Source organism: Eptatretus burgeri, chromosome 17 (assembly GCF_056783735.1).
Source record: "Eptatretus burgeri isolate ZD-2024b chromosome 17, Ebu_testis_v1, whole genome shotgun sequence".
Lineage (NCBI taxonomy): Eukaryota > Metazoa > Chordata > Myxini > Myxiniformes > Myxinidae > Eptatretus > Eptatretus burgeri.
In genome coordinates this window covers 52949270-53082135 of record NC_140977.1, presented here as the reverse complement: position 1 = coordinate 53082135, position 132866 = coordinate 52949270, and the positions used below count along the sequence as shown (strand labels likewise).

Sequence of the window (132866 nt, the reverse complement as noted above, 5' to 3'; positions counted from 1 at the left end):
AGAGAGAGAGAGAGAGAGAGAGAGAGAGAGAGAGAGAGAGAGAGAGAGAGAGAGAGAGAGAGAGAGAGAGAGAGAGAGAGAGAGAGAGAGAGAGAGAGAGAGAGAGAGAGAGAGAGAGAGAGAGAGAGAGAGAGAGAGAGAGAGAGAGAGAGAGAGAGAGAGAGAGAGAGAGAGAGAGAGAGGTGTGGGAGGAGGGTGCTGCATTGCACTGTACTGGGAGTGGGTATAGCAAGGTTGGGGCAAAAAGAGAGGGGTGGTGGGAGGGGAGTTAGCAGTGATAATATGTTATGCTTTATGAACAACACACACACACATACACACACACACACACACACACACACACACACACACACACACGTGCTTGGCTGATATCAGCAATTTTTCGAGAGTCGGCAGGTTGAAGTCAGTGTGATTACCGACTACAGTACGTACTGTAGATTGGGCATCACTACCGGAAGGGGTGAAACCAGACCTCATCCAGAAGGATGGGCTCTCTATTGATGCAGGCTGCCTGCTTTGGGGTAGCCGAGTGATAATTCTGCCGAAACTCCGCGGGAAAATTATTATCAGTGAACTCCACAATGCTCATCCAGACATAGTCACCATGTAGGCTGTTGCCCGACCCCATGTTTGGTAGCCTGGTTTGTCCAGTGACATGGAGTCCAGTGTATGCCATTGTTACACTTGTCAAGCTCATGTCAAGACACCGCCACAGTCTCCATTGGCCATGTGGTCGTGGCCATCAAAACCATGGTCCAGACTACACATCGACCATGCTGGTCCATTTCAAGGGAAGTTTTTCCTTCTCCTAGTTCATGCCCACTCCAAATGGATTGAAGTTCTCGCGGTGCCATCCTCATCCTCTGCTGTAACAATTGAAACTCTACGTACCATGTTTACACAACATGGTACTCCAAACTCCATTGTATGAGATAATGGATCGTCATTTATGAGGTCAGAGTTTCAGAACTTGTGTAAAATGAATGTCATTGAGCACTACGTGCTGTTCGTGCTGTTCAGATCATCAAGAATGGTCGAAGCCACGTCAAGGAAGGCTCCATTCAATCTCGTCTACAATCAAGCTCATGTGTTGCTCAACTATCGCACCAGACCACGTCAAACCACCAGTCACTCACCTGCAAAGCTTCTGATGGGTCGTGAATTAACAAGGTTATCATTAGTGCACCCGGACGTAACAGTTGAGGTCGAGAATAACAAGTATCAGCAGAAACGTAATCACGACCAACCGTCTGTATACCGCAACTTCCAGATCAATGATCCTGTGTGGGTGTTGAACTCCGGATGTGGAACCAAGTGGTTATCTGGCATCATTATCGACAATATTGGTGAAGTGATGTTTCTTGTGAAGTTGTGTGATGGTAGATCCATACGTAAACATGGTGACCCACTCAGGTTACATCATGAGGAGCCAAACATTGAACCGGCTCAAGTGCCTTTGTCACCCACTCCTGTATCAACACCACCTGCGTTTAAACCTGAGGTGTTTCCTCATGAAAGCTTTTCACCCCATCAATGTACCTGAACTCCTTCATGACCCTGTACCCCATATTGAGAATCTCACAGCAGTTGCAAGCAAGGACAGCCCTCCACTAGCCTGTAGAAGATCAGCTCGAGTCTGTAAGCCTCCTGAGCATCTTGATTTGTTTTTTTTTAAAAGGGGGGGTGGGGGGAGGGAGATGAGATGTATCATTAGTTTATGATAATGCATGAATACATGGGTGCACCGGGGCGTGCTTAAGCAGAGTCATGTGACCCGCCCATGTTCCGATGCTGTGTTGTGCCCGTGTCCGAATTAAACCTGTTGTTACCACTTCAGAGCCTTCGTCCCTGTCCATTGAGTACATTCCAGGAGGGATGGGGGAAATGAGATAGTGGTGCACCACGGCGCTTGTCTAAAGCCCTGACGGGGAGAGTGTGATTCAACTGCTAATGAAGGTCGTTCCAGAAAAGGGAAAGGAGTTGAGGTGTTCAGTCAGCCTAGATTTGGGGAGTTCAAACAGAAGGGGATTTTTGGAAGAACAGATGCATCCTGGAGGAGCTGAGGATGGTCATATGGCTCAGGGAGTAGAGAGAGCTGAACTTGAGCGGCGGTAAAAAAAAATAGAGGCCACAAACCTCTTGACAACTTTAGAGCAACAGGCCATGAGGATACAGGACAAGAACAACACCCATAGTCATTCGGGATGATTTGTAACAAAGGAACTGAAGGAAAAGGAAGAAGAAATTTGGGACTTCTGGTTCCAGGTTTTGATGGACGGCTGCTTCTCTCAGGGGTCTCCACTGACTTTCTCAAAGCTAAGTTTCCGGTCTTTACATGTCACGTTTTAACAGTTTATTTTCTAACCTACATGTTTACTGTGTGGTCCGAGTTTGGTTTTGTTTCAAAATGCATGCTATTTTGTGAGTTTTCGTCGACCTTGTCTTATCGGCTTTCTTTGACGCCGACCCGTCCTTCCCGTCTCGGTGTACGATCCTTTATATTTGTATTCTCTCCCAATTGCCATCAATTCCTATTTTCCCCACTTTTCCCACCACCCCCATCTATCCCTCCCAAATACACACTCTGTTTCTTGTCTTAAGTTAAAAATATATATAACAAAAAAAAACAACAACCCTTTCTCCCACCATACCCATGAGTAATGATCCTCCTCCTCCTTCTCCTCCTTCTCCTCCTCCTCCTTCTCCTCCTCCTCCTTCTTCTCCTTCTTCTTCTTCTTCTTCTTCTTCTTCTCCTTTTTTCCTCCTCCTGCCGACACATCATCTTCCTTCTATTTGAGCTGACCCACTCTCACCATGACCTTCACGATTTCTTACTACAACCTCCCATCCCCTAATCTTACCTAATCTTCAAAAATCCATCAAAAGAAGAATTATAATTTTCCTTGTGGCCTTTCTAACTTTCTAACACACCTCCCGAAACCACATGTCTCTCTCCACCCTGTTCCTGGTACTTTTCATCGATCCATCAGCTTCACTCTGTGTTTACCGATCCAAATTCAACATATACCTCCACGATTTTTTCTTTAACCTCTCCTTTCCCTAAGCTGATGCAATCTTTATCAAATAATAAAAACAACAACAAAAACGATCTCTTATAATGCTTCATCTTCCTCTTTCACACGTGTGGTTCTCATTACTGTACCGTAATGCATTACTCTTTTTCTATTTCAACAGGCTGCTCTCAATTCGACCTTTCCTTCAAACCTTGTCTCAAAAGTCCAACTGTGACAACGTTTCTTCTCTCCATTCTCTTAATTCACCTTTATTGCATCCCTCAAGAAATGTCTTCAGTCGCATTTCTGAATCAACAAAAATTAAAAACACCAGTTTGTAATGCATATTCACTTTTCTTCAATCATCCTTTTTTCCCAACTTCATTGCCAATTCACCTCTTGCACCCCTCCCTCTCAAAGCAACTATCACACTCTTCTCCCTCCAAACTTCCCCTCACCTTTCTCCCTCAACTCTCCCCACTCACCCTTCTCGTTCCATTCACCCCCCCTCTCACCTTTCAGAAAGTTGCCGCCCCCCCAATCACACTCAGAAAGCTGGCTCCTCCCCCTGCCCTCTCTCTTCGATCTCATCACTCCACCTCTTCCAATGTTCAACTGCCCTCTGCCCCCATCTCTTATTAATCCCCACTGTACCTCAACCCATCACCACAGAGCCTTTTCTCCTCCTCATCCATCCCTCTACCCTAGCTCTTCTGCAATCCCCCATACTCTTTCAACAACTCTCCTTACCTCCCCTCCCCTGCATCCAAAGCCTCCTCCCCTCCCTCTTCATTAACAGTCCTTTCCTTTCATTTCCTGGAAGTAGTCCTTTCATTCAAGCTTCTGGGTCTCACTATCTGCCATGATCTTTCCTGGGAAAGCCACATCTCCAACCTGGCCTCCAAAGCCAGTCGCCGACTGGGAATCCTCCATCGTGCAAAGTCCTTCCTCGGCCAACCTGAGCTCCTGACCACTTACAAAGCCTTCGTCCGCAGCCTGATGGAGTACTGCTCTCCCCTCTGGGCTGGTGCTCCTGCCTTTCACCTTTCTCGGCTTCACGCTGTAGAAACCAAGGCATTTGGATTTATTATTGGTATCTCCTGTGGTGAGGCTGAGTCTTTGGGCCTCTCACTCTCTCACTGCAGGCAGGTCAGTGGTCTTTCTGTCTTCTACCATCTCCTCTCTGGTCTCACCCCCCCCCCTGCTCTGTCTGCGATATGTCCCCCCATATTTACACAGGGCGCTCAAGGTCTGCCATCAATCACCTTCTGGTAAAACTACCAAAATCACAAATCACTGCTCATCTTCACTCTTTCATTCCTCTTTTTTCACACCTTTGGAATAAACTCCCACATTCTCTTCAATCCCATTCGTCCCTCCAGGCCTTCAAAACAGCTGTTCCCCACCACCTCTTATCTTCCCCCATCCAAAACCTCGATCTTTTATACCCCCGATAATCCACCCCAACCCCACCTCCCTCAATTTCCCTGATTTCCTTCCTGAAAGTCGCTGTAGTGTCCATCTTGTATTCCCCATGTTCCCCACCCCATCCCTCTCCCTTCCACCGATCTCCTAATGTCTCTGTTCCCCACTGTTTTGTCTTTCCCTCTCCCGCCCCTATTGTCTCCTGCCACCCGAGTTGTACATTGTGTGTTAGGTCTCATACGAGCCTCAACAATGTGTACAAAAAAAAAGGTTGGATCAAGGAGAGCTTATTTATCCGGGCCTTGAACTGCTGATAGTGGTGGATAGTTGGGAAAACCGAAAGGGCCAGATGATTCCAAAGTTTTGTGGTGTTAAGAAAGAAAGAGGATGCAGGTTTGTGGTTCTGCATGTATGCTGAATTGAATAGTGAGGATTTCGAGCTGAAATCAGGTGAGTGCAACAACCACACAAGGAAGTATAATGGGTTGAGGAACTGAAGCTGATAATTCTACACATATAATGAAACAAATGTGGGGTTGAATGTTTAATCGTGATATTTTAGCGATAAAGGTGCAGCCATCGTGAAGTGCCACACTGCCTCCAAGCCCCGACCCAGCCAGCCATGCCTCTCCTCCCCACTCACATAGGGCTGTGCATGGGGACCCGCAGACCTGTAGCAAAGACACGACTGGCTCTGCATCGGACACAGCCGGAGTTTTCTGTCTTGTCTGCCTCTTATCCATTGTCTGTCTCCTGTGGTGTGATTGCCTTGGCTCTGTCTGAGGGAGAGGGGTATAATTGAATTTCTAATTTATGTAAGATGAACAAGTACAACCTGTCGCTTTGCTGACAGTGAAATCAAGAATGGGGGAGCAAGAAGGAGGGGAGGGAGAGGAAGGATAGAGGCAGGAGGAGGGATAGAGAAGGGTAGGTAGAGAGGACGGAGGGGAGGAAAAGACAGAGAGGAAGGAGAGGGGAGGGGGATGAGAGGGGAAGGAGAGGAGGGGAGGGAGGAGGGAGAGATGATATGGAGGGGGAGCAAGGAGGGAGAAGGGGTGGAGGGGCTAGAGGTGAGGAAGGTGGGAGCTAAGAAGGGGGGAAGAGCGAGGAAAGGGGTGTGGGGGGAGCGATGCCTCACCAAACGTTGCAATACACTCAGAGAGGGGGCTGGGAGTGAGGAGGAGAGGGGAAGTGGGGAAGAGGGGGGGAGGTGAGGGGAAGTGAGGAGGAGAGGGGAAAGTGAGGATGGGGTTTTGGAGGAGGGAAGTGTGAGGGGAGGGGTTCTCGACTTGCATTTGGTAGTGGGACTTGTAAAGAACAGGGGGGATAGTACAGGATTGAATGAAATGGGGTACGTCAAAACAGCATGTTAACACAGCATGCAGAAACAGTTGGGCAATGTCCATGGGGTGGAGAGGTGAGGGGGTTTGGGAGGAGGTAAGCATAAAGAGAGATGGAGTTAAGGCGAGCGTGAGGCTTAAGGAAGGTAAGGCAGCATGAGGGAAAGATAATGCAGTGTGAGGGGAAGTGAAGGGAAGGCAACGCAAGGCAAGGGGAAGGCAGCGTCAGGGGAGGGGAAGGGAAGGACGATAAAATGTGCCCAAACAGCAACATTTTCTTTTTAACCACCGGATTCTATGTTAAACGGGGCAGGAGCATGTAAAGGCCACATTATCTACCTGGCAAAAGCTTGCATGTATGCATGCATGCATGCTCGTGCATGCAGTGACCTTTGCACCCCCCTGGTCAGCTTACTCCAAATCTGATTCGTACATGCTACATTACCCTCAACAGAGGGGTGGGGTGGCGGAGCAGGGGGAGTGGGAGGGGTGGGAGAGAGAAGGAGAGAGCAAAGGGGAGGGTTTGGAGAGAGGTCGAGGGGTGGGACAGGGGTGAGAGAGGCAGAGGGGTGATAGAAGGAGAGGGGTGGGAGAAAGGGATAGGGGTGAGCGAAGGAAAGGGGAAAGAGGGGAGTGGAGAGTGTGGAAGGGGTTAGGGGGAGAGGAGAGGAGAAGGAGGAGGGATTCTGGCAGATGTAACAGCCAGTTTAACATCCTTCCAAGAGATGGCACACACATTGATGAATCACCCTAACAAGAAAACACCAGGTTGACAGTTTATAGCTGGGTCTGGATTCGAATCTAGGCTAGATAGCTAAGAGCGAGCGTGCGTACCTCTCAGCTATCCTGCCATGATGTGATTCATTGATTTGGAACTGAAAACATTTTTCAACCTCTGCCATCGAAGATGGATGGAGGTTAGTTTTCACCCCTGTCTGTTTGTTTGTTTGTTTGTGAACAGTATTACGGAAAAACTCCTGGACGGATTTCGACGAAACTTGGTGGGGGATTAGGTATGGTCCAAGGATCATGCCATTAGATTTTGGACTTGGTCCAAAGTTCAATATGGCCGCTATGGCGGCCATTTTGAAAAAAAATTTGAATTTTGTTTTTGCATTTCTACATGTTTTAAGAGATTTCCAACCAAAAAAAAAATCTGTTAGAAAAAAAAAAAACTATTTTGCAACTCTTTTTCAAAAAAAATTCGATTTTATTTGAAAAATATTTGAAATTTTTTTTTGCATTCTACATGTTTTAAGTGATTTCCAACCCCTCCCCCCCAAAATTTGTTAGAGAAAAAAAAAACAAATTTTGCAACTTTTTTTTTCAAAAAAATTTCGATTTTATTTTTTGGGCATATCTACATGCGTGTCGATCTAGTTTAGTTTATTCAATCGTGGTTCAGTAGAGTCTGATCCGTTTTGACCTACAATGAATAGGATATCAGGTTCACTTTAGTGACCCAGCAGTATTGGCGGCGGAGGTTTTGCACTCTACCGAGTGTTCCCCCTCTATTTACTCATTGTAATCATCTCATTTATTTTGCTTTCTTAACACCAAAAATGTCCACACAGACAACCACGCCATGGTATCGCCATGGAAGCTTGTTGAGATCGAAGCTTTAGAGCGCTCCAAGAAACTTTTTAAAACAAAATGTTTAATTTTCCATTTGTATTTATCTATGCCATTGCCTGGTGCTGGCTTTGTGGTTAAGGTGCCTGGCTTGGGACCTTAGAGTCCTGAGTTCAAGCCCCTGTTGACTTGAATTAACACCAGGTGGAATTGACTCAGCCTGTCATCCTTCTGAGGTTGGCAAAATGAGTTCCAGTGCATTGGGGTAATAACCATTTGGGGTAACATGCATTGGAGTAGTGACCATCCAGGACTGTACTCCTTGCCAATTAAACATTATTTATCAATGCTGAAGTGACAGGTCATTTAATGAAAGGTCGTATAATAAGGGGAAATGTGGTGTAAAATATAACCACATTTTCAGCGATCCAGCCACCATCTGACACACCGCAGAACAATGCGGGGCTAATGCAGGCGAGTGGCCCCTGAACTTTGTTCAAGTCGATTGATGTACAGTATTCCGTTACAGTGTGAATATTGTTGAGTGCTCGCCAAGTAGCTTAAGCACTCAAGGAAGCACTCCAATAATAAGGAACGGCTTGGCTTGGCAAGTGATTAGCGATCGCCAATCTGTCATATGAAGCACCTCCTGGAGTTGCCCGAAATGTGAAACTATATCTGAATTGGCCAAATGAACACTTTTTTTTTAGTAGTCGGAACTACTGCTAAGTTCAATTCTGGAGTTTAAAATTTGAAATTCCGCTTAGTTTAAGACATTCTAGAGCTGATGCCATGTGCTGAAATTAAATAAAGCCACAAACTCTGGCATCTCTGGGCATTTATAAGCATTACAATGTATCCAGCGATTTATAGGTACTAGTGCGTGCCCATACGTACTGTACGTTCGTGGCCATACGTGCAAGAAAAAAAATTATCGTTAAGAAATCGTTGTGGCTTGTTGCAAGCCAAGGCATTCTTGAATAGGCCAAAATATGGTGGCTTAAGACTCTTGTGAGCTGAGAGAAGGTTGGCCAAGATGGCGTGACGCAATCTTGGTCAGGTATATTTTGGTTTTTCATGATGAGCACCGCCTAAATGATCTTCAAAAGGGGTGTTTTAATGAAGGCAAACACCCAATTGTCATTCGTACACCACCTTGGAGTTCCTTTCGTATGCATGCAAAGTTTCAGGCTGATAGGTGTCATGGTTTTGGAGTTATGGAGGGACAGACGGACAGATGGACACACACTGACATTTATTATCGATACTTAAAAGTAACTTTGATATTAAATTGACTTTCACTGAAATTGAATCGGTTTCTCCCAATATCGCACACTTCGAAGTACCCGCAATTGTTTAATGGGGAATAGCAAGACAAAAGTAAAAATAACCCAAACTTTTGCAGTGTGTGTGTGTGTGTGTGTGTGTGTGTGTGTGTGTGTGTGTGTGTGTGTGTGTGTGTGTGTGTGTGTGTGTGTGTGTGTGTGTGTGTGTGTGTGTGTGTGCGTGCGCGTGTACACATGATCGGTGTAATTGAGCAAATGCCAAGTTTGAGCAAAATGCCTTCATCTTTCATCACCATTTCCAACGATTTTACTCATCGCTGGGGATACAGAATTTGTGTGCGTGTGTCTGTCTGTCTGTCTGTGTCTGTCTGTCTGTCTGTCTATGTCTGTCTCTCTGTCTCTCTCTCTCTCTCTCTCTCTCTCTCTCTCTCTCTCTCTCTCTCTCTCTCTCTCTCTCTCTCTCTCTCTCTGTCTGTCTGTCTCTCTGTCTCTCTGTCTCTCTGTCTCTCTGTCTCTCTCTCTCTGTCTCTCTGTCTCTCTGTCTCTCTGTCTCTCTGCCTCTCTCTCTCTCTCTCACACACACACCCTGCCGGCTGTTGGTACATTGTGTGTACTGTCATGGCTGCTCCTTGTTTCGTTTCGTGAGTACCCCTCCTCTGCTGTGCTGAGAGAGAAAGAGAGAAAGAGAGAAAGAGAGAAAGAGAGAAAGAGAGAAAGAGAGAAAGAGAGAAAGAGAGAAAGAGAGAAAGAGAGAAAGAGAGAAAGAGAGCCCACGGTCTCGTGTCGAGAAAATCGTAGGCCGAAGGCCTGTCATGGCCGCCAGGGGAGGTTTTTCTCGTTCACCGCGACCGTGTTCTTTGTTAATTCTCAACTTTAATCGTTGATTTCTTGGTGTTTGTGAAAACGCCTTATTTCTCTCGATAACGTTTACTAACTTGTTTTCTTGAGTTAGAATGGCGGGTGAACGTTTCCGTGTCGAGTTGTTCGAGTCACTAACTCGTAAACACGCTGTTTTTTGCTTCCCTCCCAGTGAGGTGGAACTTAACGATGTGTTTTCCGCCATTGGTAACATCTTTGGTTTACATAATATTTGTGCTGCTTCTCGCATGAATAAGAAGTTTGTCGTGTTTGTGTCAGAGGAACACATGGTCGCCATGGTGGTTGAGCATGGCCTGTTCATCGAACCGAACACTTCCCTCTCTGTGTTCGCTTTTCAGGCCCCAACAGTTAAAGTTAATATTAATGATATTCCACCATTTATAAGGAACCAGGACTTGTGTAACCAGTTAAACAAGTTCGGTTAGGTTGTGTCAAGGATCTCAATGGTGCCGATGCGTCATGTTAGCGATAAATTTAACCACGTCATGTCCGTTAAAAGAGTGGTTTATATGATACTACCTGAAAATGGAAAAACACTGAATGTTGTACTCGGTGTAAAAATCGACGGGTTTGAATATAAAATGTTTTCCTCCTCAGAGGTTGTGACGTGTTTTGGGTGTGCGGCTTACGGGCACGTGGAGAGTGTTTGTCCCAATGTGGTAACACCACAACAAAGTGAAGGTGCGGTGAGGAACGATTCTTTCTCATCACCACAAACTTATGGGGAGAAGGTGAATCGGGAACTGCCCCCCCCCCACCCGCTGAGGTGTTCAACGAATTGGACTCGTCCACCCCGACCGGCGTTGGAGAGAGGGTGTGTAATCATGACGTAATTAATCCCCCCCACCAAACGAGGAAGTGAAAGTGGTTGCTTCCTCTCCTTTCCCATCCACTGTACAGGACAGTGTGGACGATATGGCGTATCTATTACGGATACAAGGAAAAAAGGCCAAAAACGGTCAAATGTTGATGCCTTTGATGCTAAGGAGCAGAATAAGGTCCAGATCGTGTCAGGCTCGGTGGAGCCCCAAGGGACGTCTCACATTGGAAACGCCTTGGTGGTACCGGAGTCGTGTGCGGATGTGGAGACTTCGCTTGCTCCACTGGCCGACTCTGAGTGGGACACAGAGAACGGTGAGGTACCTCAGGATGTTTTAAGTGTTTGTCCTGTTGACCAAACTTGTTCAGACGAGTTAACAGCCATGTCTGTCTGACAGTGATGGAGAAATAGATAAAGGGGAAAATCCCTGTGAGTAAAATGTCAACCCCCTCCCTCACAGATGATGATGTAAGGGTTGTAGAGGGGAAGGACATGGACGAGGCAAATTCGGAGGGGTCCGTAAACGGAGCAGAACTTTCTGTTGAGCCAAAAGTAAATGTTCCACAAGTGATAGGAGAGGCCATAGATGAAGCACTTGATTCAGATGAAACCTCTTCTACCCCACATTTTAGTGCTTTAAGCTCTCAAGAGGATGAAGGGGGAAACGACACAACCTTAGTGTCTCAAGAAAATATGATTAAATTCCTGGATGATACATTCAGGAAAAGAAACGTAAAAGTCAAAGATTATTTCCCGAATTTACATGATTTCATTAAAACTGCAAGGAGTATGATTCGTGAACCTTATCAGGTTAACATGTCAGATCCTCAGTTACAAAGGTTAAGGAAATGTTTTACTCGGGCTGGTAAAGAGCTTCAAGAATAACTAACAGAATGGAGATAAAAGTAGCATCCCTGAACATCAATGGGGGCCGCAGTTGTGTGCGTCGCCTCCGGTATTTCAGCTCTTCAAAAATGAAAAAAAAATTGATGTGCTATTGCTACAGGAGACACATGCAAATCAGTCTACTGAGGATGAGTGGTGTAAAATCTTTAAAGGTTGTCTTTTGTTTCTCGAGTGCGCTTGTTGAGGCCAAGGTTGATGTGGCAATAGTGTTGCATCCTCGACTCCAGCCTTCGGAGATAACTTGTAAGGAAATTTGCAAAGGTTACTTACTGTCTGTGCAATTTGTCAGTAGTAACCTAAAGATTTGCATGACAAATGTTTACTGTCCTAGTGCTAACTCTGAAAGAGGTGCCTTTCTGTACAAGTTGGCAGAGTTTGTAAGCACCATTGACTTAACCATGTTGTTGTGTCTGGGGGGTAACTACAACTGCACCCTCGACCCACAACTTGATCGGAACACTTGTGAGCCTCATCCACCCAGTTCAAGGCTTTTGGCACAGCTCGTTAAAAAGTTTAAACTGCTGGATGTGTGGCGGGTACAAAACCGTAATATCCGTCGGTATACATGGGTTTGTGCATCAAGAAATGTTTTGACGATGGCTCGCCTCGACAGATTTTATGTTAATCATGAAATGGTAAACATTGTTAAGAACTCTTATATAAGGCCGTCTGGTTTTTCCGATCATCACATGATTGTTATGGTGTCTGGCTTTCCTCATCATGTCTGTGGAAGTGCATATTGGACTTTTAATTTGAAACTTCTACAAAGTGCACATTTTATAGAAGCTTTTAAAATGGTTTGGGAAAAATGCGAGTCACAAAAGGGTTCATATTTGAACTTAAGACAATGGTGGGACTGCACAAAGTCCCAATTCAAATGTTTTTGCCAACAATACTGATCTTACAGCACATACAACGCTTTTGGTGTGACATCTGCTTTAAAAAACGATATACTTATCTGTGAGCAGAAAGCTGGATTGTCTAGCGTGAATTTCCAGCAGTTGGCGGAGAAAAGGACCCTTCTGGCTGAAATGGTGAAAGAGCGGGCGGCCGGTGCTTTCGTCCGACTGCGGAACAAAAAAATCCAACTTGTCACACCAAACAAAGGGTTCTTCAATTTGGAAAAAACGGTCAAGACCTCTCAACAAATCCATGCTTTGTGCTCTTCTGGTGGTGATTTGTTGACCTCCCAGAGTGATATCAAGCATGAACTACAAGACTATTTTTCTAAACTCTTCGCAAAAAGAGCTGTGAATGAGGAGAACAGGAATGCGATGCTTGAACAGCTCCCTTCTCTGTCTGAAGACCAACAACAATTGCTTGAGCCTGACATTTCTCTTGGAGAACTTACTGCTGCGCTCAAGGATAGCAAGGATGGGAAAGCCCCTGGACTAGACGGCCTTCCGTCTGAATTTTATAAGGCTTTCTGGGACATTCTCGGCCCTACTCTTCTTGAGGTCTTTCAGGAGAGTGTTGAACAAGGTGAATTGCCATTGAGCTGCCGAAGGGCAGTTTTGTGTCTCCTTCCGAAGAAAGGAAACCTGCATGAGACCGCAAATTGGCGGACTGTGTCACTCCTCAACACGGACTATAAAATATTGTCAAAAGCACTTGCAACCCGTCGAAAGGAAGTCATCTCTTTCTTGATTGGCACTGATCAATCACACTGTGTTCCAGAACGTTCCATATACGATAATATTTTTTGGGTGAGAGACTTGATCAGTCTCAATCGAACTACATCTCCTGGTTTTGGTTTATTACTTTTAGATCTAGAAAAAGCTTTTGACAGTGTTAACCATTCTTTTTTGTTTGATGTATTAAGGAGAACAGGGTTTGGGGAAAAATTTATTGCTTATGTTAAGTTATTGTACAAAAATGCATCTTGTCTGCTGAAGGTTAATAATAGTCTTTGTTACCCTTTCCCCTTTCAGCGAGGCATCCGTCAGGGCTGTGCGCTATCAGGCATGCTCTACAATCTATCCGTTGAACCTTTATTAGTTTTATTTCGGAACTCAGTGTTAGGAGTCTCTCTTTCACAAAACTCCAAAGTCGTTGTTTCAGCTTATGCTGATGATATTTGTGTTGCTATTGCAAATCAAAAGGATGTTTCTGAGGTCTCTCGTTGCCTTACCCAGTTTGAGCTTGCTTCTACTGCAAGGGTAAATTGGAAAAAAGTGTAGCTTTCTGGGTGGGCCCCAGATCGCCTTCCTCGTCCCTGCCTGTTTTACCAGGAGGAATACAGTGGAGTAGTGAGGGGTTTAAATATTTAAGCTTATTTCTAGGAAATGAAGCGTATCAACAAAAAATTGGGAGAACTTCCTGGAAAAAATTAAATTGAAACTGACAAGGTGGAGAAGATTGTACCAACTTCTCTCGCTTTAGACACGGGTGTCAATCATAAACAACCTGGTGGTTCCATTTATTTGGCAGAAAGTTATCCCACTTGAACCTCTGAGATACTTGGTCACAGGCATTCAGAGGGTTCTGACTGATTTTTTTCTGGGGTGGCCACCATTGGCTGGGCCCAGACGTGGTCTGCAGACCCCGAAATGCGGGTGGTCAAATTCTGATGCATATCCCAAGTCGGATAATGGCATTCCGAATTTTCACGATTAAGCACCTACTGTACAGTGAGTGTGTTCCTTGGCGACCTCTCACAAACGCCTGTTTGCAGAAAGTGGAAGGTCTGAAATATGACCGTGAACTTTTCCTTATCGACCTGCAACACGTTGACTTGTCTCAGCTCCCCAGTTTTCATCAGAGCCTTTTGAATGCTTGGCAAGTCCATGGAGTGCAACGTTTAGAGGTATCATACAATGCCCAAAAGTTTGTACATGAGCCATTAGTTCGGAATCCTTTATTCTCTAGAATTTCAACCTCCAGGAAGTTTATGCATTGTTTCACCAGTGTTGGAATAAACAGTGCGAGACCTGTTGCAGCCATCCTTGAATGCCTGGCTACCAGTAAGCTCACTTTCATTAAAAACTGGTGTTCGTTCTGCTCGTATTGTGGAAAATGTCTTGAAAGCAGTAATTCAAACCTTTCATCGACTAAACATCGGGTGGACTGGGGTGGATGAAGTGGTAGACTCACGTCTCTATTTCCCTGAACTTCAAATTGCCTCAAAAAAACAAGAGGGTGTGTTCTCCTCAAACTTAGAGGAAATTGGTGTGTTTCACATCATGGGGAAAACGGCATCTAAAACATATGTCTGGAAGCATGTATACCTGGTTTTACAAAACTGTTGAAAAATCGGTGGAATGAGACCTTACCTGCTGGAGCTTTTTTAACTCCAGTGTGGAACAAAATGTATAGTTCTCCAACTCTTGGGCGAACTGGAAACCTGAATTGGAGACGAGCACATCAAGCCCTGGTCACACAGACCTTACTCCATAAGTTTAATTCTTCTGTTCCAATTTCTTGTCCTTTTTGTGATTTGATTGAAAATGTTGCCCACGTTTTCATTGAATGTAAGAGATTGGTACCCCTCTTTCTCTTCTTTCAACAGCTTTTCTATAAATTTAATTTTTGTTTTTCCTTTCCAGTCTTTTATTATGGAATTGGGGGGATTATAAAAGTAAACCAGTCCTCTCGTTTTTGTCTTTTCTTTTGGGCATTGCTAAACTGGCAATTTATAAAACCAGGAAAGCAAAATTGAAGGGGAAAAATGCAAATGTGCTTTTGTGCTTTAAAGGTATGGTTTCGGCTCGAGTAAAAATGGAGCAGGCTTATCTTTTGAGCCTGGACATTGTGGGTGATCAGTGGTACACTGATGAGGTTTTGAGTTTCTTTTCCTGATGGAATCTGTTTGTAAAAGTGTAAAATATTTACACTTACTTTTTGCATAAATGTATTTATTGTATTATTCTGTAGTGGTTTTGACATGAACAGACACCCTTGTTTGTATTGCTTTTGTTGAATTTATCTTTGCTGTAAAATCCTTTGGATTTGTTTTTATGGAGTGTGCTTTTTCTGGTGTGTTTTGAAACTTTTATAATAAAAGCATATAAAAGTGTCTCTCTCTCTCTCTCTCTCTCTCTCTCTCTCTCTCTCTCTCTCTCTCTCTCTCTCTCTCTCTCTCTCCCTCTTTCTCTGCCTCTCCCTCTGCCTCTCCCTCTGCCTCTCTCTCTCTCTCTCCCTCTCCCTCTCCCTCTCTCTCTCTCTCTTTCTCTCTCCTCTCCCTCTCCCTCTCCCTCTCCCTCTCCCTCTCCCTCTCCCTCTCCCTCTCCCTCTCCCTCTCCCCTCCCCTCCCCTCCCCCTCCCCCTCCCCTCCCCTCCCCTCCCCTCCCCTCTCCCTCCCCCTCTCCCTCTCCCCTCTCCCTCTCCCTCTCCCTCTCCCTCTCCCTCTCCCTCTCCCTCTCCCTCTCCCTCCCCCTCCCCCTCTCCCTCTCCCTCTCCCTCTCCCTCTCCCTCTCTCTCTACCTCTCTCCCCGCATTGCTTATACCCCTCCATCCTGGTTGTCATGGCCACTGTGCAGGTATCCATGGCGACGCACGGCCGCGGGATAAGCAGCACCGTGAAAGCTGTGTCACATGGGGTCACGGGGGGCGTGGCGACCACCGGACTGGGAAAATGGCCGTCATGACAGCTGGTCGACGTCATAACTCTAATGTAGATTCACGTAATTATTATTAGAGGAAAACGTTTCTCTTGTGATCACTTTTTGAAAGCGAAGCTGCACAATGGTGGCGGTTTAAAGATATTTCATTTGATAAAATACTCGCGATATGTGTCCACACGGTCTCTGTTCCCCTTGTTTAATTGAGGTTGATGACGCCATTATGTATGTGGTTTCTGAAGTGAAGAATATTACGTCATCAGACAGTAATAATATTTATTCCAAGGATTCCACCCTCACTCTTTGCAATCTGTTTTTGGCTGAATAACAAATACAAATCGGCGCGACAAACGTCTCGGGGGGGGGGGGGGGGAGGACTTTAAGCCGTCTGTCCTGACTGCAATTATTTGTGAACATTAATTGTTTTAATAATTTCATTTCATTTTTAAATTCCAACACAAGAGGAAGCATTTTGAAGTTTGTCAACTGAATCGTTTGGTGGCTTAAATTGTGCTGACCCACACCTTCCCTTCGGTTTGGCTTAAATGGTGCTGACCCAAACCTTCCCTTCGGTTTGAGAAGGGAGCACACCTTTCTGAAAGGTGTCCTGCTTCCTGTAAACACCTTGGACTGTTGGCTCATCTGAACCTTCTGCCTGTTCGGTTCGTGCACTCTGCACAGAGGCTCCAACAATAAATAAATTCGGACCTTATGTGAACCTAAATCACAAGTTCTTAGCTGGGAAATAAATAATATAAAGGTGGACACTTCTGTTGAGGTGTGTGTGGCCATGTGGTGAGGATTTACCACCTCGAAATGTGGTGACGCCAATATTTTCGGATGGAGTTGCGAGGCCCCCTGGTGGACCTTTTGCTGTGGCATGATGGACAGAAATAAAAGGAGACTCGAGGGACTGACATGCAACCTGACCATAGCATCATCTCCATCATCATCATCATCATCATCAATAATCCTGTAGCTGTGCATGTATCCGTGAGGGTTCAGGGTAGTTTGAAAATCTCCCCCACCAATGCTTGTCAAGGCTGGTTTTGAAAATCTGGAGAGAGGATGCTTCTGCAGTACTTTGCAGAAGATTCTTACAACCATTCATTATCCAATGTCCAATGTCCGATCCACTATAATATTGTCGATTCAGGTCAGGTCAGGTATGGGAACATGCGCCCAGGAGCAGCGCGTCGCTGCGTCCACTTTCCGCTGGTACTCCAAGGGCCTGCGTCTGGCCATCCACCAGGCAGATGCCTGGCCCATCCCCATCTCATTGAGATGCTGATCAACCTGCTGCAACCACGAGGCACGTGGTCGGCCCATTGGCCTCCTCCACTCACGAGACTCCCTCACTGAGAGAATCTGATGAGCAGGATCAGCATCAGGAAAACGAGCCACATGTCCATACATCCACAGCTGACGCTCACGGACTATGCAGGTCTCTCTCATTTGAGTCTCATTTCTCTCTCATTCAACAAATCTCATTTGAGTCTCTCTCAGAAACCGCTCGTTGGACACAAAGTCCGACCAGCGATAGCCAAGGATTCTCCGAAGAGACCTGGTACCGAAGGAATTAAGTCTCCATCTCAGATCCTTGGTCAGAGTCCAAGTCTCACATGTGTAAAGCAAAAATGGAGGCACCAAGGACCTGAAGACTCGGACTTTCATCCTCCTCACAGGTACCGGCAGCGTCACATCCCATGATCCAGTGAATCCATGACTCCCCAGGCTCGACCGAGACGTCTCTTGACATCTGGCTCACAGCCAGCAGAGACATGAATATCACTGCTAAGGTAAGTGAATCTCTCCGTGACCTCAACATCCTCACCACAAACAGATACAGGCAGGATAGCAGCATCCAAGATGTCATTGAAAGCCTGGGTCTTAGTTTTCACCCAGGAAACCCGTAATCCCAGCGGCTCAGACTCCTCATTCAGCACCTTGAGGGCCCCCAAAAGGATATCTAGAGTCTCCGTAAAGATGACTGCATCATCTCTCAAATCTAGGTCAGAGATCTTGATGTTCCCAAACAATGCATCGCAGCTTGATCTCTCTGACATCCTCCCAGAATCCAGTCCATACAAGTGCTGAAAAGTATGGGGGTGGTAACAAACTCCAGCAACAACTGGAAATAAGTCAGAGATGGTATTTCCACATCTCACAGCACTCTCAGTACCAGAATATAATTCAGACATCAGATTGATCAGTTTTGGTGGCACCCCACGAAGACCAAGAATCCTTCAGAGGGCATCCCATTGGTCAATTGTCTGGTAGAAAATCATTGGTAGCAAACAAAGAACGAATGCCCTGTGAAATGGATTTGGAGCAATCGTTGAGGCTTTTGTGCATACCAGTAGGTGAGTCATGGCGTCGATGGGTGAGCGACTGGGTGGATTGGGGTGGGGGGTGACTGGGTGGATGCGTTGCTCTGTGCAAGCCACACAGGTCCGGTGGCCGGATGTTCCCCAAATGTATCAACTAATTAATTATGTAGAAAGAAATATAACTTTCCCCAAATAAGTTATCTCTGTAATCAATCTGCCCTCGTGTGCAGTATTTCATAACAGAGACCGGAATGGGCTTGTTCACAGGTGAGATTTCATGAGTGGGATGAAGCACGTGATGCATTGTGCGCATGTGCAGAAACTGTTTTTTATTTATTTTGTTTTTTGAAACAACTCTCAATATTCATTCTAATTCTTGCTTTTTCTTCTCTTTCATCTCCATATTCCTCTCTTTCGTTATCTATCTCCCAGGAGAAGTGAATTTTTGCAGAAATTTTTTTCTGTCAGGCTTACTTGGCTGTGCCTGGATGGGATTGAGGATTGTGGAGTCGCGGCTGAAACCTGAATCCTATCCAGGTTCCTCCTGATGACTCCATCTTTGCTCTTTACTTCGTGGGGTTCCTTCCTGCTCTTCCGTTTCATTGTTACACAAGGGTACACAAGAGGACCATTTGGCCCATCATGCCTGTGCCACATCAACACCACACCAATTTATCAACACGAGATGAAAACAAGAAAAATGCATTTTTTTTTTGTTTGTTTTATTTTTGTCATGTTTTTTTTTCTGTAGTATTTTTTGTGGTTTATCTGTAGTTTTTTGGTCGTTTTTTCTGTTTTTGTAGTTTTTTCTGTCATGATTTTGTCGTTTTTTCTGTAGTTTTTGTTGTTTTTCTGTACATTTTTCTGTAGTTTTTTGTCGGGTTTTTTTCCCCTGTAGTGTTTCTGTAGTGTTTTTTTTCTCTGGTATTTTCCATGGTTTTTCTGTTTTTCTTTCTAGTTTTTGCATTTTTCCCATAATTTTTCTGTATTATTTTTGTAATTTTTCTTTATTTATTTTTGAACTTTTCCTGTCGTGTTTTGAAGTTGTTTTTTTTTGTAGTTTTTGTTGTTTTGTTTTTCTATGTTTTTTTGTAGTTTTTTTTTATAGTCCATGTCATTTTTTGTAGTTTTTGCTATGGTTTAAAAAAAATTCCTTTAGCTTTTTTGTCATTTTTTCTGTAGTTTTTTGTTGTAGTTTTTTGTAGTTTTTGTAGTTTTTTGTTTTGTTTTTTTTCTGTATTTTTAAAAGTTTTTTTATTTAGTTTTTCTGTAGCTTTTTGTCATGTTTTGCAATTTTTGTGTAGTTTTTTTCTGTCATTCTTTTGTAGTTTTACTGTAGTTTTCTGTCTTTTTTGTAGTTTTTTTGTTTTTGGAATTTTATTTTTTTTGTAGTTTTTTTTTGTAGTTTTTTCTGTATTTTTTCTGTAGTTTCTTTAAAACAGTTTTTTCTTTAGTTTTTGTAGCTTTTTGTAGTGTTTTGCAATTTTTGTGTTTTTTTTTGTAGTTTTTTTCTGTCATTCTTTTGTAGTTTTACTGTAGTTTTGCTGTCTTTTTGTAGTTTTTTTAAAAGTTTTCTTGGAATTCATTTTTATTCCTTGTAGTTTTTTTCATAGTTTTTTGTAAAGATTTTTCTGTAGTTTTTTTCTGCCGTTTTTTGTAGTTTTTTTTTCTAGTTTTTTTTCCTGGAGTTTTTTTTCTTTCCAGTGGAGGGGGCATGGGCAAAGATGGTTCTTGGGTAAAAAAAAAATGCAACATAAACCACACATCACCCCTTGACGAGACCCCCATCAACAGCACTCCTACACATACATACAATCACCCATCCATGCTCAGGCTACCTACACGTCCTGCCAACAACCTCCCCATACCCCTCTATCTCCAATACTTCCAGGTACCTATCTAATTCCAATTGAACCTTATCTATTGTTTCTGCTGCCACTGCCTTTTCAGGGAGACCATTCCATGCATTAATTACTCTCTGAGTAAAAGAACCCTGCCTTACAACCATATTAACTCTCCTCTTCTTTACTTAAACATTATGGCCCCTGGTCATACTCTGATTGGAAATATTGGAGTGCTGGAAAGCATAGTACTTATCTGGGGTGAGGAATTCGGTAAACTGTAATTTGGAAGGGAGGACCCCGCTTAAATTAATCATTAATTATCGTGCCATTGTTACCTTCGCAAACTTTGTTGCGAAGGTAATGTTTTGATCGCTGTGTATTTATTTATTTATTTGTGAATATGTGTGTTTGTTTGTTTGTTTGTTTGTTTGTTATTCGCATAACTCCAAAAGTATTGAACTGAATTGCAGCAAATTTGGTGGGATGATTGGTTATTATCCGAGGACCATTTGATTAGATTTTGGGAGCGATCGGGTCAAAGGTCAAGGTCAAGGTCATGAAAAGGTCAAAATCGTCTTTTTACCATAGCGCGGTCAATTTGTATCCAATTTGCATGCAACTAATGCCAAAATGTTCAGAATTCAATGCCCCATCTTGTGATATGTGACATGACACAATGACGTAATAACCCTTATTAGCGGTTGGGAGTCAAAGGTCAGGGGGGGTCACGACATTGCAAAATGTGCGGTTTTAGTCATAACACTGTCAATTCTTATCCGATTTGCATGAAACCAACACCAAAATGTTGACTGTTCTGTTCCCCACACTCTAATACCAATTACAAAATTAAGAGTACAAAGGTCAAGGTCGAGGTCATGAAAAGGTCAAAATCGTCATTTTGCCATTGTGCGGTCGATTTTTATCCAATTTGCATGCAACCAATGCCAAAATGTTGTGAATTCAATGCCCAATCTTGTGATATATGATATGACACAATGACGTCATTACCTTTCTTAGCGGTTTGGGTCAAAGGTCAGGGGGGTCAATGACCTTTATTATCATAACGCGGTCAATTCTTATACAATTTGCATGCAAGTAGATTCAAAATGTTTAGAATTCAATTCACTATCCTGTGATGTGTAATATTTGACAGTGACTTTATTGGTGAGTTTAAAGCATTGGGGGAGGGGGGGTGGTGGGGGGTGTCACTGAACTTACAAAATGTGCATACCTTAGTGGCACGTACACACACTAAACAAAAAATGTTCCTTTTTATAAATTAGGATGCCAATCTCTCACGTCAAGTGAAAGCCAATCTCTCTGCTGATATTGCAATGTGTCCAAAGTTGGAATGGCTACTATTGGTTCACGAAAGAATATTTTCACGAAAAAAATAAGTGACCACGATATTCGTTATTGTTGTCTGTCTATATGTCTGTCTGTCTGTCTGTCTCAATGTCTGTCTGTCTATATGTCTGTCTGTCTGTCTGTCTGTCCCGAGCATAGCTACGTGGGTTTTGATCCGATCCTGATAAAATTTTGGTGGGAGGTTTATATCATGATCTACTTGTGTTTTCCTGAGAATGGGCATGGTGCGCCCATTATGGGTGGAGCCACGCCCAAAAAACATGTGTTTTAGGGGGTAGCCGATTTGAATTTGCATCTTCTCCTAGGGGGTTGTCGAATCTGGCAGGGGTTTCGGTATTTGGTTAGCCCAATGGCACCTGCATAGCCCCACGGAGCTCGATTCTTCATTTTCGTCCCAAGGTCAAGGTCACAAGATCACGAACTTAGAAAATTTCGAATTTTGACATAAAAATCATACGACCACCCAAACTTTGAGAGCTAGGATGACAATATTTTTTATGCATAATCCTGAGGTCATTCCCCACCTAAAGTCTTGAAACCATTTTTCTCTATCTCGAACACCTTGCCCGTGGCGCCCCCTTCAAGTTTGTTTTTACGCTGATTTCATCAAAGTATGGATAATCCGAGGAGTGCGAAATGCCATAAAGCCTATATGACGTTATATTGTTCCTGGAATGTTCCAGAGGAAATTTTGCACCAAAGGTCATAATCCTTGACCTTTGACCTTTAAAGTTCACAAAGGTCAAATTTTCAAAGTTGTGGGAATCGAACCGGGTTTTCGACCTTCTTCGACAAACTATCTCCAATAAGCTATAGCACGTATCCTGTTTCCTTATTTTAATGTCCACAACATTGTTTTGTGACCTTTAAAGTTTATGCAAAGGTCAAATTTTGAAAGTTGTTGAACGAAACCGGGTTTTCGACATTTTGCAGCTAATAACCTGTCACTCATACCACATTATTTTGATCATTTTTATAACTTGGTCAAAAATTATCACATTGTCTCATCCTTGACTTCTGAAACAATCTACATCGTCAAATACCGCTCGTTAAACATCGTCGTCTTCAGACTTGTATGTTTTAAAATATGTAGTGGAACTTGGCTCACCAACATATCAACTCAATCCTTCACCAAGTGGCACTGCCTCATCCTCTGTTCACTGAGTAACAAATGAAATTGTCTTTATTTTTGTTATTATTATTATTATTATTATTATTATTATTATTATTATTACTTAGCAGGAGAAAAAAAAACTTTCTGATATAGTTGTATGTTCCACAGCTACACTCTGCTTTTTTAACGAACGTCCCGATTCGCCAATCCAAGCAGTGCAAATGAACAACAGCAAAGCTTGTGGGATTTCAAGGTCAACCTTGAAGATATCATGGTCCACGAGAAGAAGTTAAAAAAGGAGGTAAATTACCAATCCAGGGGTTTTTTCCCCATTTACCTTCTCAGCACAACTCCCTAGAGTACCATTCCTAACCCCCTGATAAACAGTCAAGGATACTTGGGGGACTGTCTGTGAAGCAGAAAATGCACAACAATGAGGACAAGAAAGAAAACAAAACACGAAAATGACACGGACCCCTCAAAAGGTGAGAATGAAGGAACGTGTGCCAAAAGGAATAAAGACTGCACCTTCTCCAAGGAGGTGGAAGATGTGAACCTCACTGCGAGACAGAACTCCACACCAAGGCAAAAAGCTGAAGAGGTGCCATTTGTCACAAAACACAATGCAGACTCAGCGACAGATGAGTAGAAGAACAAACGAGCCGAAACAAGGAGATCATGGCTATTGGGAAGAGTATTCCCCCTGCATGAGGCAGAGGAGGATGGGAGAGGGGGAGGGACAACTTGGTCCTCAAAACATGATCCCATATAGAAAATTGAACGGCCCTCGATGAAGCGCATACATCTGCCATCCTGAACAGTTTAAGTTTCCTCTCCCTCTGATAGACTGGATCTGCATCTGGACCATTCGCCCTTGTCAAACACCAAAATCGACTTGTTCTTGTCACCCACCCAACTCATCCACCAAGTTCTGTCCAAATCTGTCCATAACCTTTTGAATTGTTTTGACCCAATCTCTCAATGATGGAAAATCACTTTTAAAATTCTCATATTCGGATCCGGATTCAGATCTTCACCAAGATTCAAATCATTTCGTCCTTGTCACACACCCAACCTGTCCAAAAAAATTTGGTCCGAATCCATCCTTAGCTTTTCTAAATATCTTGCTCACAGACAGACAGACAGGGGTGAAAACATAACCTCCGTCCATTTTCGCTGATGGAGGTAATAATAACGTGGATACTTTGGGCCCTGGGAGGACTCCGTTCCATCGTCTGAAACCCACAAAGTAGATTACCACCAATGAGATTCGTGACCAAGATATCTTTGGAAGAAGTTCCAAATTTATTTGAAGGTTAATGATAGTGGAAGGGTCATAGAGGAGCCAGGAGGAGTAGGGGAGGATGGGAGGGGGGAAGCAAAAGAGGGGCTGGGGGGAATGGGTAAGGCCCGGGTAATGGGATTCCTCTCTCTAGAAGCTCAACAGCCGCACGTTCTCAGCTGTTTTGCGGCCTCACGTGCATGTTCTACATTTGCTGCTACATCAGGAATGTAGAGAGGAGGAGTGGTCAGACTTCACCCCACTCCCCTCCCCCAGATCCACAACCAGTGATGTTTTTAGCCTCATGGCCCCTCGTGCTGAGAACAAGAACAAATACAAAGTTGAACGACACAAGATAAGTGAAGTCGTTTCACGCACATCGCCAGTGGTGAAGATGGAGAGCCAGGAGGAGGTTGTGGAGAAGGGCAAAGACCTGTTACCAGTTCGAGAACCAGGGCAAGACTATCACAAGTATTTCAATGCGAAGGACTACAACAAGATGTATTACACCAACCTTGAGGGACATGTGGGCGCTGTGATCGAGTGTGTCATTCGCTTTTATCACAAGGTTTTCTCGCAAGGTTGGACCGTTGTAACCTACCTGTGTTTACGTCAATATTTTTCATATGTGTGTTAACGTGGTGTACTGCAGGTTCAAGGTGTAGTGGCTGATTTAATGAGTTTAATACTTTGTAGCTATATACAAGAATAATGGGGATTTTACAAAGCGCAGTAACTACAAGAGTATTTAGTTGATGAAGCAGATTCTCAAGGATTAGAAAAGGTGTTGAATGGTCGGCTAAGAGAGTTGGTGGGGATTTCTTGGATGCAATTTGGGTTTACGGAATGGATATGGGAACAACACATGCTGTCTTCGTTCTTGAGCAGAGACAGGATAAAGTGTACGAAGTGTACAGCAGGAGATTCAAAACACACCTTAAGCATATTCACAGGTGGAGTTGGTCATAAGCGAGAAGCCGATTGATTTTGCGGTCAAAAGGACGACAACATTGTTGAACTTCTAAAATCATCAATTTTCATCCGATTGACTTGAAATTTGGACAGGCTGTGCATATCAGCTCAATGAATCCAACCACCAATTATTGTTGAGGTCACCATCGGCCAAAAGGTCAACATAGGCCAAAGGGCCAATTTGGGCCAATTTTTCTAAAATCCTCAATTTTCATCTGATTGACTTGAAATTTTAACAGGGCTTGGAAAGCAGGTCACTGAATTCATAAGCTGTTAGGGTTAGGTGGTTGTGTGTGAATCCTATGACACACTGTGTGTGACCGGGGTTTAGTTGATTAGGTGAGAGCTGATTGGTTATTCCCTCCATTCACAGGTGAGAGATGTGGGGCGGGTCTTTCTTTATTTATATATTGACTGCTTTTGATGTTTGCACGTGGTACATGCTTGGGAGCCTCATTGGTATGCATTGCTGTCTACGCCATTGCTGATGATTCGCCAATAAGTGATGAAACCAGTCCGGTAGCTGAGGAGGTGTGTAGCATTGGGATTCTCATGTGTGCACTATGTGTGAACGTCTTTATAGTTTTCAGGAACTCTGGGAAGGGTTCGAAACAGCATTAGCACTTACCTTGTGTCGGCCTTCTTGGGTTGCTTTATACAGCTTCTTCAGTTGGAAAAGTGTGGGAGGTGTCAATTAATTTTATACATATATATATATATATATATATATATATATATATATATATATATATATATTGTTACGGCTGTGGAAATTCGCATTACACTATGAAGGGCCCGGAGGTGAGATATCTCTAAGTGCATGTGTAGTTAGCCCCAAACCCGTTGTATAGAGGGAATTTATGTGATTCATCCGGGCTGCGATGCTTTGAGATAGCCGTTTTTCTGTTCTATCTTTATTTTGAACCAACCACGTCTCAACCGCCATCACACAACAACCACCACACCAGCCATCGTCACCAACTGCAACCACGCTCCAACCCTCGGACAACAACAATGCCAACAGCCACGACCTTTACCTTCACAACTCGCTCCCACATCATCGCATCACCGCCATTCCTAACGGCACCATAACAATATATATATATATATATATATATATATATATATATATATATATATATATATATATTGTTGCGGATTCGCGCCCGCCGGCGTGCGAACGGCCACGTAACTCGAATCGCGGCACGTCGCCCACCGGACGGACAATCCAGTCGTGACCCTCTCGGACTAACGCCGGGAACCAGTCACGGGTGGACCTTTCGGTCTCACCGCGATCGAGCCAATCGGCCCCCGCGTGGGATAGGGTTGCTCGCCAAATTCGACCTACCTAAGTACCCACATGGAGGGTAGACCGGGCGATCGCACCTCGCCGCAGGTCGACTTCGGACACGGGCCACTTAAGCGACCCGTTCCGTACTATCGGGATTTTCACTCGTGCCATTTTCCTCACACAAACCATACCACTTACACGTGGTGCTCCATTCACTCGCGGTGCCTCATCCACACACCGTGCCTCACTCACACACACGGGGGCACTCACCTGCGGTTCCTCATCCACACTGGCCGTTTCATCCACACACACGGCCTCACTCACACACGGTGCCTCACCCACACACGCGGGGAAACTCACCCGCGGTGCCTCATCCACACTCCGTGCCTCTTCCACACACGGTGCCTCATCCACACACGGCGTGCTGGGAAGCACGTACTCTGGCACCATCGCCACCACACCACTCACACACGGGGTCGCTTCCACACACGGGGACGCACTCACACCTTGCATCACACACACAGGGACAACCACACTGGGGATTCGTGTCCCCACAAGGGTCTCCGGGGCCTCTATACCCCCCAAGCTCTCCGTGCACCCGTCCACAGCACTCGTCCCCCAACCTCGCAAAGCACGACCGAACTCACCTGGTCGTGACTCGCCTCAAGGGGGCATAATCCCTCCCCTCGTTCCTGGAGGAGGCCATCCAGCTGCTGGCACCGGGCCTCCACCCAGTCCACCAGCTCACCCCCATTGTCCTCCACTACCTCCGTGTGTGTGTGTGTGCGTCACTTACCCCGTCTTCATCGTGCAGTCTTCCCTCTATCGTTCCCATCTCCCGTGTCTCTGCCAACTCGGTCACCTCTTCACCCTTTACCTCCCTTGTCTCAACTATTATTTCCCTTGTCGTCACCTCGTGTCTCGTCTCACACGTTTTGGTCTCCCCATTTAATTTTTCCCTTTCGGTCACAGTCACGACCCTCGCCCAACACGTCCCCCGAATTATTTTTTTACCCGTCTCCACCGCGGGCCCGACAGCCGTTGTACCCCCTCCCAGCTTGTTCGTTCCTACACGTGGAGTCGCCATTTTGAGTTCCCTGCTCACTGCCTTCATGCCCGCCTGCAGGCTTCGGCCCATGTTCTGCGTCTCACCCCGTAGCTCTTTCATTTCCTCCTTCATGTTTGCTTCCATTCCGTTTATTTGCTTGTTCATTTCGTTTTTCATTTCATTTGTATTTGTATCCATCCTTTCGTTCATGTTCGCATTTATCTTCGCTGTCATTTCCGCTAGCATGGCGCATAGCTGGGCCATGTCGGGTGCGCTTGAGTGAGCCGTTTCGGCAAGGGTTGGGGAAGTGTTTTGGTGGAGAGGGGGAGGGGAGGTGTCATACACCGCGGCCGCTGCCGCACCCATTTCGGGCTCTGGGTTCAGTTGGGCGAGTTCGTTTTCCTGTTCAATCAACATTTCCTGCACGGGGATTTCATCCTGAGCCATGGATTCTACACATTCTACATCCATTTCTATTTCCGGCTCCCGCTCGCCTTGAGACGCCATCTTGCTTCTCTTAAAGGGCTAATTTAGCTCGCTCGTAATTTGGAGGGAATCGGGGGTCGCTCCTCTCACCCCTGGACCGATTCCCGTGAATTTAATTGGAGACAGGACAGCCCGTTTTCCCGTTCTCCGTTACCAGTGCTGCGAGGAGGGCGATGAGTTTATATCGCACGACCTGACACCAGTGTTGCGGATTCGCGCCCGCCGGCGTGCGAACGGCCACGTAACTCGAATCGCAGCACGTCGCCCACCGGACGGACAATCCAGTCGTGACCCTCTCGGACTAACGCCGGGAACCAGTCACGGGTGGACCTTTCGGTCTCACCGCGATCGAGCCAATCGGCCCCCGCGTGGGATAGGGTTGCTCGCCAAATTCGACCTACCTAAGTACCCACACGGAGGGTAGACCGGGCGATCGCACCTCGCCGCAGGTCGACTTTGGACACGGGCCACTTAAGCGACCCGTTCCGTACTATCGGGATAACCGAGCGGTGTTATTCGTCGGCCTCGACGGTTCGATTAATTATCGGGCGTCTTCGCCCACGACCAACCCTTTACGTGAAGCAAGATGGGGATTCAATGAAAGAAATGACGAAGCGAAGCGGGAAAACAGTTCAACAATAAGCACATTTATTTCGCGGCACACGGGAAGCACACATATACAATTCCACCAAAAGCATATGTAAAAGAAGAAGACAAAAAGCAAATGCAACAATGCAGATCTATCCGACTACCGGGTACTCGGCAACACTTATACAATTTTACTTCACAGACGGCGCCGACAACACATATTCCCAAAGCAAAAGAAAGGAGAACCACCCTCCAGGATGAGGGGGTAGGCGGGCCTGGGGCCGAGACCGTGTCGGGCCTACCCGTCTGATGATGAGACGCGGAGCGGCGGTGGTGCCTCAACTCCGCGGGCCTCGCGGACAGTGTCTGGTAGGGGGTGGGAAAAGGGGCCCCCTTTGTCGCACTATCTCAGCGCGGGGGGAAACAGGAGGGGGTTGCTGATGCTCGGGGAAAGGAGGATTTCACAAAATCTTGGGTCCCGCGACGAGCGTCTCCACCACGACCTCGGTCGCGCCGCCGGCCTCTCCCTTCGCAGTTCCCCGAATCCGACGCGAGCACCCCCTCAACCGCTTTCTCCGCCGCCGCCTCTCCACAGCTCCGTCCTCTTCACTCCGACTCCGCGAACTCCCAACTGCGAACTGCCACTTCAACTCAACTGCTCCTCCGCTTCCAACTCAACTCGTCTGACGAACGCAGTCGTTTTTATAAGCCCCGTGGCTTCGCTCTTTCATCTTTGACCCTCTGCCTCCGACCTTTCACCTCGCTCCCCATTGGCCCGAGGAAAAGTGGGCGTGAATGCTTTTTGATCCATGAATTTGCATATAGCGACCGCCCTCCAACGCCCTGGAGGCGGGGCCAAACCGCCCCTCGCTCACCGATTGGACGGAACAAAAGTGGGCGTGAGTCGTTTTTGATCCGTTTTTCTGCGGTAAGTCCGCGATGCTTTTGAACACGCTGCTCGGTGCGCGCCCTACATGAGTCCAGCATCGGTGCCCACGAGTGGCGCGAGATGACGGTGATGCGATGGTGGCGAGTTGTGACGGTAAAGGTCATGGCGGTTGTGGTGAAGCGGCGTTGTGGTTGGTGGTTGTTGTTGTTGTGATGGCTGTTGAGACGTGGTTGGTGGTGGTAATAATGGCGGCTGGTCCAAAATAAAGATAGTAAAAGAAAAACGGCTATCCTGAAGAGTCGCAGCCCTCATGAATGACATTTATTCCCTCTAGACAACGGGTTTGGGCCTAACTACACATATACTTACCGAGATATCTCACCTAAGGGACCTGAATGGTGGTTTGCGAATTTGGTCAACCACAACAATATATATATATATATATATATATATATATATATATATATATATATATATATATATATATATATATATATATATATATATATACAAACAGTACCAGTTGCAGTACCAGTCAAAAAGTTTGGACACACCAACTCATTCAAGGCTTTTTCTATATTTTTACATCTATGCGAGTTTACATCTATGCTAGTCAAAGGCAATGTGTGCGTGTGTGTGTGTGTTTACATATGTGGGTTTCAGAATGTGGAATGTAGTCCTCCCAGGGTGGGCTAAAAATATCCACCTTCATTTCAGTAAGGGGTCACGATTCATGGACCAAGCTGTGAAGTTTTCTGTTTTCAAAGTTTTGTGCCGAGGACTCTCTTCAGGATCGTTACTGAGCCCCGGACGGCTTCCATCTGCAGTTCGTTTGTAGTAATATTCTCAACGATGGTTTTTAAGATCTCTGTGAGGTTCTTTGTCATCACTGTTACAACTTTGGCATTCTTCAGCTTGTAGGTGTAAATCATAACGAGGAATGGTTGCTCAGAGATGTTTCCGACAAAGATAGGTTTACATCTCAGGTCAGCTCTTCCTCCTTTCCTGTTTTTGATGGCGATTTATGGATATGTTGAGCAAGGAAGAAAGAAGACAGGTGATCTGAGGAAATGTCGTTTGCAGATGATTTGGTGATGTCAGAATCTGAAGAGGGACTTCAGAATACAATAGTTGTTTGGCTGGAAAGTAGGGCAATGAGGATAAATGTGGGGGAAAACAGAGGTAATGGTGAGAAAGAGAGAATGAAAGAGTGAATATTTGGGTTTTCGAAGATGTGGATAATCAGCTTATGGCAGGGAGAGAGTTAATGTCAGTGTGAAAATTCATGTATCTGGGTTCTATTTTGGAGGTGGAAGAGAGAGCGAGAGAGACAGAGAGAGAAAAGATCGTAGTTTTGGATGGGGGAAGATAAGATATGGTGGTGAACAGCTGTTTTGAAGAATTGGAGGGAAGAGTGGGATTGAAGAGAGTGAGGGAGTTTATTCCAAAGGCGGGAAAAAAGAGGAACGAAAGAGTGAAGGTGAGCAGTGATTCGTGATTTTGGTAGTTTTACCAGAAGGGGGTCGTTTGGCGGACCTGGAGCGCTCTGCAGAAATATGGTTGGGACATATCTCAGACAGAGCAGGGGGGGGGGCGAGACCAGAGAGGAGATGGTAGAAGACAGAAAGACCACCGACCTGCCTGCGGTGAGAGAGTGCGAGACCCAAAGACTCAGCCTCATTGCGGGAGATACCAATGATCTGAAATGCCTTGGTTTCCACAGCGTGAAGCCGAGAAAAGTGAGAGGTGGGAGGACCAGCCCAGAGGGGAGAGCAGCACTCTATCAAGCTGAGGACCAAAGCTTTGTATGTGGTCAGCAGCTCAAGTGTGCCGAGGAAGGACGTTGCACGACGGAGGATGCTCAGTCAGCAACTGGCTATGGAGGCCAGGTTGGAAATGTGGCTTTCCCAGGAAAGATCATGGCAGATTGTGAGACCACAGAAGCTTGAATGAAAGGACTTCTTCAAGAGGATTCTTGTGAATGTAGATGGAGGTTTTTCCAGATGGTCCTTTCAGAGAGACATAGTGAGAGGAGAGAGATAGCGACAGGAGAGGAAATCTGTGAGGTTGAGAGAGAGGGGGGAGCTTGAGAGGAAGAGGTTGAGAGAGAGAGAGGTGGAGAGACAGGAAGAGGTTGAGAAAGAGGTTGAGAGAAGAAGAGGTTGAGGAAAAGGTGGATAGAAAGAGAGGGGGGAGAGGTGGAGTAAGTGGAGGAGTGTTTCTGGGATGATACATGATCAAACTGGAATGTCACTCAGCAGAGCGCATACCTCCACCAAGCTGAGCAGTTTATGTTTTGTATCCCACTGATAGGCCGGATCTGGATCTGGACCAAAATCAGATCAGCTTGTTCCTGTCACCTAACCTACTCATCCACCAAGTTTTGTCATAAATCGTCTACAACTTTTTGAGAAATCGTGCTCTCTCAAAAAGGTGAAGAAAATGGTGAAGAAACACTTTTAAGATTCTCGTACCTGTATCCGGATTGGGATCTTCACCAAAATCGAATCAATTCATCCTTGTCACACACCCAACCTGTCCACCAAATTTCGTCTAAATCCATCGACAACTTCTTTGAGATATTCTGCTCACAGACAGACAAACAGGCGGACAGGGGTAAAAACACAACCTCCGTTCACTTTTGGTTGCCGCCTTCGGTGGTAGACGTAAAAATTCCAGTTAGGCCACTAGGGAAAGGGAACATATTTACAAATTGCAAAAAAGTGTGGATCCCTTGTATGGAATGGAGGCCGAGGTAGTTGTCACAGATCACAATCCTTTGACTTTCATTCATATCTGGAATGAAAAACAAAAATCACAGAGTGATGAGATGGAGCTTGTGTCCGTGGGATGTGGAATTGTACGCAATCATGTGATTTGTTTGCATTTCAATTTTTCCCCCACATGCACCAGCTTGTTCCTTTTCGAGATAATCAACCCCCTACAGTGGCAACGGTAGTGAAGGTACACTCAGATCAAATTCCAAAGTCACACTTATTATTTGTACAAACATTTTTTTACGGAAACCGAGCATGGATTTCAAAAATCAATATTGCCAGGTGTTATGGCAATGGTTCTGCCTTTGTTTTTGATTGAAATTCAGTTCTGTTGTCATTTCTAGAGTCATTAAATAATAGTGGAGGAGTTTGTACACAAACTGAAAAACCACACCGGTCGAAAACATTACGAGACATAAGTGTACTTTTACGTGAATTGCGATTGGACATTAGATGGTAAAATTTCACTTAGAGAGAGTGAATGCTTGGAATGTTCTCCCTGGATAGGCAGGAGAGAGTGTATGGAATAGTCTCTATGTAAAGGTAGTGCAGCAGAAACAGTAGAACGGTTTAGAATGGAATTAGATAGGGACTTGTAAGCATTGGAGAGAGAGGGATATATGGGCATTGGTAGGACTGGTAGGTAGCTTAAGTATGGAAAGGTGATTGTATACCTGTGTCATGATTATGATGTTTGGGAGAGGGTCTTATCAACAGGTGAATGTGCTGCCTGTGTTTATTCATTCCTCACCCTCCAATTACTGTGTCTAAAAACTAAATAAATAAACATCCTAGTGATGTCTTTGTGCCCCACTGTCCTCCTCCATCGTGCTCCTCCTCCCTCCTTCTCCCTCATCCTCCTCCACCTTCTCTTCCCCCTATCACTCCTATCCCACGACCTCTTCCTACTCCCCCCCCACCCCCTCTTCTTACTCCTCTATCATGCACCCCTCCCCTTCCTCCTCATCCTCCTAATCTCAATCCCCTCCCAATAAAATCAAGTAAATAAACTGAAACATTGAATGAATGTGATGTTGATATTGTGCAGACAAGATGCGCCAAATGAAAACAGGGTACTGGACCAAATGGTATGAGTAGATGTGCAGTGTTGATTACACAGGTGTAGTCTTTCTAAAGTATCGTCATCCTTGTCGTTCAAGGTGTACGTGGACAGCGTTTGCTGGACATTGGATCGGGTCCCACCATCTTCCAGGTCCTGAGCGCCTGTGAGAACTTCAAAGAGATCTACCTGTCCGATTACATCGAGCAAAACCGGCAGCAGTTGCAATGCTGGCTCGACGCTTCTCCAGATGCCTTCGACTGGAATCACATCATCAAATTTGTTTGCAAAGTCGAGGGAAACCAGTAAGTCCTGATGCTGTGAAGACCTTTCATTGAATTTATGGCCATTTAATGTCTTCACTCTCTATTTACACCCTTTTCACCACCATATTCCCAAGGCCCCAACTGAATGAAATGCTCAACTTACACACGAGGCTTCATCCTGCTTCTTCCAACAAACTAATACAAATACCCGCTAAAACCGTTGCGAACAAAACAACAACCTTTATAAATACAAAACCCACAACCCCTGCTGTAAATCTCGACAATAAAATATGCAAAACGACACACACAAAACGCTTGTCTTGATCTGGCCTTGGAGTTTACGCCGCCGTGTGTCAACAACCAGAAGTGACAATTTATTAACCCTGAGGAATAATTTCCCTGCTGTGATGGACATCCTCAGATAACTCCAAGAGGATGGTGTGTCTTTAAAAGACCACGATCTTCAGTCACCCAATAACTCCTTCCTGGGTCCCACACCGAACGTCGTGTAACGATTATATGAAAAAAGCTGAGTTTGAATGGTTACCATGCTGACGATTATGTAAGTAATCATAAGTAGTAAGCCGAGCGGGACCACAAAACCTGCCAAAGGGTGGAGGACCACAAGTTACGTCACTACTTCGAGCACTTACCAAGCCTGATTAGCCCTCTGTTATCCTATGCTGTATTCAGAACTCACAGAATAAATCAGGACACAGTTTCTTCAGGAAAGGGCTTTTTGGTACTGTGGAGGAAAAAATTATAATGTATTCTAAATTGTAACAAATGGGGTTTTAGAAATGCAAGTTTTATGCTATAAGTTGAATTGGCTGTCCTTTTTGGCCAAAGAGACTTTTGCCCTAAATGTTGATAAATGTCTTGGTCTGGAGCGGTGTGACCTGGGCTGATAACAGCGAACATTTTCCTCGAAATGTACGTAGTGGCTTCTCGCCTCGAGGACACGTCTGCAGTCTGGGTTGGTAGCCCCCACCACTCTCTTATGAAAGTATAAAATGCTTTGAAATGTAAAATTGTTTTCGTGCAAGTACCTGAGGAAGTATAGCATCTCAGTGGCTTGTACTCCTTGGGACTGACCAAGTACCAAGTTAGAATAAAACTCTCTGATGTAATGTGGAAGTGAATTGAATCGGGTTGGTTTAACTGTTAACTAAAAGTAAGAATAAATGAAATAGAACCAAATAATATTGCAACAAATGGGGATTCTTAAGTTCATTGTACAAGGGTGAGAAGTGTATGGTGGATAATTAGAAAATAAATTGTTTCACAAGGAAGGACTTGTGTGGACATCGGTTATCAGTGTTGGTGGGTTTTATGCAGGATTTTATAACCAAATCAGACAAACGTTAAACTCTGCCTGAAGTTAAATAGGATTCCACAATCAACCAGGAAGAATCCTTCAACGATCACAACGGGGTGGGTTAAAAAAAATCCACAACAGTACACAGGAATCAGCAAGTATTTACAATGGGAGAAACCATGTCAGGTATATTCACAAGTATATACAGCAAGTATACATTCCCATTATCCCTTACGTGACAGACACGCCCTCAAAACCTTAATAGTGACTTTGCAACTCAGCAGTAGCTGGCGCCGCTTGCATCCAGGAAAAGAGAGATCGGGAGAAGGTCAAGAGAGAGGAAGAGAAAAACAAATCTGGGGTTATGTGCCGTGCCCCCTCACAATTTGCGCCGGCTCGATCGAGCTTGTGCTGCCAATGGTTCCTGCAATGGTCCGGTGTCCAGATCCCTCACACTCCACTATTGGTCCATCCTCGCCTTTGCCTATGTGCTTTTATTGGCATCTGCGCCCCACTCACTTTGCTTACATCTCTCCCTCCCCCAGTCTGTAAGAGGAGCTCACCACTGACAGATTGTCCCTTAAATTTCTGGTGCACTGTCTCATTTGGGATGATCGATTGGTCCCAGGTGTTCACCAACCTGGTCTGGAGTGGCTGCGTATAGTGTTGAGGCCGGGGGTTAATGAACGGTGGGTTGGTTAGGGTAACTGGGGGTTAATAACAGCTCCGCCCACCATGTCTCCCTGGTGTGGAGGGTGTATGGACATGGACACCCAGCAGCATTAAATACAAAACCTGCCAAAGGGCGGAGGAGCTCCTTGTGGGGCAACGGCCATCCATATCTGATGCCAACTGCGTCTGCAGACGTCCTCTTGCAGTAGGTTATCTTCCCAAGGAGGTTGGTGGCAGGATTTGCACTCCAGCCACCACAAAACACTTCATTCCACAAAATACACTGAGGTGTGTGGCGGGGTTGTGCTGAGGTGTCATCCACCAGAAGGCGGTCACCTTGGATTAACCTAAGGCGGTCCCTTCGGGTGGGTGCCTGGAATGTGCAACCCTAAGAAATGGGGATGGGCCAGGCCCTGTCATGTAAGGACCTGAAAGTCCCTGTAGTGTCCATCTTGTTTACTCCCCATCCCTCTCCCTTCCACAGATCTCCTCATGTCTCTGTTCCACACTGATTTTTCCTTCCCTCTCCTGCTCCTCTTGTCTCCTATTCCCCTTGTTGTACGTTTTGTGTGTGAGCTCTCGTACGAGCCTCGACAGTGCGTACAAAAAAAAACTTGCATTCACATTTCTGGGGTGTGGGAAGGCCCAATGTTGGTGAAGTCCCAGATATTTGACCGGCCCGATATTTGTGTCCAGAATTTGTATGTCAGTCTTGAAGGTCCCGTTCAAATCCACCTCCTCCAGGAATTTACATGAGCCTCATCTCCTTCTCATACTCCCATGCATGTGGTCCTACGATTACCTGGGTCGGCCTGTGGCACAGGCTGCGTAGGGTAGAATTGCTCTTTCCTGCATCCCGTTCACATTTTATTCTGTCTTTGCTGCAGGGTATCCTGGGAAGAAAAGGCTGCAAAGCTGCGGAAACGTGTCCGAGCAGTGATGCACTGTGATGTCCGCCATGATCCACCGCTGGACACCGATCGAGCTCCTTTTGATTGCATAATGAGCTCTTTCTGCCTGGAAGCCGCGTGCACAGATGAAGAGGAGTTTATAAATGCTGTAGCTTATTTGGCGAACCTACTTAAGCCTGGGGGGTTGTTGCTGACTGTGATGACGTTGGGCGGAAAGTTCTACAGTGTGGGAAAAGAAAAGTTTAGTTTTGCGTTTGTGATGAGTGAAGATATGGCGCGCCATGCCATGGAAGTAGCAGGCCTCGAGGTGACAATATGCGAATCCCATAGCACACCAGAGATGATAAATTACTCAATAGCCAGATGCGTAGGCTTTCTCAACATGGCTGCCAAAAAACCGCAATAACTGGAAAAGCAATTCGAACAATGCGATCAAGCCACCGATTATGAAAAATTAGCAAAATGTGTCAGGATTTCAGGAGTTATCAAAGTTTTATATCTTCAAACTGTCACAACATGTATGGTTAATTCTCGTGAGATTTACACATGTTAATAACCGTGGAGTATATGAAATACTCTTGGGATGTGCTCGCAGTCTGCAAGCAGAAAAAGAAATTATATGATGAATGAGTGAGCAGTACGAGCTCTTTATTTTTGAAACTCCACCCCTCTCCCATCTCAGGAAATGATGCTCTACACTCTACAGGGTCAAACGAATCCACATATCTATTACCATGGTCAGTGAGTGGGTCCTGACAAAGAGATGAGATGTTGTCAGGAACCTCCAGGGGGCAGGTGACATCATGCCGGTGATCTCAGGTGGCCAAGTGGACCAAATGAACATTCGTTCTCCGAATGTTCAAACTGATTGAATTCGAAGCTCAATTGCACAAAAGAAGTGAACAAGTAACATCATCTTGGTTAAAAAAAAATAAACAGCAAATTCCCATTTACACAAAAACGATGGAATAGAGGAACCAAGAATCAATTATTATAACTTACAAACGCTATGGGTCAGTAGGGGAAGCTGATGAATGAGGGAGAGAACAAAATAAAATACAGGAAGAAGGATGAAAAGGAGGGAAAATAACAAAAAGTCTTCATATTTGAAAGGAAGGTACCACGAGTGGAGCTGAAAAGAGGAAGTCCTGGGAATGCTGGATGTTAAAACGTCAAGGCTGTGTGCAAAGCCACTGTTGAGGAGATCACCTGTTCGTGCTTACAGTCTTCGGTCCCGTGCAAGACCGAGCATCACAAGTTTGCTTGATGGACCAGCTCCAAAATCCGGACATGAATTCCCAAGGTTGCTCTGGCTGGAATATCCAACTACTCAAATACCTCGTACCTACTACCCCTTAAATCCTCCTCCTCCTCCTCTTCCTCCTCCCAGGTTGCATCATTAGCTTAAAGCACAGCTGTGCCACTGGTGCAATGCCCCTATACCAATACACTGGTACTCAATTCACCAACCTCAGAAAGATGACTGGCTGAGTCAACCCCACCTGGTGTTAATTCAGTGGAAAAACAGGACTCGAAATCAGGACCCGAAGATCCCAAGCCAGCCATGCGAACCACAAAGCGAACACCAGGCTTCTCATATGTCAATGTGTCAATGTGTGTTGTAGTTTCATCATCCTCTCACCATTGGAAGGAAGAGTAAAATCACCTTTTTCCACCTGGATGAGCGAATCATACCAAACTTAGCACATTTCAAACCATTTAAATACTTTAACTGGTTTATGAAATATTTCAAACAATTATATAAATTAATTTAAACTTTTATTATGAAAGTAAATCCTCATTACCATTCAGCCCTCAAGGAGATTTTTAACGAAATCTTTTTCAAAACATTTCTCCCAAATATGTCATTAAACATCACAGGACAGGGGAAATCATTTATGTGAATCCAAAACTGTTCCCAGAAGTAATCAAGTGATAAATTGAATTCCTGAACTTTAATTTGGTATTTTTGAGAAACCTGTACCTGTCTTGAGGAACAGAGGTGTTTAATGTTCGGCTCTCCGCTGCTAAAGAGCGACATGAAGTTCCTGATCCGTCTCTTTGGACATGACCTCCAGATGTTCTTGACAAATGTCAATGTTGAGAAGCTCACTTCACCAAGGTATGTCACTGAACACGGTGACAATACATGGATGGCACGATCACAGATGGTTGGATGCTCTTATTTTTTTTTCAAACTGAAGCCAAAATACACCCAGAGGAACCTCACTGAACTGAAGTTTGGGAGTGCGGTCACTCCTGATGTCGATAGTTAACTCTCGCACCTTCAGAGGAAGCTCCTTGACTGATACCTCTGCAGATGAAGCAAAAGGATCACCATCCCAGTCATACTGCTCCATTGATGTTCCTTGTTTTCCTCTAATTATGAAAGAACCGCAGCTCATCAGGGACTTTATCATGGCACACCGGTTATGAAGAACTGAACTACGATAATAGAAATGAAAATTACCATGTCCTTCACAGTCCTTCCACACAAGCTTCCTTTCCCTAATGTACAGATTCATACCATCTCTGTTGCAGTTATCACACCCATCTTCTCACCCCTGGTACACAGAATACTGTGGTGAGGCAGTTGTCTCAAAAGAACTTGCCTTCTCTTCCTGGAAGACAAATCCAACTGAAGACAACCTCAGATCATTCCACTAAGCCAAGAAGAAGTGTGTGTCCACTCTCAGGAAAGCCAGAAAACAACATCTGTCCAACCACAAGACTGAAATCTCAAACCTGTCTCCTTCAAAGACATGGTGTCTCCTTGTCAAGTCTGTCTCTAATGTGTGCTCCCCTTCCATCCCTTCCCTCATTTCAAATGGCACCGCAGCTGACGTTCCGTGAGAACACCGAATACCTCAAGTCTGTGTTTCCTTCCAAATCTTGTGTACTCAACCCTTCAATCCATACACCTCTACCCTACCCTTTCATACCCAACTGCTCCTCGATACTATGTCTTATGCACTTGAGAAGGTGGAGAGGGTTCTGGCAATCATCCATCTCAATTCTTCGACAGGTCCAGTGGCAGTGCATGTTTACTGAAAACCTGCTTTCCCCTTCTTGCTCATCCTCTTGCTACTCTGGTCACTTGATGATTCTCCCTGGGGCAGTTTCGGTCTGAAGTTTGCCAACCTCACCACAATGCACAAATATGGTGCAAAAACTGACCCTCTTAACTACAGTCATATGAGCTTGCTTCCAAATATAACCAAGGTCATGGAATCTATCATTGTATCTGACATCAACTCCTTCCTTTTCTCCAACGACCTGATTTCAGATCATCAATTGGGTTTCAGACCAAGTCATTCTTTTTTACAACAATGGATAGAAACCCTCAATCTCAGATATGACATCAGGGCCGTTTCTCTGGCAGGAGTGGCAGGATGATTGAAAACAAATGGGACAAATCTGAGAGAGAGAGAGAGAGAGAGAGAGAGAGAGAGAGAGAGAGAGAGAGAGAGAGAGAGAGATAGAGATAGAGATAGAGATAGAGATAGAGATAGAGATAGAGATAGAGATAGAGATAGAGATAGAGATAGAGATAGAGATAGAGATAGAGATAGAGATAGAGATAGAGATAGAGATAGAGATAGAGATAGATAGATATATATTGATATTTTCTGTGAAAGAATTCCCAGGCTGAGTTAACATCAAGGGCAGCAGATATTGAAGGCCAGTCCTGAAGAGAGGTGGTTGCTTGCAGTCCCACAGGTACATGCCACTCTGGTTGAGTGAAATGCCAAACTTGCCGGCATTGAGAATAGCCAGAGAGATGTTGACTTTCACAAACATATGATCAGGTGAACCAATTGGACAATGGAAGAGCAGGAGACATTTGTGATGACGTTTGTCATCACCAAGTCCAGAGTGGAGGATTTGCAATTTGGAGAAATCCAGGATGGAAAGTTCACAGATTGAGTCAGTCCAATGGAGTCACAGAAGTCCTTTGTTGATGTACCATGGCTGGAGAGAGAGAGAGATACCCACACCCAGCCATGTTGCATGGTGACAATTGAAATCACTACATATGAGGAAGAGAGAGTTGGGATGAGTGGTTAAAAGTTTCTCCATGTTCTCTGAGAGAGATGTAGATGGAATCGTCACTGTTTAGAGATCGGTACAACACAGAGACAAACAAGAGGTGGTAGCCGAAGGGAAGTGTCAGCCAAAGATACTCCTGTTCATTGGGAGGTGCAAGAGTAGTACAGATACATAGAAATAGCTGTACATTACACATTTCGGGCCAGCGATGGCTGGTTATAAGTGTCCAGGGAGCAGAACCGAATCAGTGCAAACACACAGCGCATGCACAAAAGGCCTCATTTTGCATTCATTTGTCATTTCAAAAGTCGTGTATTCCACAAGCCTCGATCATGCACAACACAAATATGCCTCCATTTGATCAATTCTATTATTGGGAGCTTAGGTGTGATACACCAGCCTGTGGGTTTTGGTAAAGTGTATCGCTCTACCTTCCACAATTACCCACCCCTCCACAAACATCTACCTTCCATCACATTCTTTTCAGCTTCACAGCTTGAAACATTTTTCCTTGCATGTCATGTTTTTGAGTAGGTTTTAAAATCTTGTGCACACGAGAACTTTGTCTGTTTTTAATTTCCAACGGATAAATGATTGTGTTCTCGGTACAACCATCAATGAATCACATGTTTGTGTTGATTTTGAAATTAATCACATGTTTGTGTTGCATTGATTCTTATTAAAGATCATAAAATGTATTTTTCGTGTCATTGTGGTTCGAGCGTCCGCTCTGAGTCTGCGAGGTCCCCCTCTCCTCATTCCCACCCCCCACTCTCATTGATCCTGATACCACCCACCATCAGTCCCAAACAATCAAATGCAATCACAGTCCCACTGACTTCCTTACAATCAGTCGTGTTGACAATAATAGCTGCACGGCCTACCTAGTTTGAGGCTACCAACGTAGCAAGGCTAATTTTCCTCGCTGAATAAATCATGCAAATCAAGCTCATAACTGCTAACTACAGATCATCATATGCATTATGAATAATCACTTCTCACTTGTGGAAGCTTCGACCACGTTTGTTTGCCCCGGTTCATGCAAGACATGTTAGGAGATCAAAACACGCTTTTCTGTGTGGCAGTAAAAAGATAGATGTGGTATTTGTGAATAAGCATTAGTAAATGCCCATACATGAACAAGTAAAATTGACGGTTACATGTTTTCAGTTTGCTGTGGCACACATCGGTAAATTGCAATATAAACTGCTGGATGTAATGAGACAATTTTGACTGTAGATGGCAGTATTGTACTGTAAACTGCCTGGTGAGATTTGTGTCGATGCTGGAACGTTCTCAGACGAAACTTCCAGTTTGGACTAGAATCACTTTTGCCGGAAGGCACGGGATTGTTCTGTGATACTATATAAACCCATGACAGGGAGGTGTAGAGAGAGACGGGTGACACGTGATGAGCCGTCTGTATCCATCGTCCCTGTGCTCGATTTAACTCTGATGAGTGAACGAGGTGTTAATGCTCAGAGCGGTTGTTAACGCGTGGAGCCGGTTATAATCAGGTTGATTAAGATTCATTAAGATTGTGCATCAGGAAATAATTCGTTTGAGCTCTTTAATCATCCTGGATGGGCCAGCATCGGAGAGAGAACAACACGATCGTTCAACAGGCCTGGTGAACGAGGTGAACACGCAATGAGTTTAGCCGGAAGAACAGGGACACTGTGTGGAAATAACTCAACACGAGAATCATTGTTGGATATTGCTTTGCATGTAATGATGAACTTCCTCATTTGAGTTTGTATCTGTTTATTTGAAATACACGTTTCAAAAACGTTACTTTGTTGATGTGGTCATTGTGACGTCACTCAGAAGTCTCAGACCCCAACTGACAAAGATCCATTTGAGTGGTAGCCGACCTGTACGATCGTTCAGACTCGTGAAGCTCAAACCTTGGATTGCAGTCGTTACAGAATGTTATGCAATTTCTCGAGCAGAGTTTGACCATATGCTTGAGATGAGTATAATTTGACCTTCAAGCAGCAACTGGTCCTCGCCTTTACATACGGTTCAGAAGAAGACATCTGGTGATTGCAGGCCCTGTGGTGACTACTGCACGCTGAAGAGGAACACAGTAACGGACTGTTATCCCGTACCACAACTGCAGGATTTTACTTCTCGACTACGGGGAAAGCAACTTTTCTCCAAGCTTAACTTAATGAGAGCGTACCATCAAATTCCAGTAGAGCCGACTGATGTACACAAGACAGCCATTACAACTCCGTTGGCCTTTTCAAGTTTGTGCGCATGCCCTTTGGGTTATGCAATGCAGCACAAACCTTTCAGCAGTACATCGATGAGGTCATCCAGGGTTTGTCTTTCGGTTTTGCCTACATTGATGATCTGCTCAAAGCCAGCGAGACGATCAAGGAGCATGAACAGCATTTGCAGCTCATATTCACTCGTTTATCGCAGTATGGCATCATAATTCCTGCCAAACGTCAGTTTGGGGGTGTCCTCACAACAGTTTTTGGGTCATTTGATCGAACATGGCATTCATCCACGAGCTGATGAGGTCAAGGCGATCTCTTCCTCATCTCTTCTTCCTCGTAGCTGCTACAAAGACAATAAAGTTGTTTGGGGAAGTTGACACAAGATGATCGAGTAAAACTGAAAATGACATCACAGACAGCATTCGTTTGAGTCGTACTGCACCACGATAGCTTAGCGTGGAAAAAAAAAAGACGTCCAAGACCTTCGGATTCCGACTTGATTCTCTTTATTCAACCCGCAACCGCCTAACCCCTTGTCTTCTTCTGGGCAACCCGGTCCCAGAAATCCCACGATAAAGCTGAAGCATGTTTACGTATTATAAAAGTCAAGACAAAATGATGCCGCAACAATAGCATTGTTTCCATGGAGACCGCCATGTTGTTAAGCAGTGCCAAGTGCTCCGTTCTGTTGCAGTGCTTGTTTGATTACTTTGAATCGAGCAAGTCGCTTGCTAACAGAGCACTCTCCGGGTGAAAAACCATGCTGTGCCTCATGGAGAACGTGTTATTACTGATGACATGATGCAACACTGCATCCCTCACAATGGATTCTGTGGCTTTACCGACTACCGAGGTTCGGCTTATTGGCCTGTAGTTCTCTGGTGGTCGGCAATTTCCCTTCTTAAAGATCGGGATTGTACACTAGCCTTTTCCAGTCGTCCGAAAGTATTCCCTCGTCCAACTGCTTCTTAAAGATGATTGCCGGTGGACTGCATATGTTGTCAGCCAACTCCTCTGGAATCCGACGAGGGCGGCCATTTGCACTGTTGATGCGGAACACACCCCCCTGGCCCTGATAAACGCCTTCTGCAATCCTAAAAAGCAGGGAAGTGAATGGAGTTGTCAGGGAAGTGAATTGTTGTCAGGGAAGTGAATTGTTGTCAGGGGAGTGAATGGAGCCAACATGGCGGCAGGCACGGCATTATGAGATCGCTCTGAAAACCCTCGAAACTCTGCAGCCTCTTGTTATCAGCTTGTTATACGTGCTAACCTGTGTTCCATTACCAATCAGCTTGGAGAGCGCTCGCCATGCAGCTTAAGCACTCAAACAAACACTCCAATGAAATAGTTGATAAGGAACGGCTGGCTTGGCAAGCGATAGCAAGCCGATTGATATTATTTTTTACACTAGTACGTGCCCGTACGTGCATGTTTATCCCTCAATAATTTATCGAGAATATCGAGAATGTAGAGAAATCGAGAAAAAAAATCTACAAAGAATACAGTAAGTCATCACTATCCGGAAGTCCGTACGTTGTAACCTCTCTTCCCCAACGGCCACGCCTACGCAGCACCGTGTCCTGTCATTGGTTTGGTAAATAAATGGCCATAACTTGGGAACCTCTTGTCCGATTAATATCAAACCTTGAAAAGGCACATCCACAGGTCCCCAGTAATATACCTGGCAAGTTTCAATTAGATCGGACCGGTGGTTGTCGAGAAACAGCGGTCACAGACAGACAGACACACAGAGATTGCTGGAATTAGAGATAGATTGTAATGTTTAATATTATTATTATTATTATTATTATTATTATTATTAACATGTTATATATCATCATTATTCTGAGATATCCTTGGAACAACTGCACGATAACGTGAAACGACGCTCGAGCTGCTGCATATACACCTTTCCAACGCGAACAAACTCATAAAAACGGGAATTGCTCCGAATTGTGGTTTTTTTCCCCCCCAATCAAGGCTAAAGCAACGCAGGCTAAGCGAGTGTGAAAACAACACGGAGTCCTCTTACTCGTGAATCATGAAACAATTGAGGGTTCTGAAGCGTCACTCGCAATACCTTCTCTCACCACCACCGAGAGTGGCGCTGCGCGGTACACATTTACCTCGATCATTTTACGTTCCTCCACCTTGGGAATTCCTGGTGAGGAGGCCAAGTGAAGTCGGTACAACCTTTGCCATCTGACCTGTGGTCCCGTTGGTAAGTTTAATTGGTTGAGATTTGTGTAACATGACCGAATACATCGACGTCAGACAGACAGACATACAGACAGACGGACATCGATATACAGTACTGGTGCTATAACAGGTTGACGGGGGCCCCACTGCCCCCCCCCAAATGACGAACGCCGTCTCTGATAAGTATCTATCTATAATTCCAGCAATCTTTGTGTGTTGGGTAGTCAATCCATTCGGAAAAAATATATATATATATTTTTTAAAATTTTGAAATTTGTTCTGCCCTTATTATCAGTTTTTCCGTTGATATGTTTGTCTGTCTGTCTGTCTGTCTGTCTGTCTGTCTGTCTGTTCGGTCCAGTGCTCCGTTAATACAATGGCGATTTCGATGAAACTTGGTTGGTAGGTTCATACCATGACCAAGTTGTGTGCAAATGAGAACTGTTGCTATGGACACCACCGTTGCCTAGCAACGGGACTTTGAAATTTTAGAAAAATGATAAAAAAATTATTTTTTCGAAAATCAAAAATCAGGCCACGAGCGACTGTGAGCAGTACATTCAGCCAGATTGTCAAAAATTTCCAGCCGGATCCTATGAAAACTGTCGGAAAAGATAGACTTTGAATGAACCCTGGTCGAAAACAATAAAAAAACGAAGTTCGTTATATCTTATAGACTATGAGTCAGATATACATGAAACTGGTATGGTAGGTTCATGGTATGTCCGAGTTTTGTGTGAGAAAGAACCGTTGCTATGGACCTCTCCGTTGCCTAGCAACGGCCGAAATACCTCTAAATGTGGGGGTATTTTAACGAAAAAACAATCTGCAGCATTAACCCTTGAAGCTAGAATCATGAATTTTCTTGTGCTTAATCCTCAGGTCATTCCCCATCGAACGGGCCCATCGCGTCAGGTTCTATTGGGTAGGCGACTACCCATGTCCGCCTACTGGCTTGTCTGTCTGTCTGTGTGTCTGTCTGCGACCGCTGATTCTTGACAACCACTGGTCCGATCTAATTGAAACTTGCCAGGAATATTGCTGGGGACCTGAGTATGTGCCTTTTCAAGGTTTGATATTAATCGGACAAGTGCTTCCCAAGTTATGGCCATTTATTTACCAAACCAATGACAGGACACGGTGCTATGACGTCACGATTGAGGTCACAATTCTTCTTTTTTTTGCACGTACGGCAACGCACTCGAATCAATAAAAATATGAGCCTGCGTGATGGTCATGAACCTATAGTTGTTTGACCGTGCTCTGTTCTCCGGATACTGAGTATCGAGCAAGGAAGCAGCCACGTATTGTACTGTGTTTAAACGTTTGGCATGACTGACGGTGACGGGGTTCGAACCATCGTCCTCCCTGACGTATCGACAGGACGATGAAATTTCCGCCTGAAAGAAGAAAAAGCGAAACGTTTCGTTTGCTCTGAAGTAAAATGGCTTTTTATCGACGTGATGATTCCAAAACACGATTACAGTACGGAATGCTGCGTGAGGAGGGGGACAATAACGTGATGACGTCACGGCGTGAACACGGAAGTGCGTGCAGCGTGAGGAGTGCGAAGTGCACGTGAGATTTGTGTGCGTCATTCTCAGGGAAATTTGATTAAATTTTTTTGTTTTTTTTCTCACTCAAACCAGGGATGTGCGGCTTGAATGGTTTTCTACCGGAGATAGCACGGGGTAAACGTTACCGATCGGCCCCGACTTGGGTTTGGGGATAGTAATTCCTTTCCACGACCACGTGACATCTTTGTATTAAAATGAACGTTTGATTTCGATTCGTTGTTCTGTCTGATTTGGAGTGTGAGGCCGAATAGCTCTCGGGTCGATGATTTCGTGCATTTACTCGAGGCGGATAAAATTGAGATTCAAAATGTAATGGTACCAAGGTGGTGCTGCATTGTGGAGCACGCCGATTAACCACTGCGGTGTTTCTCTTTGGTGCACAGAATCCTGGTGATCACAGCAGTGCACGTCCATGCCTTGATCACCGAGAGGCATTCGTACAATCTGCTTTGGGCTGTTTAATGGCCCTCCTCGCTGCCCTGAGACACTTTCCACTGCCTTGCCGAAAGGCACCTTTGCTGAACACCTGGCTGTGGTGTGGACGCCATGTCGTACAACGTTCAACCCATGGCACACCACGTTCTGCGGGTGGTGAAGCACGTCGGCGAAACATCACCGTGCTGACGTACATAGCCGCGGGTGCAATTGGGATGCTGGGATTGTCATATGCTGCTGTTCCACTCTACCGCCTCTACTGCCAGGTGTTTGTCTGACGTCGCAGTATGTGTTGCACTTGCAGTGATCGCATTGACTTTGTTTCGATTGAATGAGGAGAAAGAAGATTCAGATCGCCGAGGAGTGCGATAAATAATTGGAACACTCGCACGTAGACCACCGCCGGAAAGACTCGCAGTCACACGTTGACTACTACTGATCAGCCACTTACTCACCGACCATTGCTTGTTAGCCATGTACTCGCACGTCCACCCCCGCCTGTCAATCACACATTCACACGTCGATCACCGCCGGTCAGCCACCTACTCACATCGACCACTGCTCGTCAGCCATGTACTCGCTTGTCCAGCACCACCGGTCAGTCACACACTCACACATTAACCACCGCCGCTCAGCCACACACTTACACGTGAATCACTGCTGGTCAGCCGCATCCACCACCGCCTGTCAATCATGCATTCACATGTCGACCAAATCGCAACTCATACGAGTAAGCCAGATGCAGCCATCTCTACTGCTGTAGCACTCGTATCTAGTTATCAGGGTTGAAACTTGGAAGAAATTATAACATTCTCAAAAAGTGCGACCTGACTCGGTGCTTCCGCAGGCAACCGGACTGGGCGGCCAAGCTGTTGCTGGACACGCGACGGACACAGTAACGTCCATGACTCCCATGCGCGACCGTGTTCTCAGGGTGCTTTTCAATGCCGACGTACATTCAGCCATGCAGTGGAAGTTCAGGCCTCAGCAGATGGAGGTTTATGTAAGTCAAATGTTGGGATTTAAATATTTAATATGCCTCACTGAGTGTAATTGTTGGCATTATTTTTCTGAGGCCCATCCTACTGATAAATCTTCAATTTGCGTGGATGTGTGGTTCAAAATATTTGAAGAAAGTTTTCAGAGCACTTGTGACTTCACAGTGAAGGTGTTTGTGGTGATGATGTCAAAACATCTGAAGGTGATGGCAACATCGCAAGATCTCAATTAAGTTTCTACAGTACCGGGGTTTGTTGCTTGATCAACAGAGATGCTCTAACTTGCCAGAAGTAATGTCGTCGAATGGTGTATCAATGTAATGTTTTAACTTGTCATGTAAAGGGCCCATCCTTACCACAAATGCCAAGTTGCAAAACGGTAGAAATCATGTTTTCTTCTCTCGTACAGGTTGTTCCAGGTGAGACTGCTTTGGCTTTCTACAAAGCCAAGAACCCGACCGATGAACCAATCATTGGCATCTCCACGTATAATGTTCTGCCACTCGATGCCGCACAGTATTTCAACAAGATCCAGGTGCAGGTTTTGTGCTACTTTCCGACGTGATTCGCAGAGGCATCCTTCGTGTGGATTTACCTGTAGAATTACCTGTCTGCTTTCCCCTTTCAGCCATCTACTTTATTGATAAAGTTAATTTGTATTACTAGCCCCCGTTGGACGTAGTCCAGAACGGGGGCTTATGGATTTGGTCTCAATTTTTGTGTCCGTGTGTGCGTGCGTCCACAACCATATCTCGGACGTGTATGGACCGATTTTATTTATTCTTGCGCTTGTCGAAAGATCTCAAAAATGTGAGGTTCGACAAGGAGTGTCATGTGTTGTTGATGTGCCTGGTGCTTAAAGAAAAGAAGAGAGTAAAATGAGTTTAACAACTTATAGAATTATTCAAAAAATTTGATTGGGTAAACTTACCATGGATTATATGAAGATAATTTTTAGCTGAGGTACGAAGTACAGGCTCTCCACAAAGTCTTGTTCTGGTTTTTAAAATTTGGCACAACCAAACCAAAAGAGATATGGTACAATGATGTAGGGGTGGGGGGAGGTGTCACGTCTTGTAAATATTTTCAATTGTTTGGTTGTGCATTTGTACATTATTCTATTTCTGCCGAATCGTAACACCAAGAATCCCCCAGATTTTGGGTGTGGTTACTGCAGAATCAGGGCAAGGTTTTTATGCTGCCACACGTTGACTTTGACGTTCGTGTTGAGGCCACAGAAGGCCGCTATAAAGTGTATATTGGGATGCGCGGTCAGGCAGTGCTTGTAAACATCCAAAGACCTCTTCCAATCTGCCCAGGAGATGGGGATCACCTGGTCGGGTGTACCGGATACACTTTGCCGATTGAGCCAAAATCACCCTCGACTCTGCAAATTGTTGTTAACACTTATGAAAGAAACAGGTCAAACAATATCTAGTCACCCGTGCTTCTCTGCTCCAGCCACTGTTTAGGTACGTGGCGTATATACACAGACATGGCAGAAGTAATTAGACACCATGATTTTTATAGAATTTATTTTTGGGACATTTGAAGTATATTTGACCCATTTTAATACGTACACTAGTATTTGGTAGACTTGCCATTTGCAGATTTCAATGCTTTTACTCTTTCAGACATAGAACTCACGAGTTCTGACATTTTCTCTTGTGGGATTTCTGCCCAGGCTTCACGTAAACGGTTTAGCAATTCTGCCCGTGATGTTGGTTTCCTGGACTTTCTCCACACAGCTCGATCCAATATGGCCCAGAAGTGTTCAATGGGATTCATGTCAGGAGATTGACTTGTCCATGGAAGTCCCTTGATCCCATTTCTGTCCTGCCATTCTTTGGTCTTTTTTTGCAGTGTGGCACGGAGCTCCATCTTCCATGAATAGTGTTGTTTTTGATCATCTGACCAGTGGAGAAGACGGGGAGACGTCCATCCTCGAGGACAGAAATGTATATCGTAGAGTTGATGTTGCCAACACACTCCACAAGCTCTGACCGACGAGCGCTCCAGATTTCTCCGCACACCGTCACTGAAAAACCGCTGTGCTTGACAGTTGGCTGCAATCGGTTCAAAGAGAACTCCTGACTTGGAAGTCTCTAGGCCCGTACGCGTCCACTGTCAGAAAATTGAGTAAATTGGGACTCATCTGAAAAAAATGACAGTTTGTCAAAACTCCAAGGGTCTGGTGGCCATCTCGTCAGCACACCTGTCTCCTTTGAATGTTGGCTGGTCGAAGAAGAGGTTTTCTCTGAGCTGCTCTCCCATAGTAGCCCAGTTGATGAAGGTACCGCATGGCAGTTCTTGAGCTAACTTGGACCTCCTCTGCAACATCTGCTGCCTTGCAACAAGGAGTTTTCTCAATGGATTGCTTGACAGCTCGAAGACATCTTTCTGAGGGCCCTGATGAACCAGAACGGGAAGCTGTGGATTCCTTGCCTTCGCTGGTGAATTGCACAATCACCCGATTGACCATTGAAAGCAGAATGCCAACGTTCTGAGCTATCTGACGCTGGCTGACTCCACCTTCCAAATGGCCAACAATTCGTCCTCTTTGAAAATCAGAAAGGTCATGTGCTCCCTGGGTTCCAGGCATAGTTAATTATCATACAACACCCAGGAACTCGTTTCTGCAAAGAAATAGTCGAATATTAGTACAAATCACTGAATAAAACTGCGTTATACAAATGAAATGAAGAAATTTAAGTTGTTTATTTACTTTTGTCATGTCTCTGTAGAGGCTCGCGGCTCTAAAAATGCCATTAAAACAAAAAAAAGAAGAACTTCCAGAGAGTTGGATTCGCATATTATTTGATACTCCAAACATGTCTGGACGGTGGTTATCTCTGGACGTGTCCGAGTAGTGATTATCTCCGGATGGTGTTTGTCTCCGTACATGATCTGGCATTGTTTGTCTCCGGACGTATTCAGGCGGTATTTGTGTCCGGGCGGTTTTGTCCTCGGGCAGTGTTTATAATATGACTGGTAGAAAATGTATTTCAGACATTATTTTGTTTCTATCTTCACTGTTATTCGATGCAGAATCATTTTGATGAGGCAGTATGAATTTTAATTAATGCTCCACCGCACGTCTCCCTTCCCCTCACTCAGCTCACCTCACGCTTAGCTCCTCCCAACCCCCCAACCCCCTCATCCACCCCACTCTCCCCCCCCCCCCCGCCCTCTGCTGTCCATCACAATACAACTCTCTGTACGTTTATCAGTGATAAGCTCCAGAATCTCTTAACCTGAACCAAATTTCAAATTTTTAATCTACGGAATTGAACTTGGCAGCAGTTCCGGCTGCTAAAAAGTGTTCACTTGTCCAATTTGCACATTGTTTGATACTCCGATCGTCCCCGGACGGTGTTTAGTATGACCCAGCCAACCATTCCTTATCAACCGTTTCATTGAAGTACTTGCTTGAGTGCTTAATAGTGGTGGGTGGAATTGATTCCAAAGTACTGTACAGTACTCAATTTCAACCATGAAATCGAAAGGAATCAAGAAGTGAACTGGAATCGATGTCGATTCCAAGTAATTCAGACTTCATAGAAAGAAGCCTCTATTTTTTTTTTTGGGGGGGGGGGGGTGGGGCGGTTGTCCTGTTGGGCACTTTCTGGTTATATATGGCCTGGTAATGATTTAATTGGAAAGAAACACGCACCTGGGATGCCCCGTTTGCAATATAGCAGCAAAAGCAAATCACTTGCAAACTAAACACGCCCCAAGGGTATTTTCCTTTTAAATGAATATTAAGGCATTTATCGTTGGCTCGTAAAGCGTGCTGGATATTTTGTTGGCGGATGGGTAGGCAATACGTCGACTGATAAAGTTTTGACAACTTGCCATTTAAAAGGTCCAGAAGTGCAGTTTGGAACTATTTTGGAAAGGTTGAAGAAGACAGTCCAAAAGTTACATGCTCATTTTGTTCAAGAGACATTGTTCGTTACTGTAATACGTCCAATATGCTAAAACATTTGAAAACCAAACACCATCCTGGTGTTGGCGCAGTGGTTAGGGCAGCGGCTTGGGATCCAAAAGGTCCTGAGTTCAAGCCCCGTTGGGCCACTGAATTAATACACCAGGGGGTTGACTCAGCCTGTCATCCTTCCGAGGTCGGCGAAATGAGTACCAGTGTACTGGGCCGGTGTATACCCCGGTTAAAATAGTTGTACCATATCCCTGTGTCGTAAGAGGCAACCAGGGTTGCGTCAGGAAGGGCATCCGGCGTAAAACATGTGCCAAATCACTATGCGGATCATAGGGATGATCCACTGTGGCGACCCCTAACGGGAGCAGCCGAAAGAAGAAGAAGATTTGAAAACCAAACACAAGAGAGAGTACCTATTGGTGACGACTGTGAATGCGGATTTAAGGAAACCAAAGTATGCAACAGCAACAAGTTCGCTTTTGCAATCGACGATTGAAAGCATTACTGGTAATGCCCCAGTATGCTGCCTTCTCTTCCCCTCCTCTCATATTGTCTTCTCTTCCCCTCCTCTCATGTTGCCTTCCCTTCCTCCTCTTGTGCTGCCTTCTCCTCCCCTCCTCTCATGCTGCCTTCCCTTCCTCCTCTCGTGCTGCCTTCCCCTCCCCTCCTCTCATACTGCCTTTCCTTCCCTTCCTCTCATACTGCCTTCCCTTCCCCTCCTCTCATGCTGCCTTCCCCTCCTCTTATGCTGCCTCCCCTACTCCTCTCATGATGCCTTCCCTTCCCCTCCCCTCATGCTACCTTCCTTTCCCCTCCCCTCATGCTGCCTTCCATTCCCCTCCTCTCATGCTGCCTTCCCTTCCCCTCCTCTTATGCTGCCTTCCCTTCTCCTCCCCTCATGCTGCTTTCCCTTCCCCTCCCCTCATGCTGCCTTCCCTTCTCTCTCTCTCTCTCTCTCTCTCTCTCTCTCTCTCTCTCTCTCTCTCTCTCTCTCTCTCTCTCTCTCTCTCTCTCTCTCTCTCTCTCTCTCTCTCTCTCTCTCTCTCTCTCTCTCTCTCTCTCTCTCTCTCTCTCTCTCTCTCTCTCTCTCTCTCTCTCTCTCTCTGTCCCACCTTTTTTCTCCCTTCTACTCCCTTATTATTCCCGTCAGCGAAGCGACAGTGGTATTTGCTAGTTATATAGCATGCACAAGGTAGGAGAAGCCTTCTCATAAATTATTCCGTTCATAAACATCGTCATACCAAGGGTTTGTGAACATACATTCAAATGACTTGTCGATCTTTCGACTTGTGATCTTATGACCCATGAATGATCTTTCGACTTTGATTGTGAATGGCATTGGCACACACGGCACACAACCTCATCCACGAGCTAAAACCTATATCATTGATTCATCTCTATAGTTTAGTCACACATTTTGTCTTCTTCCCAGTGTTTCTGCTTCGAAGAGCAGTGGTTGAATTCTGGCGAGGAAGTGGACCTGCCAGTATTCTTCTACATCGATCCGGATTTCGTCGACGACCCACGTCTCATCGGGGTGGACACCATCACCCTTTCATACACGTTTTTCCAGGCTCGACAAGGCCACGTGCCAACCTTACCTGGCTTTCATGGCACTGGACCCGGAAGTAAAGAGTAACAACAGAAGACTTGCTTCCGGTGCCTTTGGTCGACCTTTTCTCCATACGATGGTGGCCTGCTCACAAAGACTATACATTATTGTACGGTTACCGAACATTTATATTATTATCGATGGAGCGAGCATTGAACAATACTATTATTAAACATCCTTTGATCAATGTTCTTTTTCATTTTTCTCAATGACTTTCTCTACAAAACGTGTTTAAATAATTAATTGGATGGAAACCAAGCTGTGTCAATGTGCGTCATAAGGTGGAAGTAAGGGACTTGATCATAATTTTGGGAAATGTCTGGAGCCCCACTTTATATTCAGCCAGTAGTCAATAACTAGGCCTCTGGAGATTAAACAACATTCTGTGTAGTTTCCTGTGATGAATGAAAGAGTGCCACTTACAGAGGGCCTCTTAATACACCTCTTAAAGGGTAGGCAGAAGGAAATACACCTCTTAAAGATTGCTCAGGAATTTGAAAGACCTTGCCCTAACATATAGAGTCCACAATGGTTTTGGTTTTCCAACAGTTATCTACTACAGGTTATCCATAAACAATGAAAGTAGTAGATTTATGTTTTCACCAAACTAGGTACAAGTATGTGCAATGACGGAAAGACGACCTTCTTCATCTTCTTCTTCTTCTTGCGTATGGCAGCTTTGCTGCTGGATAGCTATCATTTTGTCGATGAGCGGCTATGCCGCTGATGCTGTGCCCCCATACCAGTACACTGGCGCTCATTTCGCCGACCTCGGGAGGATGAAAGCCCGAGTCAACCCCACTCGGTGTTAATTCAGCGGCCAACGGGGCTCAAACTCAGGACCCAAAGATCCCGAGCCAGCCACTCCAACCGCTAAGCCAACACCAGGCTTGAGAAAGATTAACTGATTTGATCTTGGGGTCAAAAAGTCAAAAGTCTATGGTCACGTGACTTTAATTGAAAATCTTTGTTTCCACAATAACTTGTGAACCACAGAAAGGATTTCAACCAAACTTGACGCAAGTATGTCTTGTGATACAAAGATGAACTAATTCGATTTTGGGTTCAACGGGTCAATCGTTTGGCAAAAAAATCATGTACCCTTTGTAAATCATTGGGCAGATCATAACTCGAGTTCGACACAGCTGATATTTCCTCTTTCCTACTTATCTTTTTTTTCTCTCTCTCTCATGTGATCTTTAATTGAGATCAAACGTAACAGTCAGTTTACGTCTGAAATGGTTGGAGGCCTTGCTTGATCCATCGACACATTCGCATCAAATTGTATTTTCTAGTTTACGTCTACGTTTGGGTGTTCATGGTGTTGTGACCTGCAAATTACTGATGCTTGTGTACAGGTCGCTGGGCCAGACGTCAGAGGCCGTGATTATACACGACCGTCGTGCAGATACATGAAAATAGCTGTACACCAAGAGATGTCTCCTCTCTCCGAAATCAGCTGGGTTGTGAAGGAGAAGTATCCCAGACCCCTCCGATGGCATGGTGACCCATGGGGTTTGGCCTACTGTAATCTCTAAATGCTGAACGTCAAGCAAGGGTGAGTACGACTCAGCTCGGAGTTCGAATCGTTGACCTCCCAGACTCAGAGCAGATACTCGAACTACAATGACACCGAAAATACATTTTATGATCTTTAATAAGATTCAACGCAACACAAACATGTGATTCATTTCAAAATCAACACAAACATGTGATTCATTGATGGTTGCACCCAGAACACAATCATTTATCCACTGTAAATAATGAACAGACAAAGTCCTCGTGTGCACAACATTTTTCCACTAACTCCAAAACATGACACGCAAGGAAGAATGTTTCAGTCTGTGAAGCTGAAAAAAAGGTGATGGAAGGTAGATGGTTGTGGAGGGGTGGGTAGTTGTAGTGGAAGGTAGAGCTATACACTTTACCAAAATCCAGAGGCTGGTGTATCACACCCAAGCTCCCAATACAGTACTATAGTTGATTGAATGGAGGCATATTTGTGCATGATCGTGAGATATTTATCGTTTTTTTTTTTAATATTTCCTTTCGTATACATTTATGAAACTCGTGTAAGAGCGAGAGTAAAATGGAAAGGGGGAAATACTAGCAGCAGAGTGGAAATGAGAGTGAAGTCAAAGGGTGGGGGAGAAGGACACGTGGGGTGAACAATGTGCACACAAGCTGATTGAAACACAGCAAGAAGAGGAAGGGGAACGTGGGGATGAAACAGAAAAGGAACAAACCAACCAACAATTCACAAAGGAATAGAGGTGAGGGAGAGGGGGGGGGGCAAATCTCAATAACCTGGAAAAAGAGAGTGTTTGGGAATGGGATCATTTGGGGTAGAAGAAATCATGGGTACGTATGGGCAATGACCTGAGGTCATGGTGAACAGCTATCTTGAAGCCCTGGAGGGAAGAATGGGACAGAACACATTGGGGAAGTTGGTTTGACAGGTGAGAGAAAAGAGGACGAAGTGAGTGTGGAGCCTGGATTTTTGGAGTTCAACAAGAAGGTGACTGGCAGACTATGTGCATCCTGCAGAAACTTGGGAGGGCAGAGGGTACCAGACCAAAAAGGAGGTGGTAGAATAGAGAGAGAGACCACCAACCTGTATGCGATGCGAGAGTAACAGGCAAAGATAGTCAGCTTCGTTGCGGCAGATCTTAATGATGTTACATCAAACGTAACATAACACATAAGGGCCTTGCTTTCCATGGCATCAGGAAGGGAAAGATGTGAGGCAAGGGCACCAGCCCAAAGGGGAGAGGAATGCTCCTTCAAGCTATGAATGAAGACCTTGTAGGTTGGGAAAAGTTCACACTGGCCGAGGAAAGACCTTTCATGATGAAGGACGCCCAATTGGTGGCTGGCTTTGGAGACCATCTTAGAAAGATGGTTTGTCCAAGAGAGATCATGGCTGATGGTGAGGTCCAAAGGTGTGAGTGACTTAATATCTTCAAGTGGCTTGTTTAGGAAGTATCTGGGAGGGTATGCTAGATGGTCATTTTCGAAAGACAGGTTGAGCATGTGGAATTTGTTATCATATTTGAATATGAAAGACATATTCCAAGTGTTGGATCGGCTCCTGATTCTATCAAGGTCTGCAGAGAGGGAAGAGGCTGCTGCCTGCCTGTCTGAGGAATGATAAATGATGCAGCAGAGGGTGGAATCATCAGTAAAGAGAAAGGCAGGATTTTCCAGGGAATCAGAAAGATCATTGATGAAGATGAAGAACACGACTGGACCCAATACATTGCATTGGGGCACTCCAGCCTTGACACTGAGAAAAGAGGATCCTGTTCAGAGCTACATGCTGAATATGGGAGTTGAGGAATGATCCATGAGAGGAAGTGGCCTTGGATGCAATAAGCAGAGAGTTTGGAGATCAAGGTGGGGTTGCGACACTGTATGAAATGCACGTGATATGTCTAGAGAAACGGCCCTGATCTCACGTCTGAGATTGAGGGCTTCCATCCATTGTTGTATGCCTGGTGTTGGTTTAATCGCTGGAGTGGTGGGCTTGGGATCTTCTGGTCCTGAGTTCAAATCCCGCTTGGCTGTTGAATTAATACCAGGTAGGGTTGACTCTGCCTGTCATCCTTCTGAGGTCAGCAAAATGAGTGCCAGTTTGCTAGTATCCTGCGTTGGAGTGGTGACCCATCCAGGATTGTGCCCAATAGCCCAGAAGACTGCTTGGGCAGCACCAACGCTCTGCACAGAGTATGGTCCCAATGGATGGATCCATTGTTGTGAGAGTATAAGCAACATGTCCATGGCAGAATGACTTGGTCTGAAACGGAACTGATGATCTGAGAAAAGGAAGGAGTTGATGTCAACTACAATGATATATTCCATGACCTTGGTTATCTTTGGAAGCAAGCTCCAATGTCTGTAGTTAAGAGGGTCAGTTTTTGCATCATGTTTGTGTATTGCAGTGAGGTTGGTTAACTTCAGATGGAAACTGCCCCAAGGAGAAATAGCGAGTTCATCGAACACCTTCCCTACCCCACACAGCCTTGAGAAATAAGGACATGCGCGAGGTCTGCGAATGACGAATTTGATTGGCCGTGGTGACGTAAAATGTAGGAATATTCAGATGCTTCTACTACTAAACGGAAGGGTTTGGAGAGTGCCAAAAGAGTGATTTGTGTTATGCAGTGTTCAAGTATATAATTTAATTAAATAAAATAAACATGTAATAGGTTGCAGATTTTTTTTTTTTTTTGGAAGTTTACTGCCATTGATGGAGCATCTTTTACACCACCTTAATTCACACATTACATTAGGTCTTCGTGCCTGTTGTTTGTGTCCTTTATGATGTCCCTAAAAACAGTACCTTTCCTGTTTGTAATAATTTTCAATTTTGTTTCACTGTCAGTTAGGCAGACCCAGTGAAACTTCATCTCACTCCTCTCTGTGCATGTGTGATCGAGATGAATTCAAGAGCAAAGTACTGTTAAACTACAGGTTCGTTTTCTGGTTCGTGTTCAAAATACAACATTCAATCGAAATTGAGTTGTTCCTCGATCATAAACTGATGTTTGTAGACAGACGGACAGAAGTGAACCAAATGCTTAACCCTGTTTCTCGCTTCGAGTGTGCGGGGTAATATAATTGAGTGAACAGAGCAGAAAGAGCATGAGCAGGAGCTGCAGAACAGGTTTTTAGTAAACGTGCACTGGACCTTTCAAAGAATCGAAGTCGACGTTTGCTAGAAACCTCTCCACCTACTCAAGTGGATAAGACACAGTATCGAGGAGCAGTTGGGTATGAAAGGGTAGGGTAGGTGTTTGTATTGAAGGGTTGGGTACACAAGATTTGGAAGGAAATACAGAATTCAGGTATTCGATCTTCTCGCGGACTGTCAGCTGCGGTGCCATTTGAAGTGAGGGAAAGGATGGAAGGGGAGCATACACGAGAGACAGACTTGTCAAGGAGCCACCATGTATTTTAAGATAGAGACAGCTTTGAGATTTCAGTCTTGTGGTTGGACAGATGTTGTTTTCTGGCTTTCCTGAGAGTGGACACATACTTCTTCTTGGCTTAGTAGAATGATCTGAAGTTGTCGTCAGTCAGATTTGTCTTCCAGGAAGAGAAGGTAAATTCAGGTCAGGTCAGGTATGGGAGCATGCGCCAGAACAGCACGTCGCTGCGTCCACTTTCCGCCGGTACTCCAGGGGCCTCCGTCTGGCCATCCCCCAGGCAGATGCCAGGCCCATCCCCATCTCCTTGAGATGATGGTCAACCTGTTGCAACCATGAGGCACGTGGTCGACCCACTGGCCTCCTCCACTCATGAGACTCCCTCGCTGAGAGAATCTGGTGAGCAGGATCAGAGTCAGGAAAACGAGCCACATGTCCATACAGCCGCAACTGACGCTCACGGACTATGCAGGTAACAAATCTCATCCGAGTCTCTCTCAGCAACCGGCCGTTGGACACAAAATCCGACCAGCGATAGCCAAGGATTCTCCGAAGAGACCTGGTACCAAAGGAATTAAGTCTCCGTCTCAGATCCTTGGTCAGAGTCCAAGTCTCGCACCCATAGAGCAAGACTGGAAGTACCAAGGACCCGAAGACTCGGACTTTCGTCCTCCCGCACAGGTACCGGCAGCGCCACACCCCATGATCCAGTGAATCCATGACTCCCAGGCCCGACCCAGACGCTTATTGACCTCTGACTCGCAGCCAGCAGAGACATGAATATCACTGCCAAGGTAAGTGAATCTCTCCACGACCTCAACATCCTCACCACAAACAGACACAGACAGGACAGCAGCATCCAAGATGTCACCGAAAGCCTGGATCTTAGTTTTGACCCAAGAAACCCGTAATCCCAACGGCTCCGACTCCTCATTCAGCACCTCGAGGGCCCCAAGAGGATGTCTAAAGTCTCCGCAAAGATGACTGCATCATCTGCAAAGTCAAGGTCCGAGATCTTGACATTCCCAAATGACGCACCGCAACTTGATCTCTCCGACATCCTCCCTAGAATCCAGTCCATACAAGTGCTGAAAAGTGTGGGGGCAAGTACACATCCCTGACGAACTCCAGTAACAACTGGAAATAAGTCAGAGATGGTACCACCACACTTCACAGCACTCTCAGTACCAGAGTAGAGTTCAGACATCAGATCGATCAGTTTTGGTGGCACCCCACGAAGACCAAGAATCCTCCAGAGGACATCCCGATTCACTGAATCGAACGCTTTACAGAGATCAACATAGGCTGCAAGCAGCCCCTGCCGAAACTCTCGTCTGCGTTCGGTGAGGACACGAAGTGCAAGGATACGGTCAATCGTTGACCTCTTTGGTGTAAAGCCTGACTGCTCTGGACGCTGGTGCTCAAGCAGATGGTGGCGAACCCTATCAAGAATTATCCGAGCAAAGACCTTGCCCGGCACTGAGAGCAGCGTCACCCCTCGGTAGTTGTTGCAGTCTTGGCGATCACCCTTCCCTTTCCAGAGAGGGACAACAACGCCCCTCTTCCTGTCAGTTGGGCTGATGCCTGTGTTCCAGGCAGAGCACAAAACTATATGCAACAACACGAGTACAGCATTTCCACCAGCCTTGAGAAGTTCGGCATGGATGCCACAGATCCCTGGAGCTTTGCCCCGTTTCAACTGGTTCACCTCAGCCCGTGTTTCCACAAGCGTAGGTGGACCACAGTTGATTCGAGGGTCAGCAACAGGGATTGTAACACCCTTGACGTCCAACTCGACAGTTGGGGGATCAACCTGGTACAACCGCTCAAAGTAACCGGCCCAGCGGGCCTTCACTTCAGACTCCTCTGTCAAGAGCCTACCACTCTCTGCTCGAACTGTAGTGCTCCAAGGGATGGGCTTGGATGAACGTAATGCGCGAATTCCCCTGTAAGCGGGACGAGAATCACCTGTCCACAGGTGATGCTCTACCCCCTCACAGATTCCTCGCACATAGGCCTCCTTGTCCACCCTCAGTGCACGTACAGTTTTACGCCTCAGCTCCCTGAACAGCTCAGCTCTGCCATTCAGCCTGGCCCTGCGACTCTGGTCAATGGTATCCAGTGTCCCTTGAGGGACAAAATTCTTCTTTGCCCTGCGGTGAGCTCCAAGGCATCCACCGGCAACATCAAGGACGGTGGTCTTGAAGTGGACGCTCCACAACTCTTCAGGACCCCCCAAAGCACCCAGACCCCCCCAAGTGTCCACTCAGCCTGTTCGCAAACTCCTCAGCTACTCTCTCATCCCTGAGCTTGGCAACATCCAGCCTCGGCTGGGATGGTACCATTCTTCAGGATTTAAGGTGCAGCTTTAGAGTTGCTACAACAAGCCTGTGGTCAGTATTGAGGAACTGAGCACTCCGGTAGACCCTGCAGTTCTGGATCATCCTCCAACGACCGTCAATGAGGACATGGTCAATCTCCTTTGCCACACCGCCAGCGTTGGAATACCAAGTCCAGCGATGAGCTTGTGGGCGCTGAAACCATGAACCAGCCACCCTAAGTCCATGACTTCTTGCAAAGTCAAGGAACTTAGTGCTATTCTGGTTCATAGTTCCTGACCCATGGGGACCAACACACACCTCATAACCGTCCCTATCAGTTCCATCGATGCATTGAAATCCCTCAAGACTAGAAGTGTATCTCGTCTGGGGCACTGATCAACCACAGACTCGAGTGTGGCGTGGAATGCATCCTTCACGGTGAGATCACTCGCCTCAGTCGTAGCATAAACAGAGACCAGGGAAATGACACCTAAGGAGTGACGAATCCTTAATCTCATAATACGCTCGTTGACCGGTGTTACCTCAATTATCATTGGGGTCAGCTTATTGGACACAGCTACAGCAACTCCTTGGGTATGGTAACCATCAGAGCGACCAGACCAATAGTAGGTGTAACCACCCACCATTATCTCGCCGCAATCCCGTCTCCGAACCTCAGAGAGAGCTGCAATCCCGATGTCCAAACGCTTGAGCTCAGATGATAACAGAGACAGGTGATCATCCTCTCTTAGGGATAGGACATTCCAGGCACCCACCCGAAGGGACCGCCTCAGGTTAACCCAAGGAGACCGCCGTCTGGTGGACGACACCTCAGCACCACTCCGACACACTCTCCCGCAATCTGACCCAGGGATGTTACCCCGTGGTTTCCCTCCTATCAAAGATTGGGGGTCCCGAAGGCTTTGCCCCAATCCCGTCATCCGGTGAGCTGCCCTGCGAAGGGAAGCTGCACAGAAGGTACTCCCACGGAGTGGGTTTTCAGATTTTTTTGCGTTTTTGCGTTTTGCGGAATGAAGGGTTTTACGGTGGCCGGAGTGCAAATCCTGCCACCAACCTCCTAATAAGAAGTGACCCAACTGCAGGAGGATGTCTGCAGACACAGTTGGGCACTAGATATGGATGGCCGTTGGCTCACAAGGAGCTCCTCCGCCCTTTGACAGGTTTTGTTTTTAATCCTGCTGGGTGTCCTTATCCAAACACCCTCCTCACCAGAAAACCTGGTGGGGGAAACGGTTTAGTCGCCGACAACCCGACCATGGAACAGGTTAGTACAGGTTTACATGGTACCTGTAGCAGGTCACAGATCGAACCTGACCTGACAAAGGTAAATTATTTTGAGACAACTGCCTCACCACAGTATTCTGTGTACCAGGGGTGAGAAGATGGGTGTGATAACTGCAACAGAGATGGTATGAATCTGTACATTAGGGAAAGGAAGCTTGTGTGGAAGGACTGTGAAGAAAATGGTAATTTTCATTTCTATTATTGTAGTTCAGTGCTTCAGAACCGGTGTGCCATGATAAAGTCCCTGATGAGCTGCGGTTCTTTCATAATTAGAGGAAAACAAGGAACATCAATGGAGCAGTATGACTGGGATGGTGATCCTTTTGCTTCATCTGCAGAGGTATCAGTCAAGGAGCTTCCTCTGAAGGTGCAAGAGTTAACTATCGACATCAAGAGTGACCGCACTCCCAAACTTCAGTTCAGTGAGGTTCCTCTGGGTGTATTTTGGCTGCAGTTTGAAAAAAATAGCATCCAACCATCTGTGATCGTGCCATCCATGTATTGTCACCGTGTTCAGTGACATACCTTGGTGAAGTGAGCTTCTCAACATTGACATTTGTCAAGAACATCTGGAGGTCATGTCCAAAGAGACATATCAGGAACTTCATGTTGCTCTTTAGCAGCGGAGAGCCGAACATTGAACACCTCTGTTCCTCAAGACAGGTGCAGGTTTCTCAAAAATACCAAATTATAGTTCAGGAATTCAATTTATCACTTGATTACTTCTGGGAACAGTTTTAGTTTCACATAAATGATTTCCCTGTCCTATTATCTTTAATGACATATTTGAGAGAAATGTTTTGAAAAAGATTAAGTTTAAAATCTCCTTGAGGGCTGAATAGTAATGAGGATTTACTTTCATAATAAAAGTTTAAATTAATTTATATAATTGTTTGAAATTTTCATAAACCAGTTAAAGTATTTAAATGGTTTGAAATGTGCTAAGTTTGGTATGGTTCGCTCAACCAGTTGGAAAAAGGTGATTTTACTCTTCCTTCCAATGGTGAGAGGATGATGAAACGATAACACACATTGACATGGTAAGATCTGAGAAGCCTGGTGTTGGCTTCGTGGTTATGGTAGATGGCTTGGGATCTGAGAGTCCTGATTTCAAGTCCCGTTTCCACTGAATTAACACCAGGTGGGGTTGACTCAGCCTGTCATCTTTCTGAGGTTGGTGAAATGAGTACCAGTGTATTGGTATAGGGGAACAGCATCAGTGGCACAGCTATGCCCTCAGCTAATAATGCAATCTGCAGGTGTGTGTTCCATGTGAAGGAGGAGGAGGAGGAGGTACCATGTGCAATTGTGCATACATATTTCATGGTTAAATGTGGTTTGATGTGCCATGAGGATCAAACTTGAAAATGTTCCCTGAAATAAAATAAAAAGGTTTAAAGGCACTGCAGTTGTTTAACTGATTTCTTTCTTTGCTTTCACTTTGTAAATCCTGTATCCCATTCATGGGCCATGCAAGGTAAGTTTTAAATTACTCACAGGTGGTATTTAAATATGTAGGTTGTTATTGATTTACCCTAGACCTTTTCCCACCACCTGCTTCACCAGTCAGTCTGGGCAAGCTTGAAATTTTGAACCTGCATTTGCATGAAGCGCCCTCTGACTGGTTAGAACCGGCCAACTGATTGGTGGACTGATTTGAATGGGAATCGTGGGTGCAGCACGGCGAGTAAGGATGTAAGGAACAGTAGGTACGAGGTAGTTGAGTAGTTAGATTTTCGAGACAGAGCAGCTGTGGGAAAAGGCCAGTCGTGTCCAGATTTTGGAGCTGGCCCATCAAATAAATGTGTGATGCTCAGTCTTGCACAGGACCGAAGACTGTAAGCACGAACAGGTGATCTCCTCAACAGTGACTTTTAGTGGAGCAGCAGGGGCCAGAAAAGAGGCTTATTTAGTGAGATACCCACACCAGCAGTACCACATTTTCTAATATAGTTATTATTGACCACCTACTATCCCTGTACATGAAAACCAATGATGCCAGTCTGGGAAATGGTGGCATTCTGAGAAATAGGTCAATTTAGGTCGTTGACGCCTGAATTTGGCAATATTTACTAAAACGGCTATAGTTTTTATAATTTTCATGTTACAATACCTTGATATACATCAAACTGATCCTAAGACAATAGGCTATAACATGCAATAACAAAAAAAAAACATGTGGCTGATAATTGTAAGTGCAGAACCAATTTTATTACAAATGTTGCCCCCAAAATCCAAATTTTTGCATTTTTCAAATACTTTTAGCATCACTCAGCACATGCATAATATAAAAGTATCAAATATTAAGCATTAAAAAGTTTATCTAGGGTCTGCTGCAATTATTCATATATAATATTGTTGCGAATTCGCGCCCGCCGGCGTGGGACTGGCCGCTCGACTCGAATGGCAGCCGCCTCGCCCACCGTAACGGACAATTCTGTCATGACCCCCTCGGAACAACGCCAGGAGCTAGTCACGGGTGGGGGTTTAACCCCACCACGACCGTGCCAATTGCCCACCCGCGCAGGATAGGGTGGGTCCGACCCGCGTCCTCGTGACGCGTTGGCGGACGAGCCACAGATGTGGCCGCGTGGCTGTGCCCCGACTCTGTGCTCCTTTGCGGGTTTTGTTGGCACGACGTTTGGAGTGGGGTGGGAAAGGGGCCCCCTTTGTTGCACTATCTCAGTGTGGGGGAAAAGGGGGAATTGTTGATGCCCTGGGGGAGGGAGAATGGCTGGCTGGCTTGGGTCCCGTGACGAGCGATCTCCCACTGCGACCTCGTCGCTGACCGCCGTCCTTCTCGCCTCGGACCCGAGCTCCTTGGCCTCTTCCCACAACTCTCCTCAGCCGACTGCAGAACCCAACTCGATACCTTCGCCACCCAACTCCACACTCTGCTGCTGCCACACTCTGCTGCTGCCACACTCTGCTCTCCAACCAAAAACTGACTCTGCCACCAAAACTGACTCTGCCATGATTTGCCTGGTGCTCGCCGTTTTATAGGCCGGCAGGAGAAACAATATGCAAATTACAGGATCAGGATGTCCTCGGGGGCGGAGCCACGCTCGCCAATTGGACGGAGGAAAAGTGGGCGTGAACCTCCCCTGATCCTAGAATTTGCATATATGGATTTCACACAGACGCGCCTGGAGGCAGGGCCAAGCCGCTCCGCGCTTGCTGATTGGACGGATCAGAAGTGGGCGTGTAGCATTCTTGATCCAAATTCTCCCTCGGAAAGGCCGCTGATGTGGATTTTTTTAAACCCACCTTGTTGTGATCGTTGTCCTCCTGAAGGATTCTAAGAAAGGTGGGAAGAAAATTCTTCCGGTGGGAAGAAAAGGAAAAAACTCTGAAAGGCAAAACCCACAGTTTGCATTACTCTGTCATGGCTTCAACACATACACTAAACAGCATTGCATCTCATAGACTCGCGTGTGATCACGTGACAAATACCAATCACATTTCTATCTCATCCTCTTGAATCTGCATATGAATCGAATTTCACACCTAAAGCAAAGGCTCGAACAAAGACTCAGTGTAACGATATGCCACCACCCACAGATCGAGTGGAGGGGGTCTCACACAGTGTAGTTTGCGACTTTCGCGTGGAAATACAACGCCAAGAATATATAACATGCCATTTCAAACAGACCCACAGCTCAACTCAGCACGAGTTAAAATATCGTCAAAATCCCAACAGAACACGTTTCATTGCAGTGAATATTGGAGTCGCACAAGTTTCATTTTTTACTCTCAGTAACACATACATCTCAATGCAAATCACCAACCACGCTCCCAGCCGGTTAATCGTCTCCTGCACTCTACAAAACGTTTCGTGCAAATCATTGCATTTATAAATCCGTAAAACCTCCACACAATATAATATAACAACCTCACTGCCAACAAACTACCAGTGAGTTCAATGAACAAAAAGTAGCTCATAACTTTTTCAAACAGGTAACTTATAATGTTTATCTATTTTAACCCTATCTCGGCGTCTCAGCCGTGTCCTCGGCCATCTCTCTCATCTCTCATAGCCGGTCCGTATCAATGCAAACATGTGGCATGTCGCTTCATCATGCCCATTTAATTACGCATCTGGCTCCTTAACGAGCCTCTTCTTGTCATCTGACTCTTCTTCTCCAGAACTTTTCTAAAACAACTACAGTACTTATTGTTTACTTTAAAACGGACTCCCTCCGCCGGATCCTCTTCTTTCTCTCAATAAAATTATCTGACAATGAACTTTTCTTTGTTCGAAATGCGTTACCTGCTGAGAGCGCTCTCCCTTACCTTCGCTCAAGCACTTGTCGTTCCTCCAGGCACTGCCTCTGGCAGATTAAGCACCTCCGGTCACGAGCACCGCACCAACGTCGGTTCGAATCCGAGTCACGGCGCCAACTGATGTGGATTTTTTTAAACCCACTGTTGGGGAAATTATTACTCTCTAGACAAGAAACCTTTGCCTCAGTCTGAGTAGGTCAAAGTGTTTGTGTTTTTCCTCTACTGTTCTACTATTTAGTTGTTAAGGCCTACCACCTACTTATAATCTTGTCTTTCTTTGACACTTTGGACATTGCTTGGGTTTCTGAAAGTACAAGGTGACCGGGCTGATAAGCTGTGCATTCTGTTCTTGCGATCAAAGGCCTCTCTGCTTATAAAATGGAATGGATATATGGGGAGGGGGAGATGATCTGAAGGACAGCAAATAAATGGTACAGAAGAAAGAACTCCTTGTGGACATTGATTATTACTGGACTTCTGTGGTTTATTTTATCCCGATACATGCAACACTGAGTCGGCTAGACGTTGAATCCTCGAGGAGGTCAAGATGCCTCAACAATCAAAAGAATCCTTTCGATCACGACGCGGTTCGAGGGTAGAAATCCACGTCAGTTGGTGCCGTGACTCGGATTCGAATCGGCGTTGTGCGGTGCTCGTGACCGGAGGTGCTTAATCTGCCAGAGGCAGTGCCTGGAGGAACGACAAGTGCTTGAGCGAAGGTAAGCAGGGGGGGTTCTCCGAGGGTGCGATTTATTTTATTCTGTGATTTTAGAGTGAATTTAGCGGTTGTGATTTGTGTGATTTTAGAGATGGGAAACAGAAATTGTAAAAGGAAGGAAATTGTGTATACCGAGGCAAATTGTATTCAAAAACCACGGAGAGGTACATGTGCAAGAATTATGTTTGATAAGTATGGGCCTGAAGCTGTGAGAGACATGGGGAAATGGTGCAATTGGACCAAAAATAGTCGATTACCCTTCCCTGAGAATGGAACGTTCGATCACGAGTGTTTAGACAATTTAAGAAAAGTACTGGAAGTGAAAAATAGTGACAAAAAGGTCCAGAAGCAGGTGAACTGGAGCGTTTATATAAATTGGATGAAGGAATGTCATGACAGAGACGAAAAGGCACAGTTGTTAAACCTGAAGGGTCAGCTAGACCAATTAACGAAGCAAATGCCGGTGAGACTTGAAAATAAAACCAAGAGACAGCGAGCAGTGGCTGTCAGATTTGAGGATGAAGAAGAAGACTCAGATACATGGCCAGAGTGCACAGTTCCGATAGCACAACCGCTCGAGGACGAAGAAGCGGGAGAGACAGAGGGAGATGATGCCACAGGACAAGGAGAGGCTCAACGGGGAGCCAGGCGAGTAATTAAGAAAGAAACAAGAACACAAAGCAAAAATAAAGTTCCTCTTGCTGACAAGGGTAAAATACAAACTCGATCAAAAAAAATAATGCCGGAGACCGCGAAGGACAGAGATGATGAGGCACTCATAGGCGCATTTCCATTGCGAGATTACCCGGGTGCAAGGGAGGTACAAGCAATATATCATCCGTGGGGCTCTGAATTAAGAGCCATCGTAAATGAGATGCCGAAGATACGAGAGAACCCAAAAAAATTCCAGGCGGAACTACGCGTGGTGGTGGCATGCCATCAGCCAACATATATGGACATGGAAATATTATTAAAATTAGTGGTACCAGAGGGGTTACTCCGACAATTGAAACAGGTCGCTGCATGGCCAGATGAAGCTCCTGGAGACAGGGAGGAGCTCAAAGAACATATTGACACCCTCATTGACGCTGTCACAGAGGTGGTAACACTTAAGACCGACTGGGCAAAAATACAGGTGTGCAGGCAACGCGCTGGCGAGGACCCATTGGAGTTCTTAGAGCATTTTCGGGGTGTATACCAATGTCACTCTGGACTGAAAGAAGAGGGAGTACCATTTGCTCATGTATACCTTAATGGTTTGACGGCCAAATTGCAAAATGAAATAAAGCGAGTATGTATTGGTTGGGAATTAAAGGAAGTGAAAGACTTGATGGAATATGTAACGCATTGTAATTCATTGTTGAAACATCGTTCTGACGAGGAAAACGAATCAACATTAATGCTATCCCAGGTTCAAGGTCAAGGTGAATGCCCCGGGGAAAGGAATGTGAGATATAATGCACAAAACCGAGGGCAAACCAATTACCGTCAGAGACCAAAATACAGAGACCAGCGCAGAGATTTCTGTTATACATGCGGAAAACAAGGACACTGGGCGAACAAATGCCGAAATCGTAGAAACAGTCGAACTTATAGTTCGTATGAACCGGTAGAACAGAGACCAGCGGCACAATACAGAGATGAAACTCGCAGACACTCCACGCCTCCAGTGAATGAAAATCCATATTATAGACAACAGGAAAGATGGGGAACACAGTTTGAGCAAGCTGGTTCATTTCAACCCACTGCACCTCAAACCGAATTCCCTCCTCCTCCACCTCCAGCCTCGTTCCCTCCTCCTCCACCCTCATTTCTTCATCCTCCATCTCAAGGTTCATTTCAAACCCAAAACCCATTCGTTTTATGACAAAGAAAAGAAGCGACTTCATCTGAGTTACCCTTCCTGACTTTGAAACCATGTGACGAACCGAAATTGACTTTGAAAATTGAAGGCCAAGAGATTCCTTTCTTAGTCGACACAGGAGCGACCAAATCTGCGCTCAGAAGGAGTGATTTCCCAGACGCCCCGTTATCGCGAGAACGAGTAAAAGTAGTGGGAATGTCAGGAGTTGCTAGTACGATTCCACTGACAGAGCAGCTCCGGGTGGAAATTGGACCATTGTCTGCAAACCATGCATTTTTGATGGCAACTGATACACCAATTAATCTGTTGGGGAGAGATCTGTTATGCAAGCTGAATTGTTCAATTAAGTGTACCCCTGATGGTGTATATTTAGAAATACCTCACGAATCACACATAACTATGATGAATTTATTACAGGAAAATACAGAAAATCTTGTATATCAATGGACTGTGATTAATTGTGAAGCATTTAACCATTTGCAGGAATATTTATCACATTTGGAGAGAAACGTACCCGAGGTGCTCGATTGGGTGAGTAAACACGGCATGGACAGACGGTACTTACAGACTCGACTACATTGCATTGCAGATTGCAACGTCAAAGGAAAAGATAACGTCTATGCGAGTGAAACACTCTCGAAATTACACCAGACATTTGACTTAGTGTTGGGAACAATTTGGATTGGGAAGCAAGGGATTGGCCTGGAGGTGCATCTCACGCAGGAACAATTAAAATTGTGGAACCAACCGTCCAGTGTTACACCACATGTTACTTTAGCGATTGCAGAAGGTTACCAAGAAACGGACATTGGTCACATGGTAACCTCTTTGAAAAAAGCATCACAAGCGACTTTGATGGAATCGAGCCAAGTAAACGGACTTTGGAAGATCGGGGAACAGGGATTCTGTTGGACAGAATGTCAAGGATCAGCAAAAGCTGTGTTCGAGGTGGTCGATCTCTCAGAATTAAATGGGTCAGGAAAATTACCTGAAATACTCGAACAAGTCCCGACTTGTCTGTGGGCAACACATGCCAACGATGTCGGCCAAATTAAAAGTATGAATCCAATCAAGATCACTATAGATCCAAAAAAGAAACTGCCTCGAAAACCGCAATACCCTTTGTCTCCAGAAGCAGAGGTAGGAATTGCTCCTGTTGTGGAAGCGCTATTGAAACAAGGGATAATTATTCCCACTGTCAGTCAATGTAATACACCAATCCTACCTGTGAGAAAACCTGGGAAGCCAACGTGGAGATTCGTACAGGATTTGAGGGCAGTGAATGATGCGGTAATTCCATCTTTTCCTGTAATTGCAAATCCAACTACCATTCTATCAAGCATCCCAAGTGACACTTCCTATTTTAGTGTTGTGGATCTTTGTTCAGCTTTTTTTTAGTATACCAATAGCCCAAGAAGTACAGTTTCTGTTTGCATTCACCTACCAGGGAAAGCAATACACTTGGACTGTATTGCCCCAGGGGTATTGTGAAAGTCCAACATTATTCTCGAGGGCCCTCAAAGACGACTTGGATGATGTAGTTTTCCCTTGTGGATCCACACTGATTCAATATGTTGACGACCTGCTGATCTGTTCAGCGTCAAAAGACGCATGCGAACGAGATACATTGACATTGTTGAGGGCCTTAGCCAGGAAAGGACACAAAGCATCGAGAGCTAAATTGCAATTTTGCCAAGAAGAAGTGAAATATGTGGGGCATATTCTGAAGGGAGATACAAGACGCATCTCCCCTGAACGTATAGCGGCAATATTAAACCTGCCCAAGCCAACTACTGCTAAACAGATGAGGTCTTTCCTCGGAATGACCGGCTATTGCAGACAGTGGATACCAGATTATGCGGCCTTAGTGCGCCCCCTGGTGGACATTGGTTCGGCAAACGCACCCAGCCCACTTGCATGGACACAAAATGCAGACAAGGCTTTTGTAACGTTAAAACAGGCTCTTTCTTCGGCTCCCGCTCTGGGTTTACCAAACTATGAAAAACCTTTCCATTTGTACGCATGTGAGAGACAGGGATTCGCACAATCTGTGCTGACACAGAAGCACGGAAATAAATTACGGCCTGTTGCATATTATAGTACTAAATTGGATCCGGTAGCGCAAGGATTCCCCCCTTGTCTCAAGGCAGTAGCAGCCGCTTCGCTCGCGGTGCAGGCGACCGAAGCGCTCGTCGCGGGAAACACTTTGATTCTCCTGGTACCGCATGCAGTGACAGCTGTATTGTTAAAAACGAAAACACAACATTTGTCGGCTTCAAGAGCAACGACATACGAACTCCCACTCACAGCACCCACGAACATTACGATTAGAAGATGCGCACCGCTGAATCCTGCTAGTTTGTTGCCAGGAGTACAAGATGGTGATCCTCACAATTGTGAAGAGATAATCGCCCACACGTGTCAACCCCGTCCTGACTTGAGAGACACACCAATCCAAAATTCTGAATTGGTTCTATATGTCGACGGCTCATCATCGCGTGCACCTGATGGATGTTTATTAACAGGCTACGCCGTTTGCTCTGATCACGAAGTAATCGAAAGCGGGAGATTGGCTGAGAGCTGTTCCGCGCAGCAGGCAGAACTGTTTGCCCTCACTCGTGCATGCCATTTAGCCAAAGGCCAAATAGTGACAATCTACACTGACTCCGGCTATGCCTTTGGTGCTGTACACGAATTCGGAGCACTCTGGCGCGAAAGGGGTTTTATAACATCATCAGGTACGCAGGTGAGGAATGGAACATGGATTGCGAATCTGCTGGAAGCAATACTTCTGCCTCACCAAATTGCAGTGGTAAAATGTGACGCCCACACTGGGAGATCTGATGACGTCTCACGGGGAAATGCCAGGGCAGATGCAGCTGCAAAATCTGCTGCCCACACCAGAGCTCTTTTAATATCACAATGTGTATTGAGACAAGAGGCAACACCGACCATTGACGATATAAACACTTTGCAGACAGCTGTCAGTGCTAAAGAACGAGATTTGTGGATACTGGCTGGATGTGAATTCGAAAATGAATCCAAATTATGGAGATCATCTGATGGTCGTGTGGTGGCACCAAGAGCTCTATTACCTTGGCTCGCCCGATTGGCACATGGGGCCGGGCATACTAGCAAAGGCGGCATGAGTGCTTCAATTGGGAGACAGTGGTTTGCCCCGGGGTTTAGTCCAATTGCAGAACAGTATTGTAAGACATGTCATATTTGCCAAAAACATAACCCAGCAAGGGGGGTGGAGATGGCCCCAGGGGGTCATCCAATTCCATTCGGACCTTTTTTTCATATCCAGATGGATTTCGTCCAGTTACCAAAATGCTGCGGTTTTGAATTTGCGTTAGTCATCGTCGATTTGTTCACCAAATGGGTTGAGGCTTACCCTTGTCGGAAAGCAGATGCCATTACTGTGGTTAAACTGTTGATGAAGGATTTCATCTGTAGGTTTGGAATACCTTGTAGGATCTCCAGTGACCAAGGTACTCATTTCACAGCCGAAGTGGTGAAAGAATTGTGTCGCGTATTGCAAATCAAGCAACATTTCGACTGCCCGCATCGTCCGCAATCTGCGGGGGCAGTAGAGAGGCAAAATGGATTCCTAAAGAATAAACTGGCCAAGATTTGTGAACAAACTGGATTAAAATGGCCAGATGCTCTGCTAATTGCTCTCATGATATGAGATCTACCGCAAATCGAAACACTGGCTTATCTCCGCATGAGATTCTGATGGGAAGACCAATGAGATTACCGAACTCACCTCCTTTGACTATAAAAGACATGAACGTGCAGCAAATGGACGACACGTTGCTTACGTTCTGTGTCTCTCTGAATGATGCTGTAAGAACTTTTTATGCACAGGTGAAACAAGCTCTGCCAGAACCAGCCACATCTGATCATCACAACTTCAAACCCGGAGACTTTGTTTATGTGAAAATTTACAAACGGAAGAACTCTCTTCAGGCACGTTGGTGTGGGCCATTTCAAATACTGCTAACTACCCATACAGCTGTGAAGTGTAAAGGAAGAGCAACATGGATCCATGCCACACACTGCAAACTGGCACACGGCAGAAAAGAACCCGAGGAGAACATTGCTTCCTGATAACTTTAATGATTCTTTCCATTGCAGGGTTATTTGTACTACTAAATGCAGGTGGTGCAATGTGTACTTGGTCTGTTAAACCGATAAGTACTGTCTGTGATCAACGTTATTTGCATGTTCTTTGGAGATGGGCCTATCAGACTACCCACCAAACTAAGCCTAGGGCATTCAGAGACCGAAGAAGCTTAACGAGCAGAGTGGGTTCACCACATGGAATAAACACTTATCTGACTCTTTCTCGTAAACACGCGAAAGCTTTTAATAAAACCAATTGCTGGGTTTGTACTAAGATACCTCATTCAGCAGTTACTGGGATACCGCTTCTGGCTATACCATTTAATCTGAGTGAATGGTGTGGGTACTGGGCAAAGGGAAAAAACTGGGATAAACAAGATAATAACCTTGACGACCACATCGTTACCAATGGAAATGGAAATTCCCTCCGACAACGAAATTTCAGTAACTGGTTTTGGCCAAATTTTAATTTAAGTAAAATGCCTCCACATTTTATGGTTGAACGGGAAACAGAAAAACCCGAACTATGCTTGGTACAAGAGGCATGGGGAGAAAGAAGATTAGGGAATTCTGAATGCAGTCATTATGTTTATGAAAATCACACGATGGGACCACAAGTCGCTTTAAATAATACCTGTTTCGTGTGTGGAAATCGAGCATACCCATGGCTTCCAGTTAATTCGAGTGGATCTTGTTTCTTGTCATTTATTTTGCCGCATATGCGCCTGTTATCTAAGTCACCTTTTGAGCATTTGAAACGGGGTAAACGGGGTTTCACGTCAACTGAACTGTTCTTCATGATTTTAATCCCTCACTATGGTGTTGGACAAACGTCTGCGGGATTGGCAGAGTTAGCTGCTTCGCTTGAATTATTGGCAAATAAAACTGCTCTAGGCATGGTTGATATCAACTCGGAGGTCGTCGCCCTACGTGCAGTTTCAATGCAAAACCGAGTTGTGCTCGACCTCATTCTCGCGGCTCAAGGAGGAATGTGTGCTGTAATTAACTCTGAGTGTTGTACTTATATCCCTGATAACTCGGAGAAAATCACGAACATAACTGACAAGATTAAACAAGAAGGAGCCAAGTATCACAATTATTTCACGAAAGATGGGCTTTATTCCTGGTTTGAAGGGATTTTTGGAGGTTGGGGAACTACCCTATTGCATTGGATTTCCGTTGGGTTATTGTGGATCATCATTGTAGTGGTGCTTGTTAGATGTGCAACAATTACAATGCCGGCATTGATTGTTTCTTGTCTAAAGAGGAATACTGCTAAAAAGGTGATGGTGGCCCAAGCACCACCCTCATACCCTGATTTTGAGACTGAGTCCTACGACTCTTTTGAGATAGAACCTGAACTTGGAAATCCATAAGTAGCGCAAATGAATGTGTTCAATATTCACAGGAATTGTCAATCCACTCTTGCTCATCTGCTTTGTTCCCGAAATAGGTTGTCGAAAATCAGCTGTGCAGCCCAACGGGTAGCCTTATCTTCTATCGGCCTAGAGGCCTACCGGAACCTCAACCAGGTCCGAAGCTGTACAACCACATGAAGCCACCTGGCTTGCAGGACAGGAAAGGCTAAGGGACTGAGCTCTACGATGGGGAAAAGGGGGGATGTGACTACCCAAGAAAATGGGCACACTCAAACGCAAGAGAGAATGTATTTCCAAGTGAAGAGAAAATATATATCGTTAAACTTAACTAGTGTTGCCTTTTTAGGCAACAAGGGGGGAGTGTTGGGGAAATTATTACTCTCTAGACAAGAAACCTTTGCCTCAGTCTGAGTAGGTCAAAGTGTTTGTGTTTTTCCTCTACTGTTCTACTATTTAGTTGTTAAGGCCTACCACCTACTTATAATCTTGTCTTTCTTTGACACTTTGGACATTGCTTGGGTTTCTGAAAGTACAAGGTGACCGGGCTGATAAGCTGTGCATTCTGTTCTTGCGATCAAAGGCCTCTCTGCTTATAAAATGGAATGGATATACGGGGAGGGGGAGATGATCTGAGGGACAGCAAATAAATGGTACAGAAGAAAGAACTCCTTGTGGACATTGATTATTACTGGACTTCTGTGGTTTATTTTATCCCGATACATGCAACACTGAGTCGGCTAGACGTTGAATCCTCGAGGAGGTCAAGATCCCTCAACAATCAAAAGAATCCTTTCGATCACGACGCGGTTCGAGGGTAGAAATCCACGTCACCACCTTGTTGTGATCGTTGTCCTCCTGAAGGATTCTAACTGGCCGATTGTGGAATCCTATTTGACTTCAGACAGAGTTTAACGTTTGTCCGATTTGATTATAAAATCCTACAAAAACCCTATCGACACTGATAAAACTGATGTCCACACAAGTCCTTCCTTGTGAAACAATTTATTTCCTAATTATACACCATACACTTCTCACCCTTGTACAATGAACTTAAGAATCCCCATTTGATTGCAATATTATTTGGTTCTATTTCATTTATTCTTACTTTAGTTAACAGTTAGACCGACCCGATTCAATTCACTTCTACATTACATCAGAGAGTTTTATTCTAACTTGGTACTTGGTCAGTTCCAAGGAGCACAAGCCACTGAGAAACTATACTTCCTCACGTGCTTGCACTGAAAACAATTTTAGATTTCAAAGCATTTTATACTTTCGTGAGAGAGAGATTGGGGGGATATTCACCCAGACTGTAGACGTGTCCTTTAGACGAAAAGCCACTTCGTACATTTCTAAGCAAAGGTTCATTTATCAGCTCGGTCACTCTGCTCCAGAATAACACATTTCTTATCATTTAGGGCAAAAGTCTTTTGGCCAGAAATGACAGCCAATTCAACTTGCAGCATAAAAGTTACATTTCTGAAACTCCATTTGTTGCAATTTAAAATACATTAATATAAAATTTTTCCCCCACACCGCTATTTGCACTCGCGGCTCGGTGCGTATCTTGAACGAGCCCAAGACAGCCCGACGCTCAGTGTTCACAGGTGGTGCGGGAATGGCCGTAGAAGGAGAGAGGTGAGGGTGGTGGAGGGTTTTTGGTGGTGGTTTGATGGTTATGGCGGTTGAGACGTGGTTGGTTTAAAATAAAGATAGAATAGAAAAACGGCTATCTCAAAGTGTCGCAGCGCGAATGAATCACATAAATACCCTCTAAACAACGGGTTTGGAGCTAACTACACATGTACTTTGAGTTATCTCACCTACAGGCCCTGAATGGTGGTTTGCGAATTTCCACAGCCGTAACAATATATTGTATTATCTTCAAGGTAAATCATATTTTCATCATATTTTGTCCAAGATGTCTGAAAATACCTGAAAATGGTATTATTCAATACTCATGGCAAATGACCATTAATTTCATATGAAATTTCTTTGAAATAATATATTGTTTTAAGGAATTATAATTGTTGATGATTATATCAATAACACACAGGGATAGATCCAGAATTTTTGGAAGGGGTGGGGGAGAGAGTTACAAATACTAATGTACTAACACCCCCTCCCCCTTCTTCAATATCACTAAATACATATGCACTAAAAAAAACTGCCACCCTTAAACCCTGAACCAAACCTAAAATAATGCCCCCGACAAAGAACATTGGATTATATAAGATGATCCCATATGCCACAATAATCCTGAGATGACCCCCACATTCCTGAGATGGTCCCCACATGTGGTACTGCTATAAATAGCACTCTCATCAGCCATGAGTTTACAATGTATATGAAATTAGGTCAGTCACACTTGAACAGATGTGATAGACTACACATACTGCAGCATGTTTTATGTAACACCCTCTTCTCTGTTAAAATGTAAGTATGAAAATATTTGTTTCTATTTTTTTTAAATTATGAATAGTCTTGTGATGAAGATATATTACCTTCTTCTTCTTCTTCTTTCAGCTGCTCCCATTAGGGGTTGCCACAGCAGATCATCCGTATGATCCGCATCATGATTTGGCACAGGTTTTTTACACCGGATGCCCTTCCTGACGCAACCCTGGTCGCCTCTTACGACACAGGGATATGGTACACCTATTTTAACCGGGGTATACACCGGCCCAGTATACTGGTACTCATTTCGCCGACCTCGGAAGGATGACAGGCTGAGTCAATCCCCTGGTGTATTAATTCAGTGGCCCAACGGGGTTTGAACTCAGGACCTTTTGGATCCTAAACCGCTGCTCTAACCACTGCGCCAACACCAGGCTGATGAAGTATATTACCATGTAGCAAATTTTCTGATGGAAAAACATGTGGTATACTGAATGTTTTGCCTACAGGCTGTTGAGCTGGGGTTAAATAGTATTGTCATGAGAATGTGTCTAAAATGGAAGTCATTACTGCATAAATTTTATGTAAGGTACATAGTGTTGTGAAAAATAACCCCCCTAAAAGAATAAAGTCCTACGAATAGGGTTTATCCCTAGGTCTAAAATACTTATGAGTTTACATTGAATTATCTTCAATTTAGTGGATTAAATAGACTTATTCTGCCAAACTATTGGTAACCAATATTTTTTACGCTTGCAGGCAGATCCACATTTTGTCTTTAGTGTACTCAAGATTACTTCAACAGCACTGAACAGTCTATTATTACAATATGGATGCAGAATTTGACACTGCTTCCATTGCCAAGAAAGCTAAGGGAGAAGATACCATTGACATTGATGTGTCTTTTCTGCACAAAATCCTTTTCATCAAAGGAACAGCCAGTCACTCCAGTTCTTAACAAACTACAGTCCTTATTCTCAGCATGCAGACAACGGAATGACTCAGTTAGTCAGAAACTTTTGGCCCATGAATCTGATATACTTTCTGCAGACTGAACAGCAGACAATTCTTCTGTCAGTCTACTGCGTGACTGGTTGTGATACGGTAAGCTCTTTTTTCGGCCATGGAAAGCGCACTGCCTTTAGGATAATGATGCAGAAAGCCGACCAGTTCCAGCCTCTTGGTCTGCTAGGATTTGATGAGCAAAACATTTCAAAGGAGATAGAAATGGCAGCCACAAAGTTTGTTGGTTGCATGTATGGCAAGACAAACTGCATGTCATTGAATGCCCTGAGGTGTCAGAAGATTGGACAGAGGAACATCCAGGGAAAGAAACTACCACCAACAGAAGACGCTTTCAGTCTGCATCTACTTCGCTCTGCTTATCAGCTGTTAATATGGAGACAAGCTGCTTACCCTTCTCCAACCTTACCTGATGCAACAGCATATGGCTTCGAACACAGCCCAGGTGGCACTGGTCTCCAGCCTCAAATGATGAGTTCCTGCTCCAGAGTTCTGGAGTCAGTCTGCTCCAGAGTTGTTAAATGACCTTGTGTGTGACTGTCAACCCAATACCTACCTGTGCAGTGTCATGTTCTTGCTTGGAGAGTGGCCAACCATGCACAGCAGTATGCACCTGTGAAGCCTTGGTGGATGGAGGGAACAAATCATGTTCAAATCCCTTTACCCTCTCTCTGCATTTTACAGTGATAATTCAGACTCAGATGCAGACTAGATATCAACATAATATGTAACAATAATGTTGACAGTTTCCTGGCATTTATCTTAGTAACTGATAATTTTGTTAGAAAGATTGCATTTGATGCCAAAAGTGGAGAGTTTGTACAAACAGTCATTATAGTCCTCAATATTTCTTTGAAATTAATTTTCAACAAAGTACATTGAAAAATTACCATTTAAAAATATTTATAGTATATAAGAATTTGGACCTCCCCCATTTACACAAATCCTGGAACCATCCTTGTGTGTTGTTGATATACTCATAAACAAATATAATTCCTTGTGACAATATAATATTTGAAACAATTTTTTCTCTTAATAAATATGAAATTAATCAAGTTAATGGTCATATGCCATGAGTACTGAATAATACCATTTTCAGGTATTTTCATGCATCTTCGACAAAATGTGATGAAAATGTGATTTACACTTAAGATAATACAATGTATTATATATGAATAATTGCAGCAGACTCGAGAGAAACTTTTTAATGCTTAATATTTGATACTTTTATATTATGCATGTGATGAGTGATGCTAAAATTATATGAAAAATATGAAAATTTGGATTTTTGGGGCAAAATTTGTAATAAAATTGGTTCTGTACTTACCATTTTCAGCCACATGTTCTTTTTTGTTATTGCATTTTATAGCCTATTGTCTTAGGATCACTTTTATGTATATCAAGGTATTGTAACATTAAAATTATAAAAACTATAGCCATTTTAGTAAATATTGCCAAATTCAGGGGTCAACGACCTAAATTGACCTATTTCTCAGAATGCCACCATTTCCCAGACTGGCATCATTGGTTTTCATGTACAGGGATAGTAGGTGGTCAATAATAACTACATTAGAAAATGTGGTACTGCTGGTGTGGGTATCTCCCTCTTTTGGTGGCCCCTGCTGCTCCACTATTTGCACACAGCCTTGACGTTTTAACATCCAGCATTCCCAGGACTTCCTCTTTTCAGCTCCACTCGTGGTACCTTCCTTTCAAATATGAAGACTTTTTGTTATTTTCCCTCCTTTTCATTCTTCTTCCTGTATTTTATTTTGTTCTCTCCCTTGTTCATTAGCTTCCCCAAGTGATCCATAGAGTTTGTAAGTTATAATAATTGATTCTTGGTTCTTCTATTGATCTATTCCTTTGTTTTTGTGTATATGGGAATTAACTGTTCTTGCAGTTAATTCCTGGCCACTCGGATATATGGAATCTCTTTGTCAGGACTCACTCACTGACCATGGTAATAGATATGTGGATTTCTTTGACCCTGTTGAGTGTAGAACATCATCTCCTGAGAATGGAGAAGGGTGTAGTTTCAAAAATAAAGAGCTCGTACTGCTCACTCATTCATCATTTAATTTATTTATTTATCTGCTTGCAGACTGCGAGCACGTCCCAAGAGTATTTCATATACTCCACGGTTATTAACATGTGTAAATCTCACGAGAATTAACCATACATACATGTTGTGATAGTTTGAAGATATAAAACTTTGATAACTCCTGAAATCCTGACACATTTTGCAAATTTCTCATAATCAGTGGCTTGACACCATTGTTGGAATTGCTTTTCCAGTTATTGTGGTTTTGTGGCAGCCATGTTGAGAAAGCCTGTGAAGTCAGCCTTTGAGTTCTTTATCTGCTCTGGTGTGCTATGGGATTCGCATATTGTCACCTCGAGGCCTGCTACTTCCATGGCATGGCGCGCCATATCTTCACTCATCACAAACGCAAAACCAAACTTTTCTTTTCCCACACTGTAGAACTCTCTGCCCGTCGCCACTACAGTCAGCAACAACCCCCCAGGCTTAAGTAGGTTCGCCAAATAAGTTACAGCATCTCGAAAATTCTTCTCATCTGTGCAAGCGACGTCCAGGCAGAAAGAGCTCATTATGCAATCAAAAGGAGCTCGATCGGTGTTCAGCGGTGGATCATGGCGGACATCGCAATGCATCACTGCTCGGACACGTTTCCGCAGCTTTGCAGCCTTTTCTTCCCAGGATACCCTGCAACAAAGACACAGAATATAATGTAAATGGGATGCAGGAAAGAGCAGTTCTACCCTATGCCTGTGCCAGGAAAAAGCCTGTGCCACAGGCCGACCCAATAGCAGAACCATATGCGTGAGGTTATGGGAAGGAGACGAGGCACATGTCATGCCATATCTGTTTCTGCGGGTCTCCTGGTTAGCTTTGGAGAAATCAGAGGAACTATCAGATAGTGGGGATGATGAGTCCTCTGTTCCCCCATGGTTCTGCCCATCTCGAACTGACATCGCGACACATTGCGACAAATTATTTTTCCACTTAACGCACGCCGCAATTTAGCTTAAGGCACGATCACTCACACCTCAGGTCCAATCCCACTCAACGACACCAGTGTAATGGTCGTCGCCTCTGGATAACTCCAAAAGGACGGCGAGTCTTCAAAGACCATGAACGCCCTCCGTGCTGCTCATCTCGGGTCTCACAGCTGAAATGTGATAAGCTGTAGAATCTCTTAACTTGAGCCGAATTTCAAAATTTAAATGACGGATTTGACCTCAGCAGCAGTTCCTCAGCAGCAGATATAAAACGAATTGGAGGTTCGTTCTGAGGAGAGAAAAGTGAGAGGAAAAGGGTGAGAGAAGTGAGAGGAAAAGAGGAGAGAGAAGTAAGAGCAGAGAGGAAAAGAAAGCGGGGTGAAAGAAAGTCAGGGAGGAAGAAGAGAAGTGAGCAAGAAGCGGGTGTAAGCGCGTAAAAGAGGAGAAGAAAGCGAGCGTGTGGTGCGCGTGTGGGTGTGAGCAGCGCCGACGGCGAGTGACGCGCGGGTCAGTCACCGACGGACTGTGTGGGTCACTGGACATCACCAGTTTCGTGAAGTGTGAGGAACTGCCCGTGTCGCAGCACCAGGGTCTAAACCCGCGACAGATGATCTCGGTGCCCTCCCAGACGTCGATTGGCATTCAAGGCTGTTCGCGAGAGGGTGCACGGCAAGGCTGGGTGCTGGCGACGGACGTGACACGCGCGCACACATTTCAGGACGTTTTCACTTCACGGACAACTACTCTATGGTGAGTGAGACGATTCCCCCCCCCTGCCCGCCCCCACCGAATGATCTGTTGGATACCCTTGTCTGTGTTGAGCTGTAATTAAGTCACCCCCCCCCAATAAGCATCTGCTCTTTGTCTCTTTCCTGGCATTTTGATTGATTTTTGCTTTGAAATTTATTCTTTATTTACCTCAGAAAATAAAAAAGTTTTTTTAATTATTTATTTTATTATTAATAAATCATTTGTCGATTTCCAACCTGTCCGTGTTTGTCCTTTCCTTCCATTGGTCTAGCATTGTCCGAACCGAGATGGACTGGGAGGTAATTACCACAGATTTGACCAAAAATAGTCGGCACGCACCAGCGGTTAAAACGCTCGGCCGCCCTAATTAAAATCTAATCGAGATAACATCGGTGCTTTGCCGAGGGCGCGCTACCCGCTCAGGTAACTACGTGACCACTCAGGTCAGACAGTGGACACTGGAACTCGTTGTTAACTGGGTGGTGTTCATGGTTCTAAAACAACCCACCGTACAGCAACGTTAATTGTGAGCGGTGGCCCCAGGTCCGGCTCTTCCGAAGACAACCGGGGATTAAACCCCCTGAGTGACAAGTTGGTTCCTCAGAACCCGTGGCCGCAACAATATATATATATATATATATATATATATATATATATATATATATATATATATATATATATATATATATATATATATATATATGCCACTCTCTCCCTCTCTCCCTGTTCCTTATGCATGGCCACAGCTTTTAATTTACAAACTCCAAACTCGGGGAACAAATACAACTTTGTGTTGGGGGTAACATGGGCTATCTTGCTGCGGCCTCACGTGAGGGTGTGGGGGGTGGAGGGGTGTAAATTCTCCATGTAAATGTGTACCATGTAGTGCCACCTGGTGGTGGTGGCAGCAGGTATTAGAATTTCCTTTTTTACTGAGGTTTTACCTTTTTTACTTTTTTACTGAGCAACACTGAGGTTAAAGCACTCTTCCAACGGGTAAATTTGTTCTCCTTCGGTTCTTCCCTCCACCCCCCTCCAAAAAAACAACAACAACAACAAAGGGGCCTGTCAAGGCCTGTCATTGTGCGTGAAACATTTCTAGCAGGAAGGTACATCAGGATGGATTGAGGATTGGGGGGGGGGCAAAGGAGGGGGAGCGGAACGTGAGGATGGGGAAAGGAGTGAGGGGGAAGGGGTTAAAGCATTCTATGCACGGGTGAATTTGTCTTCCTTTCCTTCTCCTTCTTGCCCAAATTTTTTGGCAAGCATGATGACTAATTGGTCCTTCAGCGAAGCTACAGGTGGGCTCTGCTTGTTTTTAATACGTATATAAGAGGCATGTATGCGATATGAACCTGGCTGAGCCATCGGTTCATATGAGAACATTTAACAGGCCAACAACTTTTTGATTTTCTCTTTTTATCCGATCATTCTTCCTCTTTCTTTTCTTATCACACCAGGGTATGGTAAAGTAGTAGTCCTATGTGTCATCCCAGTCTGCACATATAGGTTGAATGCAACTTATGAAATTTTTTTTTTTTTTTTTTTGGCTATGCATGCGCCGAGGACGATCGTTCAGAAATCGTTGATTCCACAAATACAGATCCAGATTATTCTTAAATGAAGTGACACTTGCAGTCTCAATAACTTCTGTTTTATTTTTTTTTCCATTCGAGCTCTCCTGTGAATACTTAATAAAGAGATTCCCCAATTGGGAAGCTGAAGCAGATGGCTGGTACACCACACACCAGGCTTGAATTTTTCTAAAAGCATGGTTGGATCTTTAATATCTGCAAGTGTGCAATGAAATGGAAGACCAAGAAGACCATAAACTCAATGAAGGGTCTTCACAGCATCAATACTTACTGGTTTCCCTCTATTTTGCAAACAAATTTGATGATATGATTCCAGTCGAAGGCATCTGGAGAAGCGTCGAGCCAGCATTGCAACTGCTGCCGGTTTTGCTCGATGTAATCGGACAGGTAGATCTCTTCGAAGTTCTCACAGGCGCTCAGGACCTGGTAGATGGTGGGACCCGATCCAATGTCCAGCAAACGCTGCCCACGTACACCTTGAACGACAAGGACGACGATACTTTCGAAAGACTACACCTGTGTAATCAACACTACACATCTGCTCGTCATACCATTTGGTCCAGTACCCTGTTTCCATTTGGCCCATCTTGTCTGCACAATATCAACATCACATTCATTCAATGTTTCAGTTTATTTACTTGATTTTATTGAGAGGGGATGGAGATTAGGAAGATGAGGACGATGGAGGACAGTGGGGCACACAGACATCACCAGGATGTTTATTTATTTAGTTTTTAAACACAGTAATTGGAGGGTGAGGAATGAATAAACACAGGCAGCACATTCACCTGTTGATAAGATCCTCTCCCAAACATCATAATCACGACACAGGTATACAATCACCTTTCCATACTTAAGCTACCTACCAGTCCTACCAATGCCCATATATCCCTCTCTCTCCAATGCTTACAAGTCCCTATCTAATTCTATTCTAAACCGTTCTACTGTTTCTGCTGCTCTACCTTTACATAGAGACTATTCCATACACTCTCTCCTGCCTATCCAGGTAGAACATTCCAAGCATTCACTCTCTCTAAGTGAAATTTCACCATCTAATGTCCAATCGCAATTCACGTAAAAGTACACTTACGTCTTGTAATGTTTTCGACCGGTGTGGTTTATCAGTTTGTGTACAAACTCCTCCACTAGTATTTAATGACTCTAGAAATGACAACAGAACTGAATTTCAATCAAAAACAAAGGCAGAACCGTTGCCATAACACCTGGCAATATTGATTTTTGAAATCCATGCTCGGTTTCCGTAAAAAAAATGTTTGTACAAATAATAAGTGTGACTTTGGAATTTGATCTGAGTGTACCTTCACTACCGTTGCCACTGTAGGGGGTTGATTATCTCGAAAAGGAACAAGCTGGTGCATGTGGGGGAAAAATTGAAATGCAAGTAAATCACACGATGCCTTACAATTCCACATCCCACAGATTGCCCAGCGGCAGCTGCTTTCCTCTCTGTTGATTTTGGATCAAAATATACTCCAACATTTGGTACATGTCATTCAATCCAGAGAAGTCTCATATTCTCATCCTGTCTCTCCAGAACGAAATCAACTATCAATTTACCTGATCAACCACAGAGCTTCAGTCTTTCAAACTTCTGGGACCTACCATCAGCGACGACCTCTTCATTGCAGACCATATATCAAGCCTGGTGGCTGGCATACAAAGCCAATCGCAGACCAACTTCCTCATTTCTTTGGAAATTATCACAGCTGATTAGGTCGAGGTTCAGAGGTCAATGGTGTTCTCGGCTCCCCTATGGCCTGGTGCTACCACTTCATACCTGTCTCTCTTGGATGCTGCAGAATCAATATCTTTCAAGGATATTTTGTTCAACTTGGAATGGAGTGAAGTGTGAAATATCCAGTGAAGTTCTCATTAAATAGAACTTGTAGCTCATGCAACTAAATTGGAACCAGGTACTTTCCCACTGATAGGAACATTTATAATATATTTATAATATTTATAATAAACTTGTGTTTATGTGTTTGTGTGTGTGGTTTTTTTTTTCTTTTCCTTTTTCTGTAACGATCCTTCCCACAGATTGGTTGGACAGCTTGCCTGACTCCAGCCACCCACCTCCAATGTGGTACCTTCTCAAAATCCTTCTTAAAGTCTGGGTATACTATGTCCACTGCCATTCCCTCATCCACCCAATCAGAAACTGCTTCACAGAATTCCAAAAGATTTGTTAGACAAGACCTACCTTTGGTCATCCCATGCTGATTCCCTTAATTCGTTTGAATTTATTTCAATGGTTCCTCATCTTCGTCCCTAATTAATGTCTCCAACACCTTCCCCACAACCGAAGTCAAACTAACAGGTCTATAGTTCCCCAATTCTTCTTTGGATCCTTTCTTTCATAACAATGTTACATTTACTACTCTCCAATCCTCCAGCTCCTGTTCTGACTCCAGTGAGCTATTAAAGATATCCATGAACATCTCACATACCTGCTCAGCCACATCCCTCAATACTCTCGGGTGTATATTATCTGGGACATCTGGCCCTGGAGCTTTATCTACTCTTAGATTTCCTTGCTGTTCCTTTACTTCCTCCACTCCAACCAGTATCTTCTGCAAAACCCCTTCTTCACCTCCTTCATAAATACTCTCAGCTATTGGCAATTCTTCTGACTGTTCTTGTGTAAATGTTGAAACAAAATACCTGTTTAATAAGCCTGCCATCTCACTTTCATCACTATCCACTCTCTCTCTATGCTATTTCTCAATGGGCCCACACTTGTCCGAACCTGTTCAATTGCCCTTATATACTTAAAGAATGCCCCCTTGACCGTGAGACCCATTAGACAGTCTTTAGACAATTTAATACTTAGACCTGTAACAACTGTTGAAACATATCCTTTAGACCATTTAGACCCTTTTCAAACACTTTAGACCCTTTGGACCTTTTAAAGTCAGGTCAGCCTTTAAGGTTATTGTCAGGTCAGGCCAGACCACATCTGTGACTTGCTACAGGTATCATGTAAACCTGTTTCATGGTTGGGTTGGCGGCGACTAAACAGTCTCCCCCACCATGTTTATTTGGTAAGGAGGGTGTATGATATGGACACCCAACAGGATGAAGAACAAAACCTGTTCTCCTTTGGCTCAGAAGGAGGAGCTCCTTGTGAGCCAATGACCATTCATATGTAGTGCCCAACTGTGTCTGCGGACGGCCTCCTGCAGTTGGGCTACTTTTTTTGGCTGAGTTTGGTCTCAGAATTTGCACTCTGACTACCGTAAACCCCTTCATTCCGCAAAACACAAAAACGCAAAGAAATCTGACAACCCACTCTGTGGGAGTACATCGTGTGGAGCTGCCCTCCGCAGGGCAGCTCACCAGATGACAGGATTGGGGCAAAGCCTTTGGGACCCCAACTCTTCGAAGAAAGGAGGAAAACCATGGGGTAACCTCTCCAGGTCAGATTGCGGTAGTGTGTGTCGGGGTGGTGCTGACATGTCGTCCACCAGAAGGTGGTCTCCTTGGGTTAACCTGAGGTGGTCCCTTCGGCTGGTGCCTGGAATGTCATCCCTAAGAGAGGATGATCACCTGTCTCTGTTATCATCTGAGCTCAAGCATTTGGACATCAGTATTGCAGCACTCTCTGAGGTTCGGAGACCGGATTGCGGGGAAATTATGGCAGGTTGTTACACCTACTATTGGTCTGGTCGCTCTCATGGTGACCTTGCCCAAGGAGTTGCTGTAGCTGTGTTCAATGAGCTGACTCCAATGATAATTGAGGTAACACTGGTCATATTATGAGACGAAGGATTCGTCACTCCTTGGGTGTCATTTCCCTGGTCTCTGCATATGTTCCGACAGAGGCGAGTGATCTCACTGCGAAGGACGCATTCCATGCCACTCGAGTCTGTGGTTGATCAGTGCCCCAGGCAGCCTGGTGTTGGCTCAGTGGTTAGGGTGGCGGCTTGGGATCCTAGGGTCCTGAGTTCAAGCCCCGTCGGCCGCTGAATTAATACACCAGGGGGTTGACTCAGCCTGTCATCCTTCCGAGGTCGGCGAAATGAGTACCAGTTCCAGTGTGTGTACTAGTAGAGGAGCACTGCATCAGCGACACAGTCACGCTTCAATAAATGATAGCTACCCCGGCAGCTAAGCTGCCATACGACCACCACCACCAACAGTGCCCCAGGCAAGATATTCTTCAAATCTTGGAGGAATTGAATGCATCAACTGGAATTGATAGGGATGGTAATGAGACGTGTGTTGGTCCCCATGGATCTGGAACTGTGAACCAGAATAGCATGAAGTTCCTTGACTTTGCAAGAAGTCATGGACTTAGGGTGGCTGGTTCATGGTTTCAGCACCCACAGGCTCAATGCTGGACTTGGTATTCCAACGCTGGTGGTGTGGCAAAGGAGATTTACCACGTGCTCATTGATGGTCTCTGGAGGATGATCCGGAACTGCAGGGTCGACTGGAGTGCTCAGTTCCTCAATACCAACCACAGGCTTGTTGTAGCAACTCTGAAGTTGCAGCTTAAATCTGGGAGAATGGTCCCATTCCAGCTGAGGGTGGATGTTGGCAAGCTCAAGGATGAGAGGGTAGCTGTGGAACTTGCCAACAGGTTGAGTGGGGATTTGGAGGACCTGGGTACGTTGGGGAATCCTGAAGAGTTGTGGAGTGCCTTCAAGACCACCATCCTTGATGTTGCCGGTGGATGTCCTGGAACTCACTATAGGGTGAAGAAGATTTTTGTCTCTCAAGGGACACTGGATACCATTGACCAGAGTCGCAGGGCCAGGCTGAGTGGCAGAACTGAACTGTTCAGGGAGCTGAGGCGTGAAACTGCACATGCGCTAACGGTGGACAAGGAGGTGTGTGTGTGAGGAATCTGTGAGAGGGTCAAGCATAACCTGTGGTCAAGTGATTTTCGTCCTGCTAACAGGGGAATTTGTGTAATGCTTTCCTCCAAGCCCATCCCTCGGTGTACTGCACTTGGAGCAGAGGGTGGTGGGCTCTTGACAGAAGAGTCCGAAGTGAAGGCCTGCTGGGCCGGTTACTTTGAACAGCTGTACCAGGCTGATCCACCAGCTGTCGAGTTGGATGTCCGTGGTGTTGCTATCCATATTGCTGATCCTCCAATCAACTGTGGTCCACCTTCGCTTGTGGAAACACGGGCTGCGCTGAACCGGTAGAAATGGGGTAAAGCTCCTGGGATCTGTGGCATCCATGCTGAACTTCTCACAGCTGATGGAAATGCTGTACTTGTGTCGTTGCATGAAGTTCTGTGCTCTGCCTGGAACACAGGCATCATCCCGACTGCCTGGAAGAGGGGCCTTGTTGTTCCTCTCTGGAAAGGGAAAGTTGATCACCAGGACTGCAACAACTACCGACGGATGACGCTGCTCTCAGTGCCGGGCAAAGTCTTTGCTCGGATAATTCTCGATAGGGTTCGCCACCATCTGCTTGAGCACCAGCGTCCAGAGCAGTCAAGCTTTACACCAAAGAGGTCAACAATTGACCGTATCCTTGCTCTTCGGGTCCTCACCCGAATGCAGACGAGAGTTTCGGCAGGGGCTGCTTGCAGCTTATGTTGATCTCTGTAAAGCGTTCGATTCAGTGAATCGGGATGTCCTCTGGAGGATTCTTGTTCTTCGTGCGTTGCCACCAAAACTGATCAATCGGATGTCTGAAATCTACTCTGGCACTGAGAGTGCTGTGAGATGTGGTAATACCATCTCTGACTTATTTCCAGTTGTTACTGGAGTTCGTCAGGGGTGTGCACTGGCCCCCACACTTTTCAGCACTTGCATGGACTGGATTCTGGGGAGGATGTCGGAGACATCAAGCTGCGGTGCATCGTTTGGGAATGTCAAGATCTCGGACCTTGATTTCACAGATGATGGAGTCATCTTTGCGGAGACTCTGGATATGCTTTTTGGGGCCCTCGAGGTGAGGAATGAGTAGTCGGAGCTCCTGGGGTTATGGGTTTCCTGGGTCAAAACTAAGATCCAGGCTTTCAATGACATCTTTGATGCTGCTTTCTTGTCTGTACCTGTTTGTGGCGAGGAAGTTGAGGTCACAGAGAGATCCACTTACCTTGGCAGTGATATTCATGTCTCTGCTGGCTGTGAGCCAGAGGTCAATGCACGTCTGGGTCAGTCCTGTGAGTCAGGGTTTCACTGGATCATGGGGTGTGGCGCTGCCATTACCTGTGCGGGAGGTCGAAAGTCAGAGTCTTTAGGTCCTTGGAGCTTTCAGTCTTGCTTTACAGATGTTAGACTTGGACTCTGACCAGGGATTTAAGATGGTGACCTAATTCCTTTGGTACCAGGTCTCTTCGGAGAATCCTTGGCCATCGCTGGTTGGATTTTGTGTCCAACGAGCGGTTGCTGAGAGAGACTCGGATGAGATTTGTTACCTGCATCGTTCGTGAGTGTCAGCTGTGGCTGTATGGACATGTGGCTCTTTTTGTGACGCTGATCCTGCTCACCAGATTCTCTCAGCGAGGGAGTCTCGTGAACGGAGGAGGCCAATGGGCTGACCACGTGCCTTGTGGTTGCAGCAGGTTGATCAGCATCTGAAGAAGATGGGGATGGGCCAGGCATCTGCCTGTGGGATGGCCAGACAGAGGCCCCTGGATTTCCGGCAAAAACGTGGACGCAGCGACGTGCTACTCCGGTGCAAGCTCCCATACCTGACCTGACCTGACCTTTTAAGACTCTTTCAACTCCTTGACCCTTTAGACCACTTTGACCCCTTGACCCTTTTGACCTTTTTTGGACTTTACACCCTCTTTAGACACTTTAGACTCCTTCGACCCGATATACCCCTTCGACCAATCAGACCTGTAACTACCGCTCAAACATACCATTAAAACCTTTAACCTTTTCAGACCTTTACGACCCTTTGGATGTGACAAGAACTAATTGATCAGATTTTCGTGTAGATCCAGATCTGTATCCTAGCCCGGCAGATATGTGAAATATTCTGGTAGTTTTGTGCCTTTGATGATACAAGCATGAAATTTGGTACACAGTTATAGCATACCCTTAGGAAACATTTTGGATATAGGGACATTCCAGATTACCTCTAGGGTCAAAATGGTGGCCATTTTACAAAATGGCTGCCACGAATAACAAATTCTGCCTACAAGGTCAGCAAAGTCATATGTGCTTGGTGCAAAACGCAATGTAGTGAGTATAATATGATTATTATCAACTAGTATGCACATACTTCATTATCTACTTCATATTTGACTAAAAAATGCATCTACGGTGGTCTATGAGGGACACAGATAACAGTTTACCATCGCAATAATGCATGGCTGGAACAAGAGCTCTGCAATATGATCATGCATGTGAATGTTACCTGAATATTGTTTCTGGAAATATAAATAGATCAAAAATCAAATTTGGTGAAAGGAACTTAGACTCCATGAATATTTCCATTATTAATTACATACTAGTAGCTGGCAATGTCGCGATTAAATGCATAAATTTGCGAAATCGATATTGATGTACTCACTGTATTAATTTTCATGATTGCATAATATAAATGTTCAAACTACAATGGTGTGTTCATATTGATTTGGGTTTAACATGGTCCTGTCCAGCGCAAAGAAATAATGTATGGTGGCCTCTTGGGGACATCGAGTGACAATCATCCAAGATCCCCATTGTGTATATATTGTTGCGGTTGAGGAAATTCGCAAACCACCATTCAGGTCCCGTAGGTGAGATATCTCTGTAAGTACATGTGTAGTTAGCCCCAAACCCGTTGTTTAGAGGGAATAAATGTGATTCATTCGGGCTGCGACCCTTTAAGATAGCCGTTTTTCTGTTCTATCTTTATTTTGAACCAACCACGTCTCAACCGCCATCACACAACAACCACCAACCGCAACGCCGCTTCACAACAACAACAACGCCAACAGCCACGACCTTCACCGTCACAACTCGCTCCCGCAAACATCGCATCACCGCCATTCCAAACGTCGCCATGGCCATGGACCAGCACTTTAAACCCTCCACCACCTTCGCCTCCCCTTCTGCGGCCATTCCCGCACCGCTTGTGGGCACCGAGCGTCAGGCTGTCCTGGCCTCGTGTGGGACGCGCGCCGAGCCATGGGTGCAAATAGCGGCCTTTCCGAGGAGAAGTCGGATCAGGAATGATACACGCCCACTTCTGATCCGTCCAATCAGCAAGCGCGGGGCGGTTTGGCCCCGCCTCCAGGCGCGTCGGAGTAAAATCGATATATGCAAATTCGAGGATCAGGGGAGGCTCACGCCCCTTTTTCTCCATCCAATGGCCGAGCGTGGCTCCACCCCCGAGCTCGTTCTGATCCAGAAATTTGCATATGGGTTCTCCTGCCGTACTATAAAGCGCCGAGCGCGGGGCGAATTTAGTCAGAGTTTTTAAGTTGGAGAGAAGGTTGGAGGCAGTGAGTTGGAGTCAGGAAGGTCGAGGCAGTCAAGTCAGGTCTGGAGAGTGGCAGTCTGTCGGGGTTCAGAGTCAAGTCGGGGAGCTGCAGAGAGAGGAAGCCTGGAGCCTGGAGCGCGGTCGAGGTGATTTGCTGCAGTCGGCTGAGGCGAATTGTGGAGGGGACCGGATACCTCAGATCCGAGGCAAGGAAGACGGCGGTCGGCGACGAGGTCGCAGTGGAGTCGCTCGTCGCGGGACCCAAGCAAGCCAGCTATCCTCTTTCCCCAGAGCATCAACAATTCCCCCCTTCCCCCCCCACGCTGAGATAGTGCTAAAAGGGGGCCCCGTTCCCACCCCACACCAAGCAGTGCCAACGAAACCTGCAAAGGAGCGCGGAGTCGAGGCACCGCCGCCACATTTGCGGCTCATCACAAGACACGGGTAGGATCCACCTGGTCTCGCAGCCCACAGGCCCCGTCTGTCCCCTTGTATTTGAGGGTGGCCCTTTTCTTTTGCTTTTGAGTAAATGTGTTGTCGGCGCCGTCTGTAAAGTAAAACTGTGTAAGTGTTGCCGTGTGCTCGCGTAGTCGGTAGTAGATCTGCATTGTTGTGTTTCTTTTGTAACATCTGCTTTTGGTGCATAATTGTTGTAATTGTATATGTGTGCTTTCCGTGTGCCGCGGAATAAATGTGCCTCATGTTGAACTGTTTTTCCCGTTTCGCTTCATCTTTTCTTTAATTGAATCTCCATCTTGCTTCACGTAAAGGGTTGGTAGTGGGCTTAATACGCCCGATAATTAATCGGAACTGTCGAGGTCGACGATAACACCGCTCGGTTATCCCGATAGTACGGAACGGGTCGCTTAAGTGGCCCGTGTCCGGAGTCGACCTGCGGCGAGGTGCGATCGCCCGGTCTACCCACCGTGTGGGTACTTAGGTAGGTCGAATTTGCCGAACAACCCTATCCTACACGGGGGGCCGATTGGCACGATCGTGGTGAGGCCGAAAGGCCCACCCGTGACTAGTTCCCGGCGTTAGTCCGAGAGGGTCACGACAGAATTGTCCGTCCGGTGGGCGACGTGCCGCGATTCGAGTTACGTGGCCGCTCGCACGCCGGCGGGCACGAATTCGCAACAATATGCATCTCCTCTGGGCTGGGGTTCGTAGTTGAAAACATTTTAACTCTGCTATTTTGTGTTCAGGTGATAACTCCACTGTAGTGTACCCAAAGACTAATCCCCTGCTTGGTGGTGGTTCTTCCCAATTTTACAGTGACTGATTGGTGGTGGTTCAAGACAATGGCCAAGCATTTCAAACTATTAGACCCCCAGCAGCGAGGGCCAAGTACATCTGTTATATCAATTAACCAGACAGACTGGAACCTATGTGTGCTGTGTCAGATGGACACCACTGAGCCTCTTCATTGTCCAGCTGACTCCAAGCGAAGCACAGGAGGGTCTGGATACCAGACTCTGGCAGACAACCCCCTCAGGTTCAGTGAGATCGACTGCTTGCCAAAATCTCTCGACATGTCCCGCTTGGACGATGGTGAGGGTATTGAGTCCACCTTCCAGCACCACAGGGCTAAGTGGCATGATTCGTGCAGACTACAATACAACAAAACTCAATTGATTCGGGCAGAGAAGAGGAAAACAACCAGTGGGGATACCGAAGGCGTGACACGAAAGTATACCCGTCAGAGTGTGGACTGCACAGAGTCACTGCTCGAAACGTGTTTCTTTTGTGACAAGCCAGCAGGTAACGAGTCTTTGCGCAAAGCTTCTACCTTTGACCTGGACAGATGAGTCAGGAAATGTGCTCTGAAACTAGAAGACAAGCCACTTATTGCTAAACTGAGTGCTGGAGATATGATGGCACAAGATGCCCTGTACCATGTGAAGTGTCTGGTTTCCCTCTATAACAAAGCAAGGGACACAAATAGAACCTTGGATGACCAGGATGATATCAATCATGGCATAGCTCTCGGAGAACTGTCGATGATGCCCGCATGGACGCTCTTGTGGCACCAGTGTTCAAGCTGGCAGACCTAACAAGTCTGTACAACAACCGGCTGAAACAGCTTGGAACAGTCTTGACTGGACGTGTTCACTCGACCAAACTCAAGCACCGGATCATGACATATTTTCCGGACATGGAGGAGCACAAGCCTGGCCGAGATGTTCTGCTAGCTTTCAACGAGGACATCGGATCAGCCCTTCACAAGGCCTGTGAACACGATGCTGATAGTGATGGTGTTCATCTTGCTCGAGCCGCGAACATAGTCCGAAGAGACATGTTGAAGATGAAGACAGCCTTTCGTGGTTCATTTGACGTTCTCTGCCAAGAACAATCCGTGCCAAGTTCTCTCGTGGCACTAGTTGCTATTATCCTGAATGGTCCCACGATCCAAGAGCAGTCAAGCCACTCATCTGTATCAACACCCACTCTTACAATCTCACAGCTCCTCATGTTCAACAGCTACGCACGCCGCCGACAGAGTACGAGTATTGAGTCTACCAAGCACGGCCACAATCGGGAGACCCCCGTGCCTGTGTACCTGGGAATGCTGATGCACACAAAGACTCGCAAACGAGACCTGGTTGACACTCTGTTCCACTTGGGTCTCTCCGTCTCCTATGATAGGGTGCTGAGCATCTCCACGGACTTGGGGAACAGTATCTGCCGCTTCTTCCAGCAGGAGGGTGCAGTTTGCCCACCTGAACTGAAGAGTGGTCTGTTTACGACTGGTGCAGTGGATAACATCGACCACAATCCCAGCTCGACTAGTGCTCAAGACTCGTTCCACGGCACTGGCATCTCGCTGTTCCAGCACCCGAATAGTGAAGTGCGTGGAGTTCAACGGCTGCGGGTAGTAGTCTCAGATGATCTCAGTAGCCTCACTGGATGCGACACCGTTTCAAGCTTCGGAGGCAGGGGGAAGAAAAAAGCATGGGAAACCTGGAAAGCCTGTGATGAGGTCACTGATGTCACTGCAGCATTCTGTGCCTTGGCTGCCATGCCAACTCCTTCAGCCGTAGATGACCACATGGATGCACTGGAGCGTTTTGTTGTTGTGCTCTATGATCGCACCAGTAGCCAGGAACATGTCAATGAGTGTCGCAAGCATCTGTTCACCCGGAATGGCAGATCAATAGATGCTCTCCCACCAACTCGTGAAGCCCTGAAACAGCACATCAAGAGAGCTACCTACCAAGCCGCCTACTGTTGGGGCCAGATGATGGTGTCCACACCAGAGCTCCCATCGCCCAGTGACTGGGGGTGGGTTCACACCGATAATGGCTGGGACATGTACTGGACAACCCTCCTAGAGGCAACTACTAAGGTGTGGCTGCAAAAAGGGATGCAGAGGACAGTGCAAGTGTGTCAAGGCTGCACTCCAGTGCACAGCTCTATGTCACTGTGGTGGGGAATGTACAAGAGAGTAGAACTGGGACAAGAGAGATCACAGATGATAATTATGTAACATGTACACATGTATCCATGCATCACAGTAGACTCTGTTACCTGGATCTAGAGGTTCCACTGTATAATTTTGACTCTGTAAGTTGATGTTAGGATCAAACAGAAGCACTTCCTCTGAGTTCAAGAGTGTTAAATGAACAACAGTCATTCCATGGTGCTTGATAACAGTTTTTTGAAGAGTTTGTTGTAGAAAACCATCCAAAAGTGCAAAAATGCACCAAAAAATGACCAAATAAATGGTTTATTCACGCTTTGTCACCTTTATTTGCTATTTCTTATTTGCTAGAATCTATATTTAGTTAAATAAAGCCACTGGTATGTTTCTTAAATATAGTTGTATCCACATGTATCCTCCTTGTACAACACAAAATCGGCTATTTTGTAAAATGGCCGCCATTTTGGCTCTGGGAAGAATCTGGAATGTCCCTATATCCAAAAATCTTTGTAAGATACTGTCCTAGCAGTGTGCCAAATTTCATGCTTGTATCACCAAAGGCACATTTTTTTCACATATCTGCCGGACTATCCGAGAATTTATTACTTACGAAAATCGAAGATTTTTCAAGTCTATTGGTCAGTCGATTCTGTTATTCTGCCTGTCTGCTCGTATGTTTGTTTGTTTGTTTGCCAATGACCTTCAGACCACAATTTTTAACCGATCTTCATGAAACTCTACCAAGTTGTAGAGGAGGTCTCAACTGAGAAGCCTCTTGATTTTGATGTCTTTTTTTTCAAAGGTTATGTTGAAGTCAAATTTCTAAAATCCTAAATTTTCATCCCATTGACTTGAAATTTGAAGACGATTCGCAGATCAGATTCCTGAATTCAACCACCAATTGTTTTTTTTTTTATTTCAACATAGGCCAAAAGGTCAACATAGGCCGAATTTCTAAAATTGTCAATTTTCATCCGATTGACTTGGGATTGTAAGAGGAGTTGCATATTTGGTCGTTGAATTCAACCACCAATGCTTTTTCGAGATCAAATTTGTTTTATGGATTCCGCAAGTATCATGCTATGCAAGACATCTTTCTTGTTCAATGATTCTTCACCTTTGAGAGATAAGGCCAAGAATGACATACAGCACGATATTTCAAACAGTTGTGGACGGATTTTGACAAAACTTGATGGATGAGTTTTTGTAGGTGACGATAACAAGCTGATTAGATTTTGGTTCATGCCCGGATACGGATCCGGTCTATAAGTGTGATACAAAATGTAAAGTCTTCATCCAGGTGGAGGTATGCACTCTATAAAATTTTGTTCTAGTTCTTGTATCCAGCCACAAAGTATTCAACTCAATAAATCAGCCACTAAACCTTGAACCTACATCAGTTTAACATCTATGAAAAATATTGACATAAACACAGTTCTCGACGGTCCAACCTTGTGAGAAAACCTTGTGATAAAAGCGAATGACACACTCCATCATAGCGCCCAAATGTCCCTCAAAGTTGGTGTAATACATCTTGTTGTAGTCCTTCGCATTGAAATACTTGTGATAGTCTTGCCCTGGTTTTCGAATTGGAAACAAGTCTTTTCCCTTCTCCACAACCTCCTCATGGCTCTCCATCTTCACCACTTCGGATGTGCATAAAACGACTTCACTTATATTGTGTCATTCAACTTCGTATTTGTTCTTGTTCTTAGCACAAGGAGCCACAAGGCTAAAAACGTAACTGGTTGTGGATCTGGGGGAGGGGAGTGGATCAGCGCCGACCTATCCACCAGCCCCCCCCCCCTCCCCACATTCCCATGTCCCTGATATACCAGCAAATATAGAACATGGACATGAGGCCACAAAACAGCTGAGATTGTGCCGCTGTTGAGCAAAGGAAACTTCTGGAGGGAGGAAGCCCATTATCTTGGTCGTCCTTCTTCCAATCCCCGATACCCCCACCCACAAATCTCCCTACCCCCCTAATCCCCTTCCACCATCCTTAACCTTCAAATTTCAGAGGAACTTTTTCTGAAGATATTTTGGTCACTACTCCCATTGGTTGTGATCCACTTGAGTGGGTTTCAGAATGTGGAATAGAGTCCTCGCAAGATAAAGCTAAGAATGATATCCCAGGGCATGAAGCATCCACCTTTATTTGTTTATATAGCATCATGTTTCGAGGACCAAGTTGTGTGTTTTTTGTCCTTTTCTGCTCTGGTATCACTCGTCAACCAGCAACCTCCAATTGTGTGAAACTGTCCATTTTCAAGACAATATCGACTCGGCCAACTTTTCCACAATTACCACGGAGGTGATATTTTGAGGCTTTCAGTTGCTCCTCAAAACGTTTTCCTTTTCTGTGTCCCCCACCACCACTGCGATGCCTCATGCAGGGGGAATACTCTTCCCAATAGCCATGATCTCCTTGTTTTGGCTCGTTTGCTCTTCTATTCAACTGTAGCTGAGTCTGCATTGTGTTTTGGGCCAAATGGCACCTCTTCAGCTTTTTGCTTTGGTGTGGAGTTCTGTCTCGCAGTGAGGTTCACATCCTCCACCTCGTTGGAGAAGGTGCAGTCTTTATTCCTTTTGGCACACGTTCCTTCAATGTTACCTTTTGAGGGGTCCGTGTCATTTTCGTGTTTTGTTTTCTTTCTTGTCCTCATTGTTGTGCATTTTCTGCTTCACAGACAGTCCCCCAAGTATCCTTGACTGTTCATCAGGGGGTTAGGAATGGTACTCTAGGGAGTTGTGCTGAGAAGGTAAATTGGCAAAACCCCCGCGTTTAGTAATTTACCTCCTTTTTTAACTTCTTCTTCTCGTGGACCATGATATCTTCAAGGTTGACTTTGAAATCCCACAAGCTTTGCTGTTGTTCATTTGCACTGCTTGGATTGGCAAATCAGGATGCTCGTTAGAAAAGCAGAGTGTAGCTGTGGAACATACAACTATATCAGACAGTTGTTTTTTTTCGTCTTGTTAAGTAAGTAATTATTTATAATCCTGAGAAGTTAAAAAAAAAAAACCCAAATTTAATTAGTTACTCAGTTAACGGAGGATGAGGTAGAACCATTTGTTAAGGGATTGAGTCGATGCTTATATGTTTAAATATAGACAAGTTTAAATTGGAATTAGATAGGTACCTGGAAGTATTAGAGATGGAGGGGTATGGAGATATTGGCAGGACTTTTAGGTAGCTTTAGCATTGATTGGAGATAGTGTGCATATGTACGGATTGTTGTTGGTGGGGGTCTCATCAAGGGGTATTGTGTGGTTGATGTTGTATGTTTTTTTTTACCCAAGCCTATACTCCCTCCACTGGAAAGAAAGAAAAAAAATCTATAAAAACTACAAAAAAAATCCACCAAAAAGGACAGTTTTTTTTTTTTAAGGTTTTGCATTTTTCGTATTTTGATCTTGCGTTGATAAATTGGTTTGGTGTTGATGTGGAGCAAGCAAGGTGTGCTGAAAGGCCTCCCCCTGTGTCTAATTTCCTTGTGATGAGTCGGTGAGCCGAGTTCCACTCCGTATTTTAAAACATCGAGTAGCCATTCCAATTTTGGACACTGTGCAGCATCAGCAGAGAGATTGGCTTTCACTTGACGTGAGAGATTGGCATGCCATTCAAATTCTGGCGTTGATGCCAACAGTTGGAGCCAAAGACTGTTCATACGTTGAGCAATGTAACCGTTGGCGCAGCGCTCCAGGAACTTTCATCTTCTTTCCCAAGGTTCACTTCCCCCCACCATTCCCCTTCAAATTATGGACCCACTGATGGGACGCTGTACTCTATACATTCCTTCCAGTTTGTTTCACAAATTGAATGAGGACTTGCAGAGTCAAGGACACTTATAGTCCAACATGCCGAGCAAATCCTGCAGTCCTTGGTAACCATTCGCGATATTTCCTAATAGTGGGGCAACTTAGCATAACAATAGTGCATTTTATGAGGAAAGCACGAAATTTGGCACACTAGTAGCCTATCATATTATGAACAGATTTGGATATTGGGCCATCTCAAATTCAGCCGCTGATGGCTATGGCAGCCATTTTCCACTGCCATCAAAAATTTTGAGATGGCCCAATATCCAAATCTGTTCATAATATGTTAGGCTAGTAGTGTGCCAAATTTGGTGCTTTCCTCACAAAATGCACTATTGTTATGCTATATTTAGCTGTTGCCCCACTATAACGGTTGAATAATGTAATGCATATCACCTAAGAGAATGGTGTACGTTGCCTCGCTCGTATAACCTGGTGTAATGACGACCCGGTCTGTGTAAATATAGGTTTGTAGTGAAATAGTAACCAGACTCGGTAATGTAATGGTAAGAACGTCTGCTCCGAGTCTGGGAGGTTGGTGGTTTGAACCCCATCTGAGTCATAACAAAGACTCTAACAATGGTCAGTGCTGCTTCCTTGCTTGATAGTGAGCATTTCAAAAGGTTCGAGCAAGGTTAAACAACCGTAGGTTGGTAATGATGTTTGATGATGGGCCTTATAGCCTCCTCCTGTGTTAAAGTTCCTTGCAAGGGAAATCATATATTATTCATGATTCAGCGTCATTGTATACAATGTCACCTTGTCCATTTTGGAGAACTTCACAAAAATTGGACAAATTCCAATGATTGGATGAACTTCCCTTATTTATTGATTTATTGATTGATTGTTTCCCTATGTGGTTGTCATCAACAGAACTTACCTTGCTCCAACACCTATATGTATTCACCTTCCAGTGTTGGAGACAAGGAGAGCTGAAACTGGTGTGCAATTTTAAACCTTCGAGACATGTGGCTAGTGCTTTAGAGTTTAGACTGAATAATTTTTATTTTGCCTGTGTCTAATATGGAGCTAAAATGTATGAATTAATAAGGATATAAATATATTCATTGTGGAATATAGTTTATGATATCATTTGTTGGATTTGTAAACATTTGAACGTTTGTGACAATGTTGCCACCAGAATGTGGGTGTGGGTGAGTGGCTTGCAAAGTGGTTGCTGCGGAATGACTGGCTTGGAAAGTGATAACAAGCTGCTTGCTAACGGAAGACACCTCTGATTACAAGGTGCATGTTACCACCAGGTTGGGAAAAGGAGGAGGGCTCAGCTTGGACTTTCCCCATTGATTACTACGTCTGTCAATCGCTCAACGTTGTGACGTCACTGTGAACACAGCCATTCAGCGTCACAGTGGTCACTTGTTTTCAACCCCTACAGGGAGAACTTTATCTGAGACAATGGCAGTGACAGTGAAGCAACACGAAGCCTGGAGACCAAAGCGTTTCAAATTTCTCAAATTACCTGCATGTGAATCGACTTTGCCTCATTTGAAGTTTCCGCAGAGAATGTCCCAAACAACCTGCGCATCGACGACCATTGATCCTGCTGCTGTTATGAAGTGATACCTGTCTGACCACAAGTCACCAGATGGGCCCGTCCATCGAGAGGTTGTCAGAAAGGAAGCAATATTCGAGTTACTTCAATGAGAATTTTGGAAGCAATCTTCTGCTTCGTTTTGTGTTGTCTTTCCATGTTCCATCAAAATTAATTTGCGTCTACATTGACTGAAATTTACCATTGATTGCTGTTTTTTTGCATTAACTTACAGTGTCCTCTGTGAAGGATCGGCAAGTTATCGCTTCTACGCTGGAACAAATTACAAATTCCTGCGCTAACCCACAAGGAACACTGCATCGATGGCACAGCTGTGCCCCTAGCAATTGATGCTACCTGAAAGCAAGGCCTGCATACGGAAGAAGGAGACTTGCTGCAAAGGTCCCGACCATCAGTGGACACCTGCCATGTATCCAACCTGTTCAGGCATCCACTTTTACGGTAAACTAGAGGGCTACGATCGGAGATTGCTGATGGTTCCTGGTATTGCCAACTCAGAATATTAGCTAATTGGTAGCACTTGAAATTCTGCTTCATAATGAAAATAAACGTTTTTTTTTTGTTTTGTTTTTTTTCCAAAATGTGGGACACCATGGACACCAAAACGAAAAAATACACACGCTCTGCTAATGCCTCTCTCCAGGAGCAGGAATAATAATAAAAAAATTAAATAATGGAAGAATAAAATAATTGGAAATTGGAAAATATTTAAATAATTGAAAAAAAGGAATAGCGAAGAAATAATAATTTTTAAAATTTAATAATTTTACATCTTTATTATAATGGAGCAAACATAGTGATTTATATTTGTGACCAAAACGTTTTCTTTTTCTTCAAATTTCAACGAATTCTGCCATGTTGTTTATATATGTATATATTACATATATATATATATATATATATATATATATATATATATATATATATATATATATATATATATATATCTTCTTCTTTCGGCTGCTCCCATTCGGGGTCGCCACAGCGGATCATCCGTATGATCAGCATAGTGATTTTGGCACATGTTTTACGCCGGATGCCCTTCCTGACGCAACCCTGGTCGCCTCTTGCGACACAGGGATCTGGTACACCTATTTTTAACCGGGGTATACACCGGCCCAGTACACTGGTACTCATTTCGCCGACCTCGGGAGGATGACAGGCTGAGTCAACCCCCTGGTGTATTAATTCAGTGGCTCAACGGGGCTTAAACTCAGGACCTTTTGGATCCTAAGCCGCTGCCCTAACCACTGCGCCAACACCAGACATACATACATACATACATACATACATACATACATACATACATACATACATACATACATACATACATACATACATACATATATATATATATATATATATATATATATATATATATATATATATATATATATATATATATATATATAACCTCAGAAGCACATTTGCGACTGACCCAGTATTCATCAGCGCAAATAATTTTTTTTTTGTTACTTTGACTTGACTGATCGAGATCGAGATATGGGCAAAAGAAAATATATGACGTAAAAACCAGGCCAGAAGTCCAAGTGAAGCGGTCTAATTGGGGCATGTCTACACTGTATGGCTGGCAGTTTTACTTTCCCGTCCAGTTTTTGATATTGTGTCGTCTTTGCCGTCCAGCTCCAACTGTTAATTAAAAAATAAATATAAATTTGTGTCCAGTTCCTTTTTATTTTTACGCTTATTTATACGTGTGGGTTCTGACTTCTGATTTATACTACAGTCGACCACCCGTGAACCCGTTGGGTTCCTGTTGTGACAGCGGTTGATAAAAAAAAATCATTAAAAAAAAAGATAGCTCCAGCGAACTATACCGCTGAGATTGTTTGCATTGATCAAATACTCCCGAAGAGAACTTGACTGAATCGGGAATTGATTTTTTAATATTTTTTTTCGTTGCCCGATTTGAATGAAACTTGATACTGCACACCGCAGGATAATGGTGAGTAAGGTGGCCCTAAATTTTTTGCGCTATCATGTGCCGTTTTGGCTGTATTTCGGGAACATACATACATACATACATACAAACATATATACAAGATGAGAGTTTTAGTAATACACGAGATGACCCGTGAACCCGTTGGGTTCCCGTTGACAGTGGTTGATGAAAAAAATCATTTCAAGAAAAAAAGAAAAAAAAGATAGCTCCAGTGAACTATACTGCTGAGGTTGTTTTCATTGATCAAATAATCCCCAGAGTACTTGACTGAATTGGGAATTGATTTTTTAATAATTTTTTTCGTTGCCCAATTTTAATGAAACTTGATACTGCACACCGCAGGCGAATGGTGAGTAAGGTGGCCCTAATATTTTTGCGCGATCGTGCACTGTTTTGGCTGTATTTCGGGAACATACAAACATCTATACAAGATGAGAGTTTTAGGAATATAATATATGGAAGATGAACACAGAAGTATTAGATAAAAATGGTGATGTTTATTTTATGCTTAAAAATAAATCGTTCTTGTCTGAAGTAAATGTTTGAGATTTTTTAATGAATCATTTCAAGGAAGAAAAAAATATCGCTCCAGCGAATTATACTGTTGAGGTTGTTTGCATTGATCAAATACTCCCGAAGAGTACTTGACTGAATCGGGAATTGATTTTTTAATAATTTTTTCGCTGCCCGATTTTAATGAAACTTGATACTGCACACTGCAGAAGAATGCTGAGTCAGGTGGGCCGAAATTTTTTTCGCTGTCGTGTACCGTTTTGGCTGTATTTCAGGAACATACATACATACATACATACATACATACATACATACATACATACATACATACAAACATATATACAAGATGAGAGTTTTAGTAATATACGACATGACCCGTGGACCCGTTGGGTTTCCGTTGACAGGGGTTGATGAAAAAAATCATTTCAAGAAAAAAAGAAAAAAAGATAGCTCCAGTGAACTATACTGCTGAGGTTGTTTTCATTGATCAAATAATCCCCAGAGTACTTGACTGAATCGGGAATTGATCTTTTCATAATTTTTTTTGTTGCCCGATTTGAACGAAACTTGATATTGTGTGTCAATGTGAAAAAAAATCAGAGAAAAGAAAGTCAAAGAAATTATGGTGCGTAATCTTCCAAATACAATTTTATTTATTAATGAACATGGAAGTATTAGATCAAAATGGCGATGTTTATTTTCTGCTTAAAAATAAATCGTTCTTTGTCTGAACTAAATGCTTGAGATTTTTTTAATAAATCATTCAAGGAAAATAAAAATATCGCTCCAGCGAACTATACCACTGAGATTGTTTGCATTGATCAAATACTCCGGAAGAGTGCTTGACTGATTCGGGAATTGATTTTTTAATAATTTTTTCGCTGCCTGATTTTAATGAAACTTGATACTGCACACCGCAGAAGAATGCTGAGTAAGGTGGGCCGAAAATTTTTACGCTACCGTGTACCGTTTTGGCTGTATTTCGGGAACATACATACATACATACATACATACATACATACATACATACATACATACAAACATATATACAAGATGAAAGTTTTAGTAATATACGAGATGACCCGTGAACCCGTTGGTTTCCCGTTGACAGTGGTTGATGAAAAAAATCATTTCAAGAAAAAAAGATAGCTCCAGTGAACTACACCGCTGAGGTTGTTTTCATTGATTAAATAATCCCCAGAGTACTTGACTGAATCGGAATTGATTTTTTTATAATTTTTTTTGTTGCCCAATTTGAACGAAACTTAATACTGTACACCGCAGGAAAATTCTGAGTAAGGTGGGCCGAAAATTTTTGCGCTGTTGTGTACAATTTTGACTGTATTTCGGGAATATACATACATACATACATACATACATACATACATACAAGATGAGAGTTTTAGTAATACTAGTGCGTGCCCGTAACAAAAAAAAATAAAAAATAAAATAATAAATATTCAAACCGCGAGCAACAAACAACAACCACACAGGCCGTTTCTTCGCTCTCGCGTGCCCGCACGTGCGTGGCCCGGAAGTTGGCATATTATTCGCAGTTACGATTATTCGCAATTTAGTTTTAATACCCAATTATTCAATTAGCGCCAATGTATTTTACCTTTTCGCAATGTCGTGGCAAGGAAAAACAAAAAGAGAAGAGAAGAGAGAAAAATGTATTTACTTCCTGGTTCGGAGCACACCAGCACTCTGATGTTACCGAAATTTATGCACCTTCTAATATGAAAATGATCATAACTTGCGGCATTGTGTTTATCTATAAATGCGCATAAGAAATCGAGAAATTATTAGAATACACGAAGTCATCATTATCCGGAAGCCCGTACGTTGTAACCTGTAATGGGGAATGCGGCTGAGGTTCCCTTCCCCATCGGCCACGCCCACGCAACAACGTGTCTTGTCATTGGTTTGGTAAATAAATGGCTATAACTTGGGAAGCACTTGTCCGATTAATATCAAACCTTGAAAAGGCACATCCTCAGGTCCCCAGAAATATAACTGGCAAGTTTCAATTAGATCGGACCAGTGGTTGTCAAGAAACAGCAGTCACAGACACACACACACACACACACACACACACACACACACACACACACACACACACACACACACACACACACACACACACACACACACACACACACACACACACACAGATTGCTGGAAATATAGATCGATAATATATCGATAAAAGATATATATATATATATATATATATATATATATATTGTTGTGGTTACCAAATTCGCAAACCACCATTCAGGTCCCTTAGGTGAGGTATCTCGGTAAGTACATGTGTAGTTAGGCCCAAACCCGTTGTCTAGTGGGAATACATGTCATTTATGCGTGCTGCGACTCTTCAGGATAGCCGTTTTTCTTTTGCTATCTTTATTTTGGACCAACCGCCATGATTACCACCACAACCACAACATCAACCACCAACCACAACGCCGCTTCACCACAACCGCCACGACCTTCCCGTCACACCTCGCAACCGTCGCATCGCCACCGTTCTTGCCCCGCCTGTGGGTACCGGTGTTGGACTCGTGCAGGGCGCGCGCCGAACAGCGTGTACAAAATCACGGATTTTGTGCTTCAAAAACGGATCAAAAACGACACACGCCCACTTTTTGCCGTCCAATCGGTGAGCGAGGGGCGAATTGGCCCCGCCCCCAGGGCGATCGATATATGCAAATTTATGGATCAAAAAGCCTTCGCGCCCACTTTTTCTCGGGCCAATGGGGAGCGAGGTGAAAGGTCGAAGGGAGGGGGTCAAAGATGAGAGGGCGAAGCTACGGGGCTGATAAAAGGACCGTGTTCGTCAGTCCAGAAAGTCCAGAGGCGGAGAGTAGGAGAGTCCAGAGGCGGAGAGTAGGAGAGTCCAGAGGCGGAGAGTAGGAGAGTAGGAGAGTCGGAAACAGAGAGTCAAGACTTCGCGGGCGGTGGAAGGAGCTGGTCGTCGTGTGCGTTGGAGTCGGAACGGAGCTGTGGAGAGGCGGCGAGGGCGGACGAGGGGGTGCTCGCGTCGGGAGCTGCACCCCAGGGAGGCCGACAGCGCGACCTGGCCGAGGTGGAGACGCTCGTCGCGGGATAATAAAAATCCTCTATACCCCGAGCATCAGCAACCCCCTCCTGTTTCCCCCCGCGCTGAGATAGTGCGACCAAGGGGGCCCCTTTCCCACCCCCTACCAGACACTGTCCGCGAGGCCCGCGGAGTTGAGGCGCCATCGCCGCTCCGCGTCTCATCACCAGACGGGTAGGCGCGATCCGGTCTCGGCCTCAGGCCCGCCTCATCCTTGAGGGTATTCTTTTCCTTGGTTTTGGGTATGTGTTGTCGGCGCCGTCTGTGAAGTAGAATCGTATAAGTGTTGCCGTGTGCTCGGTAGTCGGTATTAGCTCTGCATTGTGTTTTCGCTTTTACATTTGCTTTTTGTGTAAATTACATTGTGTCTTTTCTGTGTGCATTTGGTGGAATTGTATATGTGTGCTCCCGTGTGCCGCGAATAAATGTGCTCTGTGTTGAACTGTTTCCCGCTTCGCTTCGTCATTTCCTTCATTGAATCCTCATCTTGCTTCACGTAAAGGGTTGGTAGTGGGCTGAATACGCCCGATAATTAATCGAACCGTCGAGGTCGACGATAACACCGCTCGGTTATTCTGATAGTACGGAACGGGTCGCTTAAGTGGCCCGTGTCCGAAGTCGACCTGCGGCGAGGTGCGATCGCCCGGTCTACCCTCCGCGTGGGTACTTAGGTAGGTCGAATTTGGCGAGCAACCCTATCCCACGCGGGGGCTGATTGGCTCGATCGCGGTGAGACCGAAAGGTCCACCCGTGACTGGTTCCCGGCGTTAGTCCGAGAGGGTCACGACTGGATTGTCCGTCCGGTGGGCGACGTGCCGCGATTCGAGTTACGTGGCCGTCAGCACGCCGGCGGGCGCGAATACCGCAACAATATATATATATATATATATATATATATATATATATATATATATATATATATATATATATATATATATATATATATATATATATATATATATATATATATATATATATATATATATATATATATACACACACATATACAAGCCAAACCCGCGCAATGCGCGAAGTTTTGAAAGTGAGGGTTTTTTAAGGCGTCAATATAAGTCCAGGAGCAAGGACCTGAAAAAAATGAAATCGTTCAACACCCCCTACAGAAAAGGTTTGACTTGACAGAGTGGTAGAATAGACCCTATAGAACACCTCCAGGTAGTATGTGGTTTCAAATTGTGGTATCATTAAAATTCTACAGGCCATTATACATACCAAGGGTACTTCCCAAGAGGGTCACTGTGTGCTAGCAAAATTTAGGAAGAGGGGTTAACGTAAACGTGAATTTCTTTGTCGAGACTCAAACAATTTTCAATATTGAGGTATCATTGGCTTCCTATTATAATTCTCTTTCAGAATATGTACAGAAATGTCGATATTCATTCAACTGTACAACCACAAGAGGTAAAAATCACAAACAAATCAAATATTATGAGCTTTTTTATATTCTAGGCATCATTTAGAGCATATTAAGTTGTCAAGTCAAACTTTTCTGTAGTGGGTGTTGAACAATTGAATTTTTCACAGGTTCATGCTGTTGGACTAAAAAATGCTGTTAGTCTATTTTTTTATGAAATTCTTATGGACTAGATAATTACAAAAAAAAAGTTTAAAAATGTCATCCATCTATAATTCCAGCAATGTGTGTGTGTGCGTGTGCGTGTGTGTGTGTGTGTGTGTGTGTGTGTGTGTGTGTGTGTGTGTGTGTGTGTGTGTGTGTGTGTGTGTGTGTGTGTGTGTGTGTGTGTGTGTGTGTGTGACCGCTGTTTCTCGACAACCGCTGGTCCGATCTAATTGAAACTTGCCAGGTATATTGCTGGGGATCTGAGGATGTGCCTTTTCAAGGTTTGATATTAATCGGACAAGTGCTTCCCAAGTTATGGCCATTTATTTACCAAACCAATCACAAGACACGTTGTTGCTTGGGCGTGGCCGATGGGGAAGGGAAGCTCAGCCGCGTTCCCCATTACGGGTTACAACGTACGGACTTCCGGATAATGATGACTTCGTGTATTCTAATAATTTCTCGATTTCTTATGCGCATTTATTTTCATATTCGACGTTGCATAAATTTTGGGAACATCAGAGTGCTGGTATCCTCCGAACCAGGAAATAAATTTTTTTTCTCTCTTCTCTTCTCTTTTTGTTTTTCCTTGCCATGACATTGTGAAAAGGTAAAATACGTTGGCGCTAATTGAATGATTGGGTATTAAAACTAAATTGCGAATAATCGTAACTGCGAATAATATGCGAACTTCCGGGTCACGCACGTACGGGCACGTGAGAGCGAAGAAACGGCCTGTGTGGTTGTTGTTTGCTGCTCGCGGTTTGAATATTTATTTGTTAATTTTTTTTTCTTTTTTTTTTACGGCCACGTACTAGTGTTAATAATTATGGTAAAAGAGGCTGTGGGTTAACATAGTTGCTTTTCTGTGTCATTCCAGATTGAACATCTGAAAGAATCCTACTAGCCAACTGAAGCAATGGCCAGTTCAGAGAGTCAGGCAGTAGTGCAACTTTTACCTGTAAAGAGACAGAAGTTGACTAACTTTCACAAGTGCATAATTTGTCAGATGGATTCAAACGAGACACTGAGGAAAGCCCGAGATACCTCCATACAGACACTTGTTGCAGCACTGGAACTCCGACGAGATGAAGTATACGGACGTTTAAAATCAGATTTTGAGAGTTTCGCAACCGCGGATGTTAAATAGCACTCAAATTGCAAGCACTCAAACGAAAAATGGACAAGCAAAGAAAACCTGCGTTTCATGCAGAGGAGAAGATCTGCATTCTCACCGACACCAGCAGAAGAATCTAAGATTGGCACACAATCTGAAACAAGTTTGACGGAGACCTCCAGGGTATCCAGGTACCAGTCAACGTCCACTGACTGGACTATGTGCCTCTTCTGCAAGAACAAAACACACAGAAGGGTAAAGGAGATGACCATGGTCAGAACTTTCCAAGCCTCTGAAACTATTGTGCAAGCAGCGACCGCAAAAGGTGATGAGGACATGTTACGGACTACTGGTGCTGTCTGTAACGATCTAGTGGCAGCAGAAGCTAGATACCACAGAGCTTGCCATGCCTCATACATCAGCAAAGCTAATCTGCAGTATGCTGGCTTCCATGAAGGGAGACAAGAAACTTGTTTCGATACGGCATTCAAGCAATTGACTGAAGATATCTCTGCTGACCTGAACGGTGGGAAGGCCTTTCATATGACAATTCTTCTGGACAGATACAATCATTTTTGCACGGACAGGGAGTGGCAGTCGACAGCTACACTACCCAGTGACTCAAACTTCGACTAAAGAAACACTTTGGAGATGACATTATCTTCCATAAGCCATATGATCTTAGTAAGTCCGAGCTTTTGTACTCAAGCTCCATATCCCTTCAAGATGTCATCAACTCTGCCTATCAGTGTAACACCGCAACAGCCACGGGTGTACCAAGAAAACAGCCCACAACAGCGATGGATGATTGCGACAGGGTGAGTCTGCTGTACCGCACTGCGAAACTCATCAAGTCGGAGATCAATGAATGCCAAGGCATATCAGTCCGACCACCTAATATCATGGATCTAACCCTGACAAAATCAAAATCTGTGATACCAGACAGTCTTTACTGGCTACTACGCTGGGTCATTGCCAAACCAGAAAAGGAATATGAAGATGAGTTTTCAGCACCAGAATGTAGCAACTCATCAGATGAAAGACATGTTTTGATGCTTGCTCAAGATGTTGTACACTGTGCGACTCATGCTAGAACTAACATGCCCAAGCATGTGGCCCTGGGAATTGCAGTTCGCCATATGACGAGGTCAAAACAGCTCATTACCATGCTGAGCAGAATGGGCCACTGTGACTCCTACGCTGATGTTGAGGCAACCGACACAAGCCTTGCACAGGAAATCCTAGCCAAGAGCGACATCTTTGGTATGGTATTGCCATCAAACATCTCCCCAGACGTCTTTGCCCAGGTGGCAGTAGACAATAATGACATGACTGAAGAGACTCTTGATGGAAAGAGGACAACTCATGCCACTACAGTAGTCCTCTATCAACGAGGCCCATGACCAAAGATCCAGCACCACGGGGTCTTCCGGAGCTGACTGTCTGTCACTGCAAGAAGTCTCTATGTCGCCGAGCCGACTGCACATGCAGAACCAACCACATGCTGTGCACAGAAGCATGTGCACATATGGCCGAAGAAACTTGTGAAAATCCAAGAACAATCTTTGAATCCTGTGGTGAAGAAGACGCTGACTAAAGGTTACAACGGATGACATCTTCATGCTTCCATGGCGAATGCGATTCCTTGTTGCCAGACACAAATATTACAAACCGCTCCGACGAATGTGCTTCCGTGCAACCATGCACAACTATTATGATTCGCTCTCACGAATGTGCTTCTGTGTTGTCATGCACAGCTCCCAGTGTCGACCATGATAACTATTATCATCCACTATGATGAATGAGTAGCTTTCGTGCTGCCAGAGACAACTATTCTGCTCGGCTCTGATGTATGTGCTTCCGTGTTGCTATACACTAGTAAAAGACGAATGCTAAAAATAACAGTTGCGGTTTTCTTTATGCGTGCCTCTGGATGTACAGTCAAAGCTCGTTACTATGCCACCTCGCTTCTATGCCACTCTCGCTATTATACCACTTTTGCTCGGTCCCGACAAAATTCAATACAAAATAAATTTACTATGCCACCCCCTACTCTCGCTACCATGCCACTACTGTGTGACTGTTAAAAGGCACGAGTCGTGAAAAAGTCTGTATTGCGCAGTGCTCGATTATCACACTCACGTCCAAAGGCGAAGCGACGAACTACAGTCCAGCTGCGCACAACATAACTCAATACGTACAGGCATAGTCAGACTGTGTCAAAACACGCGATTCTTCTCCCCGATGCCAGCCACAACAAGCCAATCACAACACGCACAACGAGACACAAAAAAGCGCGAGCACACACACAGACACGCAGGCACACGTACAACAGTGACATCATTTTTTTTCAAATTCAGCCCATAATGTCAGCTCAGAAACGCAAGCGAACCGACTTTACGCTGAAGGAGAAGAAGGAGATCATCGATGCCGTGAAGAAGGAGCCGAATCAGTCCAAGTTGGCCAGGGAGATTAGCAAGAAATGGGGCGTCGAAGTTAAGAGAACCACCGTGAAGGGCATTCTCAGCAAGAAGGATGCAATCGAGGCTGCAATCAAAGCTGGATTTCCATCGAAGCGCATGAAGTTGACGCAGGCTCACGACCCGAAGCTTGATGAGGGAGTGCTCATGTGGCTGAAGCAATCAAGAGGACAGAATGTGCCTGTCAGCGGCGATCTGATCAAGGAGAAGGCGATGAAACTGGCCGAGCTGATGCACATCCCAGACTTCATGGCGAGCGACGGTTGGTTGGGCAATTTCAAGAAGCGCCACGGCATCACGTTCAAGACAGCGCAGGGCGAAGCTGGAGCGGTGGATTCGCAATCCCTTCTTGAGTGGCAACAACAGGTTCTCCGGCCCTTACTCGGGCAGTTCTCCGCAGACGACGTCTTCAACCTGGACGAGACTGGACTCTTCTGGCAGCTGCTTCCGAACAAGACCATGGCTTTCAGGGGAGAGCGGTGTACTGGACGAAAGAAAAGCAAGCAAAGGATCATTCTTCTGGTTGGGGCAAACATGAGCGGCAGCGAGAAGTTCCCTCTTCTGGTGATTATTAATTCCAAGAAACCCCGTGCCTTCAAGAACAAAGAGATCCCGGTCAAGTACAAGGCGAACTCGAAGGCGTGGATGACGGCGGAGCTTTTCGAGGAGATGTTGCGTGCGTGGGACGGACGACTTGGCCAGCAGGGACGCAGGGTGCTGGTCTGTCTCGATAACTTCTCTGGCCACCCTCCCGAGCTCGAGCTGAACAACATCCAACTGGTCTTCTTCCCACCCAACACGACAGCCAATTCGCAACCAATGGATCAGGGAATCATAGAGAACCTCAAGCGCCACTACAAGAAGCTCCTGCTATGCCGCCGGCTTGAGGCCATAGACGAGGGAAAGGAGTTCAAGTTCACGTTGCTCGACGCTCTACACGTCGCCCGGCGTGCTTGGGAGCAGGTCGGCAAGTCGACGATCAGGAACTGTTTCGCGAAGGCCAAGTTCATCGAAGAGGAGATCCAAACTAAGCCACAGGATGCGGAGCTGCCCGACATCTGGGAAGCTCTGCCTGCCGAGGAAAAGATGCACGAGAACGAGGAGATAGAGCTGTCTGACTTTCTCGAAGCCAACGAGCGCCTCGCGACTGGCGGGTATTTCACACTGGAGGAGATTCTGTGCAGTGAGGAGCCGGTGGAAAGCGAAGATGACGAGGTAACTGTCGAGGAGGAAATCGTTCCGTTTGAGGAAGCCCAGCGCGCTTGTCGCACCGTCCGGAAGTTCATGCAGCAGAGAAGCGGGAAGCCCGGTGTGATGCAAGCGTGCGATCGGCTAGACAACGAGATGCACGAGATCCGCCGAAAGAAGATGCGCCAGCCGACGATTCTTGAAAGCTTTGTGTGTCGTGAATTTCTCGCCATGCCATATGTTAGTGTGTGAACTCTGTTAGTGTGTGTATGTTCTCCGTTCGCTTAGCTTATACAACAGTCGTGCCTTTTACTTGCTGGAATAAATTTTGTCTAAAGATTAACTACAGATGGGTAACTTGAGAAAATAAGGCTGTTTTTACAAAATCTCGTTACTATGCCACTCTCGCTACTATGCCACTTTTGCTCGGTCCCGACGGGTGGCATAGTAACGAGCTTTGACTGTATATGAATTTCTGCAGAACAATACTTTCTTAAGCGTTTTATTTCCAAAATGTATACATACCAGTAGTAATTGAGAAACACCGTTCACCTTCATATGAGAACACAATTAAAAATGTCAGAAAGTTTGAATTAGTGTGATATTTTTAGGTTTGGTGATGCCATGGCAAAGGCCATTTTCAAATAACTGTAAATACTCTGATAGAGAATTATAATAGGAAGCCAATGATAGCTTAATATTCAAAATTGGTTCTCTCGACAAAGATATTCACGTTTACGTTACCCCTCCCCCTAAATTTTGCTAGCCCAAAGTGACCCTCTTGGTAAGTACCCTTGGTATGTATAATGGCCTGTAGAATTTTAATGATACCAAAATTTGAAACCACATACGACCTGGAGGTGTTCTATAGGGTCTATTCTACCACCCTGTCAAGTCAAACCTTTTCTGTAGGGAGTGTTGAACGAATTTCCTTATTTGGCCTCATATGAGAAATGGCTGCTGGACTATATATCCGGTGTTCACAATGTGATTTATCGAATTTCTTAATATACAATGTTTCTTGTAACATTTTTTGCGTCAAATTCACCTTCTGAGGTAGTCAGCATGTGCAGAAGAGAGTTTTACGTTGCAGACGCTGTTTTCTCGGAGTGGCATTACGCCCCTCAGCGGTGACGGTCTGTCGACGACAGACGTAATGATGTCAGCGAATGACCGATGATGTCATGACGTCATTACGCCCCTCAGCGGTGACGGTCTGTCGACGACAGACGTAATGATGTCAGCAAATGACCGATGATGTCGTGACGTCATTACGCCTCTCAGTGGTGACGTCACACGTCGCCATGCAAACAAATGTAAAAATTAGAAAATCGCCAAAAATTCCCAAACCTCTCCGTCTGGCGCGATCTCACATAGCCCATGCTGTTCATTAAACCACAGAGCACCCGCATGCCGAAAGTGGTGACAATCCGTCTGGCAGTTTCGGAGGAGAAACGTTCAATAACGCGCAGACGTTAACAGAAATAATATATAGGATATATATCTTTTATCGATATATATATATATATATATATGCATATATATATATATATATATATGTATATATATATATATATATGCATATATATATATATATGCATATATATATATATATATATATATATATATATATATATATATATATATATATTTAAAAATATAGATAGTCAGTCAGAGCACAAAATATATTTGGCCGACCTTCCCCACCATCGCCCCCAGCACCATCCACTCCATCCCCTCTCCACCATTCCCCCATAATCCCCGATCCACCATCACCCCGACTAACCCACACCCACCATTCCTCACCCCCCCCCTTTTCCTCACTGCTGGAGAAAGCAGGCATGGTCAAATATGCCTTTGCCTCTGCAGCAACATGCGGTAAGGCACGTGAAGAGTGCCGATCCACACTTGTTTAAATAACTGAAAATTTTAAAAATTGAAAATTTTGAAAAAATTTACAATTGAAAAAATTAAATAATAATAATTTTAAAATGGAAAAATTATTCTTCAAAGTGCGGGGCAATACAACTACGGATACCAAGACTAACCACTTAATGCCTCCCTCCGAGAGCCATAACGAAGTTTCCGAATTGTCCCCATGAAAGAGGGTATTAAAGTTAAAATGCATTTCAGAATTTATTTGACATTAATGAAAGACAGAAACGCCAACTTCCAAATGCAGTGACAGCTGTTACATTGCTATCCACAGTGTGAGTCAGCTCGCAAGCTTTAGAAGCCTTTGTGGCACTTCCCTTCCCACATCCCCAACCACTCTCACATTCATCTGCCATCCTTTCCCCAGGCCACAGTGGATCTTTCCCAAGGCCACAGATGAATGAATTTGATTTCTGAAGGGGATACTACACATTGGTTAACCTTGAAATTAAATACCTTTGGCAAGTCGGAATATCCAAACAAAAGTGAATAGTAGAAAGACAAAAATCTTGTTTTCCAGCTATGCAAGAGAACCGCAAATTGAAGTTTCTGCCGATTTCCATGCTTATGTTCCTCGTTTCTCTTGTTTGTGGCATTTCCAATGGATCAGATAGGAAATCAAATTCAATGACATATTGGTCACATGCATTCAAAGCAATGAAATGGAACTGGGCACGCAGCAAGAATAACGGACAACTGATGGGTGGCAAGAAATACAAACTGGTAACCTAGAGAAGGACCAGGAAGAATCAGAGGAGGACCAAAGATCAAATGGAGAGATGAAATTGAGAAATGAATTGGCATACAAATGGGGGGATGGCAGAATGGCCTCGATTTGTTTAAATCTTGTATCCTGTTTAAATCTATCCTGGGTTTAAATCTTGCCCCAGCTATAAACTGTCATCCCGGTGTTCCACAGGCTGGGTGATTCATCGATATGTGTGCCACCCCGCGGGTGGACGGTGAACTGGGTGTCCCATCTACAAGCATTCGGCATTAGTTGCTGAATGTTAAAGATCCCGCGGTGTCCTTCGTGGAGTATGCGAGCAATCGCCAGCACCATGAACAAATTATTAATTCCTGCCCTGACTAAGTAATAGTCAAACGTCAGGTCTGGCCAGCCACTTCGTGAAAGACGTGCCAAAAACATCCGCTGGCCAACCGCACAAGAGCGTGAGAATAATTTGGACTGTTAAAGAAAAAGAATACGTACAGTACATATTGTCCCAATTTGCAGATAATCAAAAAGGATGGACCATGTTGAAGGGTGGCCTTCGTCCTGTTGTGGACTGAAATATGCTTTAGTCATCTTCCTTCTCTGACTGTACTTCAATCTCTCAATATACCCTATACCCAACTTTTGCTCTTCCAGGTCACGTGCATTCTATAAGTTACCCTTACTTTGTTACCCTCCAACAATCTAAGCTTAGCGTTTTCCTCCATTCTTTCATCCTTTTTTTTCTTGCATGTGCAACAGTCTTCCTGAGTCAATCTTCGATCTTTCCTCGAGGACTTCAGGTAAGCTGCCCACTGCCACCTTTGTCACGATGGTGAGATCCCAACATCAAGCAAACAACAACAGATTGTTTTTTGTCCATTTTTTGAAAAATTGGAGAGGGGAGGCTTATTTAAATTTTTCTAAAACTTTCAAAGAAATATTTAATAGTGCTGTATGTGCAATGGTGTTAACGTATAGACCATTAGGTGTCAACGTATAGACAAATGTATTGTCGCGGATCCGGAGTTTGAGGCTTGCCACGAAGGGAAGCACTTGGGTCCCTCCCGAATGCCCGTTCCTGAGGCCACCGGGCACAGATAACTCCACACACCAGCAAGTTGCTAAGCAATCACGAATGGCGATTGGCACGGCCAATCCGGACAGGGTTACACTACTTCGCGTGATACCTTACCTGTGGACGGCTGGCTAATTGGGGTCACGTGCCCTCAGCACACACTCGGATTACTGCCAAGCATTACAGTGAGTGTGCGCTGGCTAATGCAGCAGATTATTGGGGTAGAACTTCCCGGCTAACTTTACTTGTGCACTACATCGCACCCATAAAGGAAAAGCCAATTGAGACAGATGGGAAATAGCAACAAACAATTATTTATTCCAAACACACAAGCAAGCAATCATTCTAAAGGAAGTATGAATGAGCAAGAAAGCAAAAGGGCACATAAGAGCAGATTTAACCATTACATTTATTCTTCTTCAACCTTACTTAAACAAAAGACTTGGCCATCATTCACTTAGGGGCAAAGAATGAAACAAGGACTTGAAAATAAAATAAAAGTAACGTATGGAGAAAAGGAAAGCAGGCTTTCCTTCTCTCCCTCACCTTACACAAATATACAGGAGAATAAGGAGGAAAATGGATGGGGAAGAAGGGCAGTGGCGATGTGAAGCGATGGGGACATGCAGCCGCGTCCTTGAGTTGCCCAGACCCAGTAGGCGAGTCCTCTCCAGCATCCCAGATATGCGAGCGACAGTAGATGTGTGACTCGCCCTCTTCTGCCTCAGATCCTTCCTCCTCAGGCCCCCATCAATGAGGTGCCAGCGTTCACCCTCCTCATCCTTCGTGGCTGACAAGATCGAGAGGGCAGGATGACACTCGTAGAAGGAGTGTTCTTTTTCCACAGAAGCTCGACACCAACTGCTCGTGAAACCATCCTTCCTTTGCCCTCACACGCTTTTGTTCCTTTCCTTCTGCTTTCTGCCTTTTGCTTCTCTTAGCCTTTCTGCTTTCTGAGCAATCTGCCCCCCCTCGCTCTGTCTGCGATTTGTCCCCACCCTATTTCCGCAGGGCACTCAAGGTCTGCCAATAACCCCCTTCTGGTAAAACTACCAAAATCACGAATCACTGCTCACCTTCACTCTTTCATTCCTCTTCTTTCCCGCATTTGGAATAAATTCCCTCACTCTATTCATTCCCATTCTTCCCTCCAGGCCTTCAAAACAGCTGTTCACCATCACCTCTTATCATCCCCCATCCAAAATCATAATATTTTCTACCCCCGTTAATCCATCCCTCCAAATTCCCTGCTTTCCTTCCTGAAAGTCCCTGTAATGTCCATCTTGTATTCCCCATGTTCCCCACCCCATCCCTCTCCCTTCCCCAGATCTCCTAATGTCTCTGTTCCCCACTGTTTTGTCCTTCCCACTCCCACCCCTCTTGTCTCATGCCCCCCTTGCTGTGTGTTGTGTGTTCGCTATCATACGAGCCTCGACAAGGTATACACACAAAAAAAGTCAATCGGATGAAAAATGACGATTTTAGAAAATTGACCTCAAGATGACCTTTGACCTGTGACCTCAAAATCAATCAGCTTCTCAGTTTGAGACTACCTCTGCAACTTGGTGAAGTTTCCTGAAGATCGGTTTAAAATTATGACCTGCAGGTGATTGACAAACAGACAAACAAACACAGAATAGCAAAATCGACTTTAAAAATTTTAGATTTTGCAAGTAACAAACAAACGGCCCCAAATGCAATGGGGCCCTCTCCTTCACTAATGGTAACTAGAACGTCACTTGGTGGAGCCCATATACAGTGGCTTGCAAAAGTATTCACCCTCCCCCCCTTCCCCCACAATGATGCCACATTTTGACGAATTACAAATTATGTAGAAACTATTTTTCCAAAAGAACTTTTTTATTTGTAACTGAAGAGATCAAACTAAACCCTGTTATAGTTGAAGGAGGTTACATGTCAGGAATACCTGCAAAAATCATGTACAAATCAAAATTCACTGGTTGAAAAAGTATTCAATTCACCCCCTTAGCTCAGTACTTGGTGGAAGCACCTTGTGCAGCAATGACTGCTGAGTCTTTGTGGGTAGGTCTCTACCAGCTTTGCACAGTGAGATGGTGAAATCTTCACACGTTATTCACATGAACATTTCTCTAGTTCTGCCAAGTTTGATGGAGATCGTCGATGGACTGCAATCTTCAAGCCTCACCATAAATAAATTTATGGGTTCATTTATATTTATGGGTTCATTTATGGGTTCATAAATAATTTAAGTTAAATTGGGTTCAAGTCAGGACTTTGACTGGGCAACTCAAGTACATTTATTTACTTACTAGCAAATACAACCCGTCGCTTCGCTGATGGGGGTATTAAGGAGAGGGGTTGAGAGAGGAGTGAGGGGAGGGAGAGAGAGAGGAGAGAGGGAGGGGAGAGAGCGGAGGCAGGAGGAAGGGGAAGCTTGGAAGGGGGGAAGAGCGAAGAAGGAGGGGGGAGGTGGGGAGAGCTATGCCTCACCAAATTTTGCTATACTGTGGGAGGGAGAAATGTGAGGAGGGGGTGAGAGGAAGAGAGGGGGAGAGAGAGATGGAAAAAAAAGAAGAGAGAAAGGTGTGGGGTGGAGGTGGGGTAAGTAAAGAGAATTATATGTTATGCTTAATGACCGATCACACACACACAAAAACAAACTCATGTCAGAACAGCTGTACACACAACGACACAACAGAGTTTCTAATGTAATCCGCTGGCACATCTGCAAAAACTTTCATGTCCCACTTCCAGAAAATTTGTGGGAACATGAACCAAAAGTAATCACTGAAAACATGGAAGTACTGACCGCTCACGTACGACCTCATGATCCCATCGAGCGTGAACATCGAAAACAAAGCGTTGCGATCAGATATCATACTTAGGTACAAAAAACAAAAAAAGAGAAGACGGCATTGCTGATTGAGGTGTTAATAGCAGTGATTTTGGACTAAACGATGCAAAAATCAAGAAAATGACCAAACACCAAGACCTCAAGAATGAAGTGAGAAGATCCTAGAAGTGGAAGAATGCCAAAGTTGTACCAGCGATAGCTGGACCTACAAGAATGATGACAAAGAACCTCACAGAGATATTAAACATAGGGGCAGTACCCCTGGGCGCTCACCTGGTAGTGGCTGGATAGGATAACCAGGTAACCACTGGTCGGAATGCATGACCTACAAAATATATAATGGAGAAGAAAGTAAATACCTATGGAGTTTTTTTTATGCCATGAGCAAACCTTGGTACATCACGGGTGGTGAAAACGGTGGTAAAGTTTCATCGGAATTGCATGTGCAGTTTCTGAGAAGAAAGGAAATGCAAATTTTGGGGGCAAGCCCCCTTAAATCCCCTGAGAGCCAGGATTTTCTCATGTCATGAACAAACTTTGGTACGTCATGGGTGATGAAGGTTGTCATGAAGTTTCATCGGAATTGTGTGTATCGTTTGAGAAGAAAGCAAATACCTCTTTGGGGAGGCAACCCCCCTCCCCCATAAACTCCCTCTGTGGACCCCTTCAGATCCCCTTCTTTTTTAATGCCATCACGGTGAAGGTTGTGGTCAACTTTCATTGAAATTATATGTGTAGTTTCGAAGAAGTTGCAAGTATTTGTGGACGGACGGGCGGACGACGTGCCATCCCACAAGCTCCCCGCAACTACTTTACAGGTGAGCTAAAAACCATCCCTGGGAATATTATAACAAACAAACTCCAGCTGGAAGGTGTCTGGGGCTCATCGAAGATCCTGAAGAGAGTCCTCGTCACAAAACTTTGAGAACAGAAAACTTCACAGCTTGGTCCATGAATCGTGCCCCCCTACTGAAATGAAGGTGGATACTTTGAACCCACCCTGGGAGGGCTCCAAAAACGATGTACACAGACACAGCACAGACACAGCACAGACACAGACACAGACACACGTACACACACACACACACACACACACACACACACACACACAGACACAGCACAGACACAGACACAGACACACGTACACACACACACACACACACACACACACACACACACACACACACACACACACACACACACAAACCTGCCAGTGTGATTACCGACTACAGTACGTACTGTATACTGTTACGAATCTGGAAGCCATGAGCACTCAACATACAGGTCCTATAGAACAGTTATATCGGTAAGTACGTGTTTTTTTAGTTAGGGTCCCCATCCCTCGTTTAAGGGGTGAATAAATGTACATGTACTGTGAGTTACTTTGATAGTCAGGGTTTTCTTTTATTTTTACATCACCAACATCAACTACAACAACACGCCTTCACCTCGCTTCCTCACACCGAGGCCATGACCAACGTGCGTGTCAGCACGTACGTGGGCGGAGTTCACGAAGACCTGGCGCCTCTCTCGCCTAATCCGGGGGGGGGTGGCTTGGACGGTGGCCGTAAGTAGGTCAAAGGGCACATAGCGGGCTCCAAGAGAAGCGAAGCCTCTTCGGGGGCGGGGAGTCGAGACGCCCCGTCACACCCCCTCCCCCCCCCCGGTCCAATCAACGGCCTTGGCGCCCGTTTTGGCCAATGACAGGGTGACGAGCGCATTCTGCACGCCAAAACCAGCCAATGAGGGAAGACATAGACCATGACACCGATGTTCGGCTGAGGGAGGGGCAAGGATAAAGGTCCAGCTCCGTTTTTCCGGGAGAGAGAAACTTGTGACGCGAGTGGTGATCACGTTCACCTGACCAAGAGTGGTGATCAGGTTCACCTGACCAAGAGTGGTTATCACGTTCGCCTCACACGCGAAAGGTCCCCAGTGGTGGTTCTTCTTATGGAAAGCCAGTTTTTCGTCTTGCCAGACTTCGCCCTGCCGGCCTCCGTTCGCCGGGAGCCCGGTCGTGTGGACGCCTGGGCTTTATAGGTCCGAGTCCCGCCACCCCACCAGCTCAACGTACCCGCACGAGGTGGACAGGTCCGAGTGCAGGCTCTGGTCTTCAGCTCGCCTTCCCCTCTGAGCTGGAGGCCTCAATAAAGGCTGTGGCCACCGGATCGTGTGTGTGTGTGTGTGTGTGTGTGTGTGTGTGTGTGTGTGTGTGTGTGTGTGTGTGTGTGTGTGTGTGTGTGTGTGTGTATTTGTTGGCCCGTCTGTAAGTAGGAATTGTTTTAGTGCTCTTTGCTGTACATAATTGCATCTCATTAGTCGTGATAACTCTGCTTCTTGCGTGCTCCCCCCTTTCCCCCATTATATATAAATACATTTGTTAAATGTATCAGTTCGTTGCTGTGTGTCCTCCATTGGCTTAGCAAGGAGCGTGTTGATGAATTGCAAAGGCTGTTTCCGCTGTAAATGTACATTTGGACCGACGGAACTTCGGCAACCGTCCGCTCGGGTTGCGCACGGGTCGGGCACGCTAACGGCTCAACTCGTACGAGTGCCGTCGAGGGTGTGAGTACTCGGTAACTCGCCACATGGATCTCCATGTATTTTGAAGAGTGGAAAATACCCCTGTACCACGTGGTGGAATTATTGACGATTCACGGTCCGGTAAGGGACCCGTACCTGTCGGAGTTTTCCGAAAGCTACGATCTAGATTCCGGGTGTTCGGTAAGCAGCTTAAGCACTCCAACGGAACGCCTGGCTTGGCAAGCGATTACCAATTGCCGTCGATCCAATGTTGTACGTACGCAATTATTGACATCATAATGAAGGCACCAATGACGTCATGTTTTTTGTTTTTTTTTTCATCATACTTATTCCCCCCCCCCCCAAAGGATCCAAGGTACAGGATCCAAAGGTTCAAATTCAGGTGAAAATCCAAACTCATTTGTCACAACTCGTCCACAACTTTTTGAGATATGCTCTCACAGACAAACGGAATAAACCTCAGGTCAGCCGGCTTAATGTTACCAGGTCAGCGCTAAAACAGTCAGCGCTTTCCAACGGGAGCACCTTCACTTTAAAAAATAATAATAAATAAATCACACCGTGCGCGCTGACGTCACGACACGCGTCTTCCGCGCTGACGTCACGACGCGCGTCCTCCGCGCTGACGTCACGACGCGCGTCCTCCGCGCTGACGTCACGACGCACGTCCTCCGCGCTGACGTCACGACGCGCGTCCTCCGCGCTGACGTCACGACGCACGTCCTCCGCGCTGACGTCATGACGCACGTCCTCCGCGCTGACGTCACGACGCACGTCCTCCGCGCTGACGTCACGACGCACGTCCTCCGCGCATGCGCAGTGCGACGCACCAGATCCTGCGCGGAACTGTTGTTTTGGTTGAGGTGGATCGCCGTGGATCGCCCGTCATGTCGCTTATGGATCTTGTGTCCAACCCGTTCGGCTCGCCCGTCGGACAGCGCATTGGTGAGACCATTTACACGCGAACCGACGTCCCACTCACCGTTTCCTTTTCCTCTCGAGCGATCCCGACGGTCATTCCTCACCTTGTCTGGTAGTTATAACGCGACGATTCGTATTCAAGGTAAAGATTTTATTTCCAATTTAATTTCAATGTTCTTATTAGTTAATTATTACCCGATACACGAAATACTCCCTCCTCACTTGGCTAGGCCCAAGTCTTTCAGGAACCGGTTGGCCAGGCCTGACGTTCGACTGAGGTTGTGGCAGGATTTGTAATTTGTTCAGGGTGCAGGAGATGGCTCGCCTCCTCTTCGCGAAGGACGTCGTGCATTCTCGGGGATTGCAGTTTTAACGTCAATCCGAGGGATGGCACGTACACGCACATTGATGAATCGCCCTCCCTGTGAAACACCAGAATGGTAGTTTATTGCTGGGTCTGGATTTGAACCTTGGCTTGACTGCGACGAGACGAGCGTGCGGACGTCGAAGGCCGAGGCCATCCTGCCAGCTGTCCCCTTCACTCTATCCTTTCAAAATCTCATGGATCATCGATCCGATGGATCATGGGTGATTGTATACATCCTGTAGTAGTTGTGATGACTGTCAAAAGATAGTGTGTGGTTGGTGTTTGTGCATTGCCGCACTCAAACTGCATCTGCCCCCTCCCCCATCCCCCCCAAAAAACTGAACCTGCCACACCGTTTTCATCCCCACAACCCCCCTCCCCCCACCAATCACCCAATGATATTGTCATTTTGATGTTGACAGATTCATTGAATCTGATGTTGGTGCAGCGCAGGCATGATGGGCCGAATGGCCTCTTGCGTCAAACATCAGATTGGACTTTCACACAAACAGCTGCTGAGATGGGGTTCAGTGACATCACCTCCCAGAGCACACCTGGCTACGAGCTACATAATTTTGAAGACGTCAATTTCTCTCCGCACTCGGCGGAGGAATCGAGCGACGAAGCAGCACGTACCATTTTTAAAGTCTCTGCAATGACTCGGCCGGTGTTTTCTGACCTCCGACCTCCCAGACTCAGAGCGGACACTCGAACCATTATACCACCGAGTCTCACCTGAAGTTTGGCTTTCGGTTTACATCTTCCCGTTTCCGATTGCCTGGCCATCCAAGCTTCCGTTTGCAATGGGAATCATTCAAATGCATGTTTTGTCCCAGTTCCAGCTCCGGACTGGAGGCTAGATCATGGAAAACACACCCAAGGGGCAAGGACGGTGCATTACCCAGTAAGGTGACCTGGTAGGAGCATTCGGTCATCTTAAAGTTGATCTCTGCGACTTGTGATGCTGACTTGTCTGCTGGAGACCTTCAAGTTTAAACAAACTTGATGCAAGCAAACATCATATTGGGTTTGTGCTGTGGATTGTAAGAATAATTCGTGTTTAATTCTTCACAATATCTGATGGACAAGATATGTTGTCTGACTTTCGGAGAAGCACGAGGTACACCCATGATGGAATGCAACTTTGCAAGTTCTTCATGATTCCATTTTGCCAGAATGCAGTTTGTTGAGATTTTTTTTATTCATGTTTTGCGAGTCTGTTTATCTTGAGAAGATAATCTTGAGTGTTGACGGAGGCTTTTTTTTGGAAGTCTTCATCTTTGTCTTCTTCAAGCACATGGCTGTGAGTAGCAACGTCGGCTGGGGGCATGGCTGTGCCGCTGATGTAATCCCCCTGTTGGGTCAATCAGCAATTTGTAATTTGTTCACGGTGCCGGCGATAGCTCACCTTCTCTTCCCGAAGGACACCGTGGGATCTTTGACATCCACCAATTAATGCCGTCAAGACAGGATGCCCAGTTCTAACGTACATCCGAGGCACGGCACACGCATTGGTGTCTCGCCCCGACTGTGAATTCTCAAGATGACAGTTTATCGCTGGGTCAGGATTCAAACCCAGATAGGATAGCTTTGAGACCAGTGTGCCAACCTATAGGACATCCTACCAGCCAGTGTCACTGTTTTTATCCCTTTCCTTGCAACTACGTACTCTGGTTGTTGGCCTTTGTCAATGTTGCTTGACTCCGATGAAAAATCTCTTCAAGTTGGACCGAGTGCTGCAGTTTCATTTGGCTGGTGAAATTGAGCTAATAGTTACGTGCCGACGCCCTTCGCTCGAGAGTATTGTAAGATGAAGGGATCTCTGATTGAGAGCAATACACACCCTTTGGCGTTGTCATTGTGTTCTGCCACCTTTGGATCGTTCACTTTCTTGGCAACGCACCATTCATTCCTCCCGCCTCTGCTTTCACTTGCACTTTGACCTAGCTTCTGCCCCCACGTGATCCTCTAACTTTAACAACCCACAGCTATGTTGCCATAAGCCCCAGGCTAACTACCACGAACCGGGTCTTCAATTTTAAGTGCTATGAGGTTCCTCAAATGCTTGCAGTGTGGTTCTTCTCAACGACGGTAGAGCTGCTGTTTCTGCATGGACGGACCCAATGGTTATTGTTTTTCTTAATCCCTCCACCATGCTTCGTGTGTCGATGCAACTCACAATGGCATTCGATAGACTTTGGAATTAAAATTCTTTCAACGGGAGCATTCGGTCGGCGTTCCTTTGTACTCCTCCATGCTAAGTTCTGCCGTGCCATCGTGGTGACTTCTCCTTTGTTTTGCTTTATCCACACACAATTGCATTTCTGCCCGTTGCACCTGCTGCTCGCAAAGCCGTCTGCGAATGCGTTTCATTTTTGCATCGCTAGAGGTTGGGTGCACAATGCACGGAGGCAGTATGTCCTTTTGGCTCTGCTATATCGCAAAGCACCCTTTGTAACACACCAAGGCCTCGCATGTCTAAGGCGATAAGTTATGGTTGCCCCGATTTATGTTTTTCTTTTAATCTCTTATGCAGAGCGAGCAACCAATGGAGCTCTCAAGTCGGAGGACTGGGCTCTCAATATGGAGATCTGTGATCTTATTGCAGAGACTGAGGATGGGTAAGCCAAATGCTGTAAACGAGATGAACAAGTTGAACTGTTGACGTTGCAGTGTATGATTGCATGATTGTTGCCCTGACGACCACTTTGCTAATCCAAGCCTGTTGGACAACATTGTGTCAACTCCACACCACATGTCGATATCTGAACATCCCAAAGGGGAGGGGTTTAAATGGACGAAAGTAGCTAAACTGAATCAAAAAACTTTTCTTTTTTTGTTTGCCGCAGACCCAAGGACGCCATCCGAGCTCTTCGCAAGAGATTGAGTGGAAACAAAAATTTTCATGAAGTGATGCTTGCTCTCACGGTAAGTGTAAACTGGACAAATTGTTTTCCAAGACGGATTCCAAAATTGAGGCAATTGTTTGTTTTCGAAAAATATACGAGCCTCAACAAGGTAAACGAAATATATATATATATATATATATATATATATATATATATATATATTTACAGTATCTCACAAAAGTGAGTACACCCCTCACAAATATGTAAATAATTCCGTGTAACTTTATAAGCAGCTGTGCTTGAAGCAAAACCTTAAAATTGATGACAGAGTAGAGATTCTGCAATATGTACGCAGGCACAAAACTGCCATTCCATAAAAACAATGTGGAATATTACGAATATTTCTGAAAGAGGACGCAACAAAAGTGAGTACACCCCTGCTATTCTGCACAAGAAGTAAGTCAAGCATGGTAAAACAGCTTCCATTTTCATCATTTTCTGCATATTTAAGTCAAAGAGTGTCAAAGAGCTTGCTGAAGAAATAATTGCATGGGAAATACTGTACCAATCACCATTGAGAAAGCAGCCTGGCTCCTCATGGTAAAGAGTTCTCGAAAGATGTCAAAGATCCAATCGTTCCCTGCATAAAGATGGCCAAGGATACAAGAAGATCAGTGCTTCTTTGAAAGTAAGCCCCAACACCATGGCCAAGGTCATCCAGAGGTTCTCTAAGAAGCGTACAACAATGAGTTGCGCTCGCCAGGGCAAGGATGACTGCACGTACTGTTCGCCAAGTTCAGAATCTAGTCCTCCAAGACAGACGACAAAGTGCCGCCAAGATTTCTGAAGAGATTTCTCCAGCTTCTGGCCAGTCTGTTAGTGCGCAAACCATACGTCGCACACTCCATCGTATCGGGTTGCATGGGCACAATCCAAGGCGTAAGCCTCTCCTGAAGCAGAGCCGCAAGAAAGTTCGCAAACAGTTTGCTGAAGCACATCAATCCAAGCCCCTGGACTACTGGCAACATGTCCTATGGTCTGATGAAACGAAGATCAATTTGTTTGGATCTGATGGAGTGAAGCGTGTCTGGCGGCGACCTGGGGAACAGTACCAAGACGAGTGCGTTATCCCTACTGTCAAGCATGGTGGTGGTTTGTGTCATGATTTGGGGATGCATGAGTGCTGCCGGTTCTGAAGAGCTCAAGTTCATCGAGGGAAACATGGATTCTACGATGTACTCTGACATCCTGAAGGAGAAGATGTCACCCTCCCTGCGAAAACTTGGTAGAGGAGCTGTATTTCAGCACGAAAACGATCGGAAGCATCGTTCCAAGCAGACAACTGTCTTTCTGAAGAAGTCGAAGGTAAATCTGTTGGAGTGGCCAAGCATGTCACCTGATCTAAACCCAATAGAACACCTGTGGGGCATCCTGAAATGTAAGGTTGAGGGACGAAAGGTGTCCAACATCACGCAACTTCGAGAAGTCATTGCAGAGGAGTGGAACAGGATCCCAGCAAAGACGTGGAACACTGGTCAACTCCATACCAAGTAGAATAGCTGCTGTGCTCAAAAACAATGGTCGACATACAAAATACTGAAAACAATAACGCTTTAATGTGAGAAAGTACATAGGGTGTACTCACTTTTGTGAGATACTGTATATACGAGGTGTGTTCAAAAAGTATCCAACCTTAATTTTTCGTGCGTAGACAAATGAAGCAAGGGAGGCGTGGTTTGGTGCACGTATGTGGGCGATCCTAATTCGAATGCGTGAATATTTTCCCGCCTGCAGAAGCTGTCAGTCGCCGACAGACCGCCGATGAGTGAGGAGGTGTGAGTGAGCGCCGTCGGATTTTCGTTTTTGACAAAATGACGGAAAGACTTGAACAACGCTACTGCATCAAATTTTGTGTAAAGCTTGGCGATTCACAAGTGGAAACGATCCGCAAGATTCAACAGGCCTTCGGGAACGAAGCGATGGGCACCACACAGATAAAAGAGTGGTACAACTGCTTCAAAGATGGTCTTACATCAGTAGAAAGTGAAGCACATTCTGGTAGGCCCTCAACATCCCGAAATGAGATCGTCATTGACCAAGTGAGGACCCTGCTGATGCAGGATTGTCGAATCACGATCAAAGAACTTGCAGACGAGGCGGGCATCAGCATTGGATCCGTTCATTCCATTGTGACTGAGGATTTGGGCTTAAGGAGAATCTCAGCGAAGTTCGTGCCAAAGCTGCTAACGATCAAGCAGAAGCAACTCCGTTTGGAGATCGCACAGGACATGCTGGAGACTGTGAACAGCGATCCCAACTTCTTCAACACAGTGATCACTGGCGATGAGACCACAGTGATCCGTCATTTTGTCAAAAACGAAAATCTGACGGCGCTCACTTACACTTCCTCACTCATCGGCGGTCTGTCGGCGACTGACAGCTTCTGCAGGTGGGAAAATATTCACGCATCCGGATTAGGATCGCCTACATACGTGCACCAAACCACACCTCCCTAGCTTCATTTGTCTACGCACGAAAAATTAAGGTTGGATACTTTTTGAACACACCTCGTGTGTGTGTGTGTGTGTGTGTGTGTGTATATATATATATATATATATATATATATATATATATATATATATATATATATATATATATATATATATATATATATATATATATATATATATATATATATATATATATATATCCAAGTTGGGCTGATTATTGTAGAGACAGTGCTCCCACCACCTCCAAATATATTGGCCAGATTGTTTTCTTTGGAAAATAAAAAGCCCAATAACTGGGTCGGTGGTTTTTAAAAATTGAGTTGCGTAATTTATTTATTTTAGTTGGTCCAAGGCTCGTTGAGGACTGCATTCCAAATCATGCACACACAGACAATTATACGAGACCACGCTGAACTTGACTTCACCAAAGCCCATCTGATGCAGTCAGCACCTTTCTCAATGCAGTCGGCAGAGGTATTTGAAAATATAAATCTCCCCCCTCCAAAACACATTTTAAGGAGACATCTTCTCCCCCCACCCCAACCATGTGATGCCAACCCGTGGGGTTGGTTCCTTGCTCTGTCCTCTAAATGTTGACAGTCAAGCAAGGAAGCAGCACGGACTGCGGCCAATACCACAAGAACGTGGGAATAATTGGGGGCGTTGAAGAGGAAGAAGATACATTCCTTCAGTCGCACGGATAGACTCCAAAGTTTGTTAAAATGTTGGGCAAAGCCTAATGGTTGGCCTGTTCACATTCATTTTAACCTTTCGTCCCTTTTTGCTCTGACGAAGGGTTAACGCCAGAAACGTCGGCTTCTTGCTTTCCAGAGCAGTTAGTGTACCTCGATCAATGTCTTGTTTGTTCGTTCATGGAGGAAATGGTCCAGCACCAGTTCTTGATGCCATTGACAGAGGAGTGATGTTTTTATCCCTGAAACTTTAGCGCTTTGTCAATAGGGAAATGTTCACTTACCCATTGTTTTGATTTGTTTATTGTGTACTAATGCCATTGTAATTATTGTTATAGAACACTGTTGTCTCCTAATTTCGTTGTCCTGCATATGTTTTACTCTGTATGCAATCACCTCCATGAGCCTTGGACCACTGAAATAAATACATAACTAATCAACTAAATAATCAATCAAAATGCTTCCCTCACCTTTACAATGTTGTATTAATATGTCAATGCTCTTTTAGTCATCCGTTGTGTTCAATGTTCGGTTTGGTAGGTTCTCGAGACCGGTGTGAAAAACTGCGGGCATCGCTTCCACGCGCTCGTCAGCAGCCGCGACTTTCTTGAGGGTGTTCTGCTGCGTCTCATTCAGCCCAAGAACAACCCACCAATGGTGGTGCAGGACCGTGTACTTTTACTCATTCAGGTAGCTGCCAGACTCTGACATTGTACTCCTCAGCAAGTTTTTGGGGTCTTTCAAGTCTTTCAGGAACCGGCTGGCCAGGCCTGACGTTCAAATAAGGTTAGGGCAGGAATTTGGAATTTGGCCAGGGTGCCGGCGATAGCTCATCTACTCTTTGTAAAGGGAACCGTGGGATTTTAACGTCCACCAACTAATGCTGGCAGATGGGATGCCCAGTTTAACATACAACTGAGGGACGACACACACCCACAATGATTAATTACCCTGCCTGTGAAACACAGGGATGACAGTTTGTCGCTGGGCCAGGATTCAAACCCAGGCTTGACAGCTTAAATGTGAGTGTGCGTACCTCCAGGCCATCCTGCCAGTCCTTGTGTTAATATTATTATTGTTATTAATATTATCATCAGACGGAATTGACTGATTAATTTGTGGTTATAATAATTTGGACAAAAAAAGCAAACTGGGATAACACAGAGGCTGGAGTCAGGGTTGGAGGAAAATATATCGACATCTCAGTTATACTGCTGATACTTGTCAACTAAGAAGATCAACATGTTCAGATTGTGAGACAAGCGTGTGGAAATAGTGGAAAGTTTCATCGTCCTGGTTTCTAAGATTGAAGTGAGTAGAGAATGTAGAGGAGAAATGAATGTTTGGTTTGCGTTTGGGAGAACAGCAGTCAGTGTTGACAATGATCTGGAAAGATAAAGATGTAACAAGACAAACCAAGTGGCGGCTGGTGAATGATCTGGTATTCACAGTTGCAATCTATGGATACGAGTCATGGACAGTGAAGAGGAAAGAAAGGAAGAAGATTGACAGTTTTGCAATGTGGTTTTGGTGATGGACGTTAAATATTCCATGGACTACAATAAGAACAAACATCGGTGGTTGAACAAATTTGACCACCATGTACATTAGAAGCACTCGGTTGCAAGGAGTTGAGGTGGTGAAGGTGGATGGGTTTAAATACTTGGTATCAACTGTCCAAAGTAACGGAGAGTGTGGTGGAGAAGTTAAGAAGAGAGTGCAGGCAGGATGGAGTGGGTGGAGAAGAGTTTCAGGAGTGATTTGTGACAGAAGGGTAGCTGCAAGAGTGAAAGGGAAAGTATACAAGACGGTAGTGAGACCAGCTATGTTGTATGGTTTGGAGGCGGTGGCGCTGACAAAACGACAGGAGGCGGAGCTGGGGGTGGCAGAGTTAAAGATGCTGCGATTCTCGTTGGGAGTGACGAGGATGGACAGGATTAGAAATGAGTATATTAGAGGGACAGCGCAGGTATGATAGTTTGGAGACAAAGTGAGAGAGGTGAGATTGAGATGGTTTGGACATGTGCGTAGGAGGGATACGGAATATATCGGGAGAAGGATGTTGAGGATGGAGCCGCCAGGTAGGAGGAGAAGAGGAAGGCTACAGAGGAGGTTCATGGATGTGGTGAGGGTGGACATGCAGGTGGTTGGTGTGACAATGGAAGATGTAGAGGACAGAGCGAAATGGAGACGGATGATCCGCTGTGGCGACCCCGAATGGGAGCAGCCAAAAGAAGAAGAAGAAAACGAAGTACATTGGAAGCACTGATGCTAAAACAGAAACTGTCATACTTTGGACACATCATTTGCAGAAAACAAAAGTCTGCAGAAGTCAACCATGCTGGGTATGGTTTATACCTAAGTTAACTAAGAGGAAGAGGCAGACCTTGTGTGTGTCTGATAGATGGAGTAAAGGCTGCAACCAAACTTTCTCTGCGAGAGCTTCGGAAAGCAGGGCAGACAGGGATATTTGGATAAATCTGATCATGAATGTCACCAGAAGTCGGACATGATTTGACGGAACGGAATAACTGGTTATAATCATTTTTACTTCTGATATGTGAGTGGACCAGTGGCTCTTAGCCTATACACCACCCACGCGCAAGTACGTCCAATTTTTTTTTCCAAATTTCCCTCAGGCGAGTATTGGACGATGCTAGTGACCATTAGGAATGGCGTCATGCGTCGATTAAAGGTCACAATTTAATCCAATATATAAATCAGAGCGATGTCTGCATGTATGTTTGTTAGTTTGTCCGGTAACTACTCTGAGACCCTTGGTCTGATCGACACCAAATTTTCAGGATACACTCAAGGGGTTGCTACTTCGGTTTTCCAAGAAAAAATTGAATTTCTAAAAAAAAAAAAAAAAAAATCGATTTTTTTTTGGATGGATATGACAAAAATTAAGTGTATTTCCAAGAATGTACTGCAGCACATTACCAACCGAGAGTGGGCCGAGACGGGCACACCCACCCGGAGGGCAGGAGTACCCGCGAGTGTACTATACTTTCAAGAAACATCATGTTTGTGTTGTGATGGGTATGCGAACAAGATTGTTTTTGTTCTGTCTTGCTCATACCTTGTGCCAGGCCTGGGCTGATGCATTCCGGAGCTCGCCAGAATTGACGGGTGCTGTGCATGTGTACGAGGATCTCAAAAGGAAGGGAGTGGAGTTTCCAGCCATGGTGTCTGAGCCTCTGTCACCCATTCACACCCCTCGCAGGGTGAGGGTAATTTATCTTCTGCAATCAGGATTTATTCGCATTTTTCGTGCTTGTATTTGAGACGTCGGTCCATTTATCAAGTCTACTGTTTTATCAATTCTACTGGAGCACGGAATTACTCCATACTTCAGGAGGCATATCAACATTGCACAACCTCGACCTTGCATCAGCTTCTCGGCGTTTAAGGTTTTATTAGATATTTATGGGATAATTAGGTCAAAGATGATTTTGTTTTTTTTGAAAAGAAAGAGTACCTTGTCCGTTTTGATCAAAGTGCCAGGCGTACTGGATGCTAGTTTATTGTTTAACGAACAGAGGTACCCGCATCTTGTGCGGAAGGCATTTAGAGTTTAGAAAAAGAGAGCCAGGTGTTATGTATAATTCCAATTAATTCATCACATATTAATACAATATTTAATTCAGACTAACAAGCAATAATACGATACAATAAGGCAACTCGACTGAATACGAATACTGCACTACGACTACGATTGAATAATAATCTACGTAATGAATAATACAGGCATGTCAAGGGTGTTCAGAAGCTCCATTGGATACTGTGCTGCCTCCTTGTTACTAAAGTTAAGAATGTAATTAGTTGAAAATGAAATGTTATTATTTTAAGTAACCTGTATGTCTGTGCAGCAGCACGGGTATTTAATGCCTACACATGTGCAGACTGGACACCCAGGAGGTTTGAAAATGTTTTCTTGCATCTCCATTTGCCAAGAGGATTCCAACAGTGTTCATTAGGATGGGGTTACTACCGGTGGGGCCGATTCTATCGATGAACAGACAGTAATTACAACTTTAAATAATACTCATGGGGCGCCCATGGGAAACCCACGGGCAAAGACATGCATGACATTTGGACATCTTGAGTGAGATGCTGCACATAGAGTCTTCCAAAATGTATTTGGACAGGCCCTCTTCAAATATGATGCTTCACTCATGAGGGGAGAGGAGGAGGATGGGGGAGTGGGAGGACATGGGGGAAGGGGAAGGAGAGATGGGATTCTGGCAGATGTGTCGTCCAGTTTAACGGCACACACCTCAATGGAGGAGAGGGAGCAGGGGGGGGGAAGAGGAGAGGGGGAGGATGGAAGGATAAGGGGGGGAGGGTGAGAGGAGGGGAAGGGAGATAGGGGAAAGGGGAGATGAGAGGGTAGAGGAGGGGGAGAGGATCATGCACAGGGGAGAGGAGGGAGGTAGGCGGGTGAGGGGTGGGAGAGGGTGTGGAGTAACTTACTTCTGCCTT

General features: G+C 45.0%; 4 protein-coding genes across 12 annotated transcripts in view; 3 read left to right on the top strand and 1 right to left on the bottom strand.

Moving 5' to 3' along the window:
- Positions 1–24001: 24001 nt before the first annotated feature.
- On the top strand, positions 24002–36652 carry LOC147010123 (indolethylamine N-methyltransferase-like). The gene is made up of 3 exons (XM_085863405.1): positions 24002–24320; positions 32951–33155; positions 35994–36652. Exons 1-3 carry the CDS (start codon positions 24044–24046, stop codon positions 36421–36423), a joined length of 912 nt encoding a protein of 303 aa, XP_085719531.1. The 5' UTR covers positions 24002–24043; the 3' UTR covers positions 36424–36652.
- Positions 36653–45947: 9295 nt separating this feature from the next.
- Positions 45948–72334, top strand: COX11 (cytochrome c oxidase copper chaperone COX11). 5 transcript variants are annotated; one of them, XR_015052912.1, is made up of 7 exons: positions 45948–46083; positions 46455–46772; positions 47354–47509; positions 47914–48039; positions 52877–53103; positions 54415–58160; positions 61651–66561. XR_015052912.1 is itself a non-coding variant. In XM_085862279.1 (5 exons), exons 2-5 carry the CDS (start codon positions 46533–46535, stop codon positions 53081–53083), a joined length of 729 nt encoding a protein of 242 aa, XP_085718405.1. In that variant the 5' UTR covers positions 45948–46083; positions 46455–46532; the 3' UTR covers positions 53084–54235. The 5 variants fall into 5 exon arrangements, 4 of the variants coding, with proteins under 4 accessions (XP_085718405.1, XP_085718407.1, XP_085718406.1 ...); XM_085862279.1 differs by lacking the exons at positions 54415–58160; positions 61651–66561 and having other exon boundaries at positions 52877–54235; XM_085862281.1 differs by lacking the exons at positions 54415–58160; positions 61651–66561 and having other exon boundaries at positions 46011–46072; positions 52877–54235.
- Positions 72335–79472: 7138 nt separating this feature from the next.
- On the bottom strand, positions 79473–96378 carry LOC147010121 (nicotinamide N-methyltransferase-like). Its single transcript, XM_085862294.1, has 3 exons — positions 96048–96378; positions 83047–83251; positions 79473–80134 (listed from the first exon to the last, which is right to left on the bottom strand). The coding sequence occupies exons 1-3, from the start codon at positions 96232–96234 to the stop codon at positions 79705–79707; spliced, it is 822 nt and encodes a 273-aa protein (XP_085718420.1). The 5' UTR covers positions 96235–96378; the 3' UTR covers positions 79473–79704.
- Positions 96379–121830: 25452 nt separating this feature from the next.
- LOC147010120 (TOM1-like protein 2) overlaps positions 121831–132866 on the top strand; it is a 48079-nt gene continuing 37043 nt past the window's right edge. For 4 of the 5 annotated variants that reach the window (XM_085862285.1, XM_085862283.1, XM_085862284.1 and 1 more), the window contains exons 1-5: positions 121831–121987; positions 124867–124951; positions 125180–125258; positions 128922–129071; positions 131474–131608. In XM_085862285.1, coding sequence (XP_085718411.1) covers positions 121855–121987; positions 124867–124951; positions 125180–125258; positions 128922–129071; positions 131474–131608 — 582 coding nt within the window. In that variant the 5' untranslated portion in view covers positions 121831–121854. Of the gene's footprint in view, positions 121988–122083; positions 122106–124866; positions 124952–125179; positions 125259–128921; positions 129072–131473; positions 131609–132866 lie in introns of those variants that run through there. The other variant, XM_085862286.1, reaches the window with a different exon arrangement.

What these genes read in the sequence shown, in the direction of transcription:
- LOC147010123 (XM_085863405.1), top strand. Translation starts at nt 24,044, where the DNA reads ATGGCCCCTCGTGCTGAGAACAAGAACAAATACAAAGTTGAACGACAC. An exon ending in TCACAAGGTTTTCTCGCAAG is followed by an intron (nt 24,321 to 32,950) that starts GTTGGACCGTTG and finishes TTGTCGTTCAAG; the next exon opens with GTGTACGTGGACAGCGTTTG. An exon ending in TGCAAAGTCGAGGGAAACCA is followed by an intron (nt 33,156 to 35,993) that starts GTAAGTCCTGAT and finishes TCTTTGCTGCAG; the next exon opens with GGTATCCTGGGAAGAAAAGG.
- COX11 (XM_085862278.1), top strand. Translation starts at nt 66,704, where the DNA reads ATGGGAAACAGAAATTGTAAAAGGAAGGAAATTGTGTATACCGAGGCA.
- LOC147010121 (XM_085862294.1), bottom strand. Translation starts at nt 96,234, where the DNA reads ATGGAGAGCCATGAGGAGGTTGTGGAGAAGGGAAAAGACTTGTTTCCA. An exon ending in TCACAAGGTTTTCTCACAAG is followed by an intron (nt 83,252 to 96,047) that starts GTTGGACCGTCG and finishes TTGTCGTTCAAG; the next exon opens with GTGTACGTGGGCAGCGTTTG. An exon ending in TGCAAAATAGAGGGAAACCA is followed by an intron (nt 80,135 to 83,046) that starts GTAAGTATTGAT and finishes TCTTTGTTGCAG; the next exon opens with GGTATCCTGGGAAGAAAAGG.